The sequence below is a fragment of the Elaeis guineensis genome, chromosome 1 (genome assembly GCF_000442705.2).
Source record: "Elaeis guineensis isolate ETL-2024a chromosome 1, EG11, whole genome shotgun sequence".
Taxonomy (NCBI): Eukaryota; Viridiplantae; Streptophyta; class Magnoliopsida; order Arecales; family Arecaceae; genus Elaeis; species Elaeis guineensis.
In genome coordinates this window covers 178,681,370-178,824,343 of record NC_025993.2, presented here as the reverse complement: position 1 = coordinate 178,824,343, position 142,974 = coordinate 178,681,370, and the positions used below count along the sequence as shown (strand labels likewise).

Genomic DNA, 142,974 nt, shown 5'->3' with positions numbered 1-142,974 from the left:
GTAGGGTAGGGTTTTAGAGTAGGATTTTGCATGCTTGGTAGGATGTTGTTTTTTTAGAATACAATGTAAAGATGAGTTTTGATTGGAGGATTTTCCTCTTGGCATTCTTGATGTGTTATTTTCCTTCTGTATTTTGCTGTCTTTTTTTTTTTTTAAATTGTTTTAATTATTTTTTAAATGTTCCCAATTTAAACGCTCTGTCAATATCTGCTCAGATTTTACGAGTAAAGAACCTAATTTTCTGTCATTTATGATTTCTATTCTCGAGTAATTTGTTCTTTCATGAACGTCTAGGGTTTTAGGGTATGAGTCTTACATGCTATGCTGACATGCTGTTATCTTGACGAAGCCTATGTACAAATGAGTAGATAACCTGAGGTTTTCTTGTCAAGATATCCTTTGAGTTTTCTGTATTGTTTCCTCGTATCTTTGTTTTCTTATTTTCTTTTAAGTTTCCTGGTTGCAGGAAATATGAGCAGCCGAGCCAGCCGAACCGTCTATGTGGGAAACCTACCAGGAGATATTCGTGAGAGAGAGGTTGAGGATCTGTTTTACAAGGTCTGAGATTTTCGCTGCTCATGGTTACTTGTTCTATAAAATCTGATAATGTTATGAGATCCATAAATTAGATTTGCAGGGTTGAGATTAGGTTTACTGAACAGGGATCCATGTTATTCATGTCATTTTTCTCGCTCTCCATAGAGTTATGTGATAGACCCTGTAAGGTGCAATTAGAGAAGAACTAGGAGGTTTTAATGGATAGTGTCTTGAAGTTAGGGAATTTGGACTGTAAAATATAATGATTTCATGAGATCCATATGTTGGGTTTGCCTAATCGAAATTATCTTTTTTGAAAAGGATCTATGATATCCATCTCCTTTTCCTCATTCACTTTCCATGGATTTATGGGGTAAACCATGCAAGGTATGATTGGAGAAGAATATGTTATTTTGATAAATGTTGTCTGGAAATCTGATACATTTGAGTTCTGTTTGAATGCTGGGCTGGAAGTTGCTATGGTTGGGAATCTCTGACTAGAGGAGGCAGTTTTTATAAGTCATTGTCTTAGAACACATTGTTGTATTATCTATGATTGCTCATGAGAATATATTCATAAAGTGGATTAAGAATGTCAACTAACGCCAATAATGAGCAGCATATGTTTGAAAATTTTAGTTTAGTCTAAAATCACCTTCTTAACCTCCACTGCAGACTGGATCAATATTAAGTTTTAAGGTTAACCTGACATTATTTTCCTCCCCTTCACTAGTGAAAATTCATGTCGATATTGCATCGTTGCTTGATCTTCGATGCTTGGGATGTATGATGCCCAAGACTTTGGATACTTAGACACCACGCAAAAATATTCTGGGTCACTTTGATGGTATGACGTCATGCTTTCCTCAGTAAGAAGTGTCAGCACTTTGCCATGGCCTTTTGGATTGTTTTACTAAAGTGCATACTAAAGTGTCCAAACATCTGTCTCTGTACCCTTATCAATGTTTTATATGATAGTAAAGACACAAGCTAGTAAATCGATATATAATTACCTGCTAGATATAAATTGCATTCTTAAAGAGTTGCTATTGGGCAAGAATTTGGGTGCATCATTATACACCATCACGGCATTACCAATTTCAGATGATTACATTTATACCAGATACATTCTGTATCGAGTTTGCAAATTACCATAATTTCTGCAAGGATTATGTCTGCGGTTATATGAGATAGAGGCACATCTGCTGAAGTTGATGGCAATTTTGTTAAAAAGATAGTGTGGGTAAGATCTTCAAAGTTTGATGGGGTTTCAAATTATTGATTTCATTGATGTCTTGAAAAAAAAAAGCGTTGTTGATGATGCATACACATGTGCGTGCATGTATGCTGTGTGATAACTTGATCAATGATAAAATTACATGATGAGGTTTTATCTCGTCTTTGTCTCAAAAAAAAAAAAAAAAGAAGAAGACTTCATGAACAGTTTTATAACCACCTAGAGACTGGAGTTTTGGTGAAACATTTCTAGTTATACAATCATGACTGCAAGAGATCTCAAAAATAATTTCAAAAAGGTGGAGTTTTGGTGAAACATCTCTAGTTATACAATCACTACTGCAAGAGAAAATCTCAAGAATAAATTTCAAAACAACAAGCTATTAAACATGAGTCAAAATGTTAATCTAAATCCTCTGGCCGACCTCGAATTCAATGCGATTTCATGTAAATTTTCCATTAAAAAAATTGATAGAGTTTTGATGGGATAACCAGATGAAAAGTAGATCTGCAAAATTAGGTAGTACAGTTCTATCACAGGGATGAATTCCATTTAGTGCAAAAATGCTCCTAATTTTCTTTGAAGCTTCATCATTCTCCATATGAAAGTATTTCTTTAGGGTGTCTAGGAACCAACATAGAGAAAGACTTGAACTTGATCTTTTTCCTTTTAAATCTTAAAAGCATCCTTTCTCTTTGTTCAGCTTAAAACAACCATTGATGCATAAACTTCTTATGCCATGCCAGGTTGAGCACTTCTGTGGGAAAATACACAAAATAAAAAAGGACATAATCAATTGCTTTATTAGTCCCTAAAATCATATAGTTTTACAACTTCTTGGAGTTCGAGTATTTTATGTTCTCTCTGGGTAAAACCTTTGTTTATGCTGTTATTTTCTGTAAAATTCTTAAAATCAAAGATTAATCTGTGTGTTTCTTCCACTTTTTGTTCTTATGAGAATATAGTAGTAATTAGTAGTTAAAATCTAATTGCAGGTCACATATTGTAGTAAATATGCAATTTAATTAATAAGAAAATGCTTCAAAGGGTGACTGCTTGAGTAGATTGATGGGGGATTCCTTGTTGTCATCAATTTTTTATTTTTATTTTTTTGAAGGTACCACTTTGTGCCTAAAGACGAACCTTTTATTCTAAGGTCTTAATACTGGGAGTCTGGGAAGAACTAAAGCAACTCAAGGGATAAGATCCAAAACTGGCAACCATTGTAGACAGGACCAAAGCCTCCCCCAACCTTTTATTCATGGTTCCATGTTCTCAAATTTGCTTCTCATTGTTCAGTCTGTTCTTCATTCTTCCTGGGTCTCTACCATCTCCACAAAAGGAGTATTGGCTGTTGTGTTTCTTTTCCCATGTGCCATGCGCATGTGGATATGGATGTTTGCGTTTCTTTGTACATTTGCACATACACATGCATGCACAAACTAACTAAATGGGCGCACTGATCAAAGATGTCAGTGGCTTTGAGCTGGGGAGCTGGGAATGTATGGTCTCCCATCACTCAAAGAAGTAAAATGAGAAAAAGTTGGATGCCACGTGAAGTCAGACTCAGAAGCTTTCATATTGTATTCATATATTTGGACTGACCTTTTATCTAATTATTAAATGCATTAGAAAATATCGAATGTATTAAGTATTTACTTGCTCGGATAAACGATGTCATTATTCAGGAATGCTAACATGGATCCTCTGATTAGAGTCTCGATGAACTTTGCATAGGTTTAAGGGTACATAGCTTTGAAAATCTTTTTGCAGAATCTGTTGGTAACCGTTATTGCCATTAGTGAGGGGTTTTAGAAAAGCTGACCTTAGGACCAAGGGTGTCCATTTAGACATGAGTACAGAAGTAACTAGGAGAATAATTTCTTTAGTTGTTAATAATTTCTTTAATTGTTATTTCTTTTTGGTTTTCAGATTTGTTGATTATTTTATGTGCTGTGTTTTTGCAGTATGGACCCATTATTGATATTGATTTGAAGATTCCTCCAAGGCCTCCAGGTTATGCATTCATTGAGGTAATGTTGGCTCATTATGAAATATGTTGTTGAAATGTTTGGTGTTAAGAATATCTGGCATGTTGTGTTATGTAATTGCAGCCTTTTCTGCATAATCTGTTCTTATAATTGGGCTGTTGTCACAATGATGTATCTACTGTGTATATGTTGATTTTTGTCATGGGAATTAAGTGTATATCTAGGCTTATACTACATGGCACTTCTATGTTTTGCAGTTTGAAGATGCTCGTGATGCTGAAGATGCTATTTATGGTCGTGATGGTTATAATTTTGATGGTCACAGATTACGGGTATCGTATATGGCAAATACCGATATGTTGACTTTTCTGTGGTTAAGATTTCCTTCACCTTGTTTCCTTTTTCATGCAGGTGGAACTTGCACATGGTGGGAGAGGCTATTCTTCTTCTGTGGACCGTTACAGCAGTTACAGTCGTGGTGGAGTCTCGAGGCGCTCTGAATATCGTGGTATGTGGTTAAATATGTGGTGATATTTGCTTCTTCTTCTTCTTTTTTTTTTTCTTTTTCTTTTTCCTTTTTTTTTTTGCATTTCTTGGATAATATATTCATTTTTTAAACCTTTCTTAATATATATATAACCATGCAGTGCTGGTTACTGGTTTACCTTCTTCTGCCTCATGGCAAGACCTGAAGGTAGGTTTCTAATGGCATGTGCAATTGCACTTTATTTTTCATTTTTTTTTTATTTCTTATCTTAAATATGCTTACTTTTAAGTTTTTACCCAATGATTAGGATCACATGCGTCGTGCTGGTGATGTCTGTTTCTCTGAAGTGTTTCGTGATGGCAGAGGTAAGCTGCTCTTATCCTCTACTTTTTGCCTGGTTCTGTTCCTTATTATAATTGTTGCATGTTTTTCTTAGGCTGACATTTTCTGAATTGGCATGGTATTATGTTCTCTGACTGCATCTGGTGCTTTCTATTTACATTTGAAATCTGATACATGAATGCATTCATTTTTCATTAAGTGTAGATATCCTATAAAATTATTGGCTTGCTTTCTTATTAATATATGATAGCTGACACCAAGAGAGTGATGACTTATGATCTAGGGAGTGTGGAATAATTTCCAGACATGACAGTCAGGCCACATTGTGATCATAATACTATATTCTTCCATATTTTGTTTCTAAAGGAAGTCGGTGAAATGTGCGATATTTTTTAGGACTTGCATTGTAGCATTCTTGAATTCTTCTTTATGCAAGCTGGAACATTTAATAAAATCCAGAAAAAATTCACTTTGTAGTCTTGATGGTCATTTGATTAGTTTAGTTTTTAAGGTAGAAAATTAGTCAACATGAGAATGACTCTGATAAAATTGAAATCAACTTTTATGTACCTGTGGATTTTTTTTTTTTATCATTTCTTCTGAAATTTACTCAAATTGGTGCTCGCTAGTTTTTCATCTTTATATTTCTGCCAGCTACCTTTTCAGACTACTTTCTCAGAAAAAAATATGAAGCCATATGAGTGTGGCCTTACAATCTATGGCTTTTTTTCTTTCTTTATAGCTGGAAGGTACTTTCATGTATGTGAGCAGCTTAAACTATGTAAAGTTTAACGTTGAAATCAATCCTCTGGAATTCAATGCTTACTATTAGATGGTTGCGTCAAGTTACTTGATGTAGAATTATTAGCTTGCTGGTTAATAACTTAAAATTATGTTACAAATCGATGATGTTACAACTGTCAACATTTTTTTTTCGCTTGTTTAGATGACTTGATGAATGCAATCAGGCAATGGTTTTTATGAGTGTGTCTGGGTAGTGACCATAATCATACTGTCTGCCTTTTAGTGATTCTATATTTTCCATTTTATGAAGATGATTAATCTATTCTGGTTGATTTGGCCTTTTAGCTGTTGATACGTATCTAGGCCGGTTTGAGCAAATACAAACTAATCAGAGATAAGGATGTCATTTGAGTGCCTCTCTTGAGTCATGAGGCATAGTTTTGGATTTCTATATTGACATCTATATCAGCATGTTGGGTTTTTCTATCATTTTAACCTCCTAATAAGAAGGGAGAAGAGGGGGAAAAATGAATTGAAGGAAAGGAAAACAGATTAAGAAAGGTTGTTAAACAAGGAAAGAAATAAATATATAGATAATATGCATGCAGAAAAATATTAATTACTAATTGTTGCTTGATATCTTGATGAGCTCAATTTGGTAGTTCATAAGTATCTCAAAGTAGTCACTGCAATACGGTTGTTTACATATCATGCAATTTTACCGGTTTTCTTTGCCATCTTTACTAATATTTGTTTGATTATATAAACTGCATGTACGTTGTCTACTGATTTACAGTGTATTGATTGGGGTTGGCATTGTCTGCTAGTCATGACCAGAATTCAAACTCATCTTGGAAGCATGTTTGCCTACAATAAGACTTAATGTGGTGCACCTTAGTCCCCCAAATTTGGATGAGGTCAATATTTTTAAGTCTTGGTATTAGATCAGTACTTTATCAGCACTGGTCGGTGCTTTATTGTAATTCTTGTACCAATATATATTAAGCTGTTGGAGTCAACAAAAGCACCTATACCATGTGTTGTAGTGGGGGCATACCGAGCCTCGCATACCATATTGGGTTGGTATTATGCGTGTTTTAGTGGGCACCATGGTTTAGCACTTGAAAAGCCTGAATATAGTGTAGTGGATGAGAACTATAAATTTTATATGGTTGAGGATGATAAGAGAGACATCTTAATAAATAATTTTAATATTCTATAAAAAGCGAACAATTATGCTTTTTTTTTTTTTTTTTTTGAGAGGAGGGGCAAAATCGCCATATCAGGGTGGAAGTTGAACTAAGTTTCTTGCATCAAGACAAGATATTTCACTAACTACTCCAGTTGGCACCAGTTTTTACATGTATATGGTACACATATACATAAATATATGTTGTATATAAAATATATTTATATATAGATATTATATTTATGTATTATATGCTTATTTTTTTATACATACATACATACATACTAGGTAAGTTAAGGCTTGGTTATCAAAACCTAAAGAATTCGGGGCATCAAGCCTCGTCATGCACCTAGGGTACTGCTTTCTTTTATATATATATATATATGGCAAACGGAATGGAACTTGTATCATGATAGGCAAAGGGATGTGTTGGGAAAGGCTCGTCCCTGGGACTCCTTTTAGATATATGCTATTTTAAAACTCGAACATCAGGGGCATTTTAATTATCTTTTCTAGATTGTTATTAGTGATAAAATATAGATAGATAGATAGATATGTATGTATGTATGTATATAGATAGATTGATCGATAGATATTAAAATTATAATCGTCTTAGTATGAAACTAGCGATGCAATACATCTAAAGGCTAGGAAGAATACGAATTTCCTTTCAAAGGTTATGTTATTTCTTCTGTGGACTTGGTTTATTTTCTAGATTATTATTTTCCATGCGCACATCAAATGGATCTACATACTTGTCCAGTTGGCACTAACCTTTAGATATATGCTATTTTAAAGCTCGAACATCCGGGGCATTTTGATTGTCTTTTTTAGATTGTTATTAGCAATAAAATGATGTATTATATATTTAACATCATGTGTGTGTGTACATAGATAGATAGATCAAGGATTCAGATCCTAGCGGAACGTCTCATGGGACATCGGGATGGGGTACCATCTCATGTGTCGGGACAGGGCCATCCCGCTAGCGTCCCAGCATCCTGATCGGGATGTTTTAGGACATCTTCTATCCCAAATGATGGGATGGGATGGGACGGCGGCGCCTCCCATTCCTTGGGAAAATCGGGCTAGCCCCATCCCACAGGATTTAAAATCTTGAGATAGATAGATATGTATGTATGTACGTATATAGATAGATAGATTGATAGATAAATATTAAAATTATAAGTCTTAGTATGAAACTAGCGATGCAATACATCTAAAGGCTCGGAAGAATGCGAATTTCCTTTCAAAGGTCATGTTATTTCTTCTGTGGAGTGTGGACTTAGTTTATTTTCTAGGTTATTATTTTCTTTTAAAGTTTTCATTGAGGATAATTTACTGTTATGTAATTTTCAAATGAAGATTATCAAAACTAAATCTACAACCATTGGAACTGTGAACATTTGAATTCATTTTGTCAGCTGAAATCAAAATTGATTTTCAAACCTTGGTTATTTTATGTAACTTCAGATACAAATCTTTAGAACTCCCCTAATACATCTATTATTGAACCATAACTTGAGAGAGAGAGAGAGAGAGAGAATCTAAACTTATTGTTGTCCAAATAGAAATAAATTATTGGCAGTTCTTGTTTTTCAGATTTCCTTTATCCATGTATATAGTGTTCTATTCAATAGTTTGTAGCATGCACTGTTTTCGATCTTTTACTTTTAAGTGACGTATTTATATCATTATTTTATTGTTTTGTGGCAATATTTATTAAGGGGCCATTGCTTGGTGCAATGGTAAACGGCTTGGGCTGACAAGTGCAGTTGCATGGGTTCTAATCCTGGGGCAGCAACTTTGTGCGAAAAGAGGCCAAAGATTGGGTCTGTCCCTAGTTTGCCCTTACAGGACCCTAGATTGTTGGGATCATAACTGCACGATGACGCCTTCTTTGTTTTGGCTTCAAGATGTATTAGTGTACTATGTTGCACAAAGTAAGCCATAGCCTGATCAAGATGTGGATTTTGTTTGATAATTTGAGATTCTTTATGTTCTTGAATAATGAAAATTAAAATTTTGAGTTTCAGCTACACCTGCAAATTTTGTTATGTTATGAGTTTTTTGAATAAATATCTGATCTTATGCTAATCTGTCTGGATTCAAATTTTAACTTATTGATTCTTTAATTGTAACTATAGACCAAATGACTAAAGAATCCTCAGTATCTCCCTCCCCCATCACCTTCTCCCATCTCTTCTTTTACCCTGCTGGAATGGAACCTCCTGAGGTCTTTACCTTCAGAACTAACAATTGTATTGAAATGAATATATCGTAATTGCTCCACTGTGTGTTTGCAGGCACTTCAGGCATTGTAGACTATACGAACTATGATGATATGAAATATGCGGTATGTTACTACTCAGTAATATCTTGAAAATCTCATTTAAATTTATATTGTTTGTTAGATAACATATGAATCTGAGCATCTAAAATTTTGTTTTTGACTTTAACCTCCATGTAGGTCAGAAAACTTGACGACTCTGAATTCCGGAATGCATTTTCTCGGGCATATATAAGAGTATCACTATTGCACATGCCTTTTTAGCCCTTTTTCCTTCTCATCACATGGCCTTTCCTTATGCAATACTTTTCTGGTGATATTAGGTAAGGGAATATGATCGGAGGCGAAGCCTATCTAGGAGCCGCAGCCGTTCCTACTCCAGAAGCAGAAGCCCTAGCCATAGTCACAGTTATGGCCGTAGCAGCAGCCACAGCCGAAGGTATGGTGCAACTTTTCTTGTCATATATACTTTGTGTAAATGGACAATCTTTAAGTTTTAGTGAATTTGTTATGCAGCAACTCTCCAAAAGGCAGGTCAGCACATCGCTCGTTTTCTAGATCTCGATCAAGATCTGTTTCATCTCGCTCTCGTTCGGGATCAAGGGAGCACTCTCTGTCAGGGTATGCTTTTGTTTATTGCTTACTTTCTATCCATGCTTTTGTGGATGTGGGTTTGAGACACTTAAAAATATTGGACAGCACAGAATCTCAGATATCTGGATCGGCCATCCCTTTTTCTGTGCTTTCTATTTCATCTTGTAGATTTGTGAATTTATTTATTTTGTCTTGATTGCTGTTTTATGGTTTCCTTGCTTACAAACAATGAGGTATCAGAACATGTGGTTTATCTTTTTGTCTTGAATGTTATTTCATGCTATCCTTAACTGCAAACTGTGAGTTATCAGATCTTGTTTCCAAGTGTTGTTCAGAGTGCATTTCAGGGGAATAATTAAAATATTTGTTGGAATGAAAGTTCTTACATAAAAGGTGGCTCTTAGAAGGAATATTTATGGCAAATTTGGGTTCATAATGCCGAGCTCAAATGGTTGGGAGTCCTTAAAGGTTATGGCTATGCCTTTGGTCAAGTTTGCATGCTTCAAGCTAGCTAGTTAGCCAAGCTTATAATAACTTCAAACTTATTTATTGGGCAGATGGAGAACCTTAAGTTGTTAACTTGATTCTGATTCATGTATTACATGTGATTTGTGAAGGACCATGCTTATCTTTAGGTTGTATGGAAGAGTTTTCTATTACTTCTTCTGTAGGACTTACATTTGAGTTATATATTAGGTTTTGTGTTTATCGGACAAGAGTCACATGCTTCATTCTATTGGGAAAGGATGATAACCTTTCTGAGAACAGAACCTCCAGAAAGGTAACGGATAAGCACTTGTCAAAGCCTTACCGAGTGTTTTGTTCTTACAATATTAAATGTTTGCAGCCAAAGAATGCTGTACCTGGCCGAACCACCCTGTATGGGGCATGCCGAACCATACTGATGGGGAACCGAGATAGTTCCGACATGGAAAACGGCACATGCCGGTTTCGGGGAAGAAAAGAGAGGAAAAGAGGAAAAGAGATGAAGAGAAAGAGAGAGGAAGAAAAAGAGGGAGGGGGGTCCGTTAGAGGGCCGCCGACGGGCCGTCGTGGCTGTCGGGCGGTGTAAATGCCTCTCCGCAGTGTGAAACAAGGGCGATCCGCCCCTGTTTCCCATATTTTTTTTTAATTTTTTTTTTAAAATGAAGCTGGCATGGGGTTTGCCGGTTTCACTTAAGTGATGCCGGCAAACCCAATGCCAGCTTCATTTAAAAAAAAAAAATTAAAAAAAGATACGAAAAACAGGGGCGGATCGCCCTTGTTTCACGCCGCGGAGCTGTAGGGGGTGTAACGCCGCCGGTAGGCCATGGTGACCACCAGAGGCCCTTCGACGGCCCCTCCGATGGACCCCCTCCCTCTTTTTCTTTCTTCCTTTCTCTCTCTCTCTATATTTCTCTCTCTTTCTCTCTTTTTCTTCTCCGGTTCGGCTCCGTTTTTCTTCCTCGATTCGGAAACGGAACGGAAGCGTGCTGAACCGTACCGCCGGCCGGCCAATATGGCCACTGGTACCGGTTCCGCAAATCTTGGTTGCAGCAAATTTGAACCTTTGGCACTTACATATAATTTATATCTTATGAAATCTTCACAGCAGAACATAATATTACAGTAATGCTTCAGTTTTATTTTTCCATGCCTTGCTAAGAAAGAGCTTAGTGGCTAGAAGCTAACAAAGCTAGATTTCACCTTTTTTTGGTAGTTTTATAAGATGTCTGTCTTTGCAATTGAGAATAACGAGGTGGAGTTCTTCACTTGTAACAATTAAACATTTGAGATAGAAATTGGAGTCATAAAGAAATTGTATGGGTTGAATGGTTAAGGAATGAATGCGACATTTGCAGTGAGATGTGATGTTGTTCTTGAGGTTGTTTTTGTATTGGCTGAGAGGAGATGAAAAGGCGTAAGATAGTTGCTAGCCCTGATGTATTGTATGAAGTATTCTGAATGAACATGGAGTTGATAATAAATTGTATGTGATGGTGGGAAAGGATTCATTGAATAAATTGTGGATAGTTATAACTTTATAGAATTTTGGAATCTGGTCTTAAATGGTTTGCCCACCCTAATACAAAGCTACAGTTGACCCAGTTAGCTTTTGAGGAACAATATTGGTGTCAGATTTTCAGCAATTCATAATGCTGATATCTTACAGTGTGAAATGGACTGGTAGGTTATTTATTTATTTTAGTATGCTGTAAAGAAGAACAATAACAACCCCTTGAAATGTCCTTATGATATATGCACCTCAGATGGACAAATATGAAGCTATTCTTGTCAGGAGAGTTTATAGGGTTTGCTATTGTATTAGCACTTGGTATCTGTCCTGTTTAATGATGAATGTGGTTGCTGCTTCTGTTTCTATTGTTAGTGAGGAAATGCAACTTGGTTAGCCTATTCTTCCCGTTTTTTAACCAAACAGTATTTTAAAACATGCATTTTGCAACTCTAGTTATTGAAACGAGACCAAATTATTGTTCCAATTGCTATCAGTACCTTTGTTTGGAGGGGTAAAGAAGATAAACTAATATACAAGACGCAGATGAAGACATGAGATCAAGATGTGAGATAGTTAAAAATGTGATGTGAAAGTTGTTGATATTGATGCTAGAATACATGGAAATGGGCAACTCATTTTGGCTGATGAGTGCATATGATAGAAGCTTCCCATTTTTTAAGGATGTTTTCCATTTCATTCTTTAGATGCAGCCTGTTTGGAGATGGCTCTGGCCCTATCTTCCCTGTTTGTTTAGGCCTGGTTTGGCTGAACCAAAACTATTTTGAGGGATAATTATGGTTTGGGGTAAGAGAAACAACTATAAGGATTAATTGTTGGTATTTTTAATGCAATTATTTATATTTGGGGTTTATAGATTGTTATATACATCAGGATGCCTATTTTTATTTAAGAGGGGAGCATGTCAATGGCGAGAAAAAAAAAATCCTTGCAAATAATGTTGTAAACCCTAGCTGAACCAAGTCGACACTAATCCAGTCAAGCTGGCAAAAGGCCTGCTTGACCACCTTTGAAATAAACCAGAGTTCAAGTAGGTTGGCACTGTTCAGCCTCTGAATATGGGGAGAAAGATCCTTCTTCAGCCACCATAGCTCTCCGCCAACTCTGCTCGCACCTTTGGCCATGTTACTGCCACCGTTGCTTGCTGCTTTTGCATCCCTTTTGCTGGTAGCTTCCTTCTACCTTCCAATACTTTATGCCTTTGGAGAGGGGGGAGAAGGTTTCTTTCTAGCCCTAGAAAGAGGAACTGAGGACAGTCAGGGAACCTGAGCAACTCTGACTGGCTACTGTTACTTTATGTCAACATTGATGCAGGCCAGACCCTATAGTCTTGAGTAATATTAATGGAATCTGATCCAAATTATTATTGCTCACTTCTTGACCTGGCCATACTTGTCAACTTTGCTGGATACTGCTGTATTAAGCTGATATGGTCCATTTGCATTATCAGAAATGTAATAAAAGGTATATATAGTTCGATAAATGTCTTAAAACTGAAAGTGCCACTTGGTACAGTTGTGGGGTATATAACTTCTAGTTTGTCTTCCATAGCAGTTAATTTTTACTTGGTGAATATTAGGTCTTCCATGATAGCACCCTTGTGTGAGTTGTGGTGGCGATTGCCTACTTTGTTGTGTATGTTCCTTGCAATTAATTTTCTTCAGGGGCTTGCTTTTTGGCAGTTTGATGGTTACCTTGTTGTTGATTCAAAATGACTTGAGACTTTTACCTCTTAGGGCTTCCATGCATGTAAAGTCGCACACTTTACATGATGCCATTAACCCCTCTACTTGATACATCAAATAAGAAATGGTGGATGTAACCTCCAAACTTCATGCATCTTATTTGCAAGGATAGCTAGTTGAAAATGACATATTGCCTAATTTTTGGAATTTTCTTTTTGATGTTGGTTGAAATGGTAGGAAACAGTTGTTTGCTCCAGCACATCAGTAGGAAATCATGTTGAGATGGCAAAACATATGTATGATGATAAACTTGTGTTCGGATTGTTATACGTCAACAGTATACACTACTGCTTGTCATGTCTCTGTGCAATGTTGTAAAAGTCGCTCTGTGTGCTTGATTATATGCTTTAGTGTGGTGAGGATGGCACTGAGCACCTCAATAATCCCCAGGCAAGGCAAGTTTACTGGGCGAGCCCCGAGACCAAATGAGAGGAGTTTGGCAAGCACCTCTCCGATGTCTAGCAATATGCTGCATGCCCCTTTTTTGCCCATTTGCTTTATTAGCTTTGAGGGTTATTTTGGTCTATTGGAGTCCTTACAAATAAAGGATTATTCTAAGATATTCGGTTATTTACTTTTTTGTATTTTGTTTGGTATTGAAACATCGACGATGCTTTGGAAAATGGTATTTGCTATCATATTTGAATTTTGAAGCTATTAAAGGCTGTCTAGTTGATTTTTTTTGCCAACTTTAGTTGTTTAAAAAGATGATATAGGAAGTGACATTTTGATGTGATTTTTAAAAGATTCAAAACATGTGTGATATACAAGACAGCATGATAGTTGATATTGAAACTTGATGCTTGAATTATTTTCAGTTACATATGGTATATATTTCTAATACCTTTTTTGAACTTCTTTGAATTAGTACCTTGCTTTTATCAGGTAAGCACCTTTTTGTTGCCCAACTGCATTGAGTAATATATGGTTTTGGTTGCCTTAATGGCACCTTTTGCTTTTGATAACTTCGGCTTCTGTTACTCAAATGATGCATGAATATTTTGGTTTGCTTCATTCATCAGTGCTATCAGAGATATCGAAGAGCTCTGCATTAACGTGCATGTGGCTGCTATTTGTGTCTCCTTTATCTATAGATATGAAAGGGTTATGGTAGTTCCATCTGTGAATTTTCTATATTTGTCATGTCTTCTTTCCTCGTTTGCTTCAAATGTATAATGCTGTAATATTTTGAATTGAAATTATGCATGAATTATCGTTGATACTTTGGTATACAGGGCCATGTATTTCAATTTTTAGTGGAATGTAACTCTTAGTGATTATTTACGAGTATTATGTAGCTGTTATTTGCCTCCCTGCTTCAAATCTTACAGGCAAAATATAATTCTCGCAACTTTCTTAGGCAAGATTGTAGCTTTGCACTCATGAATTGTTTGCATCTAATTTTTTCTAGATTTCGTGCTTTCAGACTCCTGCATGTCCTCTGTTCTGTCTGCCCTTGACCCTCTACTTTGTTAACTATATGTTTCTGGTTTAGTTTTCCCCTCTATTAGAGTGTTTATCCATGATAAAGAACATTCCAAGCTTCCTAATTACCATATGTTTTTGAAAGCTGCCTTGTTTGTTTTCTAGATACGGGCTTGTGCGGCGATTTGGGGATTGCATAGTGGGGACTTGATGGGATACTGCAAGTGCCTACGATCTTTTGGTGATGTATGCTGTTCAATAAAATGAGAAAGTCTTGGAAACCTGGCTTTTTATTTAAAAAAATAATAATAAAATACCACATGTTATATGGCATATAGCTAGTAGCAATGGGAGTTGAGGGGGACTGAATGGATGGGTTGAGCTGGATTACTCAGAACTAAGTGGAATTGAGACTCGCCAAACAGTGGTAGAAAGAATGATCATTTCTTCTCCAAGTTCACCTCACCATTAGGAGTTGCGCTCAGGAGCTTGGATATGGATTTTGGTGGTACAGATAGAAAAGTATTTCTTCACTCCTTGTATGTTACACATAATAGATTCTTTTATTTTCTCCTTAGGTTTTTGCTGTCTGGTAGCTGGCAGTCGTATTATAGTCTTCCTTGATTGCGGCTGCTGTCTTCCTTTCTCCATTTACAATGTTTTGAAGAATAATCAATGGTTTATTTTCCTGTGCTGCTAAAGTTATTTGAGTTTTTCTTCTGTTACTATGGTACTCTGACGTGGAAGAGGCGTCGAGGCTTTTGGATCAAGTTTAAAAAGCAACTTGATGGATATTGTGGATATTGAATTCGGTTGTTTCTGGAACTTTTGCAGATCACGATCAAGATCCAGATCACCAATTGCTTCAGTAAGTTTTATCCAACATTAGCATTCCGTTGTTTCCTCCTCATCCTCCTTGTTGATCAACTGGAATGTAACGTGCAGCCCCCGCGGGACAAACGAGCGAGCAGGAGCACGAGCTCATCTCGGTCTAGATCTCCTGCTGTATGAGCCTACTCACCTGTCCGCTTCTTCCTTGGTCTTATACAATGTTATGGTCTTGATGTCGCCTTTTTTCCTTCTTCTTGGGAGCAGATGCCTGATCGTAGCCGATCTGTTGATTCTCGAGGCCGTTAAAGGAGAAGTAACTGCCTGAGCTGAATAGGTGCAAAATTTTACAGAAGACTCTTAATACTCGGACATTTGGTTATTGCTGTTAGAAATGATCTCGTGTTGTAAACTTTTCGATCGTAGGACGTGATATTATTTATGTGATAAAAATATATCGTTTGTGTCGGGTATTGATGCTGTAGTTGGCAGGATCTTGTGCATTGCAGTGAGTTCACTCTTTGATGCTGCCTTTTATTAGTAAGGTGGGTGACAAATGCATACTGTTGGGCATGCTTTCGACTTGGTATCCGCATTTGTATAATTTTGAAGTTTGTGCAACTGACGGTCGTACCCAGGAGGAGGAGGACATGTTTTAGAGACTCCGTGAGAACGATCTCGAAGCCTGTCGGTGGTGGTGCTTGCTCGAGGCTCCATTTGGTCCATGCCTTCGGGGAAAGGGTGCGTAAAAAGATTTCTTCATGAGTAGAATCCGAAAGTACTTCTACATTAAAATTTTAGGCTCTATTTGGATTTGAAATAGCTAATCACTCCTTGAATAGATTTTAGAATGGATAGCTCTCCTTAACCAACCAACGAACGAATAAAACTACTTGTTTTGTCGGTGGTCCCACCGAGATCTTGATGGGAGATCTTGTTTCACTCTCGTTGCGCAATTGCGTTTATCCGCCATTTTTTGGGTGGTACGTAGTTGGTCGATCAAAAAAATTTTAAGTTAACCTATTTTTCATCAAGTAAACAAATGCAGTTTAAGACATTCTCTGATTTTTTTAAAAGCTCGGGGTGGTTCTTAAATATTGACGGTGGCGTTTAAATACATGACGGTTGGTGTGCTTATCAAAGACTTTGATTGGGGGGAAATTTTATAAAGGATGAAGTAGTCATTAATCAGGGGCGTTTGGTTTGCAACCGGAATCGGGATGGATCAACTTTGTGACGTTGACACCAGGGTGCCAATCGGTTTTTCCTGGGACTTGAAAATTTTGAAATCATGCATAGAATGAGATTGTGGACGGCTCTATTTTACATCATCAGCTGCAAAATCACACTTCGGTGTTGCAGCACGTACAGGACAGAGCTTCACTTTCTTGCTCTACATGTGTCATATGCTCCCGCCATTCACCCTAAATATAACCTCTACAAACTTTAGCAGATAAGATAATAAAATATGATGTTTCAATAACTCAACCTAACTAATCAAGTTTCCATCATCCAGAGTACCGACCTGCCGAGCTATCAGAAGTGTGGCTTGCCGATTTTCACCAAGCCTTTGCAATGAATACCAAACCATGTGGATTTTTTTCGAATATGACGTGCGTGACACGATCCATACTGCATTAGGGAAGTGACGGTTATTCCAAAAATATGCTCAAATCTTGCAATTATCGAAGTTTGGAGGATTAGATATATTTGAGCCCTGGAATTCTTATCGAGCATGCCGAAAAGGGCTTTATGCAGTTGCAATTTTTTTGATTTCTAAGCAGCCCAAGCATGCATTAGACATCCCTGTCAACATACAGATTGCCAAAAGGTAACGAGTCCATCCACGAAAAAACAACTCCTGTGCTTGACAAGAAAGCAACGAGTGAACTGCCTAAACTCACGAGCAGAGGGGGAACTCCTTGACTGGAAAACAATGAATCTTGTACACAACATCAGGCAGCAGGGTGATGGCAAGAGAAACATTCTTAAAATTTTCTATTCATATGGATAACAAGGAATGCGGCCGATAGGCAAAAGATTATGGTCTGTGGAAGGGTAAAGTGATCCACAATAACTTTTTCCCAAGCAATGGTTAAATGAATATCTTCCTCAGGGGTGCAATCCATGTTCTTTATGATATGTCGGAGATCTTGAATAAAAGACTTTTCAACTTGAAGCAGGTAACCTCATTGGGGGACAATACCAATTCAAAAGACTAGCTAAAGATTGAAACTAAAACAATCAATCAGCCCATGCATTGAATAAGGCAAAAGTACTCACCAAATATGAACTGTCAGGAGCTCAGCATTAAAACAGATTTCAAAGAGCACCATGATTCCCTTCTTTGTTTAGACAATGGATTTTAGGATGACATTCCTGATTTTTGTCACTGGGACATTCAATAAAAGTAACTAAAACTTGCCTACCTCTCCCAAAATCATCCCAGCAATCTCCAAGCATAAACTATATCATAGTCCCGAAGAGTTATAAACAAGTTTTCAGCTGAATTACTTCAAAAAGATCGTTTTGAGTCTCAGTTCTAACAGGCAACCCAGCCTTATATAAAAGTCATTTCAGTTCAAAGCACTGCTTCTGCAGCATGTCATGAACTTGGCCCTCACATGGACTGCATTAGAGTGATGCGTAGGCTGATAAGACGAGCTCTATGACCAGCCTCGGGATGATGACCTCTCAGAGCCTGGCCAAGGCCACAGACCTAACCTGTGACTGGAATCTGATGCACCAGTAGATTGGGTATAAGGTCCCCACCAACCCGGCTCCCTGTCCACAGGAAATAATTGATATGGAACAAACCGGTCCCTTTCCCATGAAGAATAGAAGTGGTTCCCTGCAGTGTTCTCGGCATCCATTAGATTGCGACCTGATCGACCTGCAGAAGGGAGCAGGTAAAAGCCACCGTGATCTGGCAGAGAGGGCTGTGTTGGCGCTAAGGAAGTCAAACCCCTCGAACCTCCTGATCGCTGTATGCCTGCAAAGATGGTTCCATGTATGCTTTGGGAATTTTGATGATCATGAACGGTGCCATGAGCTCTGAGATATGGTGGAACCAGCGAGGGAACAAAAGAGCTGGTGGTTCTGCCCCTAGAACCAGATCTGGGAGGAAAATGGAGGCAAATAAATCAGTCCGCATCATCAGGGACCAGGATATCTTACACACACACACACACACACAAAAAAAAAAAAAAAGGGAAGAAGAAGAAGAAACCAACGCATCTGTCGCCTACAAACTCATATTATGTTGCTGAACCTCATAGGAGCAGGGACATGCCAGCTAAGACATATTAGATAGTGAGGCAAAGCAGCAAAAATGACATTCTAGTACAAAGACAATGCAAGCAGAATCAGGATTTGAGGGATGCCACTCTTAAAAGGTATAAAAGTATACAGAGCTAATACGTTCATTGAATTTAGAATGCTCAGAGGGAAATTGATGGATGAGAAACCTTCGGAGCCAATTCTAAAATGTCAATGTGATGGATACAGGAAAAGAGGGTTATCAAAAAGCAAAATGAGTGGCCAACATCAGCTGCAAATAGAACAGAAAGTGGGATGTCTCAAAACCATTGTCAAGGAATTGCATTTTGACTATCAACGTTATCATTGTGCATCACTAAAGACTACAAAAATCTATGAGCATTCCTGTAATGAAAAACAACATATAATTAAGATAATATTCCTTTATTTGAACTTAAGATGACTTACGTGTGGCCAAGAATATAGGGATGAACAAGAGGCCCTGCCCTCAGTAGACCATCAGAATCAAGCCTTGCAGCTCTCATTGTTGCAGAAGAAGCTGAAGCCTGATCAGCACCACTGAAATGGCTGTTAGGTGGGGAATATGATAGAGAATGCTGTTGCCAACTATGATACTGGAGATCCAGGGGAGGTAGTGTGTGAACAGTCTGGACGTCCGTCGGCCTAGCAATGTGACTCCAGTGATGGTGATATCCAGGACCATCAATAGGACTTTCAGAGGAAACATGGGAACTTGAGGAAGATGAAGGTTGGAGTGGCTGGAAGTAAGCCACATATGGGCATGGATGAGCCGCTGATGAGGTAGCCAGATGCTCCGTAAAGATGGCATGATGTCCCAAAAGATCCTGGACTGCGAAGCAAAATATTTTGATATGATACTAATCCTATACTCCACAAACATACACCATTAATCATTTTCAGAAGAAAGTATAAACTTACAAGAAATAGGCGGAGAAGATTCCCCTTCCCTGAAAAAGAAAAGCCAATGGAGTGGGAAACAATGCCAAGAAAACATATTATGATATAGGCAATATCAATTATTAAGACCAAGCAAGAAGACATGTATATTGCGGTGAAAGATTTCAATCTCACCCCACCTATAAACTTCAGCAATGTCAATACCAGGAAAACTTATTGTTTAGAGATGTAGGAGTGCCAATACTTTTGGACACAGCATAGCAAGACATTCCTTTACCATTTTTTAAATGCAATGTTCTCCTTAAGGCAACTTGAGGTGTTGAAGCATGGCACAATATATTGAGATGTCCTAATAAAGAACTCCCTACTGGAAGGCATTTTAGTTATCCACATTTGGAGGTGCCAAACATGATTGTTTTAATGCATCAAGGCACTCCAAGTGAAGTTCGAAAATATTTACTTGGTAATATCCCACCTAAAAGTTTACTTCATATCAATGTCTGTATACGTGCTTATATTTCCTTGTTCTATACAAATATGTTCGCATGTTCTTTTTTATTTATTTATTTTACATTAGTGTCAGGCAGTTCAGGACATATTGATGCTTAGCTTTTATAACAAAAAAGGTCTAGGTACTGTACCATCTATGTACGCAAGTGGAGTAAATGGGGATTTGAGAGGACTAGGACTAACCAGCTCGCAAAATCTTAGCACCAACCAATGAATGGGGAGATTGGACCAAGGAAGAATTGGAAAATCTTAGCACCAACTATGAAAAGATAAATATTTTGGATATCCCGAATTTTTTTAATTCTCTAGCTGGCACCGCAGCTTTGAGCCATTCTCTCTATACTGGTTTTAGAAGCATTAATTATTCAAGTTGGAGAGAAGGTTTACAGTGTATGTACTAGCAGAAGATATATAGTTGATTAAAAGTCATTAGCAAGGCATTAGATGTCACAATGTAATAATGAAAAACAAACAAAGTTCTTAATTATGCATGCATGCAAATTGATGTTTAAGGAACATTCTGGAGTCTTGAGACCAATGATCCTTTGTCACAATTAATTATCAAATTAAGACATCGAGTAACATACTTATTTTAATCGACACCATTGGTGCATAAACATCACTCACAAAACCATTGATTTAGTAACTCGACAACAAACAAAAAGTAGCATCATCTTAACCGGACAAAAAAAGAATGCTTTGCAATGAGTATTCAAGAAGACATAGGAAGGACAGAACGCATTAGCACAAGATTGAAACCAATTGATGCAGATAATACCAGCGAAGCAACATTAAGTTCCTCAAGTTGATATATGAGCATAACTAACATGAAGCTTCCTGTGTGCAACCTTTACAGTAGACAACCATGTTGTCCTCAAGAATAATTGCCAGTGAAGCATATCTTAAAGCTTCAACAGAAGCATGCTTACATCTCATGATTTTTCAGATATTTTATACATATCAGATCCAACCATATTTCAAATGTTTTTAGCTAGCAGCTGCCTCCATAAAAGCAAAGAAACGATTCCATCAAAAACATTTTTACGTTATTCAGAAAGGTGAGCAAAAGGAACTGAACTAATCCTTGTATAGAAATATGCTACACTTACTCAAATGATGACGAAGCCTGTGCTAATCTACTAAATGGGCACCAATGAACTCCAAATGGCTGCATAAACAAATTAAAAGAAGAAATCAACTTAAACATGTTACAAGATTCTGCTATATTTGGGGATTATCCAAGGAGACAACTGTCAATAAGAACCCCTTATAAACACTTAACAACATTTTTTCCAAGAATGGAAATGATTTTTAGAAAAAAGCCCAATCATAAAACTTAACAAATTAGTTGGAATAATTGAAGCTTAGCTGCATGCACTTTCCCTGACAGTTGCTAACATGAAAGATGACTAAAACAGCATTGTTTCTTCAACTATATGATAATAGAGACCTTCAATTTGAGCAACATACAACTGTCCAACAAAGATAAAAATAGGAAAGCAACAGACAGCATGCTTGTCAGCGTACTCGCAGACCATGATGAATGCAAGATATAATGGGAATACTGCAATGTTGAGAATACATATATGTGGAACGAATAGGTAGTTAGAAGCACTTCAAATATGCACCAGAGACATCAAATTATGTTATGATATTTTATCTCAATGACAATAACACAGAAAGAGCCGCCTGCAAAACTTCGTTTAGAGAGTCATGCTCAAACATTTCTGCATTTAAACAACAAAGAAAGATAAAAAATAAATAATCAAACTGCAGACCTAAAGAAAGCAAACAGCAGTGGACCATATACTAACAGTACATGCACAGCATGGTGTACCCTGGAAGAAACAAAACTATTAAGCAAACTTTAAGCAGCAAATAACATGCTGTTCAAAGCATAAAGCACCCAGAAGAGGGTAAGAATATAGCCATAGTCCATCTGATCTGAGTGTCATGAGTCCTATATCATGTTATCAAATCAAAACTCATGAATTTAGTTAGTAGATTAGGGAGAGGGTGAGAAAGCAGCATGAGGAAGAGAAGCTCTGATAAAAAAATTAAAGTGTCCAGAAAGCATAATAATGTTAATAGCAATAAACTAAAAGAATCTACTCATTTTCACATTTTAAAGAAGCACATGACTCAGGCAAACAAAAAGAAATGATCAGATGAAAGTTTATCATCAAAATAGGCTCATCTAATAGGATAGATAAAGTAACAAAAGATAATTTAAGATGGAAGGAAGTGTTATGAAGTGGGTGCAGGAATGAGAGTGCGAATTTGGGACAAAGCAGCAAACAGCTCTGAAAATTCTGGCTGCGAATCTTGCAACTCCTAAGCAAGTTTTCTTGACTTACCCCTCTGTATACCCTTCTACTCAAAATCAACCTCACTTATCATTAGGAAATCGTCAGACATGTCTAAGCAGATCAAACAACATTCTCCCTTAATCATTAGGAAATTGTCAGGATGAGAATGATTAAAGCAGGAAGAAAATTTTGATATTATCAAAACACAGTTAGAACAGAATGACAGGAAAGAGAAATGGAAAAAATAAAAGCTAATACTTTTGAAGATGAATGTTTGGACAACTATAATTATATTAAAAGTTCCCTATTGCATTTAGTTAAAATCACAGGAGTTTTCACAGACAGTGCAACAATAGGCAAACAACAACAACAACAACAACAACAACAACAACAATAATAATAATAATAAACACTAATAGAACAAGTAAGCGATTAAATGGCCATCAACTTTAATGAATGAGAAAACTCTGTGATGGTCAAAGAACAGAACAGATAGATTAAAAAAAACATCTTCAATTCTATGAAGAGAAAAGCAACATATATGAACAGGTACGTGACTACGCTATACAATCATAGAAAACAAGTAAATCCTACACTACAATCATAGAAAACAAGTAAATCCATCCGTCACTGTACCATTTCTGAATAACTAAGTTCATAGAGGTCTTCATCATGTGCCCAGTCATCCATGCTCAGCTCTGGCAATGGGCGTGAACTGCTTACATAGAGCCAATTGCCATTCTCGACTTTTCGACAATTTGGGCATTGCATAATCCCTTTGGCATTAAATGCAGAGCCAATACAATCTGAACAATTTGTTAAACAAACAGCAACGAGTAATTACAGAGTTGTACATTGTTGGAAGTGTTTCTAAATTACCTAAATATTTTTTAACATCACATTAACCGCATGTAAGTTCATTGCAATATATACATGGAAAGAGGAATAGCAGCCAACAGGTGAACATGATAGCCGGTTTTAAAACCCATGAAGATTGACAAGGAGTCCAAATTATCGTACTATACATACATGATGTAAACTTTTGGATCATGTGATTGATATTGTGCAATGAACTACTTTATCATTGACAAATAATGTGTACAGAAAATTTTACATGAGGTGAATAGACATTGAACAAGAATGAAATTATAATTATTCCATAAAAAACATTTAGGATATAGATGATATCATTGAGACATTAAATCATATCTAAATCGGAACCTTTAATAAAATTTCTTCTGTTTTCTCTGCTCGTGAGGACTTAATCAAATTCAAGGAAAAAAATAGCCATGTAATGAGGAACTTGGGCATGACTTCATGAACCTGTCCCAACATTCATAATTCATCACAGATATATTTTTAGTGCTGATACTCATCACCAAGCTCCACCTATCACTGTCATCAAGCCTTCTCAATCTTCATCAATTCATTTACGATCATCCTTTAATATATTCATAGAGCATGCTTTAAGCATGCTATACATTAATCACAAAGTCTAAGTTTTCTCAGCTTACCCACACAAAAAACGCAAAACTTCAGTTCCTATGGAACTAGATGTTAAATAGTTAATACTGTCATGGATTCACGATAGCTCACTCCTTAAAGCATCACTGCAGTATACTGAACTTCAATTATATAAGAGTCTACAGATAGCAACTTTTCCTTATTATGAAGCATCAAGGAGCAATATACCACTCCCAATGTCTCATCTCAACAGCTATAATAATGAAGCGTATATAAATGACCATAATTTCTTCATATTCATGAATAATAAAAACATAATTGATTCCACCTCAATTTTGAGTGAACAACCAAGAATACATTATATGTAAAGGTCCTCATAGGTAAAACCACACCAAACTCAACTTGCAGAATTAACAAAGCCAACTACCAGGCCATGCACTCCCATCACAGTCAATCTAAAAATAAATTTATAATATACCCAATCAACTTTGAACATGCTTACTTAGGTGCTTTTCATCCAGAAAAAAATGTTCAAATTACTTCTTTTTTTTTTTTTTGTCTAGTAAAAAGAGCGATGGGTGGAGAAATATCTCAAAGACATGGAGCCAAATGTATGAAGTGGGGAGGTACATCTGGGGTGAAACATTGTCAATGCATGTTTTCTAAGACTTAAGTGGCACCATAAAGCTAGGATAAAGAGAATCTAAGAACCCAGGATGACAATGTCGAAGTAAATAGGCGGTAGGCTTAAGAAGGTTAGATCAACAAATAAGCAACATCCCACCAAATAAAGATGAAGTGATAGAGAGATGCCATGACAAAGAATGAAGAAGCCCTGCTGGGACAAGGGCTTCTACATGTGTTGAAGACAATGAAATGAAGAAAAGTAACACAAAAAAAGTTGTCAATAAAAATTTGGAAAAGTATGCATTCACAGCCGATATAGAACCCTTATAGAAGAATTTATTCTTTTGTAGTTATGCTTACTAGCATTCAGCATGTACTAGCACATGATTCATTTGAGAGGCAGGGATTATAGGATTATTGGATAAATGGTTGTGAACTCATCAATCTGTGTGAAGGATGGTTGTGGCCCTATTTGATATTTTTCCCCCTCATTTATGTAGAATGGAATGGTAAACAAGATTCTGCTTTTGGTGGATAACATGGAGAGAGAGCAGCACTTGAACCAAGATAGATGCACTTATTAAAGTGAGATTCTACACAATGGAGAGAAGGATAGAATGATCTCAAAGATAATTTTTTGACTTAGGGGAGGAATGACTTGACTTTGGTTCCTTCTCTCCCTCTTTATCAAGGATAAATGTGCTAATTATTTGATGGCATTATAATGATTATGCAGGAGTGAATGGCCCAATGTATGGAATTGCCCCCAAAAGCTCCCATTGTATATGTAGAAATGGATGGCCAAAGGCAAAATTAAAAAATGGGAATGGTTGCCTAGGGATAAAAAGAATAAGGATGAGAAATAAAATAGATTAAACAATGGTGAGTTCATATGCAAAAACATAACTTAAAGTACACATGGAGATAATGCGCTCCCATGATCAAATTTGTTATTCTTTTCTATTCAAAATCTATAATTGTTGTTACATCTTGCTGAGCCAGGTCAGTTTGTCTCAATAATATTTAACCAATTTTAAACCTGGTTTGTTCGGTAAAGCTACATTTAAACCTGGTTAGCCTTTATGTTAGAACAGGTAGGAAGGACATGGTTTTTCAGATCAGTCATATCTTAGACCCAGACCTGACCCACAGGTTCAAAACAAGTAGTACAAGTAAGCATGACCAGGTTGGGGGCAGGATGGGTCGTAGATCTACCCACCAACCAATTTGCAACCCTAACGGCAAGCAATGGGGACTCCAAAAAGATTCCTGATATTTTAAATGTTCATTCTTAGATTTAACTGTTAGTGAGAGTAAGCTCTCTTCATTTATGTCCCATGTAAACCAAATTGATGACAAAACTAAAATGAGTACATCTCCATACAAGGTCACCTCCATTGATCAAGTGGTCTGCTTTCATTTCAGTTCTTTTCAACATTTGCCCTTCAAAGCCTACAATCCAATTCCATCAGATGGTGTCCCAAAGCAACCTATATAGGCAAGTAGCACTCGATACTCAACCCTCAGGAGAAACTCTTGACAGCCTATTCTGGTGACCTTTTTTTTTTTTTTTTGTGGTCCAACTTTTTTCTTTCCTCAAGATCGAAGCAAAACAGATTAAAGAATGGAGAGTTTGTAAGCAAAAACATAACTTAAAGCACACACGGAGATAATAACCTCCCATGATCAAATTAGTTATTCTTTTCCATGCAAGATCTTTTATTGCCGTTACATCTTGCTAAGCCAGGCCAATTTTTCTCTCAATAATATTTGACCAATTTTAGACCTGAGTTTTTTTGGTAAAACCAATGTTAAACCTGGTTAGTCTGTGTGACGGGTCATAGGTCTACCCAAGCAAGCAATGGGACTCCAAAATGACTCCCTTTTTTTGGGATGTTCATTCTTATACTTACGTGTAGGTGAGAGTAAGCTCTCTTATTAACATGGTATACTATAAGAAAATTATTGTAAGCAATAGGTAGATTCAGCTACCATAACAAAGATTAGGTTGGATAGCCCAAAGTTCATGATTTGGAAAGCAAAAATGCTATCCCATGAAACATTTCTGTGCCCTTTAGAAATATGATTGAACCCCATTTTGGAATACTTCCCCTAAGTCTATTTTATAAGTCCACAATATCAGTTTGGTTCTAATCCTTCCACAGATAGACCTTGACTTCGACTACTTTTCTTTTTCCTTATAAACTTCTATTCAAGACATTCCATCTACCAAATTGCTTATGCAAGCATGCCTGATTTAACCCATCCATACTCCTCATAATAAGCTTAAGGGGGAGCGTTGGCTTATTTGACAGGGTGGATCTCAGTATTTACGCCCCACACCCATTCCAGCTAGAATAGCTTGCTTTGTCTGCTCAAGCATTGAGCTTAGCCAAAACAAAAATGTCAAGGCTTTAAAAAGAGATTATTTAAACAAAAAGATATGTTGCTATTCATTTAACAAGAGACATGCTAAGCCAACTTTGGGCAACTTCCTCATCCAAAGCTTTGCCCCACAAGTCTTTGGTCAAATATTCTAATATTGGATCTCAAGCATGCACTTCAAAAAGGCAATTATTTGACCTTGCAATCCAAGAACACTTTCCAACTTCAGCCTCTTACCATTGCTTAGTATTCAGAATCTTCTACCTAGGGTAACACATCCACTTAAGAACCTCCCTTGGAATCTCAAACATGCATCCACTTCCTAAGCATTTCCTTATTAAAAGTGCTTCTAAAATATCTACTTTCCCATAATTGCACACATTCATGATTTTGGCAACCAAGCACCATCCACACAAATTTCAATAAAGGCACTCCTTTCATATTTTGTTAGACCTGAGTACTACTCAAACCAAAGTAAGAAGAAGATTGAAGTCTAATCCAAACCTGCTCTCTCTAAATCAGCAATTTTCCACTGACAAAGTTGTGCCTTCTCATGCAGTGCTAATAGCATTACAAAATTCTTGCTCCTTTGTGCTTCTTCCCTAATTTTTTTTTAGGAAAAAAAAAAAAACTCCTTTGCCAATATCTTCCTTGTCTTACTCTCAGAGAATGGGGCTATACCCCCATATAGAGCAAATTCTATGCGCATTATCTACCGTAGTCCATATTGGGCATTCAATGAACCTTATAAAACTACATGTGAGAGAACCCTTGAAAGGTTAGCCAGGATCTATATTTAAACAGAAGCTAATTCGAAGAAGAAAAAACACACACAATCACCATAAGGCCTAAGTTCTTCTTGAATCCCACAGCAAGGCCTATTATTTTCTTGAATCCCTTTTGAGTCATTCTTCTTCTGGTAAAAATACCACCACATATACTATTTTTTTAAGAACTGATATAAATGAAAGTAGTAATTATGAGATTTACTCCAATCTGTTTTGATTGATGGGATGATAACCATCCACACATTGCACATGCCAATATCTAATAGATAGTATACGCAAAACCAGCATGTGATCAGAAGCAGACTTCTGTGATGTGTCAGAAGAAAGGCAATTTCCAAATCTGTTAGAAATTTGCTGGTACAAATATTATATTGGAGTATGATCTAGCCTTTTCTGACAGCATGCTTTTCTTATCATATATTACAATTAGAATTAAAAAAATTGAAATGCTCAAAATTTATTGGTCAAACCATAACAATTAATGTATATGGGATGTTTCTTGAGTATTTCTCATCCACTAGCAGTAAAGTTTTGGTTCTATAATTAAGGATTAAAATTAAAAGCAGTCACATAGCCACAACAGCTAACAAATGTGCTAATATATCAGTCTCAGAAATAAAGACTATAATTATCTGACCTTTGTCAGTGCTTTATAGAAACAATTGAAGCACAGGAAGCATGATTTGACAACTACTGCAAGCATCTTATTTATGGATCCTGATCATATAGCCTATAGCAGTCTAATCATTGTCGGCATCTTCTGAAAATAATTAAAACACACAACTATCCACGATTTCACTGCAAACACCCTCAATGATTCCTGAAACCTCACAAAAGGTTTCCCACTCTAAGATTCATCAAAATAAGAAGCATGACTTTCCATGACAGAAAGAGGTGAGAAATGCATGGCAACTCATATAACCTTAAAGTCCTTGAATCCATGATATCTTACGTTGCCCTAATGTCCTATAAATATTGCAAAAGTCTTCTGCTAGTATAAATTTATCAGCTCTCGACCAAAGTTTTAGGAATCCAATCTAACAAAATCTAAACTTTATATCACAAATTCTAGAAAAACGACAGACTTTTACCAAATATAAAACTTTCCACCTAAATTGAGAAACAAAACCAAATATTCAGCGAGAAACAAAATATAAAATATGGGCAGTCGTTCCCTGGTGCGGACCTAGGTGGAATTGGTGTCCGCATTGAAGCTTGGCCGTGGACCGATCTCCGTCACTCGTCACGGTCTCGAGGCAGATCGAGCAGGCGACCGTCGTCGCCCCTTCCTTGCCACCGTCCCCTTTGTCCACTTCTCCGAAGCCCATCCTCTCATGCCCTAGCCCTCAGAAACTCCCCAATCCGACCGTGAACGGAAAGAATTGCTCCCTCGATTCGATCCAATCCAACGCTTTTCCGGACCCTGGAACTCCGACGAGAGAATCTGTGTCCGTCTCTAACTTAGATTGCGCGAAATCCCCCCCTCTCTCTTTCTGGGCCTCCAAAGCTGCGGCTTTATAGCGCGTGGTTTCGATTTGGGGCTCGCAGAAATTGATCCCATCCAAAGGTTCGCATAGAATCTTATATGAGAAATAAAATCTGCCGTTGATTTTACCACCGACTGCATCGGTATGAAGAAACCTACAGACGGTGGAAGATTGTCGATCATTAAAATATGGACGGTGGATCATCATGATGGCAATAAATAATTGTGGGGCACTCGTATGATGTGGTTAATTGGTGGGGTCCGTGGAGAGGCCGGTGAGAGAGTGAGACCGATTCGGACCTAGTAAAAGAATAGACGGATGAGGTAGATCGTGTTTTCCCGTTATTAAACGGTTGGGGTTGGTGACCACCTCCAAACTCGAGCTCATTTTTTTTTGACCCGAATCCACTAATTGGTTTAAACTAATAATCATGATGATGTTGTATTTGAAGTTAACTTTTGAATTATATTGACAAAATTCTTGTTGACCTGATCTTTCCGCCGTCCACTAAAGTATTATATGATTTTTGGAAAATCCATCATATATATATATATATATATAATAATACTCTACGAAGGATAGGGATGTAATTTGGTGCGGTTCAGTTCACGCTGCACCCCGGCCAAACCCAAAAGAAATTGAATAAGAAAAAAAAAAACACCAAACCAAATTCAAAATTAACAAAAACCGAATCGCACCGAACCGACTTTTTCGATTCGGTTCGGTGCGATTTATTTGATACTACCGGCACTCATCAGATCCTAGGTTGACGCCCGCTGCATGGGCCGACCGTGCGGTCCCCCATAGCATCCTACACCCCACCATCTGCTAGCAATTCCCCAGCTCGCACAGTCCACAATCGACAGCGGCGCTGCCATTAGCCGGAGTATTTCTCTGTCGTCAGTGAACAGCTATCCCCACCGTTCTCGCATCCCCACAACGAACCCCATCATCGCAAACCCCATCATGGCCAAGAGCGCCATCAAGATAGCAGCGGAAGCGCAGGCGTAGGCCGGGCTATTGGCACTCAGCTCGTTGCCAACCTGGGTGGAGATGCTAAAACTGAGAGAGGAGGAGAAGACGTAGACGAGGCGGGCCAGGGGAGCCCAACCGGAGAGGCACTCGCGCATGGGGCGCTGCCACATGGATTCTGGGTCGCCACGAAGGTGGAGGAAGGCAGCGATGGAGGCAGCGAGCGTGAGAGGGCGAGTAATGCCCTACGACCATAGGTAGATGCGAAGGGATTTTAGTGGGGATCAGGAAAATTGGGGAAACATCAGGGAAAGGGAACCGACGTGTAAAAGACAAGGGAAAGAAAAGCATAGGAATGGTTTTTCGGTACAGTTCGATTTTTTCAGTTTTTCATTGATTTTAAATCGAACCGAACTGAAAATCAAAATTTCTTAAATTTCAAAACCACACCACACCGAATATCAAAAAAAACCGCATCGATTTATTTTGTTCTGTTTGGTAACCGAAAAATCAAACCAAACTTACACCTCCAATGAAAGAGTATTAGAGTGTTGCCAACTCAACTTCTCCAATAAACTTTATTGTGCCATCTGAAAAGAATATCTCTTCACATTAAATTATATTATTAATATATTATATTTTTATATTTTTATAATTAAAATTAATTTATATAGATTATTGAGAATATAAAATGATCCTAAGTATTTGAATGAATATTATTTTATTATTTAGATATAATTTTTTTTCAATCTGATCAAATGTAAAAGAAAAATTATTTTCATACATTCGATTCCACGCAAGGTGCGAATCTTCGACAAACGCCTGCTTAAAAACAATAGTTAATTGAACAAAGCAATTATTATTTGTAAATTGCTGATAATTGGAGTTACAATGGGTGTTTAGCTTTCTTAAGAAAGAGAAAATAAGAAACACCGGTCAATAGCTTGTCTTGATGATTAGTGGCTCTTATATATAGAAGTATCGATATGAGGTCAATTTTTGATGAACACGGCGCTATTGAAACATTGAAACTAACAGAATCTCACATCCAGCAAGCCGTATAACAAGCAACTAGCACGCAGGGATTGCCAGCGTGGAGATCAGGACACGAGCCAAACCTAGTGTGATTTGTTTATATGGATGAACCAATTTGATCCCTCCCATGGAGATTATATCCATCAGAATATTACATGCCTAGTGATGAATGAAGAACAGCATGTAGATCTTCTTAGTCCAGCCTGTGCGAGAATTTGTAAACAGCAACCTTGGTGCAATTCTGTGAACCCCTATTTTAGTTCTCTCTCTCTCTCTCTCTCTCTCTCTCCCAGATTTAGGTCATTCATCAAGTTAAGAAAGCCATGCATGTCTGATGAAAGCTCCTTCATGGATAACTGCAATTAAATGTCATCTGAAAACCCCCATGCCTAGCTTCTCTTCTACAGTCTTTATGTCATAGTTCGTTTCCTTCTCTATGTAAAATATCCATTGATGCCTCACGTAAAGCTCTGTTCATGCGGAATTGAAAAATAACTATGGACAATTAAGGGATGCATTGTAAATAATTGATGCTCGTAAGATGAAAAGTGCCCAATCCAGCCAAAAAGAAAAAGGTGCCAAAGAAATTACATCCTGCATACCAAGGAGGTTGCTAAACAAGGCGTGCACTTAGTTCATCATGTGACATGTTTAATCCCGATCAAACTATTACGGAATAATAAGTCTGCATTCAATCTTGCAGCGTACCTCAATTAGAAATCCATGACGTCAGATAACAGATGGAGAGTGCAGGGGTGCTTAACAAGTCCATAGTTACCGAGATGGTATAAAAGCACAAGGTTATCGCCTCGGTTACTCTGACACTTGATCAAAGCATGATATATTTCCAGCAGTCATAAAGAAACAATCTCTTTTCTTGAGGCAGCATGTAGTCAAGAAGCATCATTGAATGATCAACACATATGGAAACAGAAAAAAAATAAAAAATAATAAACATAACAAAGCTTTACTGCAGCTGACCACTCACAGACCCTCCCCGATAGCTCGTGCAAGGAAACAAAGCCATCCCATAGGCATCTTAAAAGAGCTCTTCAGAGTTGAATTTGTTCCAAGCTTCCTGTTTAATACCACGATGAGAATATACATCAGAAATGAAGAGATTGTATAACATTCAGCACAAATGAACACTTGCTCAATTTCAACACAACGGTTAAGATTACCTTTGATCACTTGCCCATTTTCAGAATCATTAAATGGTGTAACAATCACAAAACATAAAGGCCAGAATGAGACAAACTATACTCAAGCACATGGACCAAGTTTCAAAGATTACATGGTTACAGCATGATTGTTACAGAAGCACATGTTTTCAGTTGGATTGCAGTCAGCCAGCTAATTGTTTAATCAAAGTTTGTTTCCCAGTTCCCATAACCATTTTGCTAGCTTATACCCTGAAAAATTTACCCAGAAACAAGATGTTTTGGTCAAAGCTCATTCAAATATGTAGCAGATCAGTTGGCCTATTTTTGTACTTTCAGCTGTATCAATTCAGTTTCAGTTCAACTAGATTCAGCCGAAACACTTCCTATTTCAGATCACGGCCTAATTATTGTGCCGAGGATGAAATAAATAAGACATTTTAGAAGCACAATAAAATGTCTCACTGCAATACTCTGATTCACACTATTAAAAAGCCAAAATGTTTTTACCAAAATTGTAAGTTTGTAACCCATGGCTTATACCATAAAAATAAGTTGAATATTCATGACAGACTCCATGGTAGTTCCCCTATTCGGCCAAAGCATTCAGACTACGGTTTTCATCTCTTCAGGTTGCAAATCAGTGTCATGGAAAGATGAAATCAGCGGATTGTTTGAGAAAACCAAAGGTCTTATTTAGACCAGGAAAAAAAAAAAAAAAACTTCTATACCCAGTCTACTGAATTAGTAGACAAGCATTTAACTCAGTGATGCACGTAAACCTGCGAAAATATGATGGCTGTCATCATTTAGCAAGCAGTTCTGGAAATTGAACTTGCACTCAAGTTGGGAGTAAATACTAGGGAAACATCCAGCACTGCCTTCTGCTTTCTGAAAGCACTTTTTGAGAAAACTAATGCGAAAGTTCCTCCAACAGAAGCACTTCTCATATTTCACTTAGTGGTAAGCATATGTTGCAAGAGAACTCTATAGAAGCAACAATAAAGAGAAGGTATGATATACATAAATAAAAAAGCAAGTGTGGATGGGTCAAGAGGGGGCTTTGTCTGGCATAAATCAGACCTGACCTCCATGGGGCATGAGTTAGACATAATATCACCCATTTACATAACTTGAATACATGCTGCTCCAGCTGAGGCCGGTTCCAATAGAATTTTATTGGTCTAACTTAGAGCATAACAGTAATCAGATCAATTCACTATCTTTGCAAGATATGGGAGATCTAGCAAAGTATTGGGTAAAAGAAACAGATTGCAAGGAAGCAATATTAGGGTAATTATAAGGGACTCTCTTTAGAGAAAAGCTCAAAACAACATACTCAAAATGCATCAAGAAATTATTTATGCCTTCACGGATAATTCTGGATATTAGTTGAGTTTAAGATTTACAGAAGAAAAGCAATTTGTTGTCCCAGTGTAATTTGAGCTTTGCTGGTACAAAGAAGAAAATGGCATGGATTCTTCCATAAGAGGAAATTTAGTGGAGCCAAAACCAGGGTTCCAATGATTGAAAACTTGAAACACGGTGGTAGAAACCCAGGGTTTTTTCATTTAAGCACATTGACTGATACAACTAGAAACATGATAATTATGCTGAAGCCCATTCTTGGAAAGGTTCTAACAAGACAGAGAGGGGGCAGGGGCTTCATTGAGGAGCGTCCGGAATAAGAATTTGAATGTACCTCATGTGGCTATCTCATGCACCAAAATACATGTACAGATGATCTGATCATGATATTAATTTACTTCATTCAGATAATATGGAAGTAATATTTGGAAAAAAAAGACTAATGAGTTTCCAAGCCCAATCAGCTTTCCAAGATTTTTTCAAGAACATCTGGTAAATCGTCTCGCTCAAAGAGTACCAAATCTTCTTTTAAAGGGCAAACTTCCTCAGGACTGGGACCTAACCTCCACTTTTCTTGTTACTAGGACCAAAAATCAATTCAGTCGTCAAGATTTCTGCCTCGTCGCCCGTTATAAATCAAGTTTTAGATTTTGACTCAAATGTTGCCACAAACACACAGCATGCATGAATGTACAGTGTTAGGAAAATTCTTCTAGATAATAGCTCGATCATTCAAGATTGATTGGATTTTGACTCAAATGTTGCCACAAACACACAGCATGCATGAATATGCATGTACAATGTTTTCCATGTTGTATGTATGTATGTATCCATGCATGAATATGTGTACATTGGTACAAGGGGTATACCAAGCATCAATTTACTACATGTGTAGGTCCATCACAATGAATTAAAAATAACATTACTCTTTTCTGATACGTAAGCAAGGCACATGGTATTGACTTTGGTATGATTCCTGGTACCCAACTCGTACAATGTTGGTACAATTTGGTTCTCGGTACCAATACTCAGTATTCGGGGCATACTGAGTATCAGTTTACCACAAGTATGCGGGGTATGGACTCGCATACTCTGGCTTCACACACCATGTATGTCACAACGACTGGTTATCATAGATTCCTTTAACACCCAATAATTTGCATATTCATTTAGTAAGCAGTATGAAAAACAATAACAACTCGAACAACATTGTTGCTTGATGACTGCAAAAAAAAAAAAAAGGGGGGGGGGCTAACCTGTACGAAAATTAACCATAATTGAATAGATACCTTTAGGAGATCAAAAACCTTCTCGGCGATATACTTTTGTTGAAGGTTTGCACCCTTTTGCTGCACCTTATCAGGATGGATGCATAAGGTTGCTTTCCGATAAACCTTTTTCACCGCAGCAGCAGTAATTAAATCAGTCAGAGATACAGGCTGCCAGCCACATTCAGGCCAAAGCACCTGCTTGCAGTTTGCAACACAGACAAGATTACTTAGTGGATGATACCTGACAGGCAAACAGTTTAACTTCCCATGACCAAGCAAAATTAAAGTCTAGCTTCCCCCTTTTGTAAAAACAATTTCCAATAGGAGAAAACAGAAGGAACTAGAAATGCATCCTTATAAATTTCAATTTATGAATTAATTAGTCCTTTAGTGATAGCAAAAAGCTAATCCCTTCCCATGTGGAATGACATATATTGCACAACACCTCCTCCATTCCAAACTTTTATCAATTTAAGGGCCTATTTGGATGATTGGGCCCAAAATCCCAAATTATTCCTGCTGAGGCCTTTTTTTCTTCCTATAAGATTTGAGCTGGCCCACTCTAAAGACTCGGTATTTGGGAATATAAGCCTAGCCCAAGCCAATTTTTCCTAATTGCACTAGCCCAACCCATGAATCCTATGGGATTTTGGGCCTAATCATCCAAACAGGCCCTAAGTAATATATCTTCATGTGCAGGCACCTAGTACATGTGGTACATTTGCAGAGCGGCACAAATAACAAGCCACACATTTCATCAAATTTGAACAATGATAGAAATATGCTTAAATGTATTTTCACTTTTGAGAAGCCAATCGGAGAAACACTTAAAGTCTAACTCAGATAATCATGTCCACATTGCCAGATATATGCCAAAAACATATTTGCATGTGTTCCATATTGCAAACCACAAAGAATCAGGAGAGAAGACTAAATTGTTTATGTCTTGCACATGGTAGAATTATGACACAGTTAGCTTTTTTTTTCTTTTTTGGCTCCTTTTCTTATTCAATGTTCCATTGCTCAGCAGGTCACAGCGGCTTAAAGGATAGAGCAGGAGAATAGTCAAAAGTGGAAACTTCAACATTCTCTTTTTAATGCATCCACAATCATCCCCTTGCTTCTCAATCATGGCTCTTGATCCATCCATTGCGCCCCCCCCTCCCCACAACAAAAAAATAAAATAAAATAAAATAAAAGAAAGAGAAAAGAAAAGAAAAAAAAAACTCCCCATTAAAAATCAACAGCAGTAGCAGCCAAATCATTTTCCATCCATCAGGCGAGCTCCATAATCATTTCCTCCTAGACATGATGGCCAAGAAGTAAAAGAAGAACCTAGCGAAATGCTCCCATGATGAATATGTCTTAAAAACCATACAGGTGACAAGTCATATATCAGGCTCCTTAAAATAAAGTTCAAAAAATAAAAAATAAATAGGAAAGATGAGGAGAGATGGCCATGGTAACTGGTGTTAATCCCCCACACAAGTTTGGCTTCCTAAGAGCCTTTTTTACATGCATTGTCAAGGCATGTAGGATATGCTGTAGTTGTCTATCAATGTAGCCATATATCAGGCAGTATAAAAAGGAGAAGCTAGCAAATGCTCTTACAGATGGATCTATCTTCAGAATCATACTCGTGACCAGCCATATATCAGGTTCCTTAAAAAGTAAAATTTAAAAGGAAAGATGAGGAGAGGTGGCCTTAGTAACTGACATTAATCCAACTCACAAGTTTGGCTTCCTGGGAGCCTTCTCTCACAAGCATGGTAAAGGTGGGAAGGATGTGTGGAAGTTTGTCTATAACTCCTCATAAAGGGGGTAAAAGCTCTAGAAAGTTTCTTTTCCATACATACACCAAGGAGGTATTTAAAGGGGATGTTGGCTATTATTGGGATCGAAACAGGTAATACCTCCAAAAGAATTATCTTTTTATCATTTAACAGAGAAATAAGTGAAGTGTGAAAGAAATACCTTTCCATTGTTCAAGAAAGAGACAAGTGAAAGAGCTCTAGCACACTCTTCTGTAGAAGGACAACTCTTCCTTCACAGCGAGAACCTAATAGGGGTTTTCTTCATTCGGCTTGCATGGGAAGGGATGAAAATAAAGAGGCACCCATCATTGGTGCCCCAATAGGCACCATCACAAATACACACTCCCATCATTGTAAGTAATGAAGAAGTACTTTTATCTTACCATCGTTCAGCTACAGTTTGCAATATTATAAGATGCTTGCAAAGTGCTAGTAGATTTATTTTCAAAATAAACCTAGAGCACCAATGAAGCTTAATCTATAAAAGGAAGACCATTCATCTTGTAATCAGCATATTTAGATTTGACCATTCCTATAATCAGCATATGTAGAATTTTTATTGATAGAAATCGAGTTTTTTTCTTCTTCAAAAATTGCATTTCTGAAATGCCAAACTTCTCTGGTTCAGTAATTTCTCCACAGCATTGAATTAGAATCTGATCAAGACTGAAATATACTCTTTTTCAGGCAAGTTTTCTTGAGATCACCCGCTTCACAAGATTGTTTCTTCATAGGTAAAATTTATGAACTTCAATTTCAATTTGGGAACTTATCCAAAATAATAACAGGAAGAATGTTGTTTTAGCAATCTCCAGGTTATATGAGTGAGGATTTGGTTCAAACTAGTTTATTATTATTATTATTATTATTATTACCATTACCATTACCATTACCATTACCATTACCATCATCATCATCATCATCATCATTATTATTATTATATATATATATAACTTTGACCTTAATGAACCATGGTAATCTTAACCAGTATTCTGCATGTTAATTATAGATAAGCTCACTACTAACTGCTAGTATTCAGGAAGATGTACCATGGTGTCTTCTGCAAGTGATATTGTGTTGCTTGGGAAGCAAAAACGAGGTGGGGAGAGAGAAGACTAAAAACTAAACTGTATCGATGGAAGAAAGCTTAAGAAGAGATTAAAAATCCATAAAACAAGATTAGGGTGTACAAAATGCAATTTTAGTGAGAAAGACAAAGTTCCCATTAAGGTTGATTGATTATAAGATACCACAAAGTGACTGTTTTTATTATATAGGATCCACTATACAAAACAATGAAGAGACAAATGAATATATGAAGGTGTGTGACAAAATTAGAGTTAGCTGGCATGCTTCTAGGGTACATGATGAAATACCTGGGTGAATTAAAGAAAAATTTTCTAGAATGAAAATAGATCCTGCAATGTCGCATGCCCCAAAAAGTAGGACCAAAGAAAAAATAAGTTTAAGAGTTGATGAGCCAAGAATGTTGAGGTGGATGTGTAGTAAACAAGCATAGAGTGAGAATGACTATATTAGAAGGGATGTGGTAATTGCACGAATCAAGGACATAGTGCCGGAGAAATGATTGAAATGGAATAGGCATGTGTAACAAAGAAATTGAGGGGCTTCAATAAGAAGTTTGATGTAGAAAAAGGCCTAAGGTTACATGGATGGAATAAGAGAGGATAGGGAAAAGCTTGAATTGACATCAAAGGTAGCTAAACAAGAATGCTTCATGAACAAGAATCTATAAAGCTGACTCTAAGTAATTGGACACAGTTGGATTGCTATGGTAGAAAAGAAAATGCAAGATACATAAACTTAGATCTTTTCTTCAAGTTTTCCTACATACAAGGGTCAAGCACCATTCAAAAAAGACTATGAATGCAATATGAAAGTTTGGTCATTGGAGTGAAAGGTCTACAATAAGCAGGTAGAAAAATAACCATCAATCGATGTCCTTAAAAGATGAAAAAAACCACATGTGACAAGGAGGCAGCTAGGTAACCAACTAGAATCTAGGTGCTAGGCAGGTAGACCAAAAATCATATATTCAAAAAAGTTAATTAAAATAAGGAAAAAATCTAAAAAAACAAAGCTATACTCCAAAAAATGAAACACATCATATTAAATAAGATGCAGTACATTGATCCGAAATAAAAAATTGGAAAAAAAACTCTGGTGCTGATTCAAAAGTTGATCTCATCCTCCAAAAGATGAACCACGGCGAAGGTGGTTGTTTATTAAAAATATCATTTTGGGCGAGGAATAGTCAATATGCACTTATGCAGTCATTAAGGATGAAGGCAAATACACATGTATGTTTATCAATGTTTGGGGAGTGCGCTGGAATACATTTGAACATCTCATCATAGGTTCAATGCATCCTATTATTAATAATAAATATTCAGCAGCACCTTATCGGTTTAACACTTTAACCCATTATTATTAATATTTAGCAGCACCTGTCTCTCTCTACAAATGTATCTTATTTATAACCTTAAACTACACCTTATCGGTTTAGATTGGTGTTAGTTTGACAAGGCAAAGTTTCATCTTTAATAAAATGACAATTATGCTACCAATTCTCAACCTAATAACATCCCTCTACAAATGTTGGCAAATTCATAGTCTAGGCTATTAAGAAGGGCATCATGTGATAAATGGAAGACAAATTTTTCAGAAGTAATTAACTTTCAAGTAATGATTGCAAAAAAGAAAGAAATGAGGAATAATTGACATGTGGCTATTACCAATTCAGAAAGGCATCTGCAAGTTACAGAGAAGATAAATTGATGGGTGATGACCAGGGGAACAACATTGGAAGCATGCATTGATATATATTTAATGGAGTGGAAATGTGCAGTATGCTGAGTGTTCGGATTCCTGAACGTGAATCAATAACCGATAACAGTCATCAGCCTTTACAATAAGACTTCATGGCATGGTTAGCTCTTTTCTAGGCTCTAAGATTTTAAAGGATGTTGAGGCCAATGTGTGAGAATTTGATAGAGCTGAAATCAGAACATAAAGGACATTTAGGAGTGGCACCAATTGGAGTTACAATTTGAGATAACATGGCTATCTGCAACATATGCAAAGATGAGGTAGGCCTATAATCTTGGTGATTTAAAAAAGAAAAAAGTGTAGAGTCAAGACAAATTGGATGAACCGAGAATTGACCAGAAAATGGTTTTTTTACATAACTCAGCCTTATGATAAAAGCACTAGCAAAGTAGGGCACATAAAAAGATGGATTAAGGCTTGTTATTTTTGTACAATTGTTATATATAAAGGTCTTGCTACTCTATTTTTGTTTTAGCGTTACAAACTCAATTTTTTGAAATTAATAGTGTGCAGTTCATGGGCTACTACCATAAACAGGAACAACTTGAAAGGAAAACAAAAATCAGAGTGAATTCAGAGATCATTCGAGCAGTTAATAATGAACATGAGACAAATAGAAAGGATGCATTAAACAAACTAGTCAATTAGGTGTCCCAAGTTACTGGCAACAGATTGTAGAATCATGGTAATCTTTCTGCTGAAGGTATCATCCTATATAAGTGATGTCAGATTGCATAAGTTCGAACAAAGTAACTAAAATTCTGAAACCAGTGAATCAGCAGCAACTGCAATAGTCACATGCCATCGTCAAAAGAGCATCCTCAGGACTTCACCAAAGATAGTAAGCACTGCTACTGCAGTCTAGCATGCAATTCCATCCAAACAAAAATCAATATCTAGGTTGTAAAACACCAAACAAAAAAGAACAGATCACAACCAATTACGAGTGCAAGCATCAGAATCTGGGATGCCAAAAAAAATTTGTTTGGGGTGGAGGTAGTGGGAAGTAGGTGAGTTTAGCAACACAAAACAATCGAGAAACATCAGCAACAAAGTCAACCAAATTTATAAAAACAAAGAAAACAGGCTCACATATTGCAATGTCGATAGCAAGGCACGTAAATTGCCCTCTTTCCCTGCAGACCACCGTTTTATCTCAACATCCAGTGTTTCAGCGATCCTCTGAAAACAGCATAGAGCAGCATTAGAGGAAATAGCAACTTACATGACAGATAAAAGGTCTTCAGAGCAAGAACATATATCAAATGTAATTATAACTGAAATGATCCTTTTGTATGCATAATTTGAATGCAAATAAATGTGAAAATTAACTGCTTCATTTAGGACTAGAGGACTTACATGTCTCTCTGCCTGCTCCCTCTGAGTTTGCAAATCACGCTCATTCTTCTCAGCCAGAGCTTTTGCCTGGACAAACATAGTTAGTCAAGCCAGAATTATAATATCTAAAGAGTATAGAATTCTTGTTCAACCATCAGTGATGAGTGCAAGTGCCGATTGTCAGTTTTAAGCAGTACAATATAGACAAAAACAACATTACCGCACGCTCAAGTGTTCTTTGATGTCTTTCAAATCTAGCTTTTCTTCTTTCTTCACTCTCTCCCTCAATTTCTTGAAATTCTCCAGATGATGAAGGGGCTTTAAAAAAATTAGCAATAATAAAATGTTAGTCGAATCATGATGGCATAAATTAATGCTAGTTGCACCAAAAGAATACTACCTCCAAAAATGGAACTCAAGTCATCCGTAATATTTGTTGTAGATGATGCCTTTTTCATGGTGGATGAGGAACCAGAAGATGTCCTCCAGGGTGCATTAGAACTGCCCTTGCCTTGAGCTTGAGTGTCAAACATGGTCTCCTGAAACATCAGGGCAGTTAGTGATAACCTGCTTAAATCACAGTGGATATGTTGACAAATTGAACATAAGTTCTCACCGAGGAAGTAGCCCTTTGTTTTGGTGCACTATTTGCTCGAGCACCCATACTAAAGAATGACTCAAGATCATTTTCGGTCTTGTTCTGTTTTTCTCTGGCAGCAGCAGCAGCCCTTTCACGAGCTTCAGCATGAGCTCTATCTACTGCTGCTCTTTCAGCTCTCATCCGTGCTTCTGCTGCAGCTCTCTCCACAGCAGCCCTTTCAGCTGCAGCCTTCTCTCTAGCTTCTGCAGAAGCCCTCTCCTTTGCTGCAGCAGCCTTTTCCCTGGCTTCAGCAGCAGTCCTCTCAGCTCTCTGCCTTGCCTCTGCTGCAGCTCTTTCACGTGCTTCAGCCGCTGCCCTCTGTACTGCAGCTCTCTCAGCACGCTGACGGGCTTCAGCTGCTGCCTTCTCATAAGCGGCCCTCTCAGCTTTTGCACGGGCTTCAGCAGCTGCCCTTTCCCGTGCTTCTCTTGTAGCCCTTTCCACAGCTTGCCTTGCTCTTTCCCTTTCCCTCTCAAGTGCTAGTTCTCTCTCCCTTTCAAGTCTCTTTTGCTCCTTCTCCTCCCTTTCCTTCTGTTCCCTTTCACAATCATGTCTTTCTTGTTTTTCTTTATCTTCTATTTCCTGGGAATCTGACTTAGCTTTTTCATCTTTTTCTTGCTGTGCTCGTTCTCTCCCCCTTACCTCCCTAGCATGTTTAATCTTTGCCTCAGCTCTATTCATAGCCTCCTTCATAGCAGCTGCAGATGCTGCTGCAGCTGAATTCGTGTCACTTTCTCCTTCATTGGTGAATACTTCTTCATGATCATGAGCATACGTTTGAGGCTTTCCCATGGCAAAATCTTCTAATTCATCTATTGGGGATACACTAGATTTCTTTCCTGAATCTTTAGGATAAGGATAGCTTTGACGAGACTGTGAAAAAGGTTCATTTTCCCTTCTTTTGGTATTTGCTCCAAAGGGTGCTTGTTTGATGACAAGTGGAGGAGGAGGTCTCGAAGGTGGAGGAGCAGTTGTAGGTAGTGTAGAGAGAGGAATTTCATTAACTGTAAGCCATCGATCACTTGTTCTTTCCAAATGGTCATCAGATTTTGGAGATTGGTCTGCCATGGCATTTCTTTCATGTGTATCTGATTTAGTTGGTTGCATTTTAGGAGTGATATTTTCAAAAGCATCCATTGAAGATCGTTGAGGTGGCTCTTTTCCAAAACGATGCCTAGGGCTCGTACCCTGGACATTATTTTGGGGGTTCTCATCCTGGTTGTCGTTCATCTCACTTGTATATGAAGGCATTGAATTTGAGAAGCCATCAAACACATTAGCATCATCAAAAATTGCTCCTCTAGCAGAAGAAGCTCCAGTTTTTGTGCTTCTAGAATTGGTAGTCCTACTAATATGTTCCAAAGGGTCATTGAACAACCCAGAGGATGAATTTGCTGAGGTTGATGTTGTTTCAAAAACAGCAAAAGGATCTTCTGAAGTACTGGCAGTTGGTTTAGCTTTTTGTTGATTAGTCTCTGGAATCTCCCTGCAAACAAACGATAACATCTAAGGCAAGAATATAAATGGTTAAGTATGAATGGTTTAAATAACTAGAACACTGCAACCCCCCCCACCACCAAAAAAGAAAAAAAAAAAAAAACTGAGGATACATTAAATGACGAGTTCTACCAAATAAACAGCATTTTCGGAGTATATTTTCCACATGGCTGGCCAACAAGCTTGGGAGGAGGGAAAGAACTAACACAGAACCAAGAATATTCATGCACACCAGATGAAAATGTGAAATGCAAAGATAAAGTATATATCTCCATACAGTCACAAGCAGATGAAGATATGTCAGGATATAAAAAGGAAAAATGGTTTACCTTAAATAAAGATCTTAACTATTAAAACAAATTTTGTTAAGCACTCACGTTGTACAACATAGCAATACCCATGCTGCTGTCAGTATAAGCGCATCAAGATAGGCAACATAGTTGACCAGTAGCCTGTGCCAACAAACAATGAATGCTTTCCTAGTTGAGGAGAAATTAACTTGGAAGTGTGACATACCCTCTGTTCGGTATGATGAATAGATGGAAGGATGGATGGATGGAGGAAAGGATGGATGGAAATCCATCCATCCTCTCATATATTTGATGAAACATAGAAGAATAGGTGGAAACGATTCCCTCTGTTTAGTATAAAAGGAATGAGAGAAAAGATGGATGATATTTGTATAACATTTTTACTAAACTATCCTTTAATAAAAATATTATTATTATCAATTTATAATACTTAGTTATACTAAAGAAGTAAACAATGTATAAATGTATAATCTTTATAATCTATAATTATATAAAAAAATTATATAAATATTTAATTTAATACATGTTTTATAAATTAATTATTAATGAATTAATTATACAAATAATTAATTTATAATTTAGTTTAAATAGCTAATTAACAATATACAAATAGTTAATTAAAAATAGTAAATACAAATAGAGAAATAGAAAATAATCTAATTATTTAATTATAATACTAAAATTAAAATAATGACTAATAAAATTTAATAGAATATGATTAATAGTATATTAAAAAATATATATAAACAATATGAATAAAAAGGTGAAGAGTATTATAGTTTTATCAAAAAATAATAAATGAGGAATAATTTTGTCAATACAAAAGTCCATCCTTCAATGCTCCATCCATCCTTCATCCCTTCATCCTCTCAATTTGGAAGGATGCAAATTGATGGACTAGGTGGATAGGCAATCCCTCTTTTTTCATCCATCTTCTCCGTAACTTTTTGAATCAAACAGTAGATAGAGCCCATTTATCCTTCCAATCCCATCCATCCACCCTCTCATGACCCCAACACCAAACACAGGATTACACTCTGAAAAGTTGAAAGCAAACACTAATTTAAAAAATTCATGCCTTTTTCCTCGAAATGGGTTAGTTACATAGCATACCTCTAAATCCAGTCAGCTATAGAGTTCAACCAAAAGTCTACAAGACTCCACTAAATGAATAAGCAAACCCTTACAAGCAACTCACAACTCGTCATCATCACCTAAGTATTGGTGACAAGTCCTGGTTGGGAGAGAAAAACCATGCAATCTATAAAGCTAGTTGGCAACTGGCTGTTAAAAGGCCTAAAATTATGATTGCAGTTTAAACTCATGTTACTTAGAAGAAATCCTCTAACATCCTCATCAAACTGTAAAAATTATAGATGAAGAGAAAAGATGGCAAGAGATTGGCATACTGAACCTTTTTCATTGAATTGATGCAGCATTTCATGTAAGGTTGAAATTAATAACAATAGATAATCCATAAAACCCTCCAATTATTGATTTGAACCCTTAATCCTTTTTACAATTAATATTTAAAACAAGTGGGGAAAAAATGCAGTTGAACCCTCCAAGAATGAGGCATGATCCAAAAGCCAACTAAAGGTATAAGCCTGGTTATTTGATTTAGATGAGTCATGACCAAAATATAATCAACAAAGCTTAATCACAGGTATCTAGGGACAATGCCTCGGAACAATCTTTATTCTTCATTCAAATAAAGTGGTGTCACTAATCACGATACATATAAGATGATTTGTAGATTATCCCAACACATATAAGAAATACTAAAAGTAGAATAAAAGCAAGTAGTTCAAAAAAAAAAAAAAAAAGAAGAAGATGGCAATAACAACACAAGTTATAATTTGTAGCCAAGAAACGATCTTGAGGACCTTTAACATGTAAACCAAGGTTCAAAGTTTTGAATAAAATGAATCAGTTTTGGCTAAAACCAAAGTCATGGCCAATTTGAAACTAACTGGGTTGAGTCTAATGTTCCGTGGTTTTGTCCAGTTTCAACCAAAATTGACTCAAATTGGTTATGAACAATCTTTTTGTTCATTTACTGATGCATTAGCATTATTTGAGGGTGACCTCTCCATTCCTCTTGGCCATTTATGTCATTTTTTGATCCATTTAAAAATAAAGGTGGCTAACTATCATCAAATGTAGTAATGTTCTTTTTTTTTTTTTTCTTTTCTTTTCATTTTTTGTTTTGAGGGGTGAGGGAAGAATGGGAGGGAATACCACCCAAGGAAAATTATAAAAAGTCCATGTATTTGACAATGCACCATGAACACAAAACCTCCTCCAAGGAGAAGAGGGGGCACTACCTAGTTCACCAAGATCCAATATGAAATTTGGGATTTTGTAGAAACTTTAAGAATTCGGCAGTATGGTTCTAAAAAACATAAGCAAGCATATGACAGACACATCGGATTCAACAGTGTCAATTTTATGCAACCAGGAGATAGTGTAACAATCCAGAGGAAAAAAAAAAAGATAAACAGAATTTTTCAGATCTTCCTTTTTTTGTTGGAATGGTTCAAGATTCGACATAGTGTGTGTATTGCAATATACAATGCTCAAAATTTGCCTACAATGACATAGGAAAAACGCATGAGTTGCTCACATGCATATTCTATAAATACATGAATGTAAACACTTTTCAATTACAGTTTCTGAGTAGCTACAGAAAATACATAGACATATCCTCAACCTGTAGAATAAACATTTGGTACAAACAATCACATCAAAGACTTCAAAAACTACACAAATACGGAAACTGCACTTTTTAATAACTCCAACAAAAATAAACACCAATGGAAAATTGAAAATGTATATGTGTGGGTGTGTGTGTCAGCATTGATTGTATACACACTTCACTCTGTCACTTTGTCATGCAGCATATTTGTTACTAGATTCATGTGCATACCAATATTGATTTACATGGTATGTTGATGCATACCCCGTAAGATACAAAAGAATGTACATAATGTTGGTTAGGACTCAACATGATACATGATGTATGATACATTTTACAAATCGGAAAGTTTGTACCTTGTCTTTAAAAAGAATAAAATATAATAAAAGCAATAACGTAGAAGATTTGAAAAGGTAGAGCTAAACTGAAAACTTTTTTCTAACTTTTAAACATTCCAATACCTTTGGAAGCAAAGAGATAACTTAGCAAAATTGGGATGACATTTGGTCGACAACTAATACATTTACCATTGCTCATAGCTCAAAATAGCACACAAAATGAAAGCAGGAAACAGAGTGAAATTGCAGCTAGCAACGGGCTTGACAATATGAATCAATGGATTATGTTTTCAATATGCCATCAGCTTGTCCTTCTTTAAGAAAACACCGTTTCTCTAAGGCAACTTTTCAGTTCCTAAAAAGCACTCAGAAAATAGGGCAATGAAAGAAAAAACAGAAAATTAATAACAACCAGCCTAAATCCTCCCATTTATTACCTCAAACCATTATTTAGGAACAAATATTTAAGGAGAAAAACAAGCAGTTAAAAAGGCTAATTGGATCCATGTTTAAACAGAATCGGATTGAGATAATGCTCACGAGAGAAAAATTCTAATATCAAATTTTCATTAGAAGAATGTATGTTCGATAAGGATAATTAGTATCGAACATTGGTCTATGGGTGCAACATTGGAAAAGATAGTCCGACAAGAGCACCAAAAATTTCAACATTTACAACAGAATAGGAACACCGAGAGAGATCACTGATCGAGCAAAGATTGTACCTTTTATGCGGAGGACTGCTTCCACCGAATCCAGGTATAAGCTCCTCAAATCCAGACAAGTCCTGATCTTTCTGCTCCCCAGATCTCTTATCATTCGCACCCTTTGACTCCGGCATTGCCTTCCCAAGATTCTCAAGAAGATCATCATACGGAGGTGAGGATACGTGATTGGATCCGGCAGACATCGAGGTGAAGACATCATCATACTTGACCGACGAGTTCTTCATGCCCGGAACCCCATCAAAAATATCATCATCATAGACGGGCTTATCATACACCGGCAATGACGACGACGTCGCCGGCTTCGCCCCGGAATCCTTGAAACCCTCGAAAATGGAGTCCAAAGGAGGGGAGGTAGCGGAGCCCGAGCGGCCATGGGAGGTGGAGTTCGAGTAACTGGGGGGACCGCCGAAGACGTCGTCGTAGGCCGGAGGGCTCCGGTTGTCGGAGATTCCGACGCCGTGATCCCCGAAGAGGGAATCGCCGGTGGAATTCCAGCCGGATCTTGACTTGTTCCAGGAGGTGGAGGCAGCGGAGGATCGAGTGGATCCGGTCCCAAGATTGACACCTCCAACGGAGGCGGCCTTGGAGGCGGCCATGGGGGCGTTCTTGCCCTGGGGCCGGAAGCCGAAGTCCCGGGCCAGGAGGCCAGGGAACTCATCCATGGTCTGTGGGAGAGGCGACGGCGGATCGGAAAGGAGATCGAGCTGGATGGGCGGATATCTCGGCGCGGGGCTTCGATAGCGGCGGAGCTCCGGCGATCGGCGACGAGGGAGAGAAGTCCACAGAGGTGGGGGGCCGGAGAGAGTGCGAGCCCGAGAGACCGCGGTTTGGCGTGGTGAAGACGGGGATTAAACTTTTGGCTCTCGAAGTGGGCCCCGGTCGAAAGAGAGGAGAAGACGCCTTGTATTTTGGCGCGGGACCCACTGGAGATGGGCTGTTGTGATTCGTGGGGCAAGAAATTTGATGTTTGGAGTTGTGTACTGAAAATTTTTTGATTAAGGAGGGAGAGCACTGCTGAGTGCTTGATTAATGTAATGCATTTGGGATCCCGACATGGAAACATGGCATAGGAGGATGATTAAATGACTAATCTAAGTAGGATACAGGATTTGGGTGTCTCCTTCTCCACACGATGGCATGAGCTAGCCAAGGAATCGATTATTTCTCATGTTTATTTGACTTTAATATCACCGGTTCGTACCTTTTTTGCTCCCTGGGTAGAAATAACTTTGGTGGTACATGGTACCGCTTCAAAGAAAAATATTACTTTTATGACTCTTAAAAAGGAAAAAAAAAATTCAAAGAGCATACATACATATATGTATGCTATGCATGTCTCTGTTCTCCTCAACTTTGCCTCTCCTTGCATGTACCATTTTATTTTGAAAATATTCAATAAAATTTTTGATATGACATTTTTGTTGTAATATGATCTTTTCATCTGTCTGTATCAATTAGGTACCGAAAGATTATATTTCTAATCAAATCAAATTATTTCTTTCGGTCTACAGCATTGGAATAGTCATTTCTTTTTATGCACACATATATACATGCATGCATACATATGTATGTGTATGTGCATGTATGTATGTATGTGTATACACTCTTCAATTTTGCCCCTTCTTACATGAACCATTTATCTTGAAAATATTCAATGAAATTTTTGATATGACATTTTTGTTACAATATAATCCATCCATCCATCTATATCAACTAGGTACCAAGGGATTGTATTTCTAATCGAATGGAATTATTTAGAGCAGTCTATAGCATTGGAATGGTTATTTATTTTTTCCTTTTGGTAGAAAATTTGATAAAATATATACTTTATATTGCTCTTTTGAATATTTTTCATAATTTTACTATTTTATATAAGTAAAATATATTAATTAGTTTGATGAGTTCCATATATTTTTTGCATCCTTTATTAATTTTTTATCAAAAATTTCTAAAAGAATACATGATTTATGATCATTGTATATTTATTCCACTATTAAAAGTAGTGTAGAATGTTGATCCATGATAATTAAAATAAAAATTTATCAATAGCTATGCGTATTTTTTTCCTTCTACAGAAGTTAAAAGTAAAATATATTTTACTTTATTCTTTCAAAAATTTGAACTTTATTATTTAAATGATAGATTGGTATATTTTGTTTATTTTAGAATAAAATTGATATCTTTTGGTTTTTTCAAGTATTAAAAATTAAAAGTATCAAAAAATAAAATGAAGTATATTTAATTTTCTATCAAATTAAAAAGAATTTTGTGTAGCTATTGATAAGTTTTTGTTCTAACTATTTTCATTTAAATGGATCTACACTATACACTACTTATTAATATTTTAATAGAAATTTAATATATAACAGAGAGGAATATTTAGAACTAATAGAACCATGTATCTTTTAATTGCTCTAGATAGTAAAACTTGAAAATATACAAAATAATAAATAAAATATATGTTTTTATCATTTATTTAAAAGGGGAGATATATATTTCAAATATTATGAGCTAGAAGCAATAATTTGATTCAATCAGTATAAGTAAAATAAATCATCATTTTAAGCCATCTTCAAATGTTGACCTGGTGGTTAAGATGTTTCTGTTTTATCTGATGGTTAGGATTTAATTAGCTTTCAAGTAATAGTTTTGTTTTGTTTCTAGGGCCCATTCTATGAGGATAAAGTATCATTTTATAAATTTAATAATACTTTTATGGTAATTTAATGGTGCCATCTAATATAGAGTGATGGTAGGGGACAGTGTACAATCAATCTAAAAGTTACTACGTAAATTACAAGTTTCTAGGGCTAAACACATAATTAATAAGGTGTGCATGCAAAAATTTCAATTTTAAAATATAGAATGAAAAGAAAGAGTGGTATTTGTCGGGCGAAAAAAAAAAGGGATTGTGTATTTGTCATCAACTAGATGGTTAACATGATTCGAAGTGGCTGATCCCCAAAATATTCACTATTTCTAGAGAAAGCCAAGGCTAAATAAATTGAAAACCTACTAACTAGTGCAATTATAGATAAAAGAAGAAAAATGGATTATCACCAAAATTAACTAATGTGTCAATGAAAGTTCAAATACAGTTGCATATCAGAATTGAGGACATACAAACACAGAAATATACACCTCACACAGACATCAAGCTTCATAATGCACCAATATGCAAATAAAAAACCATCATTTAGATGTAAGCAATAGTTATTGTTTATGCAATTGGTGCAGACACAAAAAAAAAAAGGAGAATCCAAACATGATAGAAATTCATTGCTTACTCAATCTATGATCAGATATTGATGCATGTCCCTGATAACCAAGGGCATAAACTAGACAAACTCTTATGACAGATCCTTTGTCTATTTGCAGTATTAAATCCTTCCTCAAAAACGTTGACCATCTCGACAAGGGACTCCAAACCTAATACTTTTTACAGGAGTAGGCCATAAAATTTACACATCAATGGTGACTTCAAGTCAAATATGTTGTGTACACAAATTGGGTTGAATCAGCATGCTTAAAATTTAGATCCAGCTCGATTCCTCTACAATCCGGAAAGAAAAAGACATTGAAGTCCATTTACATCCATTTTTTCCCCTTCTCTAAGAAACAATATTGATGCTCAATCCCCATTATAGATCAAATAGTGAACTTTCCACCATCCATTGTTTTGCTTTTGCCCATAGCCTCACCTTTATTCTTCTCCACCCACACAACTTTTCAAGAGGGAATATATATGATTCTCTTTCCAGGCCGTGGCATCCACCCCCTTGTGCCTGCTTATCTCCATTCCACCCAAATATATAATGGTGACCATAGACTACTCTACTTTTCCTTCCATGATTAATCATGATTTAATTAAATATTAAATTGCCAATGACCAATCCCCAAGTTTAGCCGAATCCAACACAAAATTGTAAGATAATACTTTACATTATTTTCGACCGTTCCGGTCCAACATATCCAATACAAGTCTACACAATTAGTCCAAAAGCAAGCCTAATCTATTGGGTGCTTTTCCAATTTTGATCAAGCTCAACCCATGAGCCACTTAAATGAAGAAATCAATAAGCCTAACCCAAGTTTCTATTTATGTATTGAGCCAATCATTATTCGTGCTTCGCTCATTTACCAACCAAGCATATAATTTGGGACAACTGAATGGTAATATTGATTTGAACAAATCACTTGATCACGCCTTGGATTTATTGGTTGAGTGAAAATCTCAGCACCATACATTCAAATTTTGAATTTTAAATTGGTTGAATTTGGTCTAACCCAAACTCAGACTCAAACTGCAGTAGCCAACCCATCAAGCAAGATAGTGAGCACTGTAATCTGGTCTAGCTCCAAATCCAAGTCTACCATCCAAGATCAAATGATGTGAAACTACCCTTGCACAGAAAATAAAAATTAAATGGGGAGAGTGTTTAAAATTGAAGGATATAAGTGGGAAGGTAGGCAGTACCTTTACACAGAAAGTAAAAAAAAAGACTTCTTTTACTCACCCACTGTATCTGCTGGAAGCTGCAGAATGTCACTTGTCTTATTTCATAAATGGTGAATTGTATGGGCTCTTGAGAAATCACGGTGACTTACTAATATTCTATGCATCTTTCAACACTCGATGTTGTTCTTTCCTATAAGAGGATGTCTACACAATAGTGGTCATGCATTAGTTCTATGCTGTTATATTTCATGATCTCCATATAACAATTGTGCCTCGATATGATCCTGATTTTATGGAGTGTGACCTGTCAGTAGATGATCCCTATTGCCTATATGAATCTACATCTCAGAAATTGTTCTGCACCAAATTTAGAGGGCCATCTTCATATGATTGTTTGAGAATGATACTTTCATCGATAAACTCTACTATACAATATGTGGATATAAAAAAACTTTGTTGGTGGAGGAAAATAGAGGAAAAAAAACAAAAAACAAAAAACAAATCCAAAAAGAAAAAACAAAAGAAAGAAAATTTGTTGCTAACTGTGTTTGTTCTTGGCAGCAGGTCTCGGGCTCATTCTCTTCTGTGTTCTCTCTAATTATTATATCATCTATCTTGTTATTTCCTCAGCATGATCAGGAACAAATCTATACTTGGTCACATGTTATTCCATTTCTTTATCTCAGGCTGTTGGCAAGATGTTCTGGATGGCTCCAGTACTTTTCATATATCTTTATTTAGGGCATATCAACATACAATATTACATGGCTGTCTTGCTTTCTATATCATTATCTAAGCAATTGCTAAATATTTTAATGTTGTTCTTCTATCTCTCTTACTTTGGTTTAACTAAATATCTTCAATCTTATTTTCTTCATATGTGGCAGATTAGAAGCATTTGCAGGCAGAAGTTTATATGTTATTTCAGATACAGTGCAATTTGCTGCTCTGTTATCTATTTTTCTCTGTTGTCTTCCACTATTGCTCTCATATCACTATCTAATATACTACTATTCCACATTATATAAGTGTTTTTACATATGAAATTTTTTATTGCTACATTATTCTACTATTGATTCACTTTCATAATGGACTTTTCTTCTTAAATCACATATTTTGGAGCTATGATTTATTTCACTGCTGTAATGATTTATCATCTCCAGCTTTTATCTGCAATCCAATGATCAGTTATTTGGATAATAATATCACATTTACTTCTTTAGACCGGTTGCATTTTGGTTTCAATTTATTCAACAATTGTTCACTTTATCCTATGTTTTGGGGAATCATTTATTATACTTATATGTGCCTTCTTTTAGGTGTTTTTTAACAGATTTTAGTTATTATGTTATATGTGAAATGGTTCCTCCAGTATGTTATATTTAATATTTACTGGTTTGGACCTATTTTGTGCATAATAACTCTTTGTTTCATATATATATATATATATATATATATATATATATATATATATATATATATATATAAAACTTCCTTTCTTTTTATCAAAAATTTTTTTTTTTTTTTTGTATTTTTTTTAATTATATTTGTGCAGGCGGGACACGGCATCCAAATTTTGTAGATTCTTTATTAAAAACTTTTAGAATTCTTCAACCGTCGGATCGTTCATCCAGTACCTGCTCAGCTCCGCTAAGATCCGCCGCGACTTATCATACCGCTCCACTATTACTCCTGGAGAACCTGGACCCCGAGGACATCGTCACCACGGAAACCACGGACAGCCGTCCATCTGGTAATCTCCACCAATCTCACCAATCGGACGGTAAGAATTTAAGTTTAGTTCGACACGGAGTCTAATTTAAGTCCGGCCATAATTAGCCGGGGACTCCGACACCGCCAATAATGCCCGATCCTCGCCTATAAATAGCCCGCGTCCAAATCTCTCTCTCTCTCGTCCCCGCACCGCTTCTTCTTCGCTGCTTTAGGGTTAGGATTTGTCGTTCGAATCTTTTCGGAAAGGAAAGAACCATGCTAGTCTACCAGGATCTGCTCACAGGTATTGCAGCCGTCTTCTTAGATGGTCTTTCTGCTCAAATATTGGTTTTGGATTCATTAGGAAAGTTCGGATCTTGGAGGCAAAGCAAGAGAGTTTGTTTGTTTTTTTTTTTTTTGGCCCCCCTTTATTGAATTTTTAGTTAGTGGTAGGATGATGTGAAATTCTGGTGTTTGGTTGTCTTGTTTTATTAATTTCCGTGGCTTTTAAGGTCGGATTGTTGGAATTTCTAACCTTTTTTTTTTTTGTCTGGTTGGTGGTAATCGTCATGGAATTTATCTTCTGAGATGAAGTCTTGTTGTTAAGCGTAGAGTTGAAGATTATGAATTTGTGATTATATTTCCTGAAAATAACCTAGTGTGATGGTGCTTTCGCGTGGGTGGAGATCTATTGACTTTGTGCTGCTTGTTATTGGTGCGATGCTTCCTGTGTATTGCTTTATCGGGATTGAGATATTTTAGTTTCTAATTTAATTCGATATATATATATATATATATATATATATATATATATATATATATATATATATATATATATATATATATATATATATAGGGTTGTTGAGAACGGGTTTGTGCGCATGGAATCATTATTGTGCATTTGCATGAAGATCATTGTTTTTCAATTGAATATGATAATAATTAAATAGATTAAAGGCGTTAAGCCCTTGAAAAAGAATTTTTGGTGGGTGTTCAGAACTAGGGACGGGTGTCAGCGTGTGAAAGATACAGGTCCACAGAGAGATGTATTATTAAAATGATCAAGACAGGTCCGAATTAGGCTAGACTGCATAGGGTTTAGCGCTGCACCATCACTCGGCTAATTCTTAGGAAGTGATGTGAGATCGTGTTTGTTTACAGTTGTGATTCTCAAAATAGAGTAAGAATTCTTGTGCTCTAAAGCTCTTCTTTTCCTTCTCTTCTTGCTCTTGAAGCATGTATCTCATTCCTGTGCCTTATCTCTGAATGGTTATGAGCCCTTGTATCCACTGCTGCATTTTGACACCTTCATGTGTTTTGGGCTGGAAAATGGTTAGGAAAGTATAAACTTGTGCCACAACCTGATGCCGTATACTTAAAGTAGACTGTAATAACTCCTGATCAGGTGGCCTCATGCAAACTTGAGCTTCTAGAGTGGTGGAAAATCGGATTACGCAAGGCCATAGATCGTGTTTCAATGTGTTCAATCACCCAAATTTTGTGTTTTATAGAAATCTGAAATTCAAGGATTTGAGTACATTAAAGCTAGCCTTGACATGTAAAATAATTTCGGATTTTATGTTCAATCAGAATATATTTGTATGGAAGTGTAGATGGCATCATATGTGGCCATGCTTTGCACATAAAGTGATTACAAATTTACAAATCTTGGGATGGTGACTGATAATATCCCTAGCAAAGAAAATATAGTCGGTCATGTGGCATTGCAAGCAATCTTCGACTATTGTCAGTGTGGGTTTGAAACATGCTCTAAGATAAAGCCATTTGGTATTTTGGAGAAGCAAGCATTGATGAAATGGTTGGACATTTTGTTAGAGAAGGTGACAAGATGGTCGAGCTCATGTTTCTGGTCAATGTTACAGGGTTTGTTAGTGAGTCAAGTTGGACAGGCTTTGACTTGGTTCACATGATTTCATCACCTTTGACCATCATTTGCGTATTAAAGAATAACATGCTAGCAGAGAAAACCAGAAATATGAGTGAAGGTAGATATTTTATATTTTGGCCATCTTGGCTCTGATGTAGCACTACTTAGGCCTTTAAGTAGGTGAGATAAGCTATGTAGAACCTGATCCATTTTGCATTATAATGTGGTGCTGTTACCAACTATTAACTGGAATTTAAAACGTGATAATTCATCTCTGTTTTTTGTACAGGATTACAGGTGGATGTAAATGCTCGAATGAGTTATGAGGATATTTTATCTTGTATATATGATCCGGTTTAATCTAGTCAGTCTGCATTGGTTCCTCTTCTCACTTATTAGTTTACTTTGTTCTAAAGAAACCATTAGGACTTCCTGGTATGCACTTGTTGCATTTTTCTGTCTTTGAAGGAGAAGATGTGTTGGAATGAGGTAGTGGTTGAACATGGTCTTGTCTATCAGCCGTGTGAATCTTACTTGTTAATATGTTCTCCTCTCTTGGGCTGGTAGTCTGTCTTAAATAATGCAGTTGTCAAATTGGCAAGGTAGAAATCTTTTTCTTTTTTGTTAGTATTCAATCACCATGACACATCTTTTCTGTACAAATTCTTAGTGTAACTTTGGTTTCAGTGATATGAATAATAAAACTTGACTTGGAGTTCAGATCTGCCCATTAGGCTCTTCAACATGTTTAAAGGATGAACAAGTTCTTGATTTGCTGTCCCATTACCGTATTTATTAGGCCTTCTACCAACTATTTTGAGATATCAATTTGTTCGTTACAACCTAGCGTTTATGAATATATCCAGTTTGGATTAATTTTATAGTTTGACATGTTTTTTATGACTGGGTGTCAACCAAATGTCGACCTTTGTACTTTTTTCATCTGGGTTTGCAATTGGCATCGGTACTGATGTGAGGTCCATGTACGCTGTCAACTACGTTGTTATTAGCAAAAATTTATGACAGTAGGTACAAATTTTGACTCTTTCTGTCAATTTTTTATTGATGCAGTCCTTTCAACATTGTATTTATCAATTCCATGGCTTTTATTCTTTACCATGTCCATGGTAGCAGCACTGAACCTATGTTTTCCTGATCTGATATTTTTAGTCATTTGATGCCAACATATAATTGATCAATTTAATGTTTTTTTTAGGTGATGAGCTCCTTTCAGACTCATTCCCCTACAAGGAAATTGAAAATGGAATGCTGTGGGAAGTTGAGGGGAAGGTCAGTTTTTCCAGCTTCTTTCAATTGCCTTTTGTCTGTATGCTCATTTATACACATTCTTGTTTGTTTACGAAACAGCCTCTTTTCTTCTTCTTTAAGTTTTTTTTTTGCACTTTTGTGATACATTTGGATAAGTATGTCGTGCATAGATTGTTTGATTATGAACTTTAGGTATTCGATAGCTATATGAAATTTTGAACTTTGATACTGTTATTGGTGTGATATGAAAGATCTCCACAAGCTTAAATATATAGTATTGTTGATTGATAAACAGTGGGTTGTTCAAGGAGCTGTAAATGTAGATATTGGTGCAAACCCTTCTGCTGAAGGTGGTGAAGAAGATGAAGGGGTTGATGATCAGACTCAGAAGGTGGTTGATATCGTTGACACCTTCCGCCTTCAGGTTAATGCCTTGGGTCAATATCAATCATTTAGCTCTATTCTGGAATCTATATGTCAAAGCTCTAAAAAAGGGTTTTTGGTTTTTCCTTGCAATATCAATTATTAACAGGAACAACCTGCCTTTGACAAGAAGCAATTTGTGACCTTTATGAAGCGTTATATCAAGCAGTTGACACCCAAGCTGGATGCCGAGAAGCAAGAGCTCTTCAAGAAGCATATTGAGGGAGCTACCAAGTATTTACTCTCAAAGCTCAGTGACCTACAATTGTAAGTCTCAAGTTTCCATTTATCTATGTTTGATGTAGTTTGTAATTTTATATCATCTCTTGTATTGGATGATGCACAACTTTGTCAAAGATTTTCAATGTTGCCAAATTCTATGGGAAAACAACTACTTCTATGGCTCAAATGGACAAAATAGAGAACAGTAATTACAAACCCAAAACTTTGTGCCGCCTCCTTTTTTTTCCTTTGTTATTTCCACAAGATATATCAATTGCCTGGACCACTCTCGTATATCTCATAGCCAAGTCCCCAGCACACTTCAAATCTTCAAAGCCATGAGCATGTGAATTTTTATCAGATGTATCGAATGAGTTATGTTTGCTGCAATTAGAAATTTATGTGTGCATATCTGTGTAATGAGTATGCTATAAACTGTCATCTACATCATTAAACATGCTAGCCTTTTTAAGGTCAAGGTACTGACCTCCCAGTAAATGGAAGACCAGCCCGAAGACATGTCCCATGCTTTTATTAACTTTGCTCTTTTCAGTTGTGAAAGCCAAAACTAGTTCTCTTCAAGGATTTTATCCTGCCAACGGTTGGATGCAAAATTTATTTGTTGTCAAACTTTTGTGACTCAAACAATCTGATATTCTTTGGCAGTTTCGTGGGCGAGAGCATGCATGATGATGGCAGCATGGTCTTTGCATACTACAAGGAGGGTGCCACTGATCCAACATTTCTGTACTTGGCTTATGGATTGAAGGAGGTCAAGTGCTAAGGTTGACGCTGCCACTCACAAAGGGGGTGTTGTAGTTTGGTCAATAGTACTGCCTTTATCCTTCTGCTAGAAGTCCTATTATGTTACGTCCGTTTGACTGTTCTTTTTTGTCTTTTTAATTTAACTAGGTTGGTAAGTACTTGTTCGAGTTTTGCTTAAGTGTGTTTTAATGAGTTTTTTATGAAATTTTAAGTATTGGGTCCAGGAATAAACTATGTTGGGGAGTAAACTATCTTGCTGCCCTTTTTGCTTATTAATTGGCAATGAGACCTAGTGTTGCTGTTTTTATGTTTGACATCTCTGTGTTCTCAGATGGTTGGTTGGGAACAGCTCTTGCTGGCCATGTCTTGATTGCATTAAAAATGACTAGCACCAGTATGCTAAGGGCCTATTTCGCATGGTAACCAAATTTCACTTTTTTTCCTCTCACAACGCAACAATTGAGGCAGAACAGGAGCTGCCCACCACCAGCTTGCCATTGCCAGGCGATGCCAAGCACATGCTGGTCTCCACCGCCGCCCACCACCAACCCGCCACCATTGTTGGCCGCCCCTGTCCATCGTTAGCCATCAAACAATCATCATTTTCACCATCAAACAACGGGTTTCTGATAGTTTCAATTTTTTTAAAAGAAAAACTGAAAACTTGCAATTGGCAAATGCTACCTAAAATATATGGAGATATTTAAAAGAAGACGGAAGTAGGAGCTTGGATAAGTCTGCAGTTTTCTTTGCACTGGAACGTTCAGCTGCTTCGTTTGTTAGATGTGGTTTTATATCTGGCTTTCCACAGACAATGAGATTTTCAGGGTGCCAGCAAAGGAGGTAGGTTTTGCTTCAAAATTCCAAGAGGTTGATAAAAACTTATACAATCCGAGAAATAGATAAATGTTATTATAAGCACTACAAAAAAACTTTTATAGTTTTATATAAACATTAAATTCCTAGGAACATCTTCTCTATTTTCAATCTTCTTAAAATTGTTGAGAGAGAGAGAGAGAGAGAGAGACTATTTATCCACTTGTTGTCTGTATACATATATTTAAAAAAAAAAAAAAAAACTAAATCAGGCATAGAGGGAGTAAATATTTTTTTCTTTCTCATGGATATGTGGGATCTGTGTTGTGACTTCACATATATTTTAGTAGATAATTATTGTTAGAAATGGTTTCAGCTATATAAGACATTCGAAGAAGGAAACTTGAGGAAGAACCTTCCGAGAAAATATAATAACTCATATTCATCTAACAAGGCTGAAAAACTGTCAAAAGATTTTCTAAGCTGCATTGAGTTTCTGTGACAATTTCTATCAGAATAATTACCATTCAACCCAAAAAGATACAATGTAAGCCACTCTAGTATGTAAAGAAACTATGCAAATCCAACAAATGCAAATCCAAACATGCAGTTAGGAGCGAATATCACACAACAAAAATACATTGCGGCACGTAAATTAAGATTTAACATTTACAGCAGAACAAAATTGAAACTATCTCCGTAGAACAGGTTCACCACAAAATGCAGCCTTGGCCAGTACTGCCTGTCTAAAGCCCAAATCCCTCGTCTAAAACCAGGGTCCACAGAGAAAGACAAAGTCATTGTGCTCAATGTAGACAGAATAATGCTGTCTCCCCTTCTGTCAAAAAGAAGAGAATTTGCTGCAGTGCATGCTTTGGAAGTACTTCAATCTTCTTCTCTCTGCAGAGGAAGTCCACAGGGCCACAACATTTTTTTTTCCCGTAAGAAAGATAATGAAATAAATTAATGTGCAATTCATATCAGCAAAAGAAAAGGATTTATGCACACAAATATTGGAGGGCATTCTCATTCTTTAAGAACGGTTCAAGTCATCCTTACTCCTTACTTTTTCCCTAATCAAAATAGTAATATTTCTTAGTACAATTACATAGCAAGGTTCATTTAGGTTTGGTAACAAAAGTGCATCATTTGGTCCTGATATGTTACTGTCATGCACACCATCACTACTCAAATGCAATTCAAGGAAAACCAGCATAATCAATCTCAGAGGACATGGCAATGCCATTCGGCTTAAAAACTAAGAAAAACTTCTTTAATTCTTCGAACATTCCACAAGAATCAACTCATGGAATTGGTAATTGGAAAAAAATCAATGTGTTAAAAGAGAGAGTATATAGTTGAGATCTGTTGGACTACTGAAGTGTGTCACTCCTTTCAGACTCTGCAACAAGGACAATGACCTGCCATAATCCGAGGGTTGAAACAGAGTGATCTCCTCTCACCTTACATCCCCACATTCTGAAAAGAGATACTTCTAGTCACCTTGAATAGCATGTCTCCATCCTCAACGATCACCTTTCTTAGCCTCGGGATTCTTTTACCTAACTTTCAGATGACTGCGGCATGGTACCATAAGCCATGCTTCATGCTTGTTTCACTTTGAAATGATCGATCAATATTTGTTTTCATTGGGCATAAAAGCATCGACTAGAACTTCTAAATCAGCACCCATCTTCTTTAAGAAAAACTTCTGAAGATAATTCCTTGGAGAGTTGGAAGGAAAGGAAAGACAATACTATTACTTAGATAAGTCCATAAATTTTGACAAAGTCTTGGTGTCGTTGGAACAATGCTTATAAAATTCTGGATATAGATTAAAAAAACTAATGATATTCTAAATCCTCTTATTGTAGAATTATAAAAAAAATATTAAAGATCACAAAAATAAACAATAAAAATAAAAATATCAAATCCGGAAACGTGTTGAATATTGTCTTAAGGTGTATTTTCGTATCTTGTACAGAAAATTTGAAAAAATTATCCCAAAATACAATCAGAATGATGCACCCACGTCTGCGCCACATCAAGTTTGATTCGTGCATGCATATTAAAGAATTTTTTTCCACCATCTTAACGTCCTAAGTGGCTTTAGACAAGTCCTTCACATATAAACGGTGTTAAAGATTCATCTTTTTCCGTTACGGGACGAAAGAATCTCAAAAAAAGGTTGTAAAAAGAAAAACATTTGAAAGGAGTTTTGAAGTTAAGAGGAATATAATTTTGATTTCCCATCTACAATCCCCTCCAACAGGTATATGATCTCCAAGCTCAATCCGGTAGCTGGCGAGCTTCATTCATGTACCATGTTGGTAGGATAACTCTCACCGAGGATGTCCTTGTTATTGATGTCACATGCATCTTTGCGAGAAGTCTTAATCCTAAGCGATCCTTTCAGGGGTATAATGTGCATGGCTTGACTCCTACAGACTTATTAAAAACATAAACAAATTCCATTTTATTGAGGGGAAGAAGGGATGCATGACAAAAGATGGTGGAAGATACCTGGTCACTTTCTGAACGTATACTTGCAGAATATTGATGCCACAATGACTTGAATGTGTAATATTGCTTAAACGACAGTGCAAACACTTTCAATCATTTCAAATTACGATAGGAACAGATAGAATCATAACAATTTTTTTGGAAAAATCATAATTTTACCTATATTTAAACCAATCCAATAAGATCTTTCTTTTACGAGGATGTAATATCTTTCTTTTTTCTTATCAATCCCTTTAGATTTCAGCTCATTCTCTCAGAAAACATATTTAATGAAAACTATTTAATATTTAATTCTGCTTCGAGTTATTTTGCTAGATGAATTCTTCTTTTTCTTTAAAAAAAAAATAAAAGGTGAGGATAATTTTTTTTGAAATCAAATCAAGAGATTTCCCCAACAAAGCAAGATAACCTGACATCATATGGAGGCCTCATTTGAAAGACAATAATTGTGATACACTGAATTGGAAAGTGAAAGCTCAATGTCATTGAATGTGACCCAATTTACATCCTGGTTTGAAATTTGAGTAGGTCTAATTTTCGTAATGGCTTCAAACTCCACAGTATATAGCACAAACAAGAGGACATCATTAGACTAACACAGACTAAATACTAAGAGCATGAGTTCTCTATGGTATTCATGATGCATCGTACAGTATAGTATACTGCGCGCACCATCTATCACATGATGGATGACTGTGTGCAGCCGCAAATGGCGTATATCATATGGTTCGTACTCATTCATGGCCATCCATTATGTGATGGATGATGTGTGTTGTATATTATATAATGCGGTGTACAGCGGAGGATTTGTGCTCAAATACTAGAGTATAGGTTAACGATGTCTTCATTCTGACAATAGGTTACATGGCCGGCAAATGTTGAGGATTGGTAATTAATGACACAATAGGAGTTGGCCGGCAAATAAGAGTGGAGACTGGAGAGTAAAAGAATATACTTCTCCCATCACGAGGAAAGCAAAAGGAAAAAAAAAAATGCCATCAGGAACCACCCACCAACTTTTGGGCACATAGAAAATTGTTTCAACCGGAAGAATTCCTCAAATCAAAATGTCAAATGGCTTGTCATTATCAGTATGGAAAGGACCATAAGGTAGGTCTATCTACAAATAATTAAGAGGTTAAATCCTAAGAATACAATAAGATAGGACTTTTAAAATAATGAAGGGGTTATATCTCCACTGGTGCAATATTGTATATTGGCCACTTTGTGAAAGTCATAGTTTGTCATTATCAATTTATGAAAGCCCAGAGGCCCCCCTACGTGGACCAAGTCAATGGCAAGTGTCCTGTGGTGTCATTCTTTTCTTTATTTCTCTCTCTCTTTTTTTATAAGTAGGATTATCATTTGTAGTTAAAATAGCTGAATATGGATTTGAATCATAGACAATAGACCATACTATTGCTAATGTTATGCCGCTCTTATTATGTGCCCATAAGAAGTTTTCTCTAACAAGTGATGTGAACTTTAAAAACTGGTGCAATGAATGGGATAGAGTTGAATAGTATGTTGTCATTTTTATTAGTTCTAGAGAATTTTTCATGTGCACATGATGAGCACAACAAAGCATTTTTCTTGAACTATTTTGCTGGATAGCAGCAATCAATCCTTATGTGTGGATTTAAAAAAAAAGATCCCTTCATATGATTGCATGCGCGACGGATTCAGAAAGAAACAACAGGGTCCTTCTTGACATTTAGCTAGATCTATTTTATTCAAGAAGTAAGTTTGGATATCGGTGGGCATCATTAATCTATCATGATTGAATTAAAGGCTGCTTCTAAAATGGGTATACCCAAAATGCATAGATGGAATGAAAAGAGAGCTAAATGATTAGAATTAGGAGAGAGAATGAGAGAAGATTATCGCAGAGCAGCAAGAGTGAAACTAAATACATGTGCCTCCAGCTTTACAGAAACTGGAATCAGGCTTTGAGCAAAATTGGCCACAAATAATGTACAAATGATAAATAGCTATTAGACCATCCTACTTATCTAAATGGTAGGCTTTTGTAGTATATCATCGTTTAACAACGCCGGTTGCTACTTAAATCATGGGGGATTTGAGGACCCTGGTTTTGACCAGAGCTTATCCACTTGTATATTTAAGGATTTCAATTCCCAACCTTACTGATACTTGAGATTTGTGGTGCCAACCTCCATTGGCAAAAGAAAGGGTACACCTGCATATGTTGTCTTATGAAACAGCTTAACTGGTACACCTGTCCCTGGTTCTAAGAAAGATAAGTAAAAAATGATGGAAAAAATTTGATCAATATGAATATATTTTATAAGCTGATATCTCGAAAATTTTATTGGTTTATATTGGTCGACATCATAAGATCAAGATTTATATAATATCGTGTTGTGGGGTGCTTGATACCGATATAAATTGAGATATTGGCCGAGAAAATTAATAACCTTATTTAAGGATCTGATAAAGAGCTCTATAATATACAGTGAACTGTGGGACTAACATGGCTTTCCATAACTTTCAGAATATTGCTAAGCATGGGATGGCAAACACAAAGTCTTAAGGTTTGCAGTATATTATTACAAACTGACCCTTTGCAGAGATAAACTAACCTTCGCCAGAGGGAGGTCTTGTTCTTTAGCCTGGCTTCTATTTAGAGCCATCTATTTAGTTTTCCTCATTCCCTATATATAGAGTGAATAGAAGATGGATGACTTGCATGATAAACTTGATCGAAATAATGAGTGGAAGGTATATTCTGTTGTTTCTTTGGTAATGCAAATTCATTGGCCCAGAAATTTAACCAGTGAACTTTACACATCTCAACTCCTAATACTGTAGACACATCTTATAAGAAGTAGATAATGATATTTAAGAAAGTTGAGAAAGAAAAAAGTTTGTTAAAGAAAAATCACCTTTTTCAATGTTTAGAAATTAAAAAAATTTCAGTTTTTTTAAAAATATATAAAAAAAAATCGAGAGAAAAATGATGTGCAACGTGTATATACATACACCACCATCAGTCTAAGATTTTCCTTGCAAAAAAGTAGCATTAAAAGAAGAATATTGATAATTTTTTTTATATGAAGATTTGTAAAAATTAAATTAGTTCCCATGGAATTACCCATCACTCTACCAAACAATAAAATTTTCTCTAGGATCTTCTCTTTCGCTTTTTTTGATACAATCAAGCAACGAGAATCCTCATTTTCTTTGTTAACTTTTTTTTTTCTATTTTTATTAGAAATAAAATTATATTTTCAGGCTTTCTAAATAACAAAGCTGACCCTAAGGAAATTTTTTTAATAAAAAAAAGGGTCTAACTAGCACTATATTTATCACATTATTAATCAGATAGAATGACAGTGGGACCTACGTCAGAATGATAAGTGCTTTTTGAAGTGGCAAGTGGGCCTGCTCTCCAGCGCTTTCCCCTCGAGCTCTCAAATAAATTAATGGAGATATGCCGTGAGAGGCTTTTGCTCCGGGTTCCCACCCCTCCACAAAACCCCCCTCCCTTCCTTTTTCTTCCTCTGAGGATATTAGAATCACTGTCAACCTAATGGAATCTTCAAGAAAAATGCGAACTTTGGAGAGAATCATCAGCTAAAAAAGCAGGATGAGGAGTGTATTCTCTTATAGACTTTGTTTCTATATTGCCGACGGTCTCAACAAAGCTCTCTTCCTCCTCTTCGAAATTATCTTCATGTTTGTTATAAATTCTTCGGTTTCCTAGATTTTTTTTTTTTGTGCTTATTTGGATTTGGTCTTCTCTTGTGGTTGTGGGTGGAGAATCGGAGATGAAGTTTACTAAGCAGTATGAGGAGTATATGAGGGGGAGGGAGAAGAATGGGCTGAAAAAGGTTGGATTGAAGGAGTTGAAGAAGATACTGAAGAGGTGCCGAAGGGAGTTCCGTTCTCAATACCAGCACCAAAAGAAGGAGGGAGGAGAAGAGGAGAATGACAAGCCAGTTTGGTTTGGGGGTGAGAGTTCTTCGCTTCATCAATGCCCCGACCATTGCACAGGTATGCAAGTGGGAATCGAATCACCTGAACAATTTTTTTTTTATCTGTTTATAAGTGAATGGATGTAGAAAAAGCTGTCTCCTTTCTTCTTATTTTTCCATTTTTTCCCCTTTTTTTTTTTTCCTTTTGGAACTTCACACCACCAGCTACGAACTCTTTTTATCCGTTTCTAGGTGCATAGATGATTGTAAGTTAGCAATAAAATTTACCTCTTATCCCGACCATTACGTCGTTTTGCATCTAGGTCTTAAATTTTGAATAACCACTTGAATACCTTTTTTTTAGAAAAAATCTGTATCAAATTCATCGGTATGGTTTCCTTTGTTCTGGATTTTGTACTAGTTTATGTAATAAACTTCAAAATTGAAGTTACTTCTTTCCATTTAGGTCAGAAGGATCAAATAGAACCATTATACATGTTTTTAATTCTAGAAGGTATCTTGATTACCTTTTCTACTTTTTTTTATATATTTTCTTAGGGTATAAGTCTGAAAATCTAGTGATCTGCTGACCATGTTTCTGTCCGAAGGTGTTTATTCTGTCCATGATCATTGTAGAAGTGTCTTGCATTTAGATTAGCATTGGCCACAGAGTCAATAGGGGCCTTTCCATCTTATTGGGCGGGTGGTACGGACCCAACCCGGTTTTATTGATATCTCTGTATGCTTGTTTTGGTGAGATGTGTTGCCTTTTGAGGCGCAAGTGCTTTTCTAGGGTTTTTTTACCTTGTACTCTGTAATATCCAATATTGAAGATAGTGAAAAATCTCCAACTATCTCTGCCCATGATTTTTCCCATTGATTCAGAGGGTTTTCCACGTAAATCCTGAATTTGCATTGATCTTTGTTTTTTTCGATTTCTTTTTTATTTGGTGTCTTGCTACAACAATCATCATTAGATTCTCCTTGCATTCATGTCAATCCATATTGCCTTCATTTTGCTATATATGTCTGCTTTATATCTGCTTTATTGAGCCTTGTCCAGCAAGGAGTACATCTGTAGTTTTATCTTCTTCTCTTTTCAATCGGTCATGCTGTAAATATTCTTCTCATTTAGTTTGAAGAATAGAAAACAACAACCTATATCTATATTTATATATGGCTCTTGTTAAGCTTCATCTCCTTTCTCTTTTCTTTACCGTTCTTCTACATATGCGAGCACCATTACGAAGACACCACAAACTGCATGTATGTGCACGCACTTGCTCATTTTGTTTCTCTGCTTCCCATAGTCCCACATCTTTGATGTCTTGGGCCCTGGGGAAATGCCAGATAAATAATGATTATTGCAGAGAAGCTATTTCAAGTTTCGAAATTGTGACACAAGAGGACCAAGTGCTTGACTGAATGAGTTATTCTTATTAGGACTGCAGCCAATATATATAATTGCAAGACTGGCATAGTGACACCCAAAAACATTTTAACAAATCCGCAAAGTGGATAGAATGTAAATACGGGAAAGAAGGCGACAGCAAACAACATGTGTCAAGATAACAAGACACAGCCAGTAGAAGGATTCGGGTAGAAATGACTTGTGCAAGTGGTACCATATCCCACAAAAGCATATGGGCAATCTCTGCATTGAGCTTGTCAGCTTCATATGGCCCAAGGAGACAATTGTTGTTGAAGAGACAGGAAAATGGATACACCACAGGGGCACTGAATAGGACTTAATATGGCAATCTTCCATAGCAAACTGTCGTGTAAAGGGAATCGATTAAATATTCTGCTATCACCGAAATCAGTCAGTCACATGTACATTGATGATATTGATAGCCTCTTGTCATATAATTCATGGAGACCCAAATTTAGGTCAATCACATTTTGTGGGGATGAGTTTTGATGGAACAAAGAAAGCCCATTCTTGTTTTTGGGAAAAAAATAAACAATGGCTTTTCTTGCAAATTATGTATTTTTTATCTGACATATCCTACATCTGATCACATTTTTTATTTCTTGTCTTTGTGAGTCCGTGATTCAATGAATGCATCATGTTAGAATAAAACTTTTGATTTCTTCTTCTTCTTATCTTGAGTTCTTTTTCTCTAATGTAATTTACTTAGTTCTGTTATCTATATGCAAATTGATTTTAGTCAATACATTGGTTCATAAAATAATACCTTATTTGTAGTGCTTTTGTTGACTTCTTTTGATGATTCAAATGTAGTATGTGATGGGACTTTCTTCCCCTCCCTTCTTGAGGAGATGTCAGAAGTTGTTGGTTGCTTTAATCAACGAGCTCAGAAATTGCTTGAGTTGCATTTGGCATCGGGGTTTCGGAGGTTTGTTATATGGCTTGGAAGCAAGGTAAGTAGGAATCATGAAGAATTGATCCAAGAGGGCAAAGATCTTGTTACCTATGCTATCATTAACTCCATCGCTATGAGAAAAATTTTGAAGAAATATGATAAGGTATACAACTTCACTTTATGATCTCAGTTCTTGGGTAACATTTAATGGGTTCAATCTTGAATTGTCAACAAATTTAGTGCCTTGATGCAATAACGTCTAACACCTGACATCATGGAATTTTCTAGTACAGATCCATGACTCTAAGCAAGGTCAGACTTTCAGATCTAATGCTCGAAGTATGCATATCGATATCCTTCGGTCTCCATGGCTCTGCGAGCTAATGGCATTTTACATTAACTTGAAAGAAAATAAGCCTGACGAGAACATGCTGCCAGGGCTGTTTGGTGATTGCTCTCTCACATTTGAAAATGGCAAACCAATGCTTTCTTGTGGCCTTTCCGATTCAATAAATCTTGACATTGACCTGACCTGTTCTATATGCTTGGTGAGTTTACATTTCTTTCCCTTTTTTTTTTTTTTTTTTGTGACAGAGTTTTCCATTCTAGTTACAATCAAAAAAAGAGTTTTCAATTCTGGTATTTTTCCTATCGCCTTTTTATACCTCTTCCAACAATTCATATCCAATGCTCCAAACAAAAAAATAATTTTATTGAAAATTGCTGCTAAGCGCCCCCGACTCACTCATGGCTTTTTGTCCAAGTATATGGTAATTGGTATCTAGATTATGGTTGCAAGCTTGGTTGCTTTTTATTATCACTTCTCGGCCTAGAATTTTAGGCAGAGATAAAACTTCGACTTGCTTCTAAAATTGTTTTTGGTCAGTGCATATATCATGTGTTTTGGAAGTCAATTCTCTTTCTAATTGCTGTCTCTCTATTGGCATGCTTTAGGAAACCGTGTTTGATCCTGTTTCTCTTACATGTGGCCATATCTTCTGCTATATGTGTTGCTGCTCTGCTGCATCCGTTACCATAGTCGATGGGCTAAAGAGTGCAGATTCAAAAGAAAAATGCCCATTGTGTCGGAGGGTACCTCTCTCTCTCAACCCCACAACCTACTGCTATGTTTATCTATGTACCTTTCTCATAAGATCATTTTGCAGTTGGTGTAACAGAATGATATTTTTCCTTTACGATGTGATGTAATCTTGACATGTCATTCCAGGAAGGAGTATATGAGGGCGCTGTGCACTTGGACGAGCTGAACATTTTGTTAAGTCGTAGGTATATTTCTATTTACTTTGTTTGGCATTACATTTTCGTAGTGAGCAGAACTGCTGCTAATTTAGCTTTTTCACAGCTGCCCCGGCTACTGGGCGCAGAGGCTTCAAGCTGAAAGAGTGGAGCGGATTCGGCAGGCCAAGGAGCATTGGGAGTACCAGTGCCGGGCATTCATGGGAGTCTGAGTGGAAGTCAGCTCTCTGTCTTTCATGTTAGTTGAGCTCTTGCTCTTCTGAATGTTTGACATGCCGTGCTATGCTCTTTGTTCTGAATGAAGGAATGGTCATATGAATTGCATAATTATTAGGTGGCATCCCATGATTCCATGAGTATATGAAGTTCTTTCAGAGTTGCGAGATATGCCAATCCTTCTTTTTTATAGAGGTTGCAAATTGTATATTTGTAAACTCCTAATTGCTTCTCCGAAGTGGAAATGGGAACAATCTCTCTTTGTTGTGGTGTATTGTGGTATGTTTCACTTTGATTTCGGGTTTGTTTAAGATATACTTGTGTCGAATCATTTATAAACAATGAACAGGGGGTTGTAATATTTTAAACAATCATTCTTTGTTGCCAATTAGCAGACTATCATGCTATAATACTTGGCACGACTTAATCTGTTTCTGAACATCATTTCATTGGTTTTCATGCTTGGCATTCAAAATTTGGCTCGCTAGCCTGATAATTTGTAGTTGAAACCTTTCTGCACTAAGTACTTGATTGATGTGTGCTGGAGGTTCTATTGGTGTGCCTCACCAACTAATCTATGATTAAGATCTCTTGGAAATGAGCTGGAGTCCAAAACTTTCTTTGAACTAAATTGCCCAGCAGGATTGATGCATGTCTGGATCTTGGTGTAAACTTTGCTTTCCAGTCCATGAATTACCATTTTTTGGGATAAAATTGTGAAAATTTATTTTTTTGAGAATAATTGTATATAAAATAATGTTAGGGTTATTGTGTTCACCTTCTAGGCCCGTTGGGTCTTGTCCCCCTCTCTTAAGCTAAAGCAAAATGAGAGGGAAAAAAAAAAGATTCCGTAATTTCAAAAAAAAAAAAAAGAGATTCGCACAGATTAAGAAATTAGAGTTCTCAAATAGGGGCATTTTCTAATTCAAAGTCTTCCCTCCTGAATAAAAATTAGAGTTTAGCTACGATGCTCCAAAAAATATTTTAATTTTTTTACTTTTTATCTATTTCTGATCGATGGATTAAATATCGAGCACTCATATTTCAGTTTAGTGGAGTTTCCATATGCGTGGTTGATGTGATAAATATTTCAAACATTAAAATTATTTCATATTATAATTAAATTATTTTAAAAAAAAAATTTTTTTTTTCTTTGTGGGCCATCGGAGCGGGGGATGAATATGGAGGAGCCGCGGGCACTGGAGGTTAGGGGGCGGTGGCGGCACAGAGAAGTTGCGGACTGCAAATGGCCGAGGAGGGGGGTGGGAAGGGGGCGGCGGCAGCGATGGCACGAAGAAGCCACGGGCCGTGGAGAGGCGGGGGTTGGATGGGTTGGGGGGTGTGGCACGGAGAAGCCATAAGGAGCACTGGTGGGTAGGGAGGGGGGTGGTTGTGGTGATACAGAGAAGCCATGGAGGGAGAGAGTGCACAAGGTCAAAGGTGGGTGTAGGGCAACCATGGCCTTTGGGGGTGGGTTGGAGGGGGGGCATGTAGAGCAGCAGTAGGTGTAGAGCAGCCGCAGCCCACGGAGGTAGGATGAGAGAGGCATAAAGTGGCAGCAGACACCGGGGGAGGGGAGTGTAGAACTGAGAGCAGAGGAGGTGCAGATCATCAAGGGGCTGGGGGGTTGGTGGTGCGGAGAAGGTGCGGGCCGTGGGAGGCACACGTAGAGGAGTGGAGGACGCTCGGAGGGCCGGATGGTAGCACGAAGAAGGTGTGGAGGGCTGGAGAGGGAAGCACGGAGGAGCCGCGGGTGGCGTCAGGGGTTGGGGAGGTGGGGGGTTTTGGCGCGGTGAAGTCACGGATAAAAAAAGAAGAAATAATAATAATAATATATTATTTTTAAAAAATATATATAAAAAAATTAATGTATAATATTATTAATATATTTTATAATAAAATTATATAAGAAGCACTATAGTAAAATTTAAATTATTATAATAAAAAATAGTAATACTTTCTTTCAATATATTTGATTGATCCAAAATCTTCTCTGCAGCCTCTATCCCAAAGTCAATTGATCATTGGGCAGTCGTCGAGGGAGATTGAAACCTTAAAAGAATTAAGAGGAAAAGGAGAATTTTTAATATATTTGATTATATGGTAGTTGATAATCCTCTCTAGATTCTCTATTACATAAAGATTCATATGTGGTCAATAAAGCTGTTGATGGATGAGATTAAAGGCTACCAGCAACAATTCTTAGAAACACCCAAAGGACAGATTCTGCGAAGATGGTGGCATGACATGTATCTACATTATAATTGGCCGTTCCAAATTTGATGAAATGAATGCTTTACTGTCTAAAGCTTTTATTTCATGCAAACTGCTGCTTCTTTTTTTTTTTCTTTTTTTTTTTTTTGAGAAAAAGATGGGAACAAACACCCATCAATATTTCATTAAGCTCACGAAGTGTAGGTCACAGGAGACTACAAAAAGAAAGTTGTTGGGGGTGATTTTGTGCTGATTGAAACAGTGAAGTATACAAAAAAAAAATGACCAATCAAAATTCTCAAATCCTGTGTCTCGTTTAAAATTCAAACGATCCTGATATGATAGTAGGCCACTTAGCAAATAAGGAAGAAATAATAAATGTATCTCTTCGATAATAGCCAAATCTTTTTAGATAAGTCAAGGCTAACCATTTGATTTTTCTTCCTCTCATGACTCCTCAATCTCTACGTATAAATAAAGGTCTACAGGACTCTCAAGGTATGAAATCTTCTATTTCCACTCCTTTCTATTTATTGTCGGAATTTTAACCTAAGCATTGGAGGATCTCCGTCGAAGTTACTTCCGATTGAAGAATTTTTTTGCAGGTTCCGTCATCGTCAACCTGACATTGTCGTCTAACTCTAACTGATCTGATTTTGAGACAAAATTCTGCATCAATAAAAATATTCTTGAAATGTTCTGCATTGCATTTTTTATATGAGAGAGACCGTAACATCCCATTTAGTCCATAAAAGAAAACAGCAGGAATGATTCAAGTGGAAAATAATAATGAAAGCTAGGGAGATTAATAAGTTTCCAGTTGACAAAGGTTTATTACTGTATCATTAGGATCATATTATTGGTGAAAGGATAAGAGCTAACAGAGATCTGCAACCTACTTCTATTGAGAACGCTTTGATTGGACTCCCAAAGCATATAATGGGGTCTCAACCTACATGCTTTCCCCCGAAGAAAGCCTGTGGTTGGAGAGGAAGTGTTCCCCAAGGAATCATGGGATCTAAGAGCACATCAAAAGGGTTTGGTAGATGGCTCAATGAACCAATATCTTATCTTATATCCTGCCCATCTCTGTGGGCTCACTTGGAGGTGATAGGAGGATCAGCTTGGTTTAATTTAACAGCTCTTCTATCAGCTCCCATTATGTTACAGATTTGTATGATTGGAATTGGATCAATGGTCACTGTTTCCATCATTATTCCGCTCTTTTAAAAAAATATATATATATTTTAGGGGTTTAAATGTCATTATTATGCTATAGTAGATATTACATATTACGCTTTGTTTGGATCAGCCCTTGTAGGGGAAATGAAAGGAAAGAGAGGGAAGAGGAAGAAAAAGGAGGGGGAACATCATCTTTGTTTGGATAGCCCTTATAAGGGAAAGAAAAAGAGATTAGAAGATAATTGTACCCTAATTTTATTTTAAGATTTGTGAATATTTTTATCTTTTAATCTATCACAAGTTTCTTTCCCTTCCAATTCTCCCAAATTGGGGGATTAGAAAACTGGTTTAATAGAGGAAAAAATAGGGAGAGAGGCATCCTCCCTTTCTCTCCTTCTCCCTCAAAAATTAATATCCAAACAACAAAAAAAGAATCCCATCCTTTCTTTTTCCTCTGAATCTCTCAATTCAAGCAAAGCAAAAGGGTAATGGAGATTATTTGATCTTTACCAAAAAAAGGGGCATAATTTGATGTCTTGATTTTAAAAAAAATTGCAATTTGATCTCTTAATTTAAAAAAAATTATGCTTTGTAACAAAAAAAGCCCTCAAGGTGTTGACCCAATAGAGAATATTGCACTTGAAAAAAGGAATTTATTTGTTTTTTGTTCATTCCTTGTTCTCCATTGTGACCACAAATGATGACTTTTATAGCACTATTATTCTATTACGTAATGGTCAGAAATGGTTTAAGGTTGTTATAAAAGGATAACATTGTTAATTAAACCTTCCTTAGAGCAATTCCCTTGAGGCAAGGCTCTACCTGATGGATGGCTCTGATTACTTTTCCTTTTTCTAATAATATTTGATAATATTTAATATATTACAAAATTTTACTTCTCTTCTATCTTGTAATTTCTGCAAGAGGCATTAACTAAGAGTTCCAAATATACTATTTCTGCTTAATCATAGATTATGAAGTTAAGCCTCTTCTATGTGAGGACAGGTGCCCATGCCAAAATGGTGGCCGGCCATGAATTTATTAATTCCCCAAAAAATAAAACATTATACTCGTTCCATATACACCATGCTTTACTTGTTATATGGATAGGTAGAAAGGATCGATGGACCCAACAACATGCAGTGTTTTTCTAAACACATCATGGGTCATGCTTGCTTGGCCATGGTTGTCACATCGATCAACATGTGGAATCTTATGGCTTGAGCCCAGGTAAAATGACTATCTTGTATTTTTCATTTAGACTCTTGGAGTGTCAAATTTTGTATCTATTATTAATCGAATGAATGCTAATACTAATCTTTCATACCATCACTCAATTCACTGATTCCATGTGGAAGTCATCGATTAGCTGAATGGTGACCAAGACCATAACTCACACCACTTACCTTTCATGAATTGCATTGGTCTCAGATTACCATATCAGACTAATGAATAGAACAGTGAAAGGATGGTTGATTATAACAATACTATATTATTCAAAGAATTACTCCGTGTTATCATTTTGTCTATACCGGACTTTTAAAGGATTTGGCTCACTCTCTCTTATATCTTAGGAGGAGCAAATCTCCACCTTTTATCTTATATCTATTCCACCTCTTGAAACTTAACTATAAGGAGGTGTTTGGTTGGAGGAAGTGGGGATCTGAAATCAAAATTGAAATGGATGACTTTCATTCCAACCGTTTAGTTGGGAGAAGTTTCATTCCGATTTCGATTCTGAGATGGAATGAAAATGGCTCAATCTATATATAACTCAATCCCTATTCTCCTCCATGGATTCAATTTTTTATTTCAATTTCGATTTCGATTCCGATTACGAACCAAACACTTCGAAAGATTTGACCATTTCAATTTCGATTTCAATTTCAAATCATTTCGATTTTCATTCTCATTCTGATTGTAAATCAAATATCCTCTAAATATAATCAAACAATGCACGGCCTGATTGTCTGCCTTTCTTTTTACCCCTCTTTAGTATCCTTGTAGCAGCATTTTGCGAAAGTTTTCACATTACTTCTCTTTAGTATATTTAAGATATTCATGGTAGTCCTGATACAATCAGATGTTTCTAGTTGTTAAAGGTATTTATGTTATGAAACATTCTGTACTATAATCATAATTTTAAGTTGTACTTTGAAAGGGATTTGTTGTGTTTGTTTCTTTACTGTTCTTTGCTCCTCATGGCTGTTTTAGGAGACATGCGTATTATTTTTAGTTTATTACGTGAGTGATTTTCACATCCCGGTAACAATATAAAATATAAAGATGATGATAAACAAAATACATTAAAATTCAGTAAAATGAGAAAAAGGAATCAAAATTTGGGAGCACTTGGACCGTTTCATCCTCTGATTTGGTGGTCTAGTTATAGTTTGCTAAAAGATTGCTTTTTTAAGACAATAAAAAGTTTTGATAGCTACGAGCTGGACTTCCTCACACTGTCCTTTTGGTGCTAAGTTGTGAGATTCTTTGTCCTATAAAAATTCATGTGGAGATTGCACGTAATATTTTTGTCTTATCCCCCCCTCCCTCAAAGCAAAAATGCATATGTCCTTCAATGTCACATATAGCCATGATTTTTCTATCCGTGATGCATTAAGGATTCATATGCGAACGTAAGCAAAGCAGATATGATAAAATGATTATGGATCATTTTTATTTAAATGCTTGAATTATCTTTTTTAAAAGATATGCAATGACTTCTTTTCCCCCAAAAAAACATGATATCACTCACAAACACAATGTACCACGTTGCTATATACTGATTCCACTAAAAACTTCTTAATGTCACATTTAATAGCAAAGCTTTAACAAAATCACAAGAGATTAATCAAATTAGTTGTTTCCTCACATATCCCCAAAAAAATGACTTGAAACAATTCATTTTCATTATAATGTAGCAAAAGTTATTTTGGTCATTTCAAGCATTCAAAGTTTATTGAATAATATCGTTTCTATCAAACAGGAAGGTTCATTGAATAATATTGTTTCTTTACTCAACTGTCCTAATAAATACTTCCTCCGGTCTAATCATCCCTTGACCAACCATGCTTTACACTGCCAAGGTACAAAAAAAATTCTATGAGAATCATCCATATACCAACTACATCATACCTATTCCCAATTTCCAAAGCATGCACCGGCATTTAGCAACTAATAATTTTTGATTATTCATGAACATTTTCCATTATTTATTTTTTTTTTATTTTTAAATTTCAATATTTTTATTTTTTTAGTAGAAAAGGATTGTAGGTGGCAAAGATAAGTAACCCTCCCTATCTTAAGCTTATTTCAATCCAAACCCAAGTTTCCATTACAACCATCAAGAAAACTTAAACACAGAACTTTTCTCCTCTATTTGGTGAAACAAAATCCCCCCCCCTCCTCCTCTTTTGTACCAGAGGAAAGAAAAAAAAAAAAAATCCACCCCTTCTCTCCCTGCCTGTCTTCAAGGACACAAAAAGCCACACCCAACGCTGTTATATACATCATCTCCTCCCACGGGCTCTGCAGGCCGTCCAACATCTCTCGCTTTCATTCGCAAGGCTCCGACCTAACTAAAAGGGAGAGGCGAGAAACAAATTTCCGCCCCGCCTCCAGTCCCCAAATTAGGGTTTCTCCCTTCCCGAACCCATCCCCATTGTCCCTAATTCTCAAAAACCGGTACAATTCCTCGCATTTCCACCTCCGATCCATCCCGATCCGCCTCGATTGGATGATCTGCGGGTCCCCGTAGGGATCGGGGGCTCGGTAAATCTCGTGTTCTTTAGATCAAAGGAGGTGGTTGATAGGAAGCCGGGAAGTTGGCGCCCCAACGCAGGTCGCAGCGCCACATGGGTGGTCAGGTGCAGCAGAGCAACGCCGCGGCGGCGGCGGCGGCTCTGTATGACCACCAACCCGGCGGGGCGGCGGGGGCTGGTGGGGACGCGGGGGATGCGGTCATGGCTCGGTGGCTCCAGTCCGCCGGCCTCCAGCACCTGGCCTCGCCGCTTGCTTCCGCTGACCAGCGCATGCTCCCCAATCTCCTCATGCAGGTACTCCATCTTGTTCCGATCTGAGATTCTTCTTCCTTTTTGCGGTAATGTTTTATATCCAAAACTTAAGTGTGATGTACTCTCACGTCGTGGTACTAGAGACAGATCTCCCCTTTTTGCGTTGTGTTATGATTAACCTTGATGATTATTTCTTTCCGGTCTCGGATTTAATCCTAATTTTGTATCATGGCGGTTTCATTGGATGCCGTTTTGCTTTATTGGCTTCAAATAGAGTAGTCTTGCGTTCTCAAGATCTGGATTATTCTTCATATGTTCAGATCGTAGAATATTTGTAATGCTGGAAAGTAATGTTCTCTTTTTTTTTTTTTTTTTTTTTTAAAAGAAAAATAAAAATGTTCTCAAATTTCAAAGCATGTAAATGTTGGTTTATATCTTGCCTGTTTACTTGTGTTGCTGCAGCATGCTTTTGTTATGTGTCCTTCACTTCTCGATTCATTTTGCCATTTCAAATATTGGTGTCGTCTAATGAATATACAATGACGTTGTTTCCGGTGCTTTCACTGGCTTTGATCCTGTAGTTTCGAATATCCTTTTATTTTGGGTGCTGTGGAGACAGGGTTATGGAGCACAGACTGTTGAGGAGAAGCAGAAGCTCTTTAAACTTTTAAGGAATCTGAACTTTAATGGGGAGTCTGGCTCTGAATCATACACTTCAACGGCACAAAACATGGGAGCAGCAGGTGTAACAGATGGCTTTTATTCACCTGAACTCAGAGGGGAATTCGGAGCAGGTCTTTTGGATCTTCACGCCATGGATGACACTGAACTTCTTTCTGAGGTATGATCCTTACAAATTCCAAGTAAACCATTTTGTAAATCCATTCCTCCATGAAACTTGTACCGTGCTTCATTTTTCAATGAACATTTCCATATTTTATCTATTTTATTTTAGAGGCATCATAAGTTGACACTTCATTGCAAGTTACTCATATCTTTGTTTGTCTGAAGCTTAATTAACGTTTGCTACTTGAACATTTTCCTCGACAAATTTCCTTATTGATATAATATAGAAATATGCTCTTTAAAAAACAATGTCCCCTCGAATTCATTTATCATTTTGTTTAATGTTGTAAAAGGATATATATATATATATATATATATATATATAGATAGATAGAGAGAGAGAGAGAGAGAGAGAGAGAGAGAGAGACTTCAGAAGAAAGAAACAAGAATGAGATTTCATTTTGTAGTTTGCTGAAAGTAGTGTCTGGTCATGTTTATTCTAAAGCCATGTGCAAATAAGAATATATCATAAGTGTTAATGGCTGCACTAGAGAACTAGGAAATAATGAAAATGTCTGTGCGTGATGGGAGAGGCCATCATCATCGTGACATGGCAATGAGTTTTTGAATAGCAACTGATAACAAATTTTATCTTTAATAAATAAGGTGTTCATATTCAGCACCTCATGAACTTTGGTGCATTGCTAGATCCTTGCGTCTTATTATCTGCATTCAAACTACTGTGATCTAGCTATCTTTATTTTATTTTATTTTTGTAAGAAGTATGTATTAAGACATGATTTTGCTTGATTTGATCATCAGTATTTTTTTAACATACAACGTAATTACATATTGTCTCCATTGGCATTCGTCCATCACATAATGTGCTTGGATTTCCTTCTCTGTCTATTTGATCTTGGTCATTTGTAAGCTTGTCACATCAATTTCACATGTAATTCTCATGCTTTTTCTTATTTCTCCATTTAATGATGCTAATTTAAATTGTCCATGCGCTTAAGCGGACTATTAGTTGCTCGTGCAGTGCATGTGCTAAAAACTAGAATGTTTTAATGTCTTTATACCCTTATTTTGTTTTGTGGGTGGGGGTTTCTGTCTTGCACAAACCTGCATTATTGAAGGATATTATTGGTTGCATAATTTTCATGTAGGTGAAGAGATATGACCAACTGATTTTTATTTTCTTGGCTAGGCATGCTATATGGTTTATGGGGATTTCTCCAATATATAGTTCTGGTGAAATAAGAAATTCTCTCATAGTATATTCTGTTTTCATGCTCCCAACTGATGCTGTACATACGCCTGCATCTTGTGGGTTTCTCCATTAGCCAGTATCAATCTCTTTTAACCAACATATCCGTGCATTATCACATGTAAGTGCAATATGCTAAGGTACATGATAACAATAATGATAACTAAGCTTTCTCCTATAAATGTAGGGTTGACTATGGAGTAATAAATGTATTCACAATTTTAAAGAAGGCCCCATAAATGGATTGATAAAATGCTATTCTTAATTGTCACTTTGACATCAGCCTCCCATGTATTGTGCCAACATTCATAGCTTTTGCTAGCTGGTGGTATGCAAAAGAGCTTATGGGCAATGGAAATGAAAACCAGAGGAAAAATTTTATTGTTTTGAAGGAGATCCACAATTGAGACCACCAGTATATGGGTAGTCTACTCTATCCTTAGACCAAAACTATAACATGCTACTTTGTTCAAAGCCTCCTTGAAACTACATTTTACTTATTTTCTATGTCAAATTTGGTAATTAACTTGATTTGAAGCAATAAAAAAGAGATTGTGAAGAGAATTTTATGTTTTGAAAGTAAAATATGCTTATTCAATTTTTTAAGAGAAATCTGTCCCATTTAATTGTATAAGAGCAATCATGTAGATTCTTTGATGAATAGATGAACAGTAAATCTGATTAAACTACTGATCTATTGATCATTTGATAAAATTTATAGTTTCAACTATGATTTAATTAATGAAATCGATATTTAACCAATTAGATCTAATTGAGATCGTTGGAACTTTTAATATTCAACTTTAAAGTGTTATACTTGGTTTTGTCCCAAGGGTCAAGAAAACATTATGGTAATTTCACTAGTTTTGACTTCAGCTTCAAAATTAGTAGATGTTGTTTATAAGAAAAAAAATTCAAAATCAAGTAAAGAAGTAGACAATTTTATGAGTATGAAAAAAATCTTTTAGATGCTGCTTTACTTTGTTTCTTGTCATGAAGATCTGGTACTTACAGGCTGTGAATCGCTTCCAAATCACTAACTAATCTCGACTATTAAGCACCAAAAGTTTAATGCCAATTCTGTTATCCATATAATATTGCATGTATGGAAGACAATGAGATAGACTAAAGAAGTTGTACATATTCATGAGAAGATGAGATAATTGTCACATATGTTGCAGCCTTGGATGCCTTGTTTGGTGAATCAACTAAGTATATAGCCGGGAAAACATTGATACCATGAACTTGGAGAAACAAAAGTCATTTGAATGAATTTTTGAAGATTGAACCAGCCTTTTGAGTCATTTCATGTTGACTAATATAAAACTTTGATTCTTAATTTTATGCATAACGATTTAAGGGAATAATTAGCTTGAGGAATGGAGAAGGTGGTATATACGCCATTACTTTTCTTCAGTGTGTTGTGTCTGTGACGGGCTTCATTTTTTTTTTTTGTCTCGTTTTCATCATTTGTATGATTATTAAGCATTGACTAGCTGGCCAGGGAGATGCTGATGCAAAAGCAACAGAGAAGGTGAAGGAATGAGTTTTTTTTCCTTTATTAGCAAACCTACAAATGATGCTATGAAATTTTTTGGCTATTGAATTGTCTATCTGGGATCAAACTGTAATATAGTTCTGTTGAAGAGCTTGTAATTTAATCATTCACTGGCTTTTCCTTCACATAATGGGTCAATGGATCACTTTTCACCATGAATGTAGATGAAAATTATTACTTAATAAAAGTTATTTTTTCATTGGATGATGTTGATATCACATGCTATTATCTACATTTTTTGGATTCTAGTTACCATTTGTGCTTCATTTTCTCTTTGCAGAATGTAATGTCAGAACCATTTGAACCATCACCATTTATGCCTACCAGAGGTTTTGATAATGATGATAATGCAGTACCTAGCAAGCAGCAAGGGCCAGCAGATAGCAATATTAGACAGTCAGTTAGTGAAAGAGAAATTAGCACAAAAGAGACCAATGTAGCCAAGATTAAAGTTGTGGTAAGTAAACTACCTATAATCATATAAACTTGGTGTCATAGGGTGAGAATGCATCCTGGACATCGTGCTTCGCGATGTTGATGCCTCTGTTTTTGAAAATTACACATGGATAGTCTAGATACTTATATTCCAAATTATGGTTGTTTTAATACACTTAGGTTTCATAATGCATGTGAAAGAGTTTGAGACACTTGAGTTATAAAATGGCTTCATATCCTAATCCTATCATAACATCACATAAAAGTGGCTATATTTCCCAAAAATTTCAGTTCTCATAATAAGCCTAATGAGATTCTTCCTTCGATGTTTCAACCATGCTAAACTTCTATAGAAGAGGATCTTAACATTTGCCGGACTCTGAGAAGGGGTCCAAGGGGTATGTTTCCTTAAGATATGCATGATAAGAGTCCCACATCCTACAAAGTCCAAATTCATGGTTATTTGTTGGTCATAGCATAACCCAAGCTTATCTAGATATACCACATAAACTTAAGAAATTTCATGAGGAAGGCATATTAGCACCCAATCTATGCTTATATCTTTTTAAAATCTTTCCTATATCTGAAATCTTTAGTGGTAGCCACATGCATTTGCGCATGCATTATAACTAATCTTTAAATGGGCACAGTTTATAAATGTATTATTGCTTTATTTGCAACAAGATACCACCTTTGTGGCTTTGTCAATGTAAGAGTGCTGCTACTCAGGCTGTTTTTTAGCATCTTAACCCTGATGTTCTGATTTGCATCTTGCATTCCTGCAACCAGTATCTTTATTTTCATCCTCACATATATTTCCTTGGAAGTTGTCAAGCATAAGTGGCATAGATCAGAACTCTCTAGGGTATCAATTCCCTGCATGTGTGGGCTGTACTGTTCTACACGCCATCTGGGTAGCACTCAATGAAGTCTTCTACATTTTATTCTGCATCTTGCACCATCTGGTTGAATTATTTTATTGTTGGTATCAGTTTATGGGTTTTTGCGATAATAATTCTGCTTGATTGGTCCACAAATGTTTCCTTTCCAGTGGAGATACTCAAATGTCTTTATGGATATTTTGTTTGGTTTATAGGTTCAGGCAGAAGACTGTGGTGTGTCCAATAACTTATGACTGGGTTTGATGTCAGTAAAAATTTAATTGGCCCTTTATGGTTATGGAGGAATAACAGATTAAGCTTGAGAGATTGATTGTAACTGCAGATATATAGGATTCAGAGAAAACCAAAAGGAGAGCACAAACAAATAGTCTTATTTGAAAAAAGCACCAACTTATCTTCCACATGTTCCAAATATGAGGACAGATGTGTAATTTTTTCAATAAGTCTGCTATAGGGGAATATGCCTTTTTGTTATCTTTAATGTGCAGCATCTGAAGTGCTTCTATATTGAATTATAATGTCAAGACCCTTCAGATGTGAGTTCTGGATGGATTTATCATCGCACCCAGGTTTCAAGCAATCCAAATCTGGTTATATTGATATTGCGGCGATAATCATCATGCTGCCCTTTAGTGTACTACAAGCTGTTCTTTCATTCCTAAGGTTGAAATTATGAATTTTGTTTTTGGCTCTGGTTAGGCCAAATGAGTTTACATTTGGGTTTTTGAATTTCAGGTGAACAATATTTAAAAAAAAAAAGAAAAATTCATAATCATAAAGACAAAATGAATCATGTTTATTGGATGTGATAATAATGTATATTATACTGTTTTGAACCCTGATAATAATGTATATTATATCATTTTGAACCCTTATATTATTTTTGGTTTTAGGGGCTTGAAACTTTTCAAACACATATTTAAATTATTCAAAGATAAAGTACAGAAAACTCTCAAAAAACAATAATAACTAGAAAATATTATGTAAAAATTTGATTAGGCACCATCCTAAGATTACAAATGTTATTTGTTGGAAATCTAGTATATTAGATTTTACATATTCTTAAGAAAAAGCTTTCTACAATTTACAGTATTTATATTTTAATTCATAAAACTTAAGTTATTTCGAGATACTTTATGAAATGTAAGCTCTACAAAGTCAAATTTGACTTTTACCAATTTAAGCGAATAGTTTAACATTCTTTTACATTCATTTCTTTAAACTTTTTAAATCATTTTTGTTTTTTTAAATCCCTTGCATATTTGAGTTGGTCTTGCAAAGATGTGTCCTGGGAACTTGATACATCACCTGTGCACAAGCTTTATGTTAGCAAATATGAAGGAGAATGATAAAATTCTGAATTTAGCTTTCTATTGGTTTGCTTGGCTGAAGCTAGCCAAAACTGCCTCAGAACTGATTGATGCCATTGAAACTTGGGTGGTTCTGGATTAGTTTTGGTTGGAAGTTGGAACTGCAGACCTTGCTTAAAACATTTGTTAATTTGTTTCTATAGATTTTAGGGCATGTTTAGAAGTCTGATAGACTGGTTTCTCCCCCTCCCTTCCCACCATTTCAGGTGCGTAAAAGGCCTTTGAACAAGAAGGAGATTTCCCGAAAAGAGGATGATATCGTCACTGTACATAATAATGCATATTTAACTGTCCATGAGCCTAAGTTAAAGGTTTGTTATCTTTTCTGTCTGCAGAATGTTATATAATCTCAACATTGATTGTCTTTCCTACCAAAAAAATGTTAATTGTTTTCTTTATCATGACTATCAGTATTTGTTTTTGAATGAACTCAACTGGTTTCTAAGCATGGGGTGTAAATGAATATTGCAAAATCTTTGTATGCATGATTTACAACCCAGGACATTTTTTGCCATTACATGATCGATTGTTATATGTTCATAAACTATTGTCTTTGCAGTGTTTTTTCATTGTTTATTTCTTAATCATAAGATGGTTCTTCATAAGTGTATCAAATTTTTCTCATGCATCATATAATCTCTCATCACCTATATAAATATTCTGTTGGTTTTTTCCAGCTAGTTACCATGTGAAGTGTTTTTCTGTTTGGCATTCATTATTTGTTTGTAGGTAATGGGCTTTTCTCTATTTGGTCTTTTCTAAATACTGGCAATTCAGTTCAATTGAATGCAGATTTTGGAGCAACATGACTCAATTGTTCACAAATTCTATTTGGCTCCATAAGCAAAAAAAAAAAAAAAAAACAATTATAACAAGTATAACAGCATCAGATATTCTCAACAGGCCACCATAATCTAGATTCCTACATATGACTTCTGGGTTGCTCTATCTATTATCTCTTCGTATAGGCTGAAGTAGAGGAAGCATACTACTCAGCTGTGCATGGATATAAAAGTCTAGCCCCAGAGTATCTATTTCAGGGTCACTGATTACAGCTTACTCTTTTAAAGTTAGATGTCCCTTTTATAATTATTCTGAGGTGGAGGAAAGGTGGATATTGTGTGCTCGTATGATTTCCCATTATAACTAAAAAAATTAAATTCCTCATATAAACAAATATATTTTAGAATGATGATCATATCCTTTGAAAATCAAAGACCACTTTGATTTATTTGCTCTTCTTTGTTAGCTTAATTTAAAAGTTTATAGTTGCTAACCTGTTCTTCCAGCCTTGGCTCGCTAACACTGTGAGAGAGGCATGCACAGCAGCTCAAAGGCCGATTCAGTATAATGTTGACAGTATGTACTTGGGTTAAGTGCTTAGGCTTATGCCCTGAACTTCCCCAAGGATTATGTCTGGTCTTTATAGGCTGAACTGGCCTTGCCTTCAGCTTTAGCCTTTTAAAAAATTGCTACTGAGGTCTAGAACTAGCACAAAGTCGAGGTAATTTTGGATCAGTAATATCAGATTCTTAGCAATGAGATTATGAGTTGGAGGTTTTACGAGCTCATAATTTCCAGTGCTTTGTTTAGGAACTATAAGTCTTTTTTAGGAAATGAAGGTTATGGCTTTCCAGGGATTTTGTTTCCATTATTATAAGCTCTCTCAGTATGAATAAAGATTAGATTTTTTATTATTGTTAAAGCTTAATAAAATTGTAGATTTTATTTTAAGAAACAATTCTTGAGGATATTTGGTTCTTTTTTTTTTTTTTGGAGACCGTCATCTTGAGTCCTTGGTGGTGAAATGCCAAGTTCTTTAATCAAGAGGATGCAATATCCTAGTTTATTTTCTTAGCCATTTTATACTTCAGTTAATTTTTAAAGAACATAAAGTTGATTCTTTATTGCCCCTACTGCCTCATCATTTTGACTTGAAGAAAGGATTACATTGTTATAAGCAATTGGTTATATGTGGGGAACCCTTGGAGTATGATTCTTAAAATTTATAATTCTTGTAATTTAAGAGCTTACAAAGTTTCGACTTATACCTGAGGGTCTGTGGGTTTCTGAGAAACCACCATTTCTATCAGTAACTCCAGAATGATTTTTCTATTTGGAGCAAGGAACTTTTGCATTTGGAGGAACTGTGATCTGTTGCCCAGTATTGGCAAACTTGTACCTTCACTTAGTGTTCAGGTGTTATCAAAGTGATGTTCCTGGAATGAAGAAAATAGTGAAGATACTGAGTGGTGAGACACACTTTTTGTTATGGGCCCTACTATTGTTTGCTATTCTGATTTTTTCTCAACCTCTAGAACATTTGAAAATACACAGGCTGATAGGTTTGTTAGGGTTTGGGTTTAAGGGAGATTTTCTGTTATCAGTATAGAGTTGTTCTTTCATCCTTTAAGCTTTTATTATATGAAAAATATTTCTGTATGTCGTCATTATTAGAAAAGATTCGAATATATATATATATATATATATATATATATATATATATATAGTTCTTGACTTCTCGTAAAAGAAACCTTTCGCTGTGGCTCCAATGCATGCTTGCTGTTGAGACAAGCAAACCAAATCCTCATAGTGATATTTTTCATCTAGTTGGATCAAGAGAAAGCAGGAAGTCTGATTGAGGATAGGTGCCTCTATTGATTATCCAAATCTTTTGCCTTTTCACTAGAAGTTGATCATCAAAGAATTGTAGCAAGCCATGAGTCTGTGAACCAAGAGCAGTTATAGAAATGTCTTATATTCTGGGTGCACATGACCTAAATGTGGATGACTTCACCATTCCTTTTAATCGGTCCGAAGAAATTGTTGTAGTTCATCAAAGTTCATTTAAGTATTTTACAAATATCATAATTTCTTTTTTGGGTTCTGGTTGCTTGAGGGTCCTGCTTGGGTCAAGGTTGAATTTTAGCTGAGCACTCTGCAGCAGAAGCACATGATGTTGTGGGATAAACCATGACTTGGGCCACGATCAAGCATCTTGTCAACAGCAGCTGAAAGTTTGTTATACCAAATGAAAACAATGTAAAACATGAAGCTGATTCCAAACCCAATGGATTGTGGAGAAGCTTTCTAATGCAGCCTGGAATGTATTTCTTGAGGTTTGGGTGAGAATGAATGGCTGAAATATTCAATGGCTTTCCTAGCTGAAAAACAGGTTTGGTCAGTGGCACACGTCTCCTTGCTAATCATGGCTCTTAATATTATGTTCTACCATTTTTTCTTCACTTGTTTTTGTTGATGTGGATTTTAGAATGTTCTGAAAGACCTGTACAAAGTGTAGTAGGGTTTTCGTGAGTTTATTTAGGTAGTGAAAGATAATCGTTCCAGTTAGTGATTAATATAACTATTAGAAAGTCAATACCCTGGTTTATTTATGAGGTTCATCACTTGCTTGTTGATGAGGGTCGAAAGCCTAGACCCTTGTGGTGAGATTTCACCAATTCCCTAATGCCAAGCTCATTTTTAATAGGAAGATGGTTCTTTTAATTTTCTATGCTTAATCTTTTCAGCTGTTTTTTCAGTGAATGTACTCTTGGTTTAATATCTTTATTGAATCTTGAATAATTATGTTTCAAGCCCCTAAAGTTTATAAATTTTTTTCTTTTCCTCTCTAATTTGGTAACAAATATTTATTCTGAATTTTATTGGAGGCTTGTAGTATATCAACCCTGTGGTGTTTAATACTTATCCTCTTTTTGCGTCTTGTACTCACTGAAGTAACTGATTTATAACCTTGAAATGGTAGGTGGACTTGACTGCATATGTGGAGAAGCATGAATTTTATTTTGATGCTGTTCTGGACGAGCATGTTACAAATGATGAGGTAAGATCTCTCAAAATTCTATATCACCTACAATTTGTCAGTTTAATCATCTCTTCTGACATAACTTTGACAAGTTTGCACCAAGAACTAACCTGCCATGTCAGTCAGTTATGTGTATCTTTGTATGCTTATAATATTACTATCCTAAACAGGTATATCGTGAGACTGTAGAACCAATTATACCAACCATTTTTCAGCGAGCAAAAGCCACATGCTTTGCTTATGGTCAAACAGGTGTGTTGAACCATGGACAACACTAACAACCGTTATAGTAATTTCAGATGTGCAGTTTGTTTATTCATATGGAGCTCCTTTCTGGATGTATGCAAATTCATTTCATTTATTTTAAAATACTTATTGTTCTCAGGTTTGTTCAGCTTGTCTTCCTACAACTTTGTAATCCCTTAGTAGTTAATGAAACATGATCCATCTTCCAGCACCTAAAAAGTTAAGCATTGTTAATATATTTATCTTTAACCCAATGGTTCTTTGTTGTTTTGATTGGAAACTGCTGCTTGGGATGAAAAATACTGGTGAAGCATTCAAGTTTCATATTGAAGCTTGTTTTTATGAAGTTGTTTGGTTTTAGACATGCAAGCCATTTTGGCTAACAAAAAGCAGCAATAGTTGATAGGATGAGGATGATTCTAGATGGGTTTTTTTTTATGTACTTGAGCTAGCATATGAAATTGTTTATATAATTGCGATTATAATCAACATAATTATTAGATCTACCGCTTTTTTCATATTTCCTTCCCATTCATTCATATTAGAGGATAAGTCCTTTGCATAATTTTTTTTTAAAAAAAATCTTTATTCAGTACTACCATCTAAGGGTGGCAATTTTTGACCCAACCTGTAAATGACCGATTTTAAGCAGGTTTAGGTTTGACATAGATAAGTTTGGATCATAAAGGGGTCAACCCGCCTCAATCTATTTATTAAACGGGCCAGGTTCAAGCTTAGACTTTTAACTTGTTTAATGCATTTTGGCCAGTTTAATAATTAGATCAGGTCATGACCTGATCTATTTAACTTGTTTAACCCATTTCTATCCTGTCTAACCCGACCCGCTTAACTTGTTTAAATGGGTTATGCAGTTTGGATCGGGTTATTTGTTTAATAAATAGGTTGGGTTCAAATATGAATTTTCGACCTGTTTAATAAACAAGTGGGGTTCGAGTTGACAAATTTCTGATCCGACCCATGTCTGATTCAAGCCATATCTGACCTGATTTGCTTGGATTTCCACCCCTACTACCATCCACATTCCTTTTGGTCTGTCCCTACTTTTTTATCCTTTGTCATGCTTATTTGTTCAAATATTGATAAGTGGAGACAATTTCACTAGTCTTTTGTATCATCATCATCACTATCATTCAGACGTCTCCAGTTGTTCGTGGTTGGCTATGGGGCAAAAATTTTAGAAGGTTTTGTGGGAAAGCTAAGCATACTTTTATGACTTACTATCAAACTTATGTAAGTTCGCTATGATTTGATAAGATCCTAGACAAGGCAACTGTTGGTGACAAAGGATAGACCTTCATGGTACCCTGACAGATGTCACTTGGTTGGATTAGGTTAAGGGCCAATTGGAGCCCAGCCCTACATGAAATGAACTTGAAACCATGTTGAAACAAGTCCAGAATTTGCAGCCAAAATTCAATGAGTTGGGCCAGGTTGGTTTGGGTTGATTTTGAGCAATGTTCCAATTGGGTCATCTTAAAAGCTTTATTGCGGAATCGTGGGTTTAGTTTGGAAGCACCTAAGGCAAGTTAGCTTCAGGTTTGGTCAGGCTAGGAGGTCTATCATCATAGTTTGGTGTTGGTTCGATTGAGTTGCCCAAGCTTTCTACTTGAAAGCAGCCCATGCCAATCAAAATTGCAAGTTTGGTTGGATCTGGTTCATGCTAAACCTGCTTGGGTTGGAGCCCTGGACCTGAAAGTTTTTAATTAGCATGTTGGTGAACTTATCTTATTGATTGCAATTGATGCTTATCTAAGCAAAGAGCAACCCTTGAAACTAGAAGGGGCTAGATGAAGAGGGAAGAGTGCAAGGTTTTATATAGGTAACTGTGTTCTCTGAGGAACATATTATAAGCCAAAGAACTAGGAGCTATGTTGTAGAGCTTACTTGAAGTAGGAGCTAGTGTGGGTGCGGCAGAAGTAGGTGCAAGAATGTATTTTTGAACTTTGAAGAGATATTGAAGCAGGCGTGTTGCCCTAGTTAGAAGTTTCCAATTACTTAAAAAGTTGTTAGATCATGTTAAATACCCTGATATAACCCATATAAAGGTGAGGACTAAATCGTCCAATACCAAAATTGCTATACTGTGCTGGTATGACAATAGTGTTGCCCAGACTTAAGAGTATTTGCATAAACTAATTAATCTGCTTTTGCTCGCTGGATCATCCACTTGGGTAATCCACAGCTTCTGATGGGATTGTTGTGTAATCCCTATCTGTCGGATGAATCCCGTAAACCAATACTGAATGAAGTTTATCTTTTGAATCGAGAATGAAAAGCTTCAGAAGGCTTTCATATGAAGCCTAGAGAGTTGGAAGTGGCAAATCACTTCTAACTAGTTCTCCAATGCTTACTAGCTTAGCTTAACCCTTTTACTGGCGTCGCACTGCTGGATGCTTCGGATCAATATGAATAGGAAGGAAAAAAAAAAATCAAAACTTATGATGGGCACTTATTGTGGTCGATCATTTCCAAGATCTAATTCTAATTTCTTATTATGTAGTTGAAATGCATCACAATCTTCAGTTTCACGCTTACACATAAGGGAAGAAATGTTCTTGGTGGATGCAGGACCTTGATACCTCCAAAATTTGTATGCAAGATGAGCCTTGAATAGCAAGTCGTAAAGGTTTGATGGCTATTATTACACCCTCATTACTCTAGACTTACCTCTTCTGATAGGCCTCCTACAACATGTCTTAAGGGGTTACAGTGCCACCTTATAATGGTAAACTCGAATGACAAAAAAATGTCACATGATAGCTGAGAGGTTGAATTCCGTTTTTAGGGCCTGTTTGGATGTTTGGGCCCAAAATCTCATGGAACTTATGGATTGGACCAACGCAACTAGCTAAATCAGATTAGGCTAGGCCTATCTTTATAAATACCTAAAGAACCATTAGAGTGGGCTAGCCCGAATCCTATAGGGAGGAAAAAAAATCCTCAGGTCTTTTTTTCTTCCTATGGGATTTAGGCCAGCCCACTTCAATAGTTCTTTGGGTTTGTATAAGTATAGGTTTAATCTAGCCTGACTTAGCTGATTGTCTTGCCCCAACCCATGAATCTCATGGGATTTTGGGCCCAGACATCCAAACATGCCCTTAGACTGAATTATTTGTCTCACTAGACATATTTAGTTGAGATGTGAAGGTCTCATATTATTGCTGTTTTGAATACTGTTGATTTATTGAGATGCTGCAGAGATTTTGATGGTGCCTTTGCCTCCTGAAGGCCTGTGTAAAGAAATACCTTTAAATATCCAAGGATGTGATTTATGCGCCTATTTTTTATTACTTAATGTGATTTTAAATCTTCTCTGCATGGCATCCAATTTTGTCGACAAGGATGCATTTGTGCTATTGTATGCTTGAAGTTCTTGCACATTAGTGCTCATGTGAGTTTGATGTTGTGTAAACTTCCTTCAGAGATCAAGAATTGAAAGGATGAAAAATGGGACAGAACATATGGTTTAAAAATTAAAGCTAGTGTCTGTTTGGAGTCCTTTAAGAACAAATTCAAAGCTAGTATACTAAAAATACTTGGTATATTTTGTAGGTTTATATCTTGTGCACATATTTTCAATACAAGCTGTCAATCGTTAAAATAACTATAACACTTGGTTTACTTATTTTTCCAGGTAGTGGGAAGACATACACAATGAAACCTTTGCCTCTTAGAGCTGCAGAAGACATTGTTCGGTTGTTGCATCAGCCATATTACCGCAATCAAAATTTCAAATTGTGGCTTAGCTATTTTGAGATATATGGTGGGAAACTTTTTGATCTTCTTTGTGACAGGAGGTTGGTTTCTCCATATCTATTAATGTCATATAACTTATGCACCTTATCTAAGAATTTCAACTTGATGGTATTTGCCTTGCCTTGCATGCATCCAAGTTTTCAAATTTCCATCAAAAATCAAGTAGCTTCTAAATCAATAGATCTTTGTTTGATCCTCTTTGAGAGCTCATGGAAATACCAATGGAAATGCAATATCAGTCTTCAAATCATGAGCTGTTTAATCTTCTTCGCATGGTTCGCCATACCTAGCCATCCTGGGGCAGATTGGCATGGTTCCACTCCTCATTTAGAGACACTGGCGAGGGAGGAGAGAGCGAGAAGGAAGGAGAGGAAAAGAGAGGGAGGGAGTGGGAGAGAGAGGGAGAGAGAGAGTCTGGGCTTCCTCCCTCCCTCTTTGTCTCTCTTCATCTCTTTCCTTTTGTCTCTCCCCTTCTCTCTCTGGCACCCCTTTTGCGGTACATTGTGAGTTGGCATTGCACGGTACCGTACCATATTGTGCTGGGGCGCAACCAGTATGGGTCCTGGTATCGGTTGTGCTGACCTTGCTTCTTCAAGTATTTAATCAGTAGGATTTTGCTAGATAAGCAGTTATTGAAAAAATAAATAAGCAGTCATGTGCAAGGCTTCATCTCAATGCTTTATGACAAAGCTCCTTAGCAAGTTCGTGATGAAGAATAGCTTTATATAAAAATGTCTGATTGTGGAATCTATCAAGTCCCAAAATACATAACGCCATCGTGCTAGAGACATGTTTTTATATTTTCATTAAACAAATTGAGAAATAACTGGTTCCACCAACTTGGACAGATATTGTCGGCGTGTGTATTATAACGAGGTATTCTGGCATTTCTGTTTTGTTGCAAGCATAATCCTTGTCCCTAATGTTTTCCATCAGGAAACTCTGCATGAGGGAAGATGGAAAGCAACAAGTTTGTATTGTTGGATTACAGGAATTTGAAGTCTCAGATGTTCAGATTGTTATGGATTTTATTGAGAAAGGAAATGCTGCACGAAGTACAGGTTCTACGGGAGCCAATGAAGAATCATCAAGATCTCATGCTATCTTGCAACTCGCAATTAAGAAGCACAAAGTGGTAGTTGACACCAGAAGGCAAAAAGATGGCAATGACTCTTCTAAGGGTGGCAAGGTTATTGGGAAGATCTCTTTTATTGATCTTGCTGGAAGTGAGCGTGGTGCTGATACAACAGACAATGATCGTCAGACACGGTCTGTATCTTCTCAAAAGTTTTTTTTTCTTACACTTTCATTTGTTGATATTGTATCTTGATGTGACTACATGCCATGCAAGCAATTGTTATATTCAAGTGTCTGAAGTTTATTTTCTATGTGACCCTTGGTGCGATCTATTGATGGCTCTGTTTTGTGGTATTCATTGATATATTTGTATTATTTCTCACTTCAGAATTGAGGGAGCAGAAATAAATAAGAGCCTTTTAGCTTTGAAGGAATGTATCCGTGCTCTAGACAATGATCAAATTCATATTCCATTCCGTGGGAGCAAACTGACAGAGGTGCTTCGTGACTCTTTTGTTGGCAATTCAAGGACAGTTATGATTTCTTGCATTTCTCCAAATGCGGGTTCTTGTGAACATACCCTTAATACCTTAAGATATGCTGATAGGTATGATTAGGTTCATTTTATTGAACATAAGCTATATAATTGAGTAAGAATTAATGGCCGTTATTGAGTGCCTGTTTTATTGTTATCTGAACAGGGTCAAAAGTCTTTCCAAGAGTGGTAATCCTAGAAAAGATCAAGCTACTGGATCTTTAGTTCCTTCTGGCAAGGAATCAGCTTCACCATCATCATTTCCTTTCTCGGTCGAGTCAGAGGATCCTCTCGAGCAAAACCAAGAGGTAAAGGTGGCAGAACTGCCTAGGAAAAATATGGAAAGTTTTTCACATAATTCCACATCCGAGGTTGATAGGAATTCATCCTGTATGATGCCAATCTACACCCATAATGGAAGGGAAGAAAATGGTGTAACATTAGGTTCATTTGAGATGGAGAGGGTTGACATGAAAAGCAGTCAAAGCAGCTATGGTAACAAGATATATTCTTCTGTTCAGAACTCATTTGATGGTCAGGATGAAGAAAAGGTACCAAAGGTCTCCCCACCTCGTAGAAAAATTTCTAGGGAAGAAAAATCTGAAAAAGTAAACTATTTGTTAAGAAAAGACGGTCCACCAGAATTACCTGCTACAGGCCGTAAGCAGCAACAAATGTTTGATTCTACTTCTAACATTGTGTCAAGGCAATACGAACAGGAAGTTTCATGTAATGATGGGGAAATTGATGCCTTACTTGAGGTAGCAAACATTTTCTTTATTGGTACCTTCTTTTCTATTATTGACTAATAAAATTTGCTGTCTTTAACCTTGTTTTCCTTGTCTTGATTGGTACAGGAGGAAGAAGCTCTCATAGCAGCTCATAGAAAAGAAATTGAAAATACAATGGAGATAGTGCGTGAGGTAAGCCATTTGTCCAACTTCCATCTATTATTTCATTTCAAAGTCCTGTTCTACCCTTTCTCTTTCCAGCTTTGGCAGTTATTGGATGTAATTCCCATCTGTCAAACTTTCTCATGACAGCTGTTTTGAATGTTTGATTCTCTCCAGGTTATTAACCCTTTGCTATATAAATTTGAAATGTCCATGCATTTAATAAGATCAATAGTCATGTAGGACCAATGTGCCTGCTTGTTACCTCTCCGCTTGATCTAAATTGTTCATGCATTTGATCACATGAACAACTTCATGCGCATGTATACTATATCTCTACTGGATCATAGGCTTCTGCGGCTTGATTTTGTCGTCAGTTGGACATGCTCTAATGTCTATTCCTTTTGACTTATCTCTCGCACTTACCCATATCAAATCATTTAATCACTTGTGATATGTTCTTCCTGCTGAAGACTTAATATATGACAACCATGGATTTGAATGAGTGTCCCTCTGTTATGTGGCTATATCCCTCTACATGCTTCCAGTCTTTTGCAACTTAAATTAATATCAATTTCATATGCCATGCATGTGGATAATAGTATTTGCCACTTAATCTCAAGTCTTAGCCATCAGTATAGGGGCCATTGCTTGGTACAACAGAAAAAGCATGGTTTCGAAAACCGACCTGAACCGCCCAGTACACCCCGTATTGAGCCAGATCGGTGGAGAACCGGGATGATTCTGGTGTCCAAAACGGTTCTCGGAGGGAGAGAGAAGAAAGAAAGGAAGAGAGACAGAGAGAAGGGGGGAGGCAGGAGAGGGAGAGAAAGAGAGGGCCTCCGATGACGTCTTGCTGAGGTCGGTACGTCCGAAGAGAGGGAAGGAGAGATAGTGGGAGGTCCTTGCTGACCTCTGGAGGTCGTCGGAGGCCTCCGGACGGACGGCGCCTCCGCTGCGACATCTTCGATAGTCGACGAGCCCACGTCGAGGGGCCTAAGGGTGATCGAGCTGGAGGAGGGTCTTCACCCCTTCTTCGTTTTCAAAATAGGGGTTCACCCTATTTCAGATTTTTTTTTTTGATTTTAACGCGTAAAGTCGGCAACCTAGTTGCCGACTTTATGAATTTTTATTTTTTAAAAAAATTTCAGTTGAAGTCGGCACACGATTTGCCGACTTCATCTGAATTTTTTTTTTAAAAAAGGGTGAAGTCAGCAATGTTGTTGCTGACTTCGTCCAATAAAAATCAAAATAAAAATCAAAACAGGAGTGAATCCCTATTTCGAATCCACCGTTCTCCATGGCCCTCGGCTGCCCCTCAACTGCCCTCAACTCCCTCCACGCTGCCTCATCGGCCGTCGGAGAGCTCGCGGCGGCATCGCCGCCCGTCTGGAGGCCTCCGAGGGCCTCCGATGAGTCGGTGAGGTCTTCTATTCTCTCTCCTTCACTCCCTCCACACGTACCGACACTCAATAAGATCCCAGATAGCCTTCGACGGTTGTCGGAGGCTTTCTCTTCTTCTCCCTCTCCCTCTCCGTCGAAGGCCCTCTCTTACTCTCTCTTTCCCCCCTCCTTTCTCTTGCTCTCTGTCTTCTCTCTCTCCCTTCTCTGCCCTATCGGTTTGCACCGGTCCGGTCCGGACCTGATCGAGCCATACCATCGGCCGGCCGGCACAGGTCCGATATTGAGTCCGCAAACTTTGAGTAAAAGGCTTATATATTTTTATCATCATAGTCATGCATATGAGTACCTTGCTATTCATAGTATTTAGTGAAATGGTGGTGTTTTGTTTTTGTCAGTCAAATAATGTTCCTTTTAATGGGATGCTGAATAAGTGCATCTAGAAACAATTTGCCATGTGTTACTATTATGAAAATGAAATCCAGCTCTCGATGGGAAAGCTACCCTACACCCGTCCTACACGAGGGAGAAAAATACATGCAATCCTTTTGCGAGAGCTGCTTTTATTTCATATACAAATAGCTTGTGTTTAATTCATGGCTTTTTGACTCAGTGATTTGTTAAATTTTGCTGAGTTGGATTAAAAAACTACCATAAATCCATATTAATTGGACCACAAAAGATTGCCCAATATTCACATGAGTCTCGGAGCCACAACTTGCAAATTTTTACCTTTGAAACCTTCAGTTCCTAAAGTCATAATGGTTAAGACGGTACTTGTGCCACTTCTAGCAACATTCATGGCAGAGCACTACCATTTGATGTTTTGCCCCTCACAATGGCCTTTTGCTCTAGCACTTACGCACAAGAAGTGGTGTCACATGCATTCATGAAATTGTTATACCGAAATTTTGGATATTTAGATGCACCTTGGTGTCTTTTTTATTTTTCCAATAGTAGAAAAAAGATTTTATTTTTATTTTATTTCTATTTTTGAAAAAAATAAATGTGTGGTATAGTCATGTTTAATAATATTAACATGATGATGATGGCCGAGAGAATGGGTGTGATAGTGGTGATGGTGGTGGTGGTGGTAGTGGCAGCAGGTGTGGTGGTGGCAGTAAGAGTGGTGGGGGCACCAACAATGTTGTGGTGGTGCGATGATGGTGGTGGTGGTGTGGAATTGGCATCACAGAGGTCGTGGTGGTGGCAGTGGTATTGTAGAGGTGGTGGCATCATGGTTATGGCAGTAGAGGCAATGTCGGTGGTGGCGGTGATGGTAGTGATGGAAATGATTGTGATGGTAGCGGCGGCGAGGGTGGTGCTAGAGGCGATGACAACGGTAGTGGCAACAAGGGTGCTGGTGATAGAGATTGTGTTGGTGGTGGTGGTCAAAGATACAAATTTTTTATTTTTGAAAATTGTAAAAGCAAGAATTTCTTACTTTCATTTGTTATAGAAATGATAAAAATAACTTGAAAAGTAGAAAATAAAAATAATAGCATTAAAGATATTTTTTGTTGTGCTTTCTATGATTCTTTTTAAAAAAAAAAAAGAAATAAAAGCCATGCCAAAAAGTCCCTTAATCTACATATTCTATGTACTTATGATGTTCCATATTTAGAAGATGAATAAGGATTGTGCTTAAAGATGCATTTATCTTAATTCCTTTTTTAATATGTAAAAAGTGAACTTAGTAAAATGGATGTCTAAGAGTTTTCTATGATTAGATAGTAGTAGTCAAACATCACTCATCTGATTAAATGGTGGTGTTAATGATTCTAAGATATCTCTTATTTATTATTTATTATTTATTTGCTTGTTTGACAAAACATGTTTCTAAGTTGGCTCGATAGATCTACTTTGCTAGCATTAGCAAGCCAATCCCAAACCAGGTTTTCAAACTGCTATTCATTAGTACATATTTTGTTTCTTTGATAAACTCTTTTCTTGGTTTAGCAGGGTAAGAGATAACAGGACTGGTTGAGCTAAGTTATTTTAGATTTGGTTTTTATGAATCTATGAATATTATCTAAAATCAAGAATAATTATTTAGGAAAATGCAGAAAGAGAAATCTTTCAAAGCTATGATTCATGTTATACAGTAGTATCTCACCCACTCAAAATCATCTAGGTATCATAAATTTAATTTAATTCTTTGTTAAGATCAGAGTTTGGAACCTGTTCGGCTTGGTCCAACCCATTTTCTGGCTGGGTTGCATGTTGGTGGTTCAAGCACGCCTCCCTCCACAGCACAAAGTATCTCTTTGAAATCCCTAACCCAGGTTCCCTTCTTCGTCTCATATCATATCTTCTGACTTCATCAATGATAGAGCAGACAATGAGAGAATGCATGATCTGATCACAGGGAGGGGCTCTGGTAATTGGCAGTCCTCCAGCAATTTCGTCAAGCTCCAGTTGCCATCAATAGTATTGCAACTTCCTTTGCTCTTCATCACCACTCCTCTCCCCCTTTGACAATGAAGCGTCTTTTTCTCTCTCAATTAATATCCGCCCCACCCCTACCCGAACCACCAACATGGCTCCTCTCCCCTAATTACGTGACTGCATGTCAAGCCAAACCATGGGCAACTAGAGCCACGCCCCTGATGGAAGAGATCAGGGAAGAAGGCTCTGGGCCTAGGTACACCCTATCATACTGAACTTGGCGGTAAGGGAAGTACTTTTCTGGTTCAATACTGGTATATGGTATGGGGGTAAACCGACATTCGGTATAAAGGAATTGACTCCCGTGCCAGATATACCAACACAGTAATAGGGTGGCATCTGTATAGAGCCCGGTATTGAGACGGCATATCTTGCTTTGGACTCTAGATTGACATACCCTTCTTTTATTTATTTTTTCTTTATTTGAACTGCCAAGTCAAAACCATCCAAAGCATCAGTTTTTGGATGGTTAAACTGTACAGCCTGCTGGGTCAGCTCTCCCCATCTCCCTCCTGCTCCTTTTTTTTAACTAGTGGGCTTTTAGGTGATCCATTTGAGTCTCTAAAACTTGGTTTAGATCTTACAATTTGGAAGTAACCTGACATTAAGCAGATTTCGTTGTGTGTAGACTTTTCTTTTTTTAGTGTGATGTTTTGTTTATGGTAATTTTTATGTATTGATAGGTTATTATGACTAAATATTTGGGTGAACAAGTACTTCCAGAGAAAGGGGCCTCATGTACTTTTTCTGTGCAGGAGATGAATTTATTGGCAGAGGTTGATCAACCAGGCAGCCTTATTGACAACTATGTGACACAGTTAAGCTTTGTGCTCTCACGCAAGGCTGCAGGTCTGGTGAGCCTTCAAGCTCGGTTGGCAAGGTTCCAGCATCGTCTAAAAGAACAGGAGATCCTTAGACGTAAGAGGGCACCACGATAGTTGCTTTGTTCTGATAGTTTGGGTTGTTTTTTCATTGATGCCAGTAGCCACTTGTGCCCAAAACCCAGTTTCCCGTTTTTTTGATTCTTTCAACATCTCAGTCATATCGTCAGTTGGAAAAGGTTAGTGGCTTCAAGAGTATGCATTTGTAACGTGGAAGATGTAGGTGACCTTGGAGGTGCCCCTCTAGTTTCAGTTTCTTTGATTGGTTATCTCACCTGTTTGCAGGTGCGACCGTCCGCTCTGTGAATGCCAGGTTGTGTGGGCATGCATGTGAGGTTATCAGCCTGCAGGTTATTTGAAGCGTGTCAAGATTATGGGGTTGATTCTGGAGGACCATGATAAGAAAAATGAATTGGAGAAAACGATTTTAGGTGGTTTAAGCATTAAATCTCCAGAGATGTATGTAACCCTTTCTCTATCATTGTTGTATTCTTTATTTCTATGTACTCATTTAAGCTGACCGGTCCCAAGAAAGTGTGAGCAATTAATATATTGTTAATGCAAAAGACTCAGCACCATTAAGCAGGGAACGTATTGTTAGCTGAATTAATCAATGAAATCTCTTCATTGAAAAGAAAAAAAAAATCCATCAGCTCTCGCAATTTAATATGATTGTGTAATTTGTATGATTACCATGGACGGTTGGAGCGCGATGTTGCGAAGGCATGGGCAGCTTGTTTGTCGTAATTGATGAGCTTCAGTGTTAAGCATCATCAATACAGATATGGGCCACCAAAAAGAACTCTAACTCGGTTAGAAAGGGAGCGTTAGCTACCTTCGCCACCCTCGTCTGACCATGCCTCCAGCGGCAGCGGTAACTCATAGAATCAGCTTGCTACTTATTAATCGTTTATCACGTTTAGCAGAAGGGATCGGGAAGCCGCCTCTAATTCCATAGTAGTTGTCCGTTGTTACTGTGTTTATGGAAAGCCATGTGAAAAGCACGTAACAGCGGCCCGCACCACTGCCTGCCATGTCCGCTTTCCTCGCACAAAATAAACGAGGCCTTTTGAAACACAAACACAGAGAGAGAGGTTACAATCCTGTGAGTGGATCTCCACTTAGATCCAGTAGTCTTGAACGGATAATGGAGATCTCATGTCCATATACACTCTTAGATCCATCGGGATTTGAGTGAAGATCAAATCAAGCTCTCTCTCACCACATGCACATAGCATCCATCCAACCCAATTTTCAAACAACTAGCATTTTGAAGTGCATTTTCACATAATGATATTCCGAGAATAGCAGCTGCTCAATACAAGCACAAAACATTTTCTGAGAACACCCTCTTTAGGACAATAAAAGTGCCAATGGCAAGCTTGGTGAAACATTAAAAAGCCCGAAGATTAAGAGAGAATGAGGACTGGGGACATTCTTCTTGAGGTTGTGGAATTAGGTGGTCTGATAAGTATGCTAATCGCGTCTCCGTTTTAGCCTGGCATAGCTCTTCGAGTAACAGAAGAATGTAGATCAGAATATTTTAAATGAGTTACGAAATGAGTGCGCAAAGGTGCCTGATGAATGATCGTTTAAACTGCGGTCTTTAAAAAATTTTCCAGGCCAATTCATGAACAAACATCAAATCATAAAAATGGTTGCGGTCCCATCATTTGATTAAGACAATACGGTTCTAGAAATAAGTTGGTGTCTTGAAGAGTCTGCTAAATACACAGCAGGAAGCAAATGACCGCTCCAAGATTGAAAACGACCTGCTGAATCATCTCATCAAAAACCAATGATCGATACAAATCCGAGTTATATCACAGTTGATGCCTTTCATAGGAAAAAAATAAAGGCAAAAACTAAAACTACAAATACGCAAATAACTGGCCATGCTCTCAAAGGGAGAGGAAAAGACATGAAACAAGGGCATGATGGCACTCAACTAAGACAGCACCATAAAACAAAAGCACATCTTGCCATCTCACTGATCAGGGTTTCCACTGATTGGTGTACAAATGCTTGCGTATACTCTCACTGGTGCATGAAGATGGAACTATGTTCGTAGGCTCCACTTAATTCCTCAATCAAGTGCAGCTCATGCAACCAAATGACGTCCAGATGCATATCCAAGAACCACATTCACGTAGCTTATCAATATGACACTGTATTCCAGTTTGTGACTACCTGTTGAGGTTCTAAAAAATTCTCATACGTGTGTTTCGATTCATTCAGCTCTCAGCCTCAGAATCTCCTTGGCTGTCCTCTTCCTGAAATATACCATGTGTTCCTGAAAATGAAAGTAGCAGGTTTAGCAAGTGTGCTACCTTTAGCTATGCATTTCTAAAGAGTGATCCCAATACCAAGTAACAGGCGAAATAGCAAACTCTATCTCAGCACTAATCAGGCAAAGCCTAGATCAACATGATGAGACACAAAAAAGTTCTACTAATGGCCTATTTGGGATTCTGTCAACTAGCAGATCTTTTTTCTCTCCTTAAGTGAAATTCTTTGTGCACTGCGGGCGGTGCGCGGCTCACGCACGGGGCCGGAAGAAAAAAAATTTTTTTTTCGCACGCCACGCCCTGGTCTCATGCGTGAGCCAATCACCACAGGCTGTGCGTGTGTTCTGCATCGCCCGCGGTGCACAGAATTTCTCTTTCTCCTTATGGAATTCGGACTGGCCACTCCAGAGGCATTCTAGATGTTTGAAAACATAGCCTAGTATAACCTGATTTGGATGGTTGTATTGGCCCCATCCACGAATCCTATGGGATTTTGGGCCCAACCATCCAAAGGCCCTAGGACAGCAACAGGATCCTAAACAACATTTCTTTTGGTAAGTATCACTAAATTTTGGTAGAGTGGCACTAAATTTCAAAAGACACTATTTTGATATGGCTCAACAATGATTCAACAAAATGCCAAAGCCATTCACCTGTCCAAAACAGAGGTCCAACCCTCTAGTGTAAAAGTCTGCATACTTGAGCATGAACATCCCGCAGTCCCACCTGATGAAATGAAAAATTATCTGGTCAAATGTTTTGAAGAATCAAATCAATAGACAGAAGCAGCAAAATAGCTATCCCTACCTAGTAGTAACACCAAGAAAGAAATGGGAAAAGATAGGAGCTAACAGAACTAATTTAGAAACAACAAAATGAGCGAGTTAAACATGTAACTGAATGACGAGTTATGAATTCTGCTCTTTTGAAGGAATCACCTGGTATGCTTGAATTTTAAGATTTGAGACATAATAGGAAAATCAAATAGGGTCCCTGCCCAACAGGTTATAGATCTTTATAATTTATTAGTAACTATGCTGTAAATGTTTGATTTCAATATTTCCATGCCACTCAAGATTATCCCTGTTCCACAATCTACCTCCGTCTCCTAGATCCTACCACAACAAGCTTCCCAGACCTGTATTTTGTGAACCACGAAATATTACATCATGTCCATATTTTTAAAGCATGTGGTAAAAACCCACAGAAGATAGAAATATGTAAGGTCTTCCCCAATAATTTGTTCCATGCTTTCCCATACTTGTGCAATGAACTCTACTAACTAGGGTATTTTTGCCGAGTTACTGAGAATCCCTCTTGAAGGTGGAGAGAGACACCTTACAAAAAATTGAAGGATGCAACATTAGGCAAGACAAAGAACATAAGCAAAAAAAGTACTGGATAAAACAATTGAACATAACATGACCAAATAAAATACCAGATGCTACATTAGTGTCTTCCATAATTAGGTGCAACATTCTTAGATCCTTTCTATGAAAGAAAGGAAATTAAAACCTTAAAACCCTCCCTCCCTCTGTGTGTGTGTGTGTGTGTTCAATGTGTACAATAGGAAGAAAGATGCCTGACCCATTTTGAGAGTTCAATACCCAAAGCTTGCATCAAATCATGGTTTGGGTTTTGCTCTGTTTTCCGCATTATCTAATTTCACTTGGTATTACACAGTTAAATGGATTCACTGCCAAACAGCTAAAGTTAGATTTTGTTGTTTACTAGGTATGTCTGTGGCAGACAACTCTACAAAGACAAATTCACTTTGAGTAATACGGACAGCTTTTAAAATTTGATTTTGATACCTTATGGGGATCAATCTTCCAAACAAGCTGATGTTGTTACCAATTTCTTTCAATTCTTAGTGATTTATAATTTTAAGCATTTTACAAATGTGTAATTACATGAAACGAAAAGGTTTTAGTAAATTTTGCAGCACGGTCCAGATATCCAATGCAAAAAGACTAAGAAAAAATGAAAAAAAGTATTGCACAAGAATCAATGTTTTTTTTTTCTTTTTTCCACATGGTATTGCATAAAAATGCTTTCATGATAATATCAAATGACCCTTCTTGCACCAATCAAGGACATCAGAAGACTTTATTGATTGAAGAAATGTATCAAATTACAAGCAGAATATCAAGTCTTTTCTATGTCGTATGTTATAGAGTACCTAGATTGAAAGAAAATGGTCAACTCAGGCAGAGGTTATACTCACAAGATGAGCTAGATTAACATGCAAAATAAGTCATACATAGCCCCATCCATGGAAGTAATCAAGATGACATACCCATTCTTCTGGAGAGGAAGGTTATCAACCGCTTCTTGCTTCCAAGACCTTGTGTCCAACTCTCTGCCACTCTTGTCCTTAACTTCATCCATGAAATATCTTGCCTGAAATTTAAAACATCAAGTCTTAATTGATCATAATCTAACATTCAACATTATTTCAAATGTTTTGAAAAGAGCAAATAATTTAAGAACAGAACAACATTTCAAGCAACCTAACGATACTCCAAAATATCAAGTAGAGAGACCCCATATCACAATGCTCCATATTGATGGCATCAATAATGTGCAATATTAAGTTAACAACTTTGTTACCCGCACTAATAGTATCCTAGTATTTTAATCAAATTATAGAAGTCTTGGAAATAATAATTTAGATATGGGAAATGGCCAAGTTTTAAGTTGACTTGCTACCACTTGACACCAACAAGAGGTTAAGTAACCAAAGAGAGCTACTGTAGTTAGATTCCTAAAATCGTGACATGGAATTTTAAAATAAACTCCATCAAACATATTGAATGGATTGGTTCTTGAAACATCTAATAAATAACTATGCAATGGATGTAATAAGCGTACAACATGTTTTATAGAAAAAAAGAATGCTGGTGAGTTTTATGGGGGCATTCTACAAGAAACAAAATACAACCATCAACACAATTTGGTTCATAATTGCACAATAATAAGAGCATGACATGAATAAACCAGTTTCATAATGAGAGGTGAGGTGATGATGGTGAAATATGAAACGTAATCCCAGCATGAGTTAAGGAAGCTTAAAAGTGGCACAACTAGAAGAAAATTGCAGCAAACTGTTTAAGGATGTTGTTAAGCATTTGAGATAAAGGAAAGCCACGCACAAGACTGAAATTGAGTTTAAAAAAAAAAAGCAAAATAGGACTGTGAAAACATAGGTTGATGAAATAAGGACCAAAAGGAATTTTCGGCAACTGGTGGTGTAACTTTTTTAAAAAAATAATGAATGGTTAATGCTTCTTAAAGGCACTAGAACGACTATTTTCCAAAACTAAATCCTATTTTTTTTTTAGAAAAAGATACAGAAAAGGAACAACGGAAATGGATCAAAACATGGAATTCCATACTGGACCGAACCACCCAATATTGCCTGTACCGTACCGTACTATACCGGTATGTCGAACTGCCACAAACAGACACAGGCATACCGTACAGTACCATATACCGACACTAAGTAGGATTTCACTAGTATGGAGTTCGATACAAAGACAGCAAACCTTAGATCAAAAGGACAGAAGAACAAATGATAATTTTGAATGGTGATGGCATTTCTTTCCTTCGTATTCCAAATACTGTGTTTTTTTACTTGTAATAACTTGGAGAACAGACCACATAAGATTCAGATGAATGCTTCATAACTTTATTTGCTTGAAGAACATATATCTTATTCTTATCTTACCAATACTCTCAGCGCTGTCATGTCCATTCCACCAAGTGAATCAAGATACTGAAACTTCTTATCCTTTACATTGATAATTGCTAGACACCAGTGTATCTCTTTGTGTATTGGAACAAATATCTGCACAAGAAATTGTGGAATTAGACATGAGACAACAGACGCAATAATAAGGATAAAGTTGATAAGCACTCAGAAGAAGAACAATAAGGGCCATAACAACCTTACTTTGTCACACTCAATAAGGCCGTACCCTATCTTCCTTTGAGTCGTCCACCTTTTTACAGCCTTGAAATCATAACAATTTCTCGCACTATAAAGCTAAACAGTAAGCCAAAAAAAAAAAAAGAAGAAGAAAATCAAAAACCTGGATTGAACATTACCATTATTATCTAAGATGTGAATATTCATTAAACAAAACAAAGATAAAGAGCATAAAAACAAGGTGCACCACTTATGGGAAAATGATAAACAATGAAGATGGTAAACCTAATAGTCGAGTGAAATTGCAAGCAAGCAAACAAGTACACATAGCTGATGGAACAAAAATCATATATCCAATTGCATTTACAGCTAAGCCTTGCATAAATTCAACAAAACAGCCATGTGGTTCAGCCATTGCAAAATTCTGAAATCTTCAAGTACCATAACCTCCAGTAGTATGCAATTAGTAGCAATATACAATGTTAGCTAAGTTGCCACCTATCTCCATGGTGCCTGTAATGTCCTTCTAATAATCTAAAACATCCATTCTCCTTTCTAGTATTTCCATCCAGGTTTCAAGGAAAGCTTCAAGGCTACATGCTCTGATATGAAATTCATTTTATAATGCACTTCAATTACCTTGATCTCTGTATGACTTCATTTTATTTTGTCCAAATCTATATCCTCTTTGCAAAGGCCCCTCCAATGAAAGCTCCATACAAGGTCAAAGTTGATCATATGTTTTCACAGATCTTTAACTCATAACACCAAAATACCATTCTTCTAATAAATGGCTTCATATTTCATTATAACTTCTGTAATGTAATTGTGGTTGGTCCGCAGTATATTTTGTTTTTCACTTCAAAGTCGAGAAAAAAGAAAGTCTGATAGTTATAAGCAACATCTATAGCAAGGTTACCAACTGCTAATCCCCTAATTAACCAACCACTGCATTTAAACAAAGAAAACTGGCATAACCCTGAAGTTCCATCACAATCAATTTTCTCAATATGAATCCAGTTACCAATACCTCCCTTAGATATAAACTCCAGCTCTCTGAATAGCTAGATTACATTTTTGCATCAGCATTTGCCACAAGGCAGAGCACCATTTTTTTTATGCACTGAATCATTTAAGCATTTCCAATGATACAGTCTTGACTTGGATCAAACTTCAAAAGAAATCATGGAAGGATAAGAGGAAAAAAATGACATAAATCATAAATGGATAAACCAAAACCCTAATAAAAAACAACAAGCCTTAATAAATGGCATATGCAGAAGCATAATCCAATTCTTATTTTCTTTACAATAGGCTCTTGATGGGAAATTTATACCTGATTAGTATCGGGTTATGGATAGAAATTCAAGCATACAACTAATATCCATATCCTTATCTACATCCATCAAAGAAAAACAGATATAGATATGGATAGACAACCACCCGATCTATATCCAAATATCCGATTCTATCTGTAACCCTATTTAATTTTATATAGCACTCATGAATTTTTAAGGAAAACAAATGACCACATTAATATGCTAGTAGCTTGATTTATCATTCATTTAGTAATATCTTTGATCCTGTAGTGATAAACTTTAATTATCCGAATTATATCCATGCTTCCAGTATCCATTTAAAACAAAGATATGAATTTTTGCACCCAAGTAACATCTGTATCCAATCCAATTTCAGCCCTAAGACAACCTACTTTGATGCATAATAGCAGATTCCTTGTTAACACCAAACACCATGGAGTGAGCATATTGTAATGTACATAGGTAAAAAATAATGGTAGAATAACCATTTAAATATCAGAAACAAATGAACGGAAATAAATAAAATTTATTTTCAAATTTTAAGCAATTAAAATGACTTAAAAAGAAAGGAATAATAACAACAATTGAACATAAAAACAAAAACAAAGAAGGATTTTCAACATAAAAAGAATGCAACACAAAACAAGAACTAAGTGAATATGAATTTACCATTACTCAAAGTTCAACACTCCCAACTCAATCCAAACATTAAATGAATAAATATCAAAATGAGTTTTAAATCTTCAATATAGAAAGATAATTCACTAAGTGAGCACATTAGCAGACCTTCTTAAAGAAAAATGTGTTAAAGAAATGGCATTTCAGAAACTTCTTGGGTTCCCTTCTTTCTCTTTCCTTCAATAGTTCAAGGTACAGATTTATGACCTACACAAGAAAATAAAAGCATGTGCATTAGGGAAAAATTGTAGCTATTAGCTAAAAGACTACTGTTGTCTATCATTCTAATATTGTATATATGGCATTAGAAGACCCAACTAAGCATTTGACATAATAAGATAATGATAATCACCTCATCATTTAGCCAAGCACCGCAACTCAAGCACTGCAGGACCTCTCTTGTTATTTCAAGATTAGAAGGTTCATGGATGACTAGGACTTCACGACTGCAAAGCAATAGCCTTAGTTTGAAACTCTTCCTATAAGCTACTAAAATAATCTATGAAGAGCATAGAAATGAAAATCATATATCATATGGCCAACAGTCAACAATACCTGTTTCTCCCATGCAAAGCCTGGTACACGTCCTCCTCTTCTTCATCTGTAAGAGGGACGAAAGGTTCATCCAAGTCCTGAAATAGTTTAGAAGATTAATTTAGTGGCAGTTCCATTTCCATACCTTTCCTAAGGTTATTATAAGTCATTAGCAAGTCAATGTTAGAATCCTTTAAGGTCTTCGTATTAATAATATGCAAAGTGACAAATAATATTCCAGCTTATAACAGATAACAAGGTTTGCCTTTTTGGTACCATATCCTATACCGGTACTATTCCATTACAGTGTCAGTATGCAGTTCGGCACAGTACAAAATAGCATATGGAGTGTTGGTACAATACGAGACAGCACACAGATATGGTACGATACGCTCTGCACCCGATGGTATGGTAGACCATGATAGATAACAAGGTTTCTCTTCAAGCTCTCTCAACTTCCAAAACATATCAACAAGCTATTAGCTATTAACTATTGGACATCTTCTTTCTTGCCTGTCTCTCTCTAACCTTTTCTTTTTTCTTTTTGCAGATCCAATCAGAGTATCAAATCTGATGTTAACCTATCTAATGCAATTCCATCCATTTGATCATCTCCATATTTGATTAAACGTATGCATTACAATTTGAATTTTACTTTCTAGTAAATAATGTTGTAGAATAAATCTATCAAATTTCAAGGTGATATTTCTTTAAGTTGTACCTTATAAATTTAAGCCTTGCCTCAAGATATAAGTAGAATCAACCACTTCATCAGAGAGAGAGAGAGAGAGAGAGAGAGAGAGAGGAATAGGGATATGAACCAAAAGATTAGATTTGTTCCATCTACTTCTGATATTACTCTTATTACTATTTTTCTTGTTCATGTAAACACTCTAATTTGTGTCCTTTCGTCTTCATCTCCTTCAACTAGCCACTTCCAGGTGTCTCAATCACTGTACTCCTTTACATAACCAATCATAGTCCATTTTTTCTTTCTCATCTTCTCTCCCATTGATCAGAATTTTCATATCAAAAGAATATTAATGTGGCATTTATGAAGGTCTTCCTTACTTTGAATGTCAAATATCTATCGCTGTTAGCCCACCGTTTCACTTAAATTATCTAAATAGAAACAGAGACGAAAGCTGGAATGGAGCATGACAAAACAGGAGGGCAAGGTAAAGATAAATATATTATACGAAGCTTAATTGCACCACTAAAACATGTGACAATGGAAAAACAGTTTTGCGAGCAGTCTTGGGTCAAGAAAGGCTCTGGTCACAAGAATATTTATTTGAAACTAGTGTGCAGGTGAGTGGGAAGGTTTGGGAGGAGGAGTTTGGATATTGTGAGAGATAAGCAACACCATTGCTGCATATATATTCCCCATTACAATTTTCTTGAATTAAAAAATCACAGCAGCCAGTATCTCCTAATAATTTGTTTCCTTAAACTTCTGTATCATTTCCTCATATTTCTCAGACTTATATTGCATTTTCTTGCATTATTATGCAGTTATGCCAAAAATAATTTCAAATCCATTAATATCATGGCTAGATGACAAAAACTTAATTCTTTTGTTTATCTAGTAGCATCTTCTAGTTTCTTCCAGAATCCAAAGACATTCTTCCTTTTTTTCTCCATGCACTTATTCAGCATTCATAAAATTTAAAACTTCTAATCTGAAAAGAAAAAAGGAAAAGGAAAAATCGAGAAGATAGAAGAAAAGTTAAGTACCTCCTTGGGTTTCCTTTTCAGCGCCTCATGAACCAAGTGGAAGGAAGATATCTTCTTCTCGGCCAACTTTACTTCAAATTCCAAGCTACTCAATTTTGAATCATGTTTCCTGATAGAATCCTCATACAGCTCCTTGTACAGTGGACTCTTCTTGACCCACACCTTCTCCTCCCTCGCCGGTGCGGACTCCAGCACGATAACACTCGCATCCTCCACCCTCTGATTCATGACAGGCGAATCAGATGGCTCCTCGGTCCTCTGAACCACGGCTGTCAGATCCGACACCGCCGGTGGTGACTGCGGGGACCCTAACTCAACCAACTTCTCCGCCAACCGTGAATCCGATACCACCGAATGCCCCTCCTTCATGCTACTCACCAACTTCTTGTACTGCTCCAATCCCAACCCTTGATGGCTTCCATCGTCATCGGATCCCTGAATCCTACCAGGACCAAACGACACCTCCCCCTTCTCCCGCCGCTGCGTTGAAGAAGAGAAGGACGCAGCTTTCTTCGCCTGGAGGTACCGCGAGACGAGACCCCCCATCTCGATATCCTGTTCTCTCCCTAGAAAGAGATCCGGCAAGTGGGGTTTAACCGACCCGGCCGAGCCGAGGCCGAAGGCCCTGAGGATCCGCTGGGGGCCGTGGACGGGGCGGGTGAGGGGGGCGACAGGGGGGAAGCGGCGGATGGTGGCGGGAGGGGTGGCGTCAGGCGGCGGCGACGACGGTGGCGGCGGCGGCGGCGTTGTTTCGGGGGAGCGCTGGGGGGCGGGCGGCGGGGAGGGAAGCTTTCGTTTCTTGGAGAAAGGGGGAGGGGAAACGAAGGAGGGATCGGAGAGGGGGTGGGGGGAGAAGGGGAGGCGGTGGTGGTCGACGAAGCGGCGCTTGCGGGTGTCGGTCAGGGCGCCCATGGTGGTCGGATTCAGATCGGGGGGCCTGGTTCCATCGACGAGCTAGTGTTCCATGGGCAGAAACCCTAGAAAGATTGGAGGGTTTGGTGGCGGAGAGGGATCGAATTCGAGAGGGGAGGACGGGACGGGAGGAGCCCTAGAATTTTTTTGGCTGGGAGGGTGGGAACGGAAGAGAGGCTTTTATTTTATTTATTTTCTTATATTTATTTAATTTGAAGGGAACGGTGGGAGAGTAAAAAGGCAAGACAGAGGAGTTGGGTTTTTTAACGTTTTCTTCGGAGATTCGGGTTGTATCTTTTGCGCGAAACAAGGATTCACCTTGCTTCGAGCGAATTCACCGTTCGATCATCCAATGTTAGCTTTTAAAGATGTGAGATCGGTGATCCAACGGTGGATGTGCGAAAGAGAAGGAATCCTTCTTTCGTGCAAAACTTGCAACCCGAGTCTCTTTTTCGGAAGGGATCATTTTTTTTGTACATAAACACCTCAAGAGATCCAATATTACTAGTAAATATTACACTTACCTTGAGAGCCCTATACTTGGTCACTCAGCGTAGCTTAAAAAATAGATGAACTATTCTGTGATTCTCTCTCTCGTAGGCATTTATTAGAGGTAATATGGAATTTTTTGGGTTCATTTGATGCAGTGTTCTCTTCTTCGGGAAAAAAAGCAGGGGAAGGAAAGTCATAAGAAACATTTGAGTTCATTATATCCATGGTTTAGTGGCTTGGCAACTCAACGTTCAATCACCCTCTATTTATTTCATTAATAGTTGCAAATTATACAAATACTTTTATGCCAATGGTGGAGAAACTTTTTTTGTATGCACAAAATACAAGTCGTCTAAAATTATCATGACTTAAATTTTAAGACCGTGGGAATATCAAAATGTAATTGGAGAGATGAATAGGATATCTCAGTACTCGATGTAATTGAACAAAGATTGAAGGAGAGGATAGGTTGAAGAAGCACCTTCATCCTCCAATCTCAAGTTTTTAAGAATAACGTAGCATATCATTTGAGTTTGTTTAATTGCTTTTGACAAAACAATGAGAATTGTATAGTCAAAGCGCTCCAATGATTCTTTTAATTTCCTTTCCTTTTTCCTCTTGAAGTGTATTGCTACTATATATATTAGATAAAACTAAATAGTCTAGCCATGCCAATGGTCTATGATGAGAGTAAGAGATTGCAAGTATTTATAGAATTCTCAAAGTCACCTATATTTTCTCTCACCTTCATACAACTAATAGAGCTTCCTACTTATGCAGGAAAGCACATACACCAAATACAAGGCATCTAATTATAGAAAATGAATTAGAGCCCTATAAATTATAATGGCAAGAAATGGTTCCAATAATGAGGGTAGGTGAAGTGCACATGTATGGATGTGAAAAGTAGGAAGGATGCATATAAAATACTGCATCACTCCATACAATCCATGATAGTGCTATATGTCATGATCGTAAGAACTGATGAGCTACTTAATTGCTTTATCTAAAAATACCATAAGATTTACAAGATTCGAAATGAAAAATTTATTTTTTAATTCTTTTCTCAAATCTTCAATCATTTAGGTTTTATTGTTTCTTTCAGTTATTTTATTTGATTTTTTTATGCATATCTTTATAAGAAATCACAATGGTTAAGAACTGTCATAAAAACGCCTATTTGCGTTGTCAAATTTTGAGCCACTCTATACTTTCAAATAACAAATTATCTAAGATATGGGGAAAAAATGACAAACAAATATATAGTCAAACTTTGTTTTAGTCCCGACAAATGGCATACCGGAACTAGTTCAAATGGAGATGGCCCTTTTTGCTATAATGCCCAGCTGGAGTATGAAATTAGAAAAAGTTTCTAGTTTCATTCATGTGTCTCAATCCTAAACTAATTGCTCTGGTCTGTATGCCTAATGAAAAGATAAAGTTATGGATATTTACACATAACAATGTTTGAGTTTAGATGTTAAATAGCTTCCTTGTTTTGTTGCAAAAATGTTAAATAGCTCTTGATTTAGTCATCATGTACTAGTTTTTAGCTTGCCTTGGCCGGCAGCTTGCAGAAACCTAAAACCAGCCAAATGATTATTTAGGGGAGATTGTTCATTATTGGTTTGAACTTGTCCTAGCAAAGGAAGTGCAGAGAGTAGTGAAACCTCCTATGATGAATTTGTACACAACTCCCTACTTTAGTACAATTTGTCGGTGAATTATTGTATCGTTTTCTATATGTTAAGGGCTATTTGATACTAGTGTGATAATAATTTCTGCAAGACATCTTATTTGAGTTTAGTTATATAGGTTATACTTCATTCATTGACTCAATTTGAACTATCTTGAACAAGCAACATGCATGACTAGTTTTTAAGATAGTCTAGACAAGTTATTTGGGACTGCTGCAAACCAAGATGGTAACTATTTTAACTTGACAACAAATGAAAATTTAAACTTACAAGTAGGCCCTCATTTTATTTGTTTTAAACTAGTTGAAAGAATTCATATAACCTCGTTGCAAAAAAAAAAAAAAAAAAGGGATTGGATGCCCTAGATTTTTTTCCATCAATTAGTTCTTACTTTACTCCTTTTTTTTTTTTTTGTATTGAGTCTCATTCATCTAAACCTCTCAATGATCATAACCTTTATCTTCATCAAAACAAGGAAAATAAAAAATAAAAAATAATGACCATTAGAAGCTTAAACCTATCCACTTAGTTTGCATCAATACCAAATTCTTATGCATAATTGATTAAACTCAACTGAAATTACATTCATTCATCCTCCTTCTACCTAGAAATTAGTGTAGAAGGAATTGTCCATAACCATAAATCAAATATGCAGAAATATGTAGAGATAGGTGCACTTTTCCTTGATTCACTTTATGTGCAAACAAATAATTAGTTGCTGGAAACTTGAGTCTATGTCACACAAAGAATGGTTATTATTGCGGCCAATCCCCTCGTCGTCTGGTCGCCGGGAGTGAGTGCCTGTAAAAGAAGTCTGCACTGACCGGAGGTGTCTCCGACGGGGACCCTCCGACGGTCAAGTCAGAGAGGAGACTAGGCAACAGTAGAAAAGAATCAAGGAGCTCAGCGAGAGAGAGAGAGCTAGAGAGGAAGAGTTCAGGGGTTGCGAAAAGAACCTCTACCAGCACTGTTGCCTTCCCCGTTTTATAGTAGGGCGCGGCATGGTGCCGTCATTAATGGCGCAAACAATGGGAGAATTGTCAAATCGCCGAAGACTGTCAGAGTCACTGTGGGACTGTCAAATCGCCGTGGGACTGTCAAATCACTAGGGTTGACCCATGCCTTAGGTGGGATAATGCCCCAGGGCGGCTATGCCGCACGTCGCTGTCAGGACGAACAGTCTCCAGCAGTCGTACGGTGTTTGAAGGAGTCGACCGACTGTATGTCGGTGCCTGATTGAAGAATGTCGGGCGAAAACCCAGGAACCCTCCAATGATCAGTCGGGTGTGTTGCGAGAGTCGGATATCGGGCTCCACAGCTCGACCAGTCGAGAGCGGAGAGAGTCTACCCGACCGACGTATACTCGATCGGTCGGTGTCAACATTCGTCGGTCGGTAGAGTCGGGCGCTGGTCAGGCGGGCCCGACGGTGAGTCGGCGTGAGGGAGACCGGTCGGTATATCCCAACAGTTGCCCCTCCCACTCCTGAGTCGGATGGTGTGCTGGCCAGCATCTTGGCATGGGCGGCAGCGTCAGACGAAAGGAGTGGATATCCATCGCATTAAGTCCCGACTCTGACGACCATACCGCTGGTTGGTCCGATGTCAGGCATCTTACGAGTGCCAGGCGACTCATCGGTGTCAGACGTCTTATCCCGTCGGTGTCGGACATCCCGTCCCGTCGGTGTCAGGCATCTCGTCCCGTCGGTGTCGGACGTCCCATCCCATCGGTGTCAGGCGTCTCGTCCCGTCGGGAATGGAAACCGCCGTTTTCGTCGTCCCTTCGGGAACGCGAAACGCCACGGCTTTTTCGCCGCATGGCAGGTGGCCATTGGGCCGGGTCCGCTCAAGCGGATGGAGGTGACGTGGCCCGATCTGAGGGCAGGTACGTCGAACCGTCGGACCAAAGGAGGGCCCAGATGTCGCCATGCGTCACGATCTGGGAGATCCTCGCTGGTCGTGCTTTCATCTCGGCCATCAGGGGGTACTATATATACAGCGTCGCCTGCATCCGGATTTTCACTTTTCAAACTTACTGTCGAGACTCTGGTTGAGCGGTCCCTTGCCTCAGGTAACTGTCTCCGTTTTCCCCCCTCAGGAAATCTTTTCCCTAGGATCCTTCACCGTTGTCCTTCTTCTTCCTTGCTTCCTCGTGGTTCTCTTCCTTCTTCTTCTTATTCTCTAACCTCTGTTCCGGTGTAATGGCTAGAACATCTCCAAGAGGAGGTCGGTCGGGGAATCCGACTGACGATTCTCGATCGACCCCAGAGGTGGAGGTCTCTTCACTATCAGGGTCGAACGTTGATCGGCTCCGGAAGCAGTACTGCATCCCGGAGCAGTTCCAGCTGTTCGCCCCTGGGGCCAATGGTCGGGTTAACAGCCCGCCTGAGGGCCAGGTGGCCTTCTACGTCGAGGACCTCCGGGCCGGTCTTCGCTTCTCGGTCCCGGAGTTCGTCCGGAACGTGCTGGTCTATTACGGGCTATGTCCGGCACAACTTGCGTCGAACTCGGTCCGGCTAATAGTCAGTTTCGTCCTGTTGTGTCGGCTTTTGCCGACCATTCCTCGGATTTCACTCTTCCGAGCTTTTTTTGTTCTCCGATCCCACCCTAAAGTCCGAGGGTAGTGGTATTTCAATCCTCGGAAGGGTCTCTCCTTCATCACCGATTTTCCATCGTCGATTCATGGGTGGAAGAACCAGTTCTTCTTCGTCTCTTCTTCCGTTCCTTGGGGGTTCCCTACCCGTTGGGGGGACCCCCGAACTCAACCAAACGAGAACAGTCGGGTGGAGGCCAGGGATCGGGAAGACTTCCACCGTCTGAAGGACATCTCAGTGCCGAAGCAGAGGGAGCTCGTCACCGAGCAGGCCTTATACGACGCCAGTCTCAGCTTGGTGCCCCGCCTAGGTCTGTTCTGTTTTTGTTTTTTTTTTTTTCCGATGCTGATCCTCCGTCATTATTACAGACATGCCGCCAAAGACGAGGTTGACGGCAGCCGACATCCGACAGCATGCGGCGTGCAAGAGGCCGGTGCAAGGGGCCGAACCATCTCGGCCTCCCAAGAGGTCTCAGGTGGCTCCGTCGAGCGAGCCGGCTGGGGCGGAGGAGGGGCCCGACTTTGAGCGGGCACCGAATCGGGAGCCGGTCATTGCACTGTCGGTGCCGACAGTGCCCGTTGAAGTCCCGTCCGAGGGACCGTCGGCCGAGGGAGCAGCCTCGCCCGAGGGACGGGCGGCCGAGGAATCGGTCGAGGGTGTGCCGGCTGCTCGCCGGCAGAAGAGGTTCGGGAAGAGGCTTGCAAGCCCGAACAACCTGCATCGGCGGCTACCGCGCCTTCGGGAGGGACCCAGTCGGACTCAAGCATGCCCTCCCTTTCCGATGTCATGGCCTGGATATCCGCACGAAGGAAGGCCCCGATGGCATCCGGCGACGACAGGAGGTCGGTCGGTGGTGGGGCATCGACTGACTCCCCACTTCCTGAAGGAGCATCGGCCCTGGCCAACCACGACTTGGCCAGGAGGCTATGCCAGGCGCTCATCCTCCCGACCGACGTTGAGGCCATGAAGAATCAGTGTGTCTCCGACATGCTGTCCTCGTTCTACCCGACTATGATCCAGGTAAGTCTTCCTCCTTTTCGTTTTCATTATCGTTTGTCATAAGTTCGGTCTTCTGACGGTCGGCTTCATTTTTTGCAGCTGCTTTATAACATATCCGAGCTAGAGGCCGGATATCGAAGATTCGACGATCTGCGCGCGGCCTGGAAGGATAAGGCCATGGCCGTCGAGGCCGATAAGGTCATACTGGTCGACCAGTTGCAGCAGTCGATCGATCGGGAGGCCCGGCTTGAGAGGGAGATCTCCCGTCTCACCGAGGAGGTCTCTCGACTCACAGGCGCTCTGGCCGCTTCGGGGACCGAGCTGCAGTCAGCTCGGGACGACGTCAAGCAGAAGTCCCGCACCGTTCGTCGGCTGCATCACGAGCAGGACGATTTCGCCAAGGAGCTCAAGGCCGAACACGAGCAGCCCCGAATAAGCCTAGGGAACCTCGCTAAGGCTGAAGAGAACCTATCCACCGCTCAGGCCGACGCGGACATCGCTAGGGCGGAGGTGGAGTCGGCAAAGGAAGCCATGGGTCGGGCTATGGAGGACTTCCGCGACTTCGAGGAGTACCGGGAAGAATTTTTGGAGAGCGGCTTCCTTTCGTACCGAGTGGGGTACGAGGATGCTCGGGAAGCCGTCCAGAGCTTGTATCCGGAGCTCGACCTCAGTAGCATCGTCCTGCCAGAGTCGGAGGCCCAAGCTGTGGAGGAGATGGCTGACCCATCATCGGGAGATCGCACCACCGTAGTGGAAGCCAAAGCCGATGCAGACCAGGCCACCGAAGGTCAGGCAGCTCCGACTATCGAAGCGGCCCCGAGCCCTGGAGCCCGAGTGGACGCGCCGACCGCCCCTAATCTTCGCCCGGTGGAGGAAGCCGACTCCGAAGATTAGTCGGTCTTTTATTTTTACTTTTGTTTAGCATACTTGTAATCAGGCCTCGGTCTAATTTTGTAAACTTAGCTCGAACTTTAATGAAATCAAAGTCTTTTTAACTTTGACCTTTTCCTCTGTCTCTATGTATCTTGAGATGTATCTTGTGTGATTCGCCGAAATACTTTTTGAACGCATAAGTCGTAAGCGCAACGTACTAGTTAGGACATTCGGTAGGATCCCAGATAACGATCCGAGATAGTCGGTAGCGCGTGCCATGGCAAAGGCAGAGCAAATTCCGACTTTGGATCAGCCTCCCGACTGTCGTGTGACCCGACGATCGAGAGCTTAAGTCGAACGCCTGTCGCCTAGACGTGAGTCGGACGCGTACATCGAGTCGAAGGTCGACCGACCTCCGTACATAGCTCAATGGTCGGGTCATTTCGTAGGATTTGATAGTCAAATATCGTCCGATGCATTCAGTCGAATGGCGTCCGACGCATTTAGTTGAATGGCATCTGACGCGTTTAGTCGAATAGCGTCTGACGCATTTAATCGAAAAAACGATGACAAGTTGAGTTCCCATTACCCAGACCTAGGTCGGGTACATACGTCGCACCGTGTGATAAATGGTGGTAAGCCGAATATTCTTCGATCGATCATAATCTGGTCGGTAAGTTGCGAACGCGACATCGGTCGCATTGGCGTTTGGCCTTTCTTGGTCGGGGCCGAGTTGGCGAGTCAGCCGATCATTTTGCCCGAAGGTTTGACTGTAGAAGGAGTGTAACCCCCATCGTCGTGGATGTATCGGTCGTCGTGGATGTATCGGTCATCGCAGATGTATCGATCGTCGCAAGCGTCCGATGTGTCGTTGGCGATCGGGCCGTTGGTTCCCAATGGAACGTTGGGCTCAAGTCGGGGCGTCGGGGCTCGTACTTCTGACGAGCGTCGACCCACAGTCGAAGAGTCGAGATTCCAGACTCCGAAGTTTTGAAACTGAATTTGTATTCCGGGTGAGGAGATACAAAGTTCACTGGTAGTACAACTTTAGATTGTCGGCATTCTAGGTCCGGGGAATGGCGTTCCCTTCTAGAGTCTCCAGTCGGAAAGCTCTTGGCCTGTAGGTGTCCGCTACCTTGTAGGGTCCTTCCCAGTTCAGAGCTAACTTTTCCTGGTCTAGAGGCTTCGAGACTTCTGCCTTTCTTAGGACTAGGTTCCCAGGCCTGAAAAGCTTCGGTTTGACCTTGGCGTTGTAGTATCGGGCTACTCTCTGTCGATAAGAAGCCATACGAAGTTGAGCCTCGCACCGGAGTTCGGGTAGGAGGTCCAGGTCGGTCCTCCGACACTCGGAGTTGTCTGGCTCTTGGTATTGCTCGACTCTAGTCGATGGTAGCCCGATCTCGAGCGGTATCATTGCCTCCGTCCCATAGGCCAAGCTGAAAGGTGATTCTTCGATTGGGACACGGGGTGTCGTTCGGTACGCCCATAGGACGAAATTCAACTCCTCGACCCAGAGGCCTTTGGCTTCACTCAGTCGGATTTTAAGTCCATGCAGAATGGTCCGGTTGGTCACCTCGACTTCACCGTTGGACTGTGGGTGTCCGATCGAGGTCAGTCGGTGCGTGATATGGAATCTCGCATAGAAGTCTCTGAAGTCTCGGTTGTCGAATTATCATCCATTGTCGGTGATGATGGTGTGCGGCAATCCGAACCTGAAGATGATGGACTTCTGGACGAAGTCCTCCATCTTCCGCTCGGTGATTTTCACCAGAGGCTCGGCTTCCACCCACTTAATGAAGTAGTCGATGGCAACGACTATAAACTTCCTCTGGCCAGATGCCGGAGGGAAAGGACTGAGTATGTCGATCCCCCACTGGGCGAAAGGCCACGGGGCGACAATAGGGGTGATTTGGCTGGCTGGTTGGTGTTGTATGTTGGTGTACCTCTGGCACGGCTCGCACTTTCGAACCAACTCAGCTGCATCCTTCCTCATGGTAGGCCAGTAGTAACCTTGCCGTAGGATTTTGTAGGCCAAGAATTTGGCCCCCAAGTGATTTTCGCAGATCCCTTCATGTACTTCTCTGAGCACGTAGTCCGCGTCGGTCGGTCCCAAGCATCTGAGCAAGGGGAGGGAGAACGACCTTTTGTAGAGTCGGCCATCCATTATCACGTATTGGGAGGCCGACCATCGGAGCCATTTGGCCTCCGCGAGGTCCTCAGGGCTAATTCCATCGGTCAGGTACCGAACAATCAGATCCATCCAGCTTGGTTCGGCCGTTAGTTGTAGCACCTCCTCGATCCTGTCAATGCTCGGCTGCTTGATAAACACTTAATTTAAGTCATTTAAAGTAGAAAATCATATTTAATTTATTTAATTTATTTTATTTATTAAGAATTTGATATTTTTTTTTATGTTTTATAGGAAAGATGATCGCCGATACAAAGAGTCCGATTCATAGATCAAAAAGATTCAAGTTTGAAGAAAATTGGACTTAAAATAAAATTAAAATAAAAGAAAGACGCATATAGTATTATAGAAAATGAAGATACTATGCAAGGAATCCAAAAAGATATAGATGTCATTGTGAAGAAACAAAAGTTTCTTTTTGGAATATGAAAAATTGTTTCACGTTGAATTTTCTCCTGGGTGCGCGAGTGGACGTGGCGTGAGCTCGTGGGTGCACAGGGGAGCTCGGACGCGGGCGGACAGACGCGTGAGGCGTGGATGCGGGGCGGACGCAGCGCGAACGCGGGGCGGACGCAGCGCGGACGCGAGCAAGCACGGATCGCGGCAGCGCAGGCGATGCATGAACGCGCAGACACGGGGCGGAACGCGGACGACATGCAGGCGGGCGCGGATGCGGGTGCGGCATTCGGATGCATGGTCTTTAATATTTTTTTTGGTCCCATATCGAAAAATAATGTAAAACTCCTTCCTCCTAACACCTATAAAAAGGCTCTTGTACTTCTATTTGAGATCATCCCAGAAATTCTTCTAGAGCCTTGCGTAGAGAAAAAAAAAGGGACTACTTCATGAGCAGCTAGGCTAGCAGTCTCGGGAGTGGAGAAGAAACTTTGTAACGACACAGAGCGGGTTTATTGTTCTAAACTTTCTTGTATTTCTTTATATGCAATGAAGATTATGCTTTTTATTTAAATTATCATGAGTTCTTTATTTGCTCTCTTTCATATGCTTTTATTTATGCTTTCCTGTTAGATTAATATTAGAAACAATTTTTACTTTCCGGAGACACGCCGTGATCTACGGATACGGGGTATGCCGAGGAAAGAAGAATTGTTTACCTAGTACTTTTCGAAGACGCACCGTGATCTACGGGTACGGGGCGTGCCGAGGAAAGATAGGTATTTTTTCTAAGATTAATCATATATATTTAATTAAAAAAGAGATACAACTCTGCTAGTGTGAAATTAATTCAAAACTCCCGAGCTCTTTATTTTCTAACTACATCAATTTTAAGATAATTTATTTTCTAAATCAAAAATCACGTTTCTTTCTTTTATTTTGCAATCTCAACTTAGCCTAAAGTCCTTGAGGATACGATCTCGACTCATCCTACCTACGTAGTGAGTAGAGTTATTTTTGGTGCTATCAACGACTGCGCATCACTGCTCGAGATTCTCCACGAACGTCCGACCCAAGGCGTCGTAAGCTGAAGTCGCAAGCCCGAAGAGTGCATCGGCCCGAGCATTCTCCGACCTAGGGATGTAGGAGATCTTGAAATATTCGAGGCGTGCCATGAGATCTTTCACCTTCTGGAGATACTTTGCCATAGTCGGGTCTCGCACCTCGAATTCGCCCTTGATCTGCCCCACGATCAGCTGGGAGTCGGAGAAGACTCGGAGGCTGTCGATCCCAAGCTCTTTCGCCATCTTCAAGCCAGCAAGGAGCACCTCATACTCGGCTTGATTGTTGGAGGCTTTAAAGTTGAATCGGAGGGCGTACTCAGTGACTACCCCCTCCGAGTTGGTGAGCAGGAACCCGGCCCCGCTCCCTCGAGCATTGGAAGCTCCGTCGATGTGCAGCACCCAGGTAGACCCGGGGTCAGGCTCGGAGATTGCAGCTCTTACGGGACTCCCGCCTTCCGACCTTTGGTCGGTTGTCGGGCACTCCACAATAAAGTCGGCCAGGACCTGAGCCTTCAAGGCAGGTCACGGTCGGTATTGAATGTCGAACTCACTGAGCCTCATTGCCCATTTCGCCAGTCATCCCGATGTATCAGGCCGGCGCAGTATCGCCCTCAGGGACTGGTCGGTGAGGACCACAATGGTGTGCGCTTGAAAATATGGACGGAGTCGTTGTGCGGACACGATCAGAGCGAATATCATCTTCTCCGTCTTTGAATACCGAGCTTCAGCACCATGGAGCACTTTGCTGGAGTAGTATATAGGTTGATGGATTCGGCTCTCGTTCTCTCGGACGAGCACTGAGCTAACCGCTTCAGGGGAAGTGGCCAAATAGAGGTACAGCATCTCTCCGACTTCTGGCTTCACAAGCAGTGGCGAGGAGGCCAGATACCTTTTCAGGTCCTCAAAGGCCCACCGGCACTCATCCAACCAAGAGAAGTCCTTTGCAAGTCTTAGGGTTTTGAAGAACGGGAGGCATCTTTCAGCCAATCGAGAGATGAATCGGCTGAGTGCGATGATTCTTCCGTTCAGCTGCTGGACCTCCTTCTTGGTGTCCGGGTGTCGCATGTCGATGATCGCCTTTATTTTCTCAGGGTTAGCCTCGACTCTTCGTTGGAAAACGAAGAACCCGAGGAACTTCTCCGAAGTCACCCCAAAGGCGCACTTAGTTGGATTCAACTTCATCTAGTGTTGTCGCAGAGTGCGAAAAGTTTGTTCAAGATCTCGAACATGATCTGTGGTCTGCGCACTCCTTACCAGCATGTCATCCACATACACCTCCATGTTGCACCCGATTTGATCTTTGAAGACCTTATTGACGAGTCGCTGGTAAGTGGCTCCGACGTTCTTCAGTCCGAAGGGCATTACCCTGTAGCAGTAAAGGGCCTTGGCGGTCACAAAGGTTGTGTGCTCTTCATCTTCGGGTGCCATCCGGATCTGATTGTATCTGGCAAAAACGTCCATGAAGCTGAGTAGTCGATGGCCGGACGTCGCATCTACCAGCTGATCGATTTTTGAGAGTGGAAAGTTGTCCTTCAGGCAGGCGCGGTTTAGGTTGGTATAGTCGATGCAAATCCTCTAGCTCCCGTTGGCTTTTTTCACCATGACGATGTTGGCGAGCCAATCGGGGTATGCAGTTTCTCTGATGAAGCCCGCCTCGAGTAGCTTGTCCACTTCCTCGTCAATGGCTTTCTGTCTTTCGGGAGCAAAAGATCGCTTCTTCTGCCTCACCGGCCTCATTGCTGGGTCGATGTTGAGTCGGTGAGTCATCGTCTCCGGGGGAATGCCCGACATATCTGCTGCCGACCAAGAGAATACGTCGGCATTGGCTTTCAGCAGCTCCACTAGCTGTCGTTGCTCGGGGTCGGATAATTGAGACCCGACCCAGACCACTCGTTCAGGATTCTCCGTTATCGGGATGGGAACAAGCTGTTCGGCTGGCTCACCCCATTCTTCCTCTTCTCGTTGGTCCAACTTGTCGACCGTCAAGGAGCCCCTCAGTTCGTTGCTTTGAGCAGAGATCTGAAAGCATCGCTGAGCGAGCTATTGATCTTCGCGCATCTCTCCGACTTCATTTTTGATCGGAAACCGAACCAGCAGATGATACGTCGAGACTATTGCCCTAAGGGCGTTTAGTCTGGGCCTTCCAAGTATGGCGTTGTAGGCCGAAGGCACTTGGACGACCGCAAAGGTCAAGTGGACTGTACTTTATCGTGGTTCGGTTCCAGCCGTCACGGGCAAAGTAACTTCCCTTTCCACCGGGACAGCATCTCCAGCAAAACCTACCAGGGGTGTAGAGACTCTCTTGAGCCGGTCAGCTGACAGTCGCATCCGAGAGAAGGTCGAGTAAAACAAAATATTCGTCGAACTTCCATTATCTACAAAGATCCTTCTTACATCATAATTTGCTATTGTTGTCGAGACAACAACAGCGTCGTCATGGAGAGTTTGGATACCCCGAACATCTTCATCTGTAAAAATAATTATATCGTCTTCGCGCAGCTTCTTCGTCGGTTCCCCCCCAGCAGTCATCCTCGGGCCCAGTCGTTTGGAGATCATGCTGATGACCCCGGTCGTGGGCTGGTTATTAGTCACTTCTTCAATCGGCTGGGGTCGTCGATCGGAGATGGGTCGAGTCGGCGGGTTCCTCCGAAATTTATCGAGATATCCTCGGCGTATAAGGGCCTCGATCTCATCCTTGAGTTGGATGCACTGCTCGGTGTTGTGGCCATGGCTTCGATGGAATCGGCAGTACTTTCACCGGTCGAGGCCCTTTGCCTTCAAAGGCGGAGGCCGTCGCAGATATTCCTCCCCTTCGATCTCCATCAAAATCTGCGCACGAAGAGCAGAGAGAGGAGTATAGGAGTCATACCTGAGATGCGTCGGCCTCGGACTCCACCATCGAGGCGACCTCTGGCTCCGTTGCTGGGGTGAGATCGGTTTGTCGGTCGGGGGCCTGCTAGGCTCGGCAGGGGCCCGACCCTTCCTTCGCTTCTCCTTCGGGCCCTTGGCCTCGGTCAGGTGCCGATCGAAAGCTCCTTCGTCCGCGTGCATGTACTTGTACGCGCGCTCTAGCAATTCGGCGTATGTCCGGGGGAGGGTCTTGTCCAAAGAGTAGGTAAATCGGGACCCCCCTTAGCCCCTTCTTCATGGCTGAGATGGCCATATCTTCGTTGAGGTCCCAGACCTCGAGCGTGGTCGCGTTGAATCGGTCACGAAATGCCGGAGCGTCTCATTTTCTCCCTGTTTGAGGGAAAAAAGGCTATCCGAAGTTCGTGGCGGCTTCCGGCTGGTGCTGAAGTGGGCCACAAAAGAATGCTCAAGCTATCCAAATGAGTGAATACTTCTTGGGAGAAGGTCGGAGTACCAGGCCCTGGTAGCTTTGCGGAGTGTGGCGGGGAAGCCGATGCAAAGAAGGGCATCGGTCGCCCCTTGGATCGTCATGAGAGCCTTGTAGCTCTCCAGGTGGTCAACTGGGTCGGTGGAGCCGTCATAGGGCTCCACATGGAGAATCTTGAACCGACTAAGAATCGGCTCGTCGAGGATGAGTCGGGAGAGAGATTGGGCGGTCTGAAAGTCGACATCGTTCGAGGACTTCTGTCCGTCCACCTGCAACTGGGCAAGCCGACGGTCGATTTTCTCGAACCTGCGTTCGTAGTCGTCGGTCCGTCGGTGCTAAGAGACCCCAGGGGTGGAGTCTCCCGATGAGTCTGAGAGGGAGGCGGACAGTGTTCGCGGCCGTTTCTCCTTCCTTGCTCGTTCCAGCTGGGAAGGAGTCGGCCGTCGAGACCGATGGGTATCAAGCCGAGGTCGCCTCTCCTCCTCTCGGTGGGAGTGCTGTAACAGCTGCTCCGGAGGAGGAGACGGAGATCGATGCGGGCGCCGGCGGTTGCTCCTGGAGGGCATCGGGTGTGCCGCCGGCTGCTCCACTGGCGAGTACGACAATCGAGTCGGTTGTTGTTGAAGGCTCTTGACCGCGTCCGTCAGCACGGTCATCTGCCGCACGATCGTCGAGATCTGCGCCTCCGTGGTCATCACAGGATGTGGAGAGCTAGGTTCCGCCATGGAGGGTCGAAGAGAGGCCTCTTCCCGGCGGGAAGAGTGCCTCGCCGATCCGGTGGCCCTCGACTGCTGAGCTCTGGTTCTTGTCATCTCGAAAGGATGTTTCAAGTTCTGTGGGAGTCGTAATCCCTGTTCTCGCCCCTACCTGGCGTGCCAAAACTTGTTGCGGCCAATCCCCTCGTCGCCTGGTCGTCGGGAGCGAGCGCCTGCAAAAGAAGTCCGCACTGACCGGAGGTGTCTCCGGCGGGGACCCTCCGATGGTCAAGTCAGAGAGGAGACTAGGCAACATTAGAAAAGAATCAAGGAGCTCAGCAAGAGAGAGAGCTAGAGAGGAAGAGTTCAGGGGTTGCGAAAAGAACCTCTACCAACACTGTTGCCTTCCCCGTTTTATAGTAGGGCGCGGCATGGCGCCGTCATTAATGGCGCAAACAATGGGAGAATTGTCAAATCGCCGAAGACTGTCAGAGTCGCCGTGGGGTTGTCAAATCACCGTGGGGTTGTCAAATCACTAGGGTTGACCCATGCCTTAAGTGGGATAATGTCCCAGGGCGGCTATGCCGCACGCCGCTGTCAGTACGGACAGTCTCCAGCAGTCGTACGGCGTTTGAAGGAGTCGACCGACTGTATGTCGGTGCCTGGTTGAAGAATGTCGGGCGAAAACCCAGGGACCCTCCTATGGTCAGTCGGGCATGTTGCGAGAGTCGGATATCGGGCTCCACAGCTTGGCCAGTCGAGAGTGGAGAGGGTCTGCCCGACCGACGTATACTCGGTTGGTCGGTGTCAACAGTCGTCGGTCGGTAGAGTCGGGCGCTGGTCAGGTGGGCCCAACGGTGAGTCGGCATGAGGGGGACCAGTCGGTATATCCCAACAGTTATCATTACATCATTGATAGCAACCATCAACGAGCTCATGATTGGCCAAGTTTCCATATTTGTTTCAAATGTTCAATTTTGAATTCAAATTTCAAATCTTAAGTACATCTAACATCTGTTTTCCACGTTTAACACATGCTTTGCTTCTTTGCTTTTAGCACATCGTTTTCTCTTTGGTTTTGTCACATGTTTTCTCCCTTTTTGTTCTTTTTTTTGATGATTTTCAAAATTGATTTCAGTTTTTTTATGTGTTTTAAAGTATGCGTTGGGTACATTTCTTGCTCCCTTCTGACCTCTCATGAATGAGTACAAGTCCATTTGACAACCATCCAAGTGTATCCACCTTAGAAGAGTCTAAATAGAGGTTTGGTTGTGCACCCGAGGAAGTGCATCACCAACCTTGTGTACAAATGGGAGCGTAAAATTTCTCTAAAACCTCATTTTGTGTGTCCCTGTCTCGTCTTCAGAGCTAAATAACATTTATTTTCAGATCCATTCTATATCTCTAGCTTCTACATCACCACATTTTCGAACATTGATAAGGTATTTTATATAGAACAGAGTACGTATAGAATCAAAAAGTGGACATAACAAACCGGGAACGCAAACAAATGATGCAAAAAGAGCTCCTCAGCTGATGAAATCCAGCACTGCCCTTTTTTGGTTCCTCAAGGAACAGAGTTATAGGGTCACAATGAGAATTTTGTTAGTAGTGCAACTGAATTCCAAGTTCTTGTAAATTGAAGAAACAAAAGATAATTAACAAATGCAACAATTTGGAGCAAATACAGACTTCGATATTGGTCGACAATTGCCAAACTAAAATTTGTTATTAGGATCTCGACTTCTCATATTATTAGCTTGAGCAATAACTTTCCATCAAGGTGCTAAAAGAGGGTACTAGCATCTGTACTAGAGAGGAACTAATGCTAGCTAGAAAGGTTTCAGTCCCCTGGAGAAACTGATTCTGCATCATTTCTTCTTCAATGAGAGAGAAAGAGACAGAGAGAGAGGAAGCACTCTAGATGGGTCAGGACAAAAACATCAGATTCTTTGGAGAAAACTAATGCTTGGATTTGATCACATGTATTTATTCCTTCTATAACATTTCAAGTGGATTTGGGGCTGTTCAGCACAGAAGTCTAGCAAGTAAGAAGCTGCAAAGATTGCCGCATAAAAGTGCCAAAGCAAAGAATCATTCATCTAAAATCTTATGTGATGTGTACCCAAATTTGAAAGTTTATCTGATGCAATATAAGAAATAGAGAAAAGTTGCTACACTTGAAGAGGAAATTTTATTTCAAGTCTGAGCTTGTACACTGCAAAATTTTCTGCTGCCTTACTGCCACTAGAACATAACATAGACCAGTTACATATATAATTCTTCAAATTTGATGAGTGTGAGAACTTCAGCAGATGGTTTTCTGAATCAGAATTTAGCAGTCAATCACAGCTCAAATATAGTCATGGAGCTTGAAGAAATGCCATCCACTTATGAAGTATCAAACAACCGTGGTGTAAGATACCTTCAATTGCTCCACATCCTTGCTCTTAAATATACATATATGCATATGTTCTTATGTCCTGCTACTCCAGACAATTTTTTTATGATCCAGCGCCATCAACCGCCACCTTGTCAGCGCATTAGGATTCCTACACCCCTATGTTGTTCTTTGGATTGAGGCAGGCCCATGTCTTCATTTTTTGCAGAATTCAGCTTACTAGTGACCTACAAATCAGAAGAGCGGTTGGCATACTCTTGAACCAATGCCCCGAAGAGGGATGGGCGTTCGATCAAGTTGGCTGGTTTGTCAAATTCCTTTGCTAATCCTGGTATGGCATAAAAAACAATTATTAGATTTGCAGTTAATGTTCACTGGTCCACACTTTTCCTTAATAATGGATGACCAACTTATGCCAAGCATCAAGGTCATAGATGAAATGAAGAAAATTTAACATTACAAAAGTGAGATCCATAAACTATTATGACTCCTTGAGGGAACTTTTTTTAATATGAAAAAGAAAGAACCTTACCTGCATCTACAACCAAAACTCGGTCGCAGTCCATGACTGTGGGTATCCTGTGAGCAATGCTAATGATTGTACAAGCTGCAAAATCTTCTCGAATAATCTTTTGAATCATACCATCGGTTTGTGAATCCACTGAAGCAGTTGCCTCATCCATGAACAAGATACGACTGCGTTTCAACATCACCCGTCCCAAACAGAGAAGCTGCCTCTGTCCCACGCTCCAATTCTCTCCATTGTCAGCCACTGATAATGTCAATGTAAAAAATGCATGAGATATTGAAGAGGAAATATCATAAAGTATGGAGCAAGCTGAACATAGTGAACATTCAAAGCCAGCCAAATGAATGAGCTAGTTTCTTTTTTATTTCAAGTTTCTTTTTTTTCTTAAAAATAGTAGATGAACTTGGTCCACATTACATCATAATATTTCATATTCCATTAAACAATATCGCACAGCGTTCCATTTCATCAAGTTCTACATAGACAACCAAGAACTGTATCTCCTGACATAAACATTTCTGATTTTAATCTTTCTAACAGTGGTTATACTGCTTAACCATATAAAATTGGGATCCTGGGCTTTTCTGGTGCAAGGAATTCTGAGCTTTACAAGACGTAGACAGGTGTTACTGCATTCTCAAATGACTGTCACTCCATCTAAATGCAACTTTTGTTAAATAATTGAGGCAACATTTTTCTCCTTTCCTTTTTTGTTTTTGAGAAAAAGGAAGCAACCTTCTCATATTAACAAGTAGAAGAAGACAGAAGCAAAAGTAAAGAATATTTGGTTTGTCAGACAATAAACCAACTGATAAGAGAGAGGAGATACCCAGTGCATCAAGCTTCTCAGGTTTTGAAGCGACAGCATCTTTGAGTTGGCAACGCTCAAGTGCCTGTAAATAGGCAAATTGGGAGACAACTGTCAATTAAGCTATTAACCACTAGAAACCAAAAGCTTGAACTGTCATGCAAGGGGTCAAACAAGGTTTGCCATCTCGGTGCCAGGCCCCATACCAATACCATTCTATTACAATGTCCATATGCAGTACGATATGAGAATGTGTATCAATTCAGTACCGATACGATATGATGCATCCGATATGGTATGGTACCAACCAGAACCGTACTCTACCGATTGGTATGGTACGATACTGACTGGTACGGCAAAACTTGGGGTCAACAATGAATATTAAGCCTTAGCAACCCCCCTCCCTAATACATGCAGCCCAGACCATGACATGTAAAGGCATGAACAAGTCAAGAATGACTCAAGATGAGTCTAGAATAGCTCAACCAGGAAAAAAGTCAAGAGAAGAAAAGACTCTTGGCTTTTATACCATGTTAAAAGAATCACTAGACCCTAAAAGATTAATCTGTTCAAGAAAAGGTAAACAATAAACATCAGACATTATCATAAACAGATAGCACAAATACATTTTTTTTGATTTTATATAACTGATACCTGCCATATCTCATCATCTGAATACTTTCCAATTGGATCAATGTTGCTCCGAACTGTTCCTTCAAACAGAACAGGTTCTTGAGGAATAATACCGAAGCGTGACCTGAGATCATGAAGACCCAAAGTACAGATGTCTACTCCATCTATGATTATCTGGCCCCCAGAAGGCTCTACTATTCTGAAAAGAGCTTGTATCAATGTTGACTTGCCACTCCCAGTCCTTCCCACAATTCCTATTTTTTCTCCTCCACGAATGCTGATTGAAATCCCTTTAAGAACTAAAGGAGTGTTTGGTCGATATCTAACCTGGACAAACAGAAGAATAGCTCAATTTAACACCACTCCCACATATGCCTGGGTAAAAATTTTAAACTAATAATAACAAGTAGGAGCAATGTTTCAAAGGAAAAACTATCTTGGATCTAATATGCATCCTCATATGCATTGCTATCTGGGATTTTCATCTAACAACACTAATTGGACAACTTAAGTATTTCAGGAAGTAATTGAAGACTAGAACTGGTATTTCAAAGGAAAAACTATCTTGGATCTAATATGCATCCTCATATGCATTGCTATCTGGGATTTTCATCTAACAACACTAATTGGACAACTTAAGTATTTCAGGAAGTAATTGAAGACTAGAACTGGTATTGTACAAAAAACATATTAAGTTCACAGTCCACCGGAAAGTTCATGAGATTTTGGCTTTAACTGCATAAATAAAATAAAATTATTCAGTAACCTTTAAATTCTTGATATCAACATCTCCTTTGGTTGGCCAGTTTGACGACAGAAGACAGTCTTTGATCTCCCAAGCTGCCTCAGAAGGAATATTACAGAACTGTCTTATCCTTTCTACGGAAACCATCCTATTCTCTATAAAGCAACTAATCCATACGGCATAAAACAATGCAGAGTTGAGAGAGAGACCGTAGGAGAGAGACAGACCAACATACTCTGCAACATAGAAACAAAGATTAACTCCTGCAGATTTCATGGTAGTTCACAACAATTATTCTTTAAAAAATGAATATATGAGCTGCATTGGGAAGGAATACAGGATTTTCAATACATGATCCCAAAGAAAAAACATGAACGCATGATTTTCCTTCTAGTGAGCATACTGATAACAGTTGCACAGTAGTTTTTCCCATTATATACTTGATTTTAATCCCATATGTTAAAATTGTCATGTATCAAGAGAATATCCTTATTTTAGATTGCTATACTAAATGAAGATGAAAACAATTTCTTGTATCAAACCTTCTCACCTTCGCTAGACTCTTTCTGGGTATAGGGGAATTCTGGAGGATTGCTCCATAGCTGCATGAGCTCAAACTATATCAGGTGCATCCCCCTGCTCACCAGCTTGCCTTCTTGGTTTCATGACGTGCCACTCCCTAGTGCTCAATTGTGGGTGCAAATTTAGCACTAAAGTGTTGATGTCTAGTCAGCAGGTCAATCAATTTCTACATGCAACCTTTAGACTACAAGTTGCTCTCATAGTTGGCTCTATTCTAATGGGAAATGGATTGGAGGTTGGTGATAGTAATATTCTAAAGTCATCCAGGGACAGGCTTTGGGCAGCACTTCAAAATTCCTGAAACCTGATATAATCTTATTGGTATCTACTATATTTATATATACATGAATTTTAGATATTCGGTGTCATACTGCAAAACCATAAAAAGGAAGATGATGCATATGAAGCCTTTAAGATTTCACTTAAGGTGCAGATGATATGGAGGTCCCAAAGCTACCCAAAGAACCTAAAGTGATCTATTCGCCCCCAAAAAACATGTACTTTTAATGGCCATGTCAGCAGCGTATGATTAACATAGGCAAATATTCAGAGAACTTGCTAGTTTTTAAAGGCCATGAAAATGAAAATGGTTGATACTAGTGATACTGTGTCTTTGTATTGATACCTGGTTTTATAAAATTGATAGGCAGCATGACCATGAGCAAAGCAGAGATACAGAGGACAAAACTTCCTATCAATTCTAGCCGGAATCCCAGCCACTCATTGGAACCATTGTTGTGAAAAGCCATTCGTAAGCTTGAATTAACTCTATCCAGATTTTCCTGGGAAAAGCTTTCCACCTTTCTGAAGCACCGGATTGTCATGACACCCTGAATGGTCTCTGAGAAGTGATGGATAACTGGTGCTTTTGTGATTGACTCAAGACGGGTTAGCTCCCGAGATGTTGCTATATAATATCCCTGCAACCAAGACAGCAAAGAGAGAAACAATTAACTTCCAAACAACATTCATATCAAAGCATAAAAGCATGTCTTTTTTTTTTAAAAAAAAAAAAAATGGAATATGTGGACCAGCATAATGGAAAAGAAATTTTAATAGAGCAGACATAAATTATGCATTTCAATGACTGAAACATACCCGGTACCAGATGTTCAGCCATCCCAGTGGAATTATGGCTATTATAGTTGGCCAGGCAACCTGGCACGTAATTATGATGATGCTAAACACTGTGATGTACATTGAAACAGTAAATCCTACAAAGAAAGGAAGAAAAAGATCGATGTTGGTTTGATCGGATGATGCCTGAAAAGAACAGAAAAAATGGTCAGAACAATCCATATGTCTAGCGAGCAACCAGTGGAAAAACACAACGACCTTTGATTTCAAGAGAATACAGGAAATGTGCAAATAAAGCTATCAATCTTCTAAGATAGAGATGAGATGATGCAGATTCAGACACTAACCAACTGGAAGCAATGTACTCAAATCGCCTCATTACTACAGACGTTGGCATACTAGGCATGTGTAAAATAAAAACAATATCAGAAGAAAGTGAGACCTACCCGGGTAAGAATTCTTCCAGATGGGGTGGTGTCAAAGAAGGACATTGGGGCATGCAGGATACTGTTGAGAATCTGCTTGAAAAAGATCTGAGCAGTTTTGAGCCCCAAGTATGATACAAGAAAGGACCTGGCCGTGACAAGGATGACTGAAACTGCGGCTATAGTCGCATAAATTTGAATAAATAAGGATGGTTGGAATGCAGCTGCATTCTCTTCAGATGTCTCATACGCCAACCAATAGTCACCTGCCATTAGCGAACCTTGCCACACTGATGAAACTGCTAGCACTGCCACTACTCCCCACCAACCCCAAGCCTCAGTGATGTATAACTTGTACACATTCCAGCTGACATGACCACTCTCCCTTTCCTCCTCCTCTATCAGTTTAGAAGTGCCCTTTTCTTTCTTTGGTGAGATCGCAGAACCGTTCTCCCCATTAGATTGCTCCTGATTTATGGCAGGTTGTACTGATGGCTTTGAGTGATGCTCAATGTGTTCCCCAACTGAACCACTCTGTTCAACAAGTTCCATGGCACTGTCATGAGCAGCAACAAGTGCTGCAAAATCTGAGCCTAACTTTAGTAATTCATTGTATTTTCCAGATTGTACGATTGCCCCATCTCGCATGACCTGTGTTTTGTTCATTATTGAGAAAGGAGAAAAAAATTTAATGTTTAGCTAATTGCCAAAAATTTATCAGTACTGAGAAGGGATTAGCTAATTTAGAGAATGAAGAAATGTGATAAATATGTAAAGTTTAAAAGGAGCATGCTCATGAAAGACATCTATAACAGCATTCCTACAATAGGAAAAAGATCTACTGACAGTCTGACACTGTTTTTTTTTAAAGTAACACAGGAATACTCTCATCATGTTGACAATTAATAGATGTAAGAAACCGAGGAAAGGAGAACAAAATACAAGAAAAATGGCGGCTAGAACTTCATCACAGGAAACAAATGAAGAAAAAGTTGTAAAAGTTCTAATTAAGATATTTTTACCAACTAATCATTTTTAAAAAGAGGATATTACCAACTAATTTAAAGCAGCAGCATAAAAGGCAAATGACTGAACATCATTAGTCAATTTCTACACAAATTCTGAAATTGTTCTCTTCAGCAGCTGAAACTACTGTCTTCACCTCAAATCTCACAATCAAGAATATGGACAAAAGCGATACAGCACTTACTAATATGAGGTCGGCATTATGCAAGAAGTCTACTTGGTGTGTTACAAGCACAATAGTCTTCTCCTTGAGCACACCCCTTATACATTCCTACAACAATAAGCTGAAAGTTATGATTCTACTTTAGAATATATAAAGCGCTATGTATGACAAGCAAGCATAAATTGGCATCTTCACTATTAACAAGCAAGCATGCATTTCAGTGCATTCATAAACAGACATCTTCACCATACATAATGGGAAAACCCCGGTGTCCAGCAAGCATGTTGGATACTAGGGCCTCGCATGCTGCACCCCATGTAAGAAATAAAAAGTACAGGAGCCCAGTTCCTGTTGGACTCCAAAGCCTCCTAAAACCTCCAAATCAAATGCCAAGCATTTTTTTCTTTTTAGAAAAAGGAAAAAAACAAAGCCCTTCATTTAAAACCAAAAGGAAACAACAGGTATTGGATCATATCTTTTGGTTTATGACCAGATTTTCTATCCAAAGGGATTCTTATGCATGTGGTAGACTCGGGTGTTAATAATTGAAAAAGCAGTTTGTTCTACAAAAAAAAAAGAAAGGTAAGAGAATGGACGGATAACAAATGAGACCTAAGGAGAAAAAAAAAAAAAAATGAACAAAGATTTCCAGTTGTGTCCACCTACAAAAGGGAGGGGCCAACCATCAAGCTCAATTATCACTTTTGCACCCGGTGCTCACTATGTTTAAGTAATAATGAGGGGAAATAAGTATAATGTAATTGCACGTAATTTGTCTTCCTGCTAACAGGGGCCACAATAACTTAAATTACCGACAAGAGTCTAAAGACCAAAAGTGAAAGAAAGTCACCTTGAAGATCTCCGAGCCTGTGTGAGCATCAACGGCACTGAAGACATCATCAAGGAGATAGATATCACAATCCTGATAAACAGCCCTGGCGAGCTGTATGCGTTGCTTTTGTCCACCACTGAGATTGATCCCTCTCTCTCCAATCTCAGTCTGATCCCCAAACTCCATCATTTCCAAGTCCTTGTCCAAGCAACAAACCCGGATGACTTCCTTGTATCTCTCCTTATTCATCGGTTGTCCAAACAGGATGTTCTGTTCAATGGTTCCATTTTGGATCCATGCTGTCTGCGATACGTAGGCTGTGCTCCCACAAACCTTGACCTGCCACCATAGTATGTGAATGAGAATCAGAATGAGAGTTAGATACAGTATTTTAACTACATTTATGATACAGTAGTAGTGGTTTTGGTGATGATGACAGTTTAATATTCATTAAGATTTGTTTAAATACTAAAAGGGAAAGCTACAACTATCAATAATTCTCATAAAAAAGGGAAAAAAATATACCTCGATGTAAAACTCAAAAAGAAAAGCTGAAGCACACAAATGTTAACTAATATTGACAACATTGCACAAATCATTTTCACCTGATTCAACTAAATTTAAAGGGAAGTTGTACGCGTACATTTGATATTCTGTGTACTTCTTAAAACATATCACTTTGTAAAACAAACTCCATTTTATAGAGTTATACATGCTTGCCTTGTTCTTAAATTCTATAGCTACCTAATACTTTTTAAGTGTGCTGATGGTCAAAATTATACCGTATGGCTTTTCTTGTAGATGGTGGCCACCAACATCCTATAATATCTGGATGCATTTAAACAAGTGCAAGGTCCTTTTTCCTTTTTTCTTTTTTTGTTGACATCAATAGCTACACAATAATTATGGCTTCTGTAAAAAAGAAAAAACTGAGAAGTGAAAAGCAAGGAAACAAATGGTCTCTAGTTCATAGTAACACTCTACTATTACACTCTATGATCACACGAAGACATTAAAAATCTTATTTACCAATAAGACAACCAAGTACCTTGGTTTTCTATATTTTAGATTGTTTATCTTTATCACAACCAACAGACATACATGAGTAAATACTTCACTCACCGAACAATGAACAAACACCTGATTTGTCCTATGAAGCCAACGCAATGTAGATCGATGTTTTTCTTAGGAATGAGAAACTCGTTCTGTGGTTATGATCTGTCTGATAATACGAATGAAAGAGCAGCAATAGAAAAAATAGAAGACAAGGGTATGGATATCTTGAGCTTGTTAAATCCTTAAGGACTATTTAGAGCATGGTGACACTATTGCAAACATATTGGTAATATTCTCCAGTAATCCATGATTGTTTATTTTTTTCCTCCGAATTTTTCTCAGGTCATCAAATAATTCAAAAATTGTTTATTTTCTCACTCAGTTCTGATAGAACATGCATGAAGTACAAACTGATGATGCTCCCCTTGGTCCTGCTTTGCTATTGTTTTTTGTTTTTTTTGGTAGAAGTGCTTTGCTATTGTTTATTGTTGCAGTGCAGCCATAGTACCGCTAGTTTTGCATATTTATTACTTTCTAATAATCTTCCTCTAATTAGCATAGAAAGGCGTGCAAGAAACTATGTGTGGTGCTGTCACATCTAAAAGCATGTGAGGGTACCACTATCTTTCTTTCATGGTCCATCCGTTGCCCGTTCTGCCTTTCACACTTTCACGGAAAGTATCACACAGAATCATTTGTCCCCGATTAAAACAGAATCCTGATGAGCCGTATGAATCTCTTCTAAGTTGATGCCGACCCAAAGTGACCGCACCATAGCAATCCTTTTTTTTTTTCCCCTCGCAAATGAAAAATACAGCCCTCAACACGCACGCATAATAATTTTTATGAGGAAATGGATCCACCGTCCATGCTGCTTCCTAATCACTGGAATGCGGAGAGCAGGACCCACATAAAATTTCTGTGTGACGGCATTTCCCGACTGGTTGGTTGGGGGTGTACGCGAATCAACTTCATTCAAATCAACCGTTGGATCATGCAATAGCTATTTTGAGATATATGCCCAGAGTGTTTGGAGATTTGTGCTGGGTGCGATCGAACGGTGAAAGAAGATCACGGAAGATACCACCTGAACATGTTTTTTATTTTTTATTTTTTTCTTTTTGGCTTTTGCTTTGCTTCAGCGGTCAAAGTCTAACACGCGGCATACGACCGAGCCGAAGAATAAAATCAAAAACTAGAAGGAAAAAAGAAAATTAGGCTTTCCAGACAGAGAGAGAGGCGGGTCAACTACGGCGTCTGACATGGCGTGGCAACGTGTGGAACGATTTTCTTAATAAAACTTAACGAGTTTAGTACACTTAGCGCACGTGCCGATTTATCAGTGGCACGCGTTTCGGTGGCAGCGACAGTGTCTAGAATTCTCATCCCACGTGTCACGACCTCTACTCTCTAGTATTACTTGACACAGAGGCACAATGGGATTTCCCAGGGACTTGGCGATCACGCTTTCATTTAATTAAATAACGAAATCCTGACACGGTGAGCCAAAGAATCCTACTCGAACGCGGTGCGGTAGAAGAAGGAAACCGGGGGGCACGGGAGCACCTGCATTGCCGTTACATTGGGTTCCGGTTGTAACGGCCCCTTATCACGGGTTAACGACGTTCCCGTTTTAACCACACGCAGGTTCAAACTAAATGAACGGCTAGAGATGCATGCATAGAAGAAGAGGAACATGTACATACCTTTCCCGAGATCTTGTGCATCTCCCCGAGGAGGCAGGCAAGGAAGGATGACTTGCCGGATCCGACGGTCCCCACCACGGCCGCGAGCGCGCCGCGCCGAATGTTGACGTGGATCCCCTTCAGCGCGGCGTCGCCCTCCTCCGCCTCGTCGTCCCACGCGAACGTGCCATTGGTCACCTCGATCGCGGCGCCACGCCCATCATCGTCACAGCCGCCGTCGACCGCGCCCTCCTCCAGCTCGCCGCTGGTCATGTAGGCGTCGAGGCGCTCCAGCGACACCATCGCCTGCGACGCCGAGATGAGCGCCTGCGGGAAGTTCCGCATCGGCTCCTGGAGAATCCTGAAGAAGGACGTGGCGGTGAACACCAGGCCGGCGTCAAGCGGCACGCCGACCGCCACGCAGGTGCCGAAGACCAGCACCCCGACCACCACCGGCGCGCTCCACAGCACGATGATGTTCCCGGAGATGGAGTACATGAACTTGGCCAGCCAGCCGAACTCCCCTTCCCGGAACTGCTTGATTCGCTTCTCGAAGTGCCGCTCCCAGGCCTGGAACTTGATGACGCGCATGTAGTTGAGCATCTCGTTGGTGGCCTTCATGCGCTTGTCCCGCATGCCCATGAGGGAGAACTGGTACCGGTTGTTGCGGCGGCTGCCCAGGACGACGAAGATCATGATGCCGGCGATGCCGGCGACGGCGGAGGTGACGGACGGGCCGAAATAAATGTAGAGGAGGCCCAGGGCGGTGCCCACCTGGAGGGGCATCAGCCATATGTAGTGAATCTGGAGCATCATGTCGGCCAGCTGCTGGGCGTCCACGGCCATGTAGTTGACGATCATGCCGACTCCGTGGGACTGGCGGGCGGAGCACGAGAGGCGGAGGCCCTTGTTGTAGAGGGCGGTGATCAGGGTGGAGCGGATGAGCATGCCGAGCTTGGTGGAGTGGAAGTTGTACTGGTGGGAAGCCAGCACCTCCACGAACTTGGCGGCTAGGAGGATGGCGCAGAGGTAGTAGCCCTCGGCGAAGGAGGACCGTTGGCCGGAGGTGTAGTCGACGAAGCGGTTGATGAGGGTGGGGCCGATGTACATGACGACGAGGCGGAGGATGGCGAGGGAGGCCGTGAAGAGGACGTGGGGCCAGAAGCAGCGGAGGAGGGTGGTCCGGACCGGGTGAGCCGACCGGACCGCCGGCTGGGGCCACTTGGACCGGAACTGCTCGTACATCCGCTCCGCCCGGTGGTCCGGCGCCAGGGACGGCACGTCGTCCAGATTCAGCGTCGAACGGTAGCCCTTGGAGAGCAGAGGGTTCATCCAGCTCCACGTGATGCAGGAGAGGATCGAGGCGGTCGCGTACAGGGTCACATTCGGTTCAGGGTGGTTCAGGTCGGACCGGGCCGGAGGTTCATTGGTGGCGGGGAGGTGGTCGACGGAGACGCCGGTGGAGCCGGATATGGCGAGGAAGAGGAGGGGGAGGGAGAGGACGAGGGCGACGAGGGAGAGGGCGTCGTCGGGGAAGATCGGGGCGGCGGCGACGAAGCGGAGGACGGCGGAGGCGGAGAGGAGGGCGGTGAGGAGCACGGTGGCGACCCAGAAGAGGCGGAGGGTCGCGGGATGTTTGGCAGCCTGGAAGCGCTTCTCGTGGGCGATGAGGGCGGTGGCGGCGACGTAGGAGAGGGATTGGAGGAGGAGGAAGGCGGCCTCGGCGAGCTGCCACTCGGATCGGGGGAGGCGGGTGAGGGCGAGGACAAGGAGGACGACGAAGGAGGCGGCGAGGAGGGAGGAAATCGCGAGGGCGAGCTTGAACCGGAGGTCAGTCCGGAGAACGACCCGGGACCTGGACAGCAGAGGCTTCTGGGCATCGGAGTCCGGTTCTCCGCCGCCGCCGCGGCGGTGGAGGAGGAGGGAGAAGAGCTTGTGGAGGGCGAAGGCGAGGAGGAGGAGCAGGAAGACAGCGTCGACGGCGGCGAAGAGGAGGCGCTGCGGGCACGGTGAGAGGAAAATGAAGCGGAGCCATTGGAGAAGAGACTGAGGTTGATGGATGGAGGAGGAGGGGTCGCACGTGAGGGAGGTGAACCACGAAAGGGACGAAGGAGAAGCAGCCATGGGGGTGGAGGCTTATTTCGTTATTTTTGTTGTTGGAAAATTAAGAATGAAATAAATAGAGAATAGTACATCTACACACAGGGAGAGAGAGCTTTCTTTGCTTTTGCTGCTGCTTGTTTCTTGGTGCGTTGTCCTGCCTTCAATGATCTCTCCTTCTTTAGTTCCTGAGAGGGAGACCAAAATGACGAGTGAGGGGGTGTTATTATTGAAATGGAGTCTCACAAAGGAGGTCTCCTGAAATTGTTTGTACGGTGGGAAGAGGGTGGGTGCATGGCTGTGATTGCATGGAGCATAGAATACGCTGAAATTTAGATACCGTAAAGACAGAAGAAAGGGTGGGGAGGGAGAAAAGACGGAGGGTTCTTCACTTTTGTGTGCTCTGGGAGTCCTATCGGCCGTCTATCTACTGTTACATAAAAGCGGGATCTTGCTGGGAAAGAAGAGAGAGGGGGAGAGAAGATTAGGAGGCGGGTAGGTGTTGGGAAGGAACAAGTGGTCAGAGGCGACTGGGTGTATTCCTATAAAATAAACTTGACGGACAGCCAAACCCACTGACACACCCATTAGGTGTGTCCGAGTTTAAGTAAGAGGGTGTAAGGTTGGGTGAAGAATAGGTGGGGTACAATAAGTTTGGGTTCAGCATATCAATGTTGGGGGCTACGACTTTTCTTAATTTGTGAGAAGTGGAGATGGAAAATAAAAATAATTGTAAGAGCGAAAATTATGTCAAATTATATATCTTAAAGAAAAGCAAAAATCAGAAAAAAAAGGGGGAGAAAAGTACAAGTACAGAACTGGAAAGAGACAAACACGTGAGGGAAATAAAATTTTAAATTATTTAGGTGCTTGCGGTGCTCGTAATCGTTTATTGCCCGTTACGCATTTTCGATATAGACTGTGATTCTAGGTGGGAAACCAATTTTGCGAGGTGTAAAGCAGTCTGGAAAGAAATACTTATACCCGCACTGAAAATTGTTATATATATATATTCCATTTTGAGGAGGGGGGAAGCTTGCGGTAGTTCCTTGATGCTGCAAGAATGCAGCCTCCATGTCAAAACATATGTATTATTTTAGAAAATATCAATTACATATAATATCTCACTAATTTTTAAAAGGGTTTGGGTTGCCATATATGATGATCACGATCTAGAAGGGAAAGGCATGTAGTGAAAGTTTTAATGTTATGAATTATGATAATAAGTTTTCTTATAACTTATACTTCTTATCTGATATTAACAAGAAATGAGATACAGGAAAATTGTTGGATGTTTTATGTGTCCACTCTAGCAGCATTCACCTCTAAATAAAGTTAGGCTATCTTCATTTTTAGTCAGACTTTCAATCGAGCCTATTTAAAATTTAATATTTTTTATGCTTAAGTTAATCCCATGTTCAACTGTACCTATAAGTTATCAGTGCTACATATAGTGACCTACACATGCTCTTAATATCATTTATTATTCAATCAAAATTATACTTAAGTTCTTTACATAAATTAAGTTATAGATAGAGCAAAAGTGGAGTACGTGTCTCTTTTTGTAGAAGAATCTGGACCAATAATTTTTTTAAAAAATATGCATTGGCTGGTTTTTTTTTTTTCTGAATTGGCTCATATGTAGTAATGTGAGAGAGCATTTTTCTTAAAAAAAAATAAAGCATACAACACTCAAAAGAAGAATTTAGTAATAAAGAAGTTTGGCTAAAAAAAGATCACTCTATATTAATTTTTTGACTAAAAATATCACTCAATATTAATTTTCTTATAAAAATAATATGTGATAAATTTTACTAGACCATCACACCTATACTCTAATATGAATATCCACATCAATTTGTATATACTTTAAAAGATATTTCTGTTATTAGTCTAGGGGGTGATAGAATGGTTGGATGAAATATAAATATAATTTTCAGCAATTTCAGTGCTCAAATAAAATTTCCATTTAAATTTTTAAAAATAAATAAAATTATGATTTTATTGTGCATAAAAAATATATAGTTTTCTAATAACTTAGCGAGCAAACTATCGTCCATGGAATCCGACTATAATTTTTGTTTTAGGTGGGACACCTGTCAGTTCGCACCTGGCCGTATCCAAGAGGTTCCTACGGTACAAATCACGCCTTCTAGATGGCCTCGGTCCTAAGGTCCCCAACTAACAACCACGCGCCAACAACACCGCTCCAACCATCACTAACTGCACCCCCCTCCACCACGACCTACAAAGCGTTCTACCAGGGAAAAAAAAAAAAAAAGAGTGGCCGTATCAGGAATTCCTCACGTTAAAATCTCAATACTCGAGCTATTACAAAAATAAAAAATAAAAAAGGTATTTATTTAATTTCACCGAGTAAAATAAATTAATAGTTAAATTTCACCATTTAAGAAAGAAAAAATTGGATTTAAAAAAAAAAAGAATTTAAGAGTTCTCGTTTTTATTTTTTTTTAATTTAAGAGTTACCTCCAAGGAGGCGCGAGGCGAGATGGAGAAGGGGGTCTCTCGATCGGATCCAACGCTCCTCGATTGAGCTCTCCGACGGCTCCCAGAGATTCTTCTCCGTCCTCTCGATCGGCGCCACCTAATCGAATTCTCCGCTTAATTATTCGATGTTTCTCGGAGATTCTCCCCCTCTCCTTTTCTCTTCGATCTCGTCCGCCGGATCGGAACGGAGAATCTCCGGCGGAGAGAGAGCGATCGGACGGCCGACGAGCAGCCGCCTTCGAAGAAAGAAGAAGAAGAAGAAATATGACCGAACGAGCGAAGACTACCCGCAGTTATATAAGCCCAGGGATCCCCGTGGTCCGGTCACCTCCGTTAAGGTAACAGTTTTGTGCAAACGGGCGTGAAAGCTGGGGAATACTTGGCTGAGGCGGTGACGCGACAGCGATGATTGGCTTGAGATCGCGTCCACTGTTCCACATTTAATCTCGCTCGATCCACCAATCGCACGGCTGTGGTGGATGATTGGGTTTTGATGTCGTGACCAGACGTAGAGCCTTGGCCACGGAGCACTACTTGTGAGGTTGCCGGCTGAACCTGGAACCGAATTAAAACCTTGGCAGGCAAGGTGGACCAGATCCATGAATTTAAGAAGGAAATACCTCTTCTCTTACTTCTCTGAATGTGTGACAGCAACAGGGCCTAAGATGACTTTGCCAAGATATACCTAATAATTTCTCTTACTACGAGCATCTGAATCAATTTGAGAGTGGGAATTGATTTAGGGCATGTTTAATTTGCAATCGGAATAATAATTGAAATCAAAATGGATTTGAATGGGAATCATAATGACCATATACTCCAACATATTTTGTTTGTGATTAGAATCAAAATTAAAATTAAAATATTTTCTGAATATCAAGGGAGAATAAGAATTGGATTTTGAAGGATTAAGGCATTTTCATTTGTCTCCGAAATTTTGAATGAGACTTTCTTCAATCAAGATGACTACTCATTTTCGTTATCATTTCAGAGTCCAACTTCCCTCAATCAGACATGTCTTCAATGGAGAGAATGCAGGAATAGGTTTATTTCCATCTTTTGGATGTAATAGTTTGATTTGTTTAGAATCTATTTAAAGATAACTAAGTTAAGACTACGTCTATTTCAAAAGCCAAGAAGAAGAAGAAGAAGACTCATTGCTGTCCCTACTTGCACTAATTAGTCTATACTAGATTTCTCCATCTATTGTTTCAAATTTTTTTGGGTAAAGACCTGTGGTGGCAATTAAGGATTGATGCAATACACAAAAGATAGATAATATAAGGTGGGACTTGTGCGTTAATTATTGAGTAATGCTAGAGGCCCAAACTTGTACTAAACAAGTGCTAAATACATTTTCATAATAGTAGTTTTTTTAATTACATTTAGTCTCGGAGAACATTGTTATTTGGTGGAAGTAGGTTGAGGGGGTTTTGGATGAAGTAATGCCCAGAGATGAAGAAGTTAGATTTCAATATGATCTGGATCCAAGAAAAGAATTTTTTTTCATTGTCTCATTCAAATTATCCCTCTTTTGAGACAACTTCTGGGTCCATTTGGATTGGGATGCCAACTAACCATGCTAGTAGCCATTTATGGACTGATGAGCCCATTAAATTATAGCGTTTAAAATAATTGAGATGCATTTCTTCAAAAATATATATATCAAGTATATTGAATATGTATTAAATACATCCATATATTTGTTTTTGGTGTTAACTTCACGTTCATTTTGAAAACCAACTAACAAGCAATGGGCCTCACTCCAGCTGGCAGTGCAACAGAAGAACAAGTATTGCTAGCCTAAAGTGCTTTAATTTTAATATCAATAGCACTAGAAATTAACAGCATCACCTTTGCAAAACTCTAATCCAATGTTTGAGTAGGATCACGAGAGGGATGATTCAATATTTTATTTTAAAATATTAGAAAGGACGGATAAAAATGAACAATTGCCCGTCCATCCTGCCTCACCAATATGTATCTTTCCTATTAGAAGGGTCAAGAAAGGATGAATAAAGCATGCGACGGACGATTTTCTACAAATGACAACGGATAGTTTTTTATGCTAATAAAGTTATTCTTTATTAATTTTTGATAAAATTCTAACAATCTATTTTACTATTTATATTCATTATTTCCTAGCTAACTATTTATATATAATTAATTAGCTATTTAAGCTAATTAATTTATAAATTAATTACTTATTTATATAATTAATATATAAGTAAATTATTTCATATGTAATTAATTTACAAAAGTATTTATCAAATTAAATTAAAGTATAATTTTTATATAATTATGAATTATAAAGGTTATAAGTATATATTGTCTTACTTTTTAGTGCACATAAATATTATAAATTGCTAATAACGATGCTTTTTTATCAATAGTAGTTTAATAAAAATCTAATATAAATATCACCTATTCTTTCTTTCATTCCTCCTGTATCGTAGAGAGTAAGGACTCACGGGTCTATCTTTACTTCCTTATCCATCCATCATATAGGTTAGGCTCGATAACGAAGGAAAAGACATAAGAAATGATTATAGAAAGGAGAATCCATCCTAGGATAAAACATTTACAAATAAAAAGCAGTTCTTTTCATAGTAGAAAAGATGGCTGGAGTTGGTTAATTGAGCAGCAGGAAATCATGTTGATAAGAAAGCCGATGGCAAACCCTCAGTAAATGGTGAGTTGGTGGAGGTGGTAGGTTTGGTTGGGAGGCTTCATCACATGTCTCATAAATGGTTGTGTTGCATGTCTCGTACATAGTTGTGATGTGAAGAGGGAACCAAAGTAGGTTGCACAGGAAAAGAAGAAGGTATGCCAT

At 38.8% G+C, this 142,974-nt stretch overlaps 8 protein-coding genes across 20 annotated transcripts in view; 4 read left to right on the top strand and 4 right to left on the bottom strand.

Moving 5' to 3' along the window:
• LOC105039849 (serine/arginine-rich splicing factor SR30) overlaps positions 1–16,008 on the top strand; it is a 16,477-nt gene extending 469 nt beyond the window's left edge. Inside the window, exons 2-16 of one of the 7 annotated variants that reach the window (XR_831009.3) lie at positions 467–558; positions 3,742–3,807; positions 4,023–4,097; positions 4,177–4,273; positions 4,413–4,459; positions 4,560–4,617; positions 8,834–8,883; positions 8,998–9,054; positions 9,141–9,256; positions 9,334–9,438; positions 14,761–14,841; positions 14,934–15,117; positions 15,430–15,463; positions 15,541–15,600; positions 15,691–16,008. Coding sequence is in view for 5 of the 7 variants with exons in the window: in XM_073250474.1 (XP_073106575.1) it covers positions 472–558; positions 3,742–3,807; positions 4,023–4,097; positions 4,177–4,273; positions 4,413–4,459; positions 4,560–4,617; positions 8,834–8,883; positions 8,998–9,054; positions 9,141–9,256; positions 9,334–9,438; positions 10,108–10,483 (1,134 nt within the window). In the remaining 2 variants the exon portion in view is untranslated. Of the gene's footprint in view, positions 1–452; positions 559–3,741; positions 3,808–4,022; positions 4,098–4,176; positions 4,274–4,412; positions 4,460–4,559; positions 4,618–8,833; positions 8,884–8,997; positions 9,055–9,140; positions 9,257–9,333; positions 9,439–10,107; positions 10,499–14,760; positions 15,118–15,342; positions 15,464–15,540; positions 15,601–15,690 lie in introns of those variants that run through there. The other 6 variants (XR_002163982.3, XM_010916153.3, XM_073250480.1 and 3 more) reach the window with 6 other exon arrangements.
• Positions 16,009–17,683: 1,675 nt separating this feature from the next.
• On the bottom strand, positions 17,684–29,208 carry LOC105039848 (E3 ubiquitin-protein ligase IPI1). The gene is made up of 6 exons (XM_010916150.4): positions 28,890–29,208; positions 23,076–23,245; positions 21,240–21,298; positions 19,642–19,670; positions 19,150–19,552; positions 17,684–18,540 (listed from the first exon to the last, which is right to left on the bottom strand). Exons 1-6 carry the CDS (start codon positions 29,029–29,031, stop codon positions 18,090–18,092), a joined length of 1,254 nt encoding a protein of 417 aa, XP_010914452.1. The 5' UTR covers positions 29,032–29,208; the 3' UTR covers positions 17,684–18,089.
• A 2,814-nt stretch (positions 29,209–32,022) lies between these two features.
• On the bottom strand, positions 32,023–48,049 carry LOC105039846 (auxilin-related protein 2). 2 transcript variants are annotated; one of them, XM_010916147.4, is made up of 8 exons: positions 47,208–48,049; positions 41,615–43,124; positions 41,399–41,537; positions 41,219–41,316; positions 41,020–41,085; positions 40,753–40,842; positions 35,015–35,191; positions 32,023–32,275 (listed from the first exon to the last, which is right to left on the bottom strand). In XM_010916147.4, exons 1-8 carry the CDS (start codon positions 47,870–47,872, stop codon positions 32,237–32,239), a joined length of 2,784 nt encoding a protein of 927 aa, XP_010914449.1. In that variant the 5' UTR covers positions 47,873–48,049; the 3' UTR covers positions 32,023–32,236. The 2 variants fall into 2 exon arrangements, with proteins under 2 accessions (XP_010914449.1, XP_010914450.1); XM_010916148.3 differs by lacking the exon at positions 35,015–35,191 and having other exon boundaries at positions 47,208–48,033.
• A 5,474-nt stretch (positions 48,050–53,523) lies between these two features.
• On the top strand, positions 53,524–58,263 carry LOC105039847 (translationally-controlled tumor protein homolog). The gene is made up of 5 exons (XM_073250458.1): positions 53,524–53,686; positions 56,487–56,560; positions 56,835–56,963; positions 57,072–57,229; positions 57,851–58,263. Exons 1-5 carry the CDS (start codon positions 53,659–53,661, stop codon positions 57,966–57,968), a joined length of 507 nt encoding a protein of 168 aa, XP_073106559.1. The 5' UTR covers positions 53,524–53,658; the 3' UTR covers positions 57,969–58,263.
• Positions 58,264–64,749: 6,486 nt separating this feature from the next.
• On the top strand, positions 64,750–69,397 carry LOC105039845 (probable E3 ubiquitin-protein ligase BAH1-like 1). The gene is made up of 6 exons (XM_073250450.1): positions 64,750–65,305; positions 67,472–67,716; positions 67,847–68,101; positions 68,508–68,645; positions 68,782–68,840; positions 68,917–69,397. The coding sequence occupies exons 1-6, from the start codon at positions 65,080–65,082 to the stop codon at positions 69,020–69,022; spliced, it is 1,029 nt and encodes a 342-aa protein (XP_073106551.1). The 5' UTR covers positions 64,750–65,079; the 3' UTR covers positions 69,023–69,397.
• Positions 69,398–75,965: 6,568 nt separating this feature from the next.
• LOC105039844 (kinesin-like protein KIN-13A) lies at positions 75,966–98,425 on the top strand. Of its 2 annotated transcripts, XR_012137720.1 has the most exons (13): positions 76,049–76,477; positions 77,055–77,276; positions 80,330–80,506; positions 82,963–83,067; positions 86,523–86,600; positions 86,753–86,834; positions 90,484–90,646; positions 91,542–91,874; positions 92,071–92,289; positions 92,384–92,978; positions 93,075–93,140; positions 97,715–98,019; positions 98,126–98,340. XR_012137720.1 is itself a non-coding variant. In XM_029262936.2 (12 exons), the coding sequence occupies exons 1-12, from the start codon at positions 76,277–76,279 to the stop codon at positions 97,895–97,897; spliced, it is 2,424 nt and encodes an 807-aa protein (XP_029118769.2). In that variant the 5' UTR covers positions 75,966–76,276; the 3' UTR covers positions 97,898–98,425. The 2 variants fall into 2 exon arrangements, 1 of the variants encoding a protein (XP_029118769.2); XM_029262936.2 differs by having other exon boundaries at positions 75,966–76,477; positions 97,715–98,425.
• Positions 98,426–99,601: 1,176 nt separating this feature from the next.
• On the bottom strand, positions 99,602–109,410 carry LOC105039843 (ubiquitin-like-specific protease ESD4). Of its 2 annotated transcripts, XM_010916143.4 has the most exons (9): positions 108,328–109,410; positions 106,612–106,688; positions 106,409–106,502; positions 106,165–106,263; positions 104,084–104,176; positions 103,859–103,978; positions 102,428–102,531; positions 100,782–100,854; positions 99,602–100,133 (listed from the first exon to the last, which is right to left on the bottom strand). In XM_010916143.4, exons 1-9 carry the CDS (start codon positions 109,237–109,239, stop codon positions 100,071–100,073), a joined length of 1,635 nt encoding a protein of 544 aa, XP_010914445.2. In that variant the 5' UTR covers positions 109,240–109,410; the 3' UTR covers positions 99,602–100,070. The 2 variants fall into 2 exon arrangements, 1 of the variants encoding a protein (XP_010914445.2); XR_012137714.1 differs by lacking the exons at positions 99,602–100,133; positions 100,782–100,854 and having other exon boundaries at positions 102,423–102,531; positions 104,079–104,176.
• Positions 109,411–125,746: 16,336 nt separating this feature from the next.
• Positions 125,747–140,460, bottom strand: LOC105039842 (ABC transporter C family member 14). Of its 4 annotated transcripts, none has more exons than XM_073250428.1 (13): positions 140,121–140,398; positions 139,730–139,890; positions 135,555–137,821; positions 132,811–133,131; positions 131,982–132,068; positions 130,793–131,422; positions 130,368–130,532; positions 129,895–130,189; positions 128,709–128,923; positions 127,964–128,269; positions 127,331–127,394; positions 126,505–126,744; positions 125,747–126,300 (listed from the first exon to the last, which is right to left on the bottom strand). In XM_073250428.1, exons 3-13 carry the CDS (start codon positions 137,655–137,657, stop codon positions 126,200–126,202), a joined length of 4,527 nt encoding a protein of 1,508 aa, XP_073106529.1. In that variant the 5' UTR covers positions 137,658–137,821; positions 139,730–139,890; positions 140,121–140,398; the 3' UTR covers positions 125,747–126,199. The 4 variants fall into 4 exon arrangements, with proteins under 4 accessions (XP_073106529.1, XP_019703927.1, XP_010914443.1 ...); XM_019848368.3 differs by having other exon boundaries at positions 139,744–139,890; XM_010916141.4 differs by lacking the exon at positions 139,730–139,890 and having other exon boundaries at positions 140,121–140,460.
• Positions 140,461–142,974: the final 2,514 nt, after the last annotated feature.

Coding starts and splice junctions, on each gene's coding strand:
- LOC105039848 (XM_010916150.4), bottom strand. CDS start 29,031: ATGGGCTTCGGAGAAGTGGACAAAGGGGACGGTGGCAAGGAAGGGGCG. Junction 19,671..21,239: donor CAGGCTTCGTCATCATTTGA/GTAAGTGTAGCA, acceptor TTTCTTTTTCAG/GGAAGGGGAATCTTCTCCGC. Junction 18,541..19,149: donor CCCTATATTCTTGGCCACAC/GTAAGTCATCTT, acceptor TTTTCCTCCCAG/ATCTGGTTCTAGGGGCAGAA.
- LOC105039845 (XM_073250450.1), top strand. CDS start 65,080: ATGAAGTTTACTAAGCAGTATGAGGAGTATATGAGGGGGAGGGAGAAG. Junction 65,306..67,471: donor ATGCCCCGACCATTGCACAG/GTATGCAAGTGG, acceptor ATTCAAATGTAG/TATGTGATGGGACTTTCTTC. Junction 67,717..67,846: donor TTTTGAAGAAATATGATAAG/GTATACAACTTC, acceptor TTTCTAGTACAG/ATCCATGACTCTAAGCAAGG.
- LOC105039847 (XM_073250458.1), top strand. CDS start 53,659: ATGCTAGTCTACCAGGATCTGCTCACAG. Junction 56,561..56,834: donor TGTGGGAAGTTGAGGGGAAG/GTCAGTTTTTCC, acceptor ATTGATAAACAG/TGGGTTGTTCAAGGAGCTGT. Junction 57,230..57,850: donor AAGCTCAGTGACCTACAATT/GTAAGTCTCAAG, acceptor ATTCTTTGGCAG/TTTCGTGGGCGAGAGCATGC.
- LOC105039843 (XM_010916143.4), bottom strand. CDS start 109,239: ATGGGCGCCCTGACCGACACCCGCAAGCGCCGCTTCGTCGACCACCAC. Junction 106,503..106,611: donor GCTTTGCATGGGAGAAACAG/GTATTGTTGACT, acceptor ATTGCTTTGCAG/TCGTGAAGTCCTAGTCATCC. Junction 106,264..106,408: donor GTGCTTGGCTAAATGATGAG/GTGATTATCATT, acceptor TTTCTTGTGTAG/GTCATAAATCTGTACCTTGA.
- LOC105039844 (XM_029262936.2), top strand. CDS start 76,277: ATGGGTGGTCAGGTGCAGCAGAGCAACGCCGCGGCGGCGGCGGCGGCT. Junction 77,277..80,329: donor ACACTGAACTTCTTTCTGAG/GTATGATCCTTA, acceptor TTCTCTTTGCAG/AATGTAATGTCAGAACCATT. Junction 86,835..90,483: donor CTTTGCTTATGGTCAAACAG/GTGTGTTGAACC, acceptor TTATTTTTCCAG/GTAGTGGGAAGACATACACA.
- LOC105039846 (XM_010916147.4), bottom strand. CDS start 47,872: ATGGATGAGTTCCCTGGCCTCCTGGCCCGGGACTTCGGCTTCCGGCCC. Junction 41,538..41,614: donor AACAAAGGGCTACTTCCTCG/GTGAGAACTTAT, acceptor CTGATGTTTCAG/GAGACCATGTTTGACACTCA. Junction 40,843..41,019: donor GGGAGCAGGCAGAGAGACAT/GTAAGTCCTCTA, acceptor TGCTGTTTTCAG/AGGATCGCTGAAACACTGGA.
- LOC105039842 (XM_010916141.4), bottom strand. CDS start 137,657: ATGGCTGCTTCTCCTTCGTCCCTTTCGTGGTTCACCTCCCTCACGTGC. Junction 132,069..132,810: donor CAGGCTCGGAGATCTTCAAG/GTGACTTTCTTT, acceptor TTATTGTTGTAG/GAATGTATAAGGGGTGTGCT. Junction 130,533..130,792: donor CTGGAAGAATTCTTACCCGG/GTAGGTCTCACT, acceptor TGTTCTTTTCAG/GCATCATCCGATCAAACCAA.